We start from the raw sequence: 144,179 nt of genomic DNA on the forward strand, positions 1-144,179 counted from the left end.
CCAGGTGCGAACTCTCAAGCCCCCAGTAGATCATCTCGTTGTAGAAGGACAGCTCGCACATCCGCGGTACGAAGCGCAGTTTACCGGAGCGCACATACAGCATGATGAAGACGAACGCTTCAGAGTGCCGGTCAAAGAAAAACTCATTGCGCTCCCGATCGTAATCATCGCAAACCTCCAGGACTTCTTTCTCTGAAGAGCAGCTGTGCAGCCGGCTCACTCTGCGCAAAGGGAAATCCTTAATCACATCCCGACTGAACGCGTATTTGGTGCCGCCGACATTCAGGATGCAGATGTTCTTGCCGAACTTCATCTCGGCGCTCCAGGATGAGCTCAAGTCATTTGTGGAAAGTGCAGATTTCGGTAAATGATGCGCTTTTGACAGATCATTGCCAATCCAAATATCCACTTTTTGTGCAGGATGTTAAAAACGATGGAGCGTTTTGCGCTGCTGCACTTTACGGAGTGTGCGCATTCTCCAGATTCAGCGCTCCTTCTGCTCCGAGTTTTCCTATCCCAACTCCAGCCTTCAAGGGGGGCACTTCTCTCTCTCTCTCTCTCTCTCTCTCTCTCTCTCTCTCTCTCTCTCTCTCTCTCAACTCAAACTCAAAAGAAGCTTTATTACCATAACCATACAGTACAGTATTACCACAGTATTGTGTTTAAGTGACATACAGTGTATCACAAAAGTGAGTACACCCCTCACATTTCTGCAAATATTTTATTATATCTTTTCATGGGACAACACTATAGACATGAAACTTGGATATAACTTAGAGTAGTCAGTGTACAGCTTGTACAGCAGTGTAGATTTACTGTCTCCTGAAAATAACTCAACACACAGCCATTAATGTCTAAATAGCTGCAACATAAGTGAGTACACCCCACAGTGAACATGTCCAAATTGTGCCCAAAGTGTCAATATTTTGTGTGACCACCATTATTATCCAGCACTGTCTTAACCCTCCTGGGCATGGAATTCACCAGAGCTGCACAGGTTGCTACTGGAATCCTCTTCCACTCCTCCATGATGACATCACGGAGCTGGTGGATGTTAGACACCTTGAACTCCTCCACCTTCCACTTGAGGATGCGCCACAGGTGCTCAATCTGGTTTAGTCCATCACCTTTACCTTCAGCTTCCTCAGCAAGGCAGTTGTCATCTTGGAGGTTGTGTTTGGAGTCGTTATCCTGTTGGAAAACTGCCATGAGGCCCAGTTTTCGAAGGGAGGGGATCATGCTCTGTTTCAGAATGTCACAGTACATGTTGGAATTCATGTTTCCCTCAATGAACTGCAGCTCCCCAGTGCCAGCAACACTCATGCAGCCCAAGACCATGATGCTACCACCATCATGCTTGACTGTAGGCAAGATACAGTTGTCTTGGTACTTCTCACCAGGGCGCCGCCACACATGCTGGACACCATCTGAGCCAAACAAGTTTATCTTGGTCTCGTTAGACCACAGGGCATTCCAGTAATCCATGTTCTTGGACTGCTTGTTTTCAGCAAACTGTTTGCTGGCTTTCTTGTGCGTCAGCTTCCTTCTGGGATGACGACCATGCAGACCGAGTTGATGCAGTGTGCGGTGTATGGTCTGAGCACTGACAGGCTGACCTCCCACGTCTTCAACCTCTGCAGCAATGCTGGCAGCACTCATGTGTCTATTTTTTAAAGCCAACCTCTGGATATGACGCCGAACACGTGGACTCAACTTCTTTGGTCGACCCTGGCGAAGCCTGTTCCGAGTGGAACCTGTCCTGGAAAACCGCTGTATGACCTTGGCCACCATGCTGTAGCTCAGTTTCAGGGTGTTAGCAATCTTCTTATAGCCCAGGCCATCTTTGTGGAGAGCAACAATTCTATTTCTCACATCCTCAGAGAGTTCTTTGCCATGAGGTGCCATGTTGAATATCCAGTGGCCAGTATGAGAGAATTGTACCCAAAACACCAAATTTAACAGCCCTGCTCCCCATTTACACCTGGGACCTTGACACATGACACTAGGGAGGGACAACGACACATTTAGGCACAATTTGGACATGTTCACTGTGGGGTGTACTCACTTATGTTGCCAGCTATTTAGACATTAATGGCTGTGTGTTGAGTTATTTTCAGAAGACAGTAAATCTACACTGCTATACAAGCTGTACACTGACTACTCTAAGTTATATCCAAGTTTCATGTCTATAGTGCTGTCCCATGAAAAGATATAATGAAATATTTGCAGAAATGTGAGGGGTGTACTCACTTTTGTGATACACTGTACATATACAGTGTATCACAAAAGTGAGTACACCCCTCACATTTCTACAGATATTTAAGTATATCTTTTCATGGGACAACACTGACAAAATGACACTTTGACACAATGAAAAGTAGTCTGTGTGCAGCTTATATAACAGTGTAAATTTATTCTTCCCTCAAAATAACTCAATATACAGCCATTAATGTCTAAACCACCGGCAACAAAAGTGAGTACACCCCTAAGAGACTACACCCCTAAATGTCCAAATTGAGCACTGCTTGTCATTTTCCCTCCAAAATGTCATGTGATTTGTTAGTGTTACTAGGTCTCAGGTGTGCATAGGGAGCAGGTGTGTTCAATTTAGTAGTACAGCTCTCACACTCTCTCATACTGGTCACTGAAAGTTCCAACATGGCACCTCATGGCAAAGAACTCTCTGAGGATCTTAAAAGACGAATTGTTGCGCTACATGAAGATGGCCAAGGCTACAAGAAGATTGCCAACACCCTGAAACTGAGCTGCAGCACAGTGGCCAAGATCATCCAGCGTTTTAAAAGAGCAGGGTCCACTCAGAACAGACCTCGCGTTGGTCATCCAAAGAAGCTGAGTGCACGTGCTCGGCGTCACATCCAACTGCTGTCTTTGAAAGATAGGCGCAGGAGTGCTGTCAGCATTGCTGCAGAGATTGAAAAGGTGGGGGGTCAGCCCGTCAGTGCTCAGACCATACGCCGCACACTACATCAAATTGGTCTGCATGGCTGTCACCCCAGAAGGAAGCCTCTTCTGAAGTCTCTACACAAGAAAGCCCGCAAACAGTTTGCTGAAAACATGTCAACAAAGGACATGGATTACTGGAACCATGTCCTATGGTCTGATGAGACCAAGATTAATTTGTTTGGTTCAGATGGTCTCAAGCATGTGTGGCGGCAATCAGGTGAGGAGTACAAAGATAAGTGTGTCATGCCTACAGTCAAGCATGGTGGTGGGAATGCCATGCTCTGGGGCTGCATGAGTGCAGCAGGTGTTGGGGAGTTACATTTCATTGAGGGACACATGAACTCCAATATGTACTGTGAAATACTGAAGCAGAGCATGATCCCCTCCATCCGGAAACTGGGTCGCAGGGCAGTGTTCCAGCATGATAATGACCCCAAACACACCTCTAAGACGACCACTGCTTTATTGAAGAGGCTGAGGGTAAAGGTGATGGACTGGCCAAGCATGTCTCCAGACCTAAACCCAATAGAACATCTTTGGGGCATCCTCAAGCGGAAGCTGGAGGAGCGCAAAGTCTCGAATATCCGCCAGCTCCGTGATGTCATCATGGAGGAGTGGAAAAGCATTCCAGTGGCAACCTGTGAAGCTCTGGTAAACTCCATGCCCAGGAGAGTTAAGGCAGTTCTGGGAAATAATGGTGGCCACACAAAATATTGACACTTCAGGAACTTTCACTAAGGGGTGTACTCACTTTTGTTGCCAGTGGTTTAGACATTAATGGCTGTATATTGAGTTATTTTGAGGGAAGAATAAATTTACACTGTTATATAAGCTGCACACAGACTACTTTTCATTGTGTCAAAGTGTCATTTTGTCAGTGTTGTCCCATGAAAAGATATACTTAAATATCTGCAGAAATGTGATGGGTGTACTCACTTTTGTGATACACTGTACATAAGAAAGTATTATAGAATAGAGAAGAAATTGAATAAAGAGAAAGTGCAAAGATTCAAAGTAGCTTTATTGGCATGACTGTACAAAAAACAATGTTGCCAAGCATTACAACGATAATAAAATTATAAAATTACAAAGGAAGCAAAAGATGACAGTAAAACAATAAACAATAAAAGTGAATAAAGATAAAATAATAAAAAAAATAAGCAATAAAAATATTTTAGAAAATCTACAGACAATATATAACTGTATTCTATAATACAGTTATATATACACTTTATATAAACATATGTATATATACAATGTCAGCAAACTGGCAGCGTGGAAAGTCACTCTACAGCAGCCAGTGTATAATATGAGATAATTAAGTAAACATGATATAACACAAAGACAAACACAAACTTTTTATGATTCATGGAGGTGGAAGGAAATAAACGTGGACACAGTAACAACAAACAAAGCTCCTAACCAACAGTGACCAAACTCTAGGATCAAATCAAGTGACCCAGAATTTTTGCTGCCCTTTGGAATAGAATGGAATAGAATGCATTAATTTGTGGTGTACTGTATCCATATAGATATGTACAGTACAGCACAATTCTTTCTTCGCATATTCCAGCTTGTTTGGAAGCTGGGGTCAGAGCGCAGGGTCAGCCATTGTACCGCACCCCTGGAGCAGAGAGGGTTAAGGGCCTTGCTCAAGGGCCCAACAGTGGCTACATGGCAGAGCTGGGATTCAAACTCTCAAACTTTTAGTTGATAGCCCAAAGCTCTACCCACTAGGCTACCACTGTCCATTGGACACACTAGGGTGACAAAGCTCCACAGGTTTTAAGGTGCCACTGAACGCATGCTATAGCCTTTTTAATACCTTATTAAGAAATGCTTGTTTTTTAATTTCCTTTCATAAGTTTATTCTAGAGTTTATATTGACATGAATTTGCAAAACGCTGTGTTGGATTTACACACAGTGTTTGTTCAGGTACAGATAAAATTAAGGGAACATTCTATTGTTTATTCAGCACTAAGGATCTGCTGTGCAATCTGTGCACCGCAGTACAGTGGTACGTGGTTACCAGCCTGCAGCTCATACATTTTAAAAGGCAAATTATTAAATGAATGTAAATGGGTAATTACCTGCACAGGGTGGCAGACTGGGTGCCATATGTCAATGTGGTTAACAAGGACAGTTTTATTGATGTAGGGCCCAAAAGCACAGAAAAATACTCCAGTGCCAAGTTAGTTAGTCATTAACAAGCTAGGAACATGAGGTGCTTAAAGTATACCAGGTTTTTGTTCCTTTTCTGATAGTAATACATCATAATTGCATTAATTATATGAATTATGTGTTTCTGTTACACTTGTGTAATGTTGTGTAGTTAAGTTTACTATAAAGAATGTTGTTCTGCAACCAAATTAAAACTTGTGTGGCCAGTTTTCAAAACACAGAGCGACCTGAATTGGAGATCTCTGATCATTCACCATCAAAATTATAATTTACGCCAAGACTAGATTCTGTACTGTGTTCATTAACATCTGTTTTCCGAAGTAGTGCTGAGTTAATGTAGCTATATTTTTACAGATTAGCATGATAGTTTTTAATGCAATGATGTTTAGGAACTCAAAGGACAGTCCACTGAAAGATTTCTCAAGATTTGCTGAATCATTTCATAGTATTATTTCCAGTATATGGTGGACTCAGGCAATGAAAGAAAACATAATTTTTTAACTGATTGACAATTCTCTCATGAAGTTGGGCACAAAGTGGTGAGATTCTTGTTTTATTGCATTTTACAAAATGTACCACAATATTTATTATCTTTAGTAGCCCCGTCATCAGGGTCATATTAGGTTTGTAGCAAACTGAGTAAAACTGGGCAAGTCCAAAATACACCTTAAATACTGATTTTACTTAGTCACACCTAGAGACAATCATCCAAAAAAATTGCAATAATTCTTAACTGGAGAGTGGTGGTGTTAAACAAATTTGTGTTCTTGTCATAAATGTTGGATAGGGTTAAGATCAGGACATGGTCTGTCTAGTGCGCCTTGTGTACTGTGCATTTGATTCACTAAACTAGCAAACTGAACTGGATATAAAATATATGTGCCTTGTGTATTGTGCATGTGTAGTGTATATTGTGCAGCATGCTTTTGTAGTGTGTACTGTATAATGTGTACTGTGCAGTATGTTGTGTGTAGTATGATCTTTGTTGTGTGTATTGTGTAGTATCATCTGTGCAGTGTGGTGTACTGTGCAGTGTATCAGCAGCGTGAGTATTATGGGGTGTGTAGTGTGTATCGTATATTATGTATATTATGTGTTGAGTATATTATGAAGTGTGTATTACAAAGAGTGTCTAATGTAGAATATATAGAATAGAACACCTTTATTTGTTATATATACATATACACGAGTACAGTAAGTGTTTGGCTTGTTTGGAAGCTGGGGTCGGAGAGCAGGGTCAGCCATTGTGCGGCGTCTCTGGAGCAGAAAGGGGTAAGGGTCCAACAGTAACTGCATGGCAGAGCTGGGATTCGAACTCTTAACCTTTCAGTTGATAGTCCAAAGCCCTACCCACTAGACTACCACTGTCCCATTATGTATTGTGTATATTATATGTATTATGTAATGTATTGTGTTTTGTGTATTATGTAGCGTGCATTATGTATTACATAGTGTGTATTGTGTATTATGTAGTGTGTACAATGTTTTGTGCATTATATAGTGTGTAATATGTAGTATGTATAAGACAGTATATAGGCAGTTGTAACCTAGTGGTTAAGGTACCGGACTAGTAATCGAAAGGTCACTGGTCCAAGCCCCAACACTGCCAGGTTGCCAATGCTTGGCCCTTGAGCAAGACTATATATGCTAAGTCGCTTTGGATAAATGCGTCTGCTAAATGCCAAAAATGTAAATGTACTGTATCGTATAGTGTGTATTATGTAGTGTGTATTATGTAGTGTGTATTATGTAGTGTGTATTGTGCACTCCTCCTCCCGCTCCCTCAGCTCCTCAGTCTCCCTCTCGTCCTAAACTTACTGTATTGTAGTGAGTAGTGTGTGTGCCGGGAGGGGGGCTCAACTACACACGTTTAACCGGGGAAAAAAGGAATTACGTTTGTTTTACGCGTTTTTTTCCGGTTAACTAGAAGATACGGTGTTTTTAATATCCTGTAATAGTTTTGCGGTTTTATTTGCTTATTTATTATATTTTAGTTTATGGTTTGTTGTTGTTGTTAGCACTCCGGGTGGCAGAAATGGCGGCCAACATGTACCGGGTCGGAGGTATGTGTCAGTCCTAAATGTATTAATTAACCTTAACTTAATTACACATACCCATGTTTGCATTTATTATTGCTAACTTTAATTACATTTCTGATTTTTAATTAGCTATATTGGCTAAAATTCCTAAAACCCATTTGCAATGTGGTTTGGAAATCTTCGGGATGTGGGTCAGGCCTCTTAGCCGCAGGAAAGCTAGAGCTAGTTTAGCTGTAAACACATCAGCAGCTAATCCAGCTATTTAACACAAATTACCCATTTTAATTACATTTCTGGTGAAATAGCTCAGTCGTGTGTGAGATCTTTTTTCTTCAAAGATGACAATTCGTCTGTACGTTTTACGCCAAAATTGTTTCCTGTAGGTAATCTGCATATTTTCATTAATTGCAGGTTTTCTCTCGGCGTGCTAAAATGCTAAAACTAGCATTTGCCTCAACCGTGCTTTCGCTTCCTTTGCATTAATCTTTATTTTGAACCATTTGAACATCTATTTTGCTTAATAAATGAAACCACAGAAACCGTGGTTGACAATGATATCCACGTGTTTCCGCTCTCAAACTCATTCAGCGGGTTATTGTGATTTCAGTATTTCCTTTATTGAGAATGTACTTTGCAGCTACATTAGATCTGACTGGCAGTGCTGGGCAGCCCGACATTCTTTATAAGAAATCGTGGCAGAGCAAATTGAGCTTTAATGTGTTGATCAGATGCGAGGAAAAGAATTACATAAATTTTTGTGATTTAAACATTGTTAGTGTTCTAACATGGAAATGACCGCAATAAAATCGATACATTCTGATGCTTTTGAATTTTTGCGCATCGGAATGAAACTGGCATGTATGTGCCGATATGAATCGGGTGCTTTTAGCCAGGTATTTACTTCAGAATACGGATGCTGAACTTAAATCGTTAGAATGTCAGTAGTGTAGTTATATGTTTATTCATTAGTCTTTTTCAACTAGGTCACGGTGGGTCCGGTGCCACTCGAAAACACTGGGTGCAAGGGAGTGGATATACAGTGGATAGGGCAGCAGTCATTAACCGTGGCAAAGAGCAAGATTCATGCCAGTTAGGACCCATGTGTTGTGCAACCCCACACTACCTGTGGCATCACTGTGCTGCAATGAAATGCTGTTATTAACAGCTACATTTACTCTTTGTTCATGCATTATCAATGTTTGAAACTGTCAGATGTAAAGCAAATCTCTGCAATACTTTAAGTGTTTCAGTGTTGTCTTTGGCTAGTTGTCAAAATAGAAGTTTTGGTTTATTATATTTAGCAAAATATTTAAATTCAACATTTTTGGATAATAATGCTCTTTGAAAACCATCTCACGAATACTACACCATACTACAATACCACCCTTTATGGCATAAAAATATAAGCTGCTTAAATCAATCTAGTTTTCAAATTAGACATCCATACTAAATATACATAATTGCATTTGCCAGAATATCAGTGTGCTGGTTGTCAACTAATTGTGAACTGAATCTACTAGCATTATTGTACACTCAGTTTTTAATGCATGAAATTGGGAATTTGCTCGTTTTAAGGTAACTTAGTTTGATTCACTACACTATCAAACTGAACTTTGGATATAAAATATATGCGGTGGGGTAGGTGCCACTGTCACACACCCAGCGATTATGTATTTCAGCCAGTTAACCTTTTGCATGACTATGGTTGATGGGTAGAAAAATATTAAGTACCTTAGAAACTATCATGTAATAACTTAAAATGTATTAAGTGGTATATTGTGCAATAAGAAATGAAAGTGTGAAAGTGTAGGTAAACATAGGACATAAATGTCAAAAACTGGCCTGCCTTGTTTTCAACAGGTGGATTTAGTTACTGTAAGGATATCAGTATCAGATCAGTATCTCAGGCATCAGTACTAGCTGATCAGCTCTGATAATTGTATAGGATTTAAATAAGATTATGATCAAGCATAACTAGTAATAGGTGTTCAAACTTGGGCAGGTAAATATTAGGACATGGTGTGATGAGTTTGGTGAGGAAGAACTTCATGGTTGACCAGTCTTGACCACATTCCCATTGAACATTGGAATGAATTGTGAGCCAGCCCTTCTATTTTATCATCAGTGCTTGACCTCACAAATGTTTTGACTAAATAGGCAGAAATGTCCAATTACACACTTCTGCAAAATCTTAAGGAAAGGCTTTTTCAGAGAAGTGGAGGCTGCTTTAGCAAAGGGTGGATATCTATATTAGTAGCCATTTTTTTTGGAATGGGATGACCAGCAAGCTCATTTTCCTGCTCCTTTACAGCATCATTTTGTTAGGCTGTTAATCAGAGCTCTGACCTTGGTTACCGTTAATTGTACAAAATTAGTTTTTGTTGGTGCCTTTTTTTGTTTTGCTTTTATTAGTTATTTTTATTGTTCATTTTTAGGTCTGCAAGAAGTGCGCCCTGTTAAGTTTTTTTTTGTACCAGTTTAAAGAGCAAATTTCATGTAATCCTGAAATGTCATCTTTAAATATCCATATATGAAAAATTCATACATGTGTAAGAAATGTGCAACCTGAGAAGCACCCTGCAGTAACCTGTCACCTGCAGTGCCATCATTGGGTATATATTCCCACAGCCAGTTTAAATCAGAATTTTGGGTATATCTTATTTGAAACGTTTCGGGCTGTGTTTGTTTGTATCTGTTTTTGTTTCAGTCTTTTTGCATGCAGACCTTTGATGTTAGGGACCACACCACCACCTCAAACAAAAAGCAGTTATGAAGGCAGGGCAGGATGAATAGCTGGGTTTTGAGCAACAAACAGCTGGCTTGTCTTCTTTCTTTGTTTAAAAACTCATCAGTTCTGATGCTTTTGTCTGTTCTGATTACGTGTGTATCAGTCATCGAGCCCTGCCCTTTTGCCAAACATTATTTACAAAATCTGGTTTGGTAGCAAGTTGCAGCAACTATTTTCCATCACCTTTCCTGCATAAGATATTGTGTATATATATTGTAAATTGCAAATTAGGTTTATCAAACTTTAGGCTGTTTGATATTTTGTTAAAATATTCTTGTTTGATTGGTTTGTTGCAAACAGCTAAATGTGTTTTAAATTTTGTTAAATAACCTAATTTGGAATAGGGGTTAAATAATTGTAAAAGAGTATCCTGAATAATATCCTGTATAACTGCTAGAAAAATATCCAAGCCCAACTACAATTTGCAGAAACATACATCAAGTCTGAACAACACTGCACATCACCAAAAGAATATCAGTATGTTGGTTATCAACTAATTGCTAACTGAATCTACTAGCATTATTGTACACTTAGTTCTTAATGCCTGGAATTGGGAATTTGCTTGTTTTTAAGGTAACTTATTTTGATTCACTACATTAGTAGAAAAAATATCCAAGCCCTGAACAACACTGCACATCACTAAAAGAACACCATAACCACAGTGAAGCATGGTTGTGGCAACATTATGCTTTGGGTCTATTTGGTGGAGGGAGTTATGAACAGTTCCAAACATCAACTTTTCAACTCTTCATTCCTGTTAGATCACAACAATGCATTACTACATAACTTGATTCTAAATTTTGGACAAATACATTAAAATATTTTTATGTTTCTTTTGCAGATTATGTCTTTTTTGAAAATTCCTCAAGCAACCCTTATCTGATACGAAGAATAGAGGAGCTGAATAAGGTAAAGTGATTATAATGCTATGTGGTTTGCTATGTTATTATTGCTCTGTACTTTCTAAAAAGTATTTAAAGATGCCATATATCTGGGGTGTGCAGTAGCAAGTACCTGGGCTAAACAATGACATTGTATTATGAAAGCTTACATGACTTTTTCATTACTGTTACATTCTTTATTTATTATTGTTATATAGAGTTACATTTTCTGGTGTAAAGGTTTAAGACTATATTGCTCACAAATGTAATCAGTTTTTTGCCAGCTTCAGTGTATTGGTTAATAATACCCCCACTTCGTTTTCTATTCTTTTTTTTTTTTTTTTTTTTTTTTTTTTTTGCTAGAAAATTAATTCTTCACTTGCCCAGCAGATGAATGAGCTGACAGTGTAGACCGCTGAATCGTTTGGGCAAATCTGTCTGAAAATTAATTATTTTTATCTGGATTGAATTAGCATAAGTAAAGTCAAACTAAAAATGCTTTGAAAGATCATATGAGGCTAAAGTTTTTACTGTGTATTGCTGTACTGTGTTCTGATTTTTGCACAAAAGGCACAGATACACTGCAGAATCTAGAGTTAGGTTAAGAGATGTATTTTTTACTGTAAGCAAAGATGTAACCAACTGGCATCAGTTCTTTTGTTAAGAGACCTTAACGTTTTTTTTTTTTTTGTTTATTAAAAAGAGTTTGTTCTTTTACGGCTCTTTCATGAGAGGACATGTTAAGTGACAACAGTTTCCTGAAGTGCTCCTGAGCCCATGTGGCTGTAATTATTATTGTAGCATGACAGTTTCTCTCACATTGCTGTCTGAGGATTTGAAGGTCATGCACATTCATTAAGAAATCACAGATTCTTTTTTTTATTGCATTTTACAAAACGGCATGGTGGCTAAGTGGGTAGCTCTGTTGCCTCACAGCAAGAAGGTCCTGGTTTCGGTCCAGTGATTAACCCCTACAGAATTAAAATAAAGATGATTTAAATACAAGTTGTGTTCTGAAAGCAAACGGCTGATCTATCATGTTTTTGTTTGTTTATTTGACGGCCATGTTTTGGCATAAACAAAAACTCAAGCAAGGCTCAAAGATGCCATTAATGTAACATGTTTTTAAGTTTAATTCTAATATTGGTTCCTCAAAGTCTTGCCTACCAGGGCTCTAGACTAACTTTTTGCACTGGTTGCACTGGTGCGCCTAACTTTTTTTCTTAGGTGCACCGGCACAAAAGTTAGGTGCACCCAAATTTTCGACCGCATCGCATTTAACACCTGTTTTACAGGTTCACTTTTTTTATTTTTTTCGCTGTCCATGTAGGCAATATTGCCTTGTAAATGATTAACTAACAATCTGGTCAACATAAAGTTCTTTATTTGAAGCACAATTCTACAAGAAAGGTAACTTACTGAAAAAGTGTTGGTGATTAAAGTGCTTCACTGAGCTGAAATTTAAACTCAAGATAAATGAAATAAAAAGAAAATCTAAATGAACAGTGCAAGTGTTTTAAGGGCTTCAAATCTCATTTAATGATAAGAATATTACATATGGTTAATGCAGTAACGAGACGCATATTATTGACATAGGCTACATGACATTATTACATTTTGAGTCAGTTTGCTGCTGATATTTTTAAAGTGCCTTAAAAAAGATGAACTGTGTGATATGACGTGGTAAAAGTGACCCGGACAGAACAAACAACGTTTAACGTGAAATATAAACAGCACACGTGAAGTAAATCCAGCTAAACACAGATACATGTGGAGCTGTTAGACTGGATTTGATGGTTATTTCACACAGATGGATGTTTGTATCATGGAACTTTAATGATGTTTTATCTCTCGAGTCGAGCGCTGAGCAAATCGGTTATTTATGTCGAGAGTCACGGTGAAAGCGAAGCGCAAAACTCTTCTCACGTCAATAAACTAAAGAAAACAACAACTGAGACAAACACGTCACGTCTTCTAATCACCGATATTTGATTGATGTTTTCACATAAAAACCAACATCTGTAACAGCAGCACAGATGCTCACACATATCCTACACACTCCGCCATGATATTATTACTACTCTTAACTTTCGCTGTGTAACGCCCACTGTTGAAGACGCTGGTCCCGCCCTTCACTATCTCTGATTGGTTAGACATATACAGGGGTTGGACAAAATAACTGAAACACCTGGTTTTAGACCACAATAATTTATTAGTATGGTGTAGGGCCTCCTTTTGCGGCCAATACAGCGTCAATTCGTCTTGGAAATGACATATACAAGTCCTGCACAGTGGTCAGAGGGATTTTAAGCCATTCTTCTTGCAGGATAGTGGCCAGGTCACTACGTGATGCTGGTGGAGGAAAACGTTTCTCCAAAACACCCCAAAGTGGCTCAATAATATTTAGATCTGGTGACTGTGCAGGCCATGGGAGATGTTCAACTTCACTTTCATGTTCATCAAACCAATCTTTCACCAGTCTTGCTGTGTGTATTGGTGCATTGTCATCCTGATACACGGCACCGCCATTGGATGCACATGGTCCTCCAGAATGGTTCGGTAGTCCTTGGCAGTGACGCGCCCATCTAGCACAAGTATTGGGCCAAGGGAATGCCATGATATGGCAGCCCAAACCATCACTGATCCACCCCCATGCTTCACTCTGGGCATGCAACAGTCTGGGTGGTACGCTTCTTTGGTGCTTCTCCACACCGTAACTCTCCCGGATGTGGGGAAAACAGTAAAGGTGGACTCATCAGAGAACAATTCATGTTTCACATTGTCCACAGCCCAAGATTTGCGCTCCTTGCACCATTGAAACCGACGTTTGGCATTGGCACGAGTGACCAAAGGTTTGGCTATAGCAGCCCGGCCGTGTATATTGACCCTGTGGAGCTCCCGACGGACAGTTCTGGTGGAAACAGGAGAGTTGAGGTGCACATTTAATTCTGCCGTGATTTGGGCAGCCGTGGTTTTATGTTTTTTGGATACAATCCGGGTTCGCACCCGAACATCCCTTTCAGACAGCTTCCTCTTGCGTCCACAGTTAATCCTGTTGGATGTGGTTTGTCCTTCTTGGTGGTATGCTGACATTACCCTGGATACCGTGGCTCTTGATACATCACAAAGACTTGCTGTCTTGGTCACAGATGCGCCAGCAAGACGTGCACCAACAATTTGTCCTCTTTTGAACTCTGGTATGTCACCCATAATGTTGTGTGCATTGCAATATTTTGAGCAAAACTGTGCTCTTACCCTGCTAATTGAACCTTCACACTCTGCTCTTACTGGTGCAATGTGCAATTAATGAAGATTGGCCACCAGACTGGTCCAATTTAGCCATGAAACCTCCCACACTAAAATGACAGGTGTTTCAGTTATTTTGTCCAACCCCTGTAGATATGATTAGATATGATTACATATGATTAGATATGGATCTAATGTGTGTCTGTTGTTGCACCGGAGATTTTCAGAGTCACAGAGACTTTTTTTCCCCTCGAACGGCTGGTCGCACCGGTGCGACCTCAGATTTTTTTCAGTCACACCATTGAGAAATTAGGTCGTATGTGCGACCTGATTGGTCGCACTCTAGAGCCCTGCCTACAGGCACTGGACTCCATGGACACAAACAACTCAATAATAACCAAAATTTTTATCAAAGACAAGGAACTGAAAGATAAACAATACAATATAAAATACTGTTGGATACCAGGACACTGTGGAATACAGGGAAACGAAAGAGTGGATAACATCGCCAGATTGGCCAGAAGTAAGGACATAACCTTTCTCCCCATCCCAGCCACAGATACCATCCCAATAATAAAAGCCTTCATAAACGCAAAATGGAAAGAGAAATGGGACAACCAAACCAACAACAAACTCCAAGAAATCAAATCTAACATAAAACCGATAGGTTACAAATGGAGAACCGACACCACCAAGTCATCCACACAAGGTTGCGCATAGGACACTCCCAATTGACACACAAACATCTACTTACAGGAGATGAACCCCCTACCTGCCAGAACTGCAATGTGACCCTGACAATTAAACATATACTGATTGAATGCCCTAGCCTGCAGCGACAAAGACAGCAACACTTCCGTGCAGACAACATCAAAGATCTCTTCGAAAAGACCTCACCAGGGAAAATACATAATTACTTAACTCATGTCAAACTAGTACACTTTATGTAATAAAATAAATGATGGGAGTACCAAGCCACACCCCACCTTCTAAAAACTTTATCAACCTTATATGAAATAGAAACTTGACATGCCACGTATATAGCCGTAATCGTGCTGACGTGGCAATAAATCCCAGCTATCATCATCATCTAATATTGGTTCAAAATAGTTATATTTAGTTAATAGTTAATATTAACTACCCTTGTCTTACTGTTTTCAGACGGCGAGTGGCAATGTGGAGGCGAAGGTGGTATGTTTCTACAGAAGAAGGGACATCTCTCAGAGCCTTATTCAGCTGGCAGATAAGCATGCAAGTGAGTGATGTGAGGATGTTATAGAGAATGATTATGCATTGTGATAGAGATAATAAGGATGTTATAGTGAATGATCAGTAATAAGGATGTTATAGTGAATGATCAGGCAATGTCTCAGTATAAATATGTCATTTTATATAATATAGCTTCAGTTTGCATAAAAGTGTACACCCTTATTCAGAAACCATATAACACAAAGTACTTCATTTTTTTTTCGACAAATGACTATTAAGTTTAGCCACTAGAGCATTTTTGGTCATTTGGTCATTTATGTCAGGTAATGAAGTCAGACTTTTCTCAAACTGTTGCTTCAGCATTGGTATCTGACAATATTAGTATCTCATTACTAAAACAAAGCACTTATAACAAACCATCAAAACAGCCACAGACCATTGTCTGTCTGAAAACACTATGATAGCCGACTGTAGTTGTGCTAAAGGACACTAAATATATAGTGGAATTTGATTCATCCCTCCAGAGATCACATTTTTACTGCTCTTGACTCCAGTGGCGGAGCACTTTACATCACTTGGCATCATAAATGATAAACAGCACGTACAATTTACTTGGTCAGCTTTAGCCGGTTAGAATTTGAATGGTTTGATAGCTTAATATAACAGTGTTTTAAGCCACTAAGCAATTCAGTTTAACCCAGTCTGCTGACAGTTCTTATATATTGTGTGACACTATGCTTGGGTTTGTGTGTGTGTGTTTGCAATTGCCATGGCTCAAAACTAGTCTTTTAGTTTTGGGTTGCACAGATACCTTATTAGTACTGGCAGAATAGAGTGCCAGTACCATAACGTTTTCATTTTTTGCTTTTTGCTTTGAGCTTAAATGAGTATTAATTTAGGATATAGATTTTATCACCAAGCAATATAATGACAGTAATGTAGTATTAAGAGTAATACAGTATTTCAACAAAACTTTAACCTTACACATGTATGCGTTAAGATAATCCAATATCAAAAGATAAGTAAAAAATTAGGACCACCCACCTAATATGCTGTCATATCAGCTGACTTCTGCTGACAGCTGACATCTGAGGAAAACATCTGAGGAAATGCTGTGATATCTGGTACCGGGGCATTACCAGCAGGTCCTTGAACTTCTGTATGTTGCGAGGTAGATCGTCTTACATTGCATCCTGATTGTATCTCTTCCAAGGTTAGCCAATGCAACTATGCCTGGCTGCTTGGAGAAAAGTGGATTTGTCGGACCAGTTGTCCTTCATCCATTGTTCCGATATCCAGTTCCATTGCCTGCGTGCCCATTGTAGGTGTTTTCAGTGGCGGATGTGAGTTAATATGGTTGCTTTGACTGGCCTCCGAGTACTCTGCCCCATCCGCAGAAGAGTTTGATGCACTGTGTGTTGTGAGACCTAATGACCAGTATTAACAGGATATGCAGTTTGAGCTAGGGCTGGGTGGTACATTACAAATATCGATATATTTGATATTACTTTACACACAATAACGAAAATGACCATATTTGTTATCTCGAGTATGCCTAGGATACACAGGTTACCATTTGAGAATGTTTAAAACAGAGCACAAAAGCGCTGTGTAGCACGTGCAAAACAAGTCAGAAACGACTCTTTTCAAACAAATTATTAATTGGAATCGATTCAGGGAGCTGTGCTCTTATTTCTGATAAAGATTCATTCGTTTTGCTCACTCCGTTTCATTGTAAACAGCTCCATGGATCCACAAAGTTGAATCAGTTCATCTGGACACAAGTTTGTTGTAGAGATACGTTTCGTCACTCAATCCGAATGACTTCTTCAGTGACTGAAGAAGTCATTCGGATTGAGTGACGAAACGTATCTCTACAACAAACTTGTGTCCAGATGAACTGATTCAACTTTGTGGATTTGTGTACCTGGATTATTGAGCAAATGCGCTTCTGGAAGAATGGTCAAAAATGCCCATAAACACACTCCCAAACCTTGTGGAAAGCCTTTCCAGAAGAGTTGAAGCTGTTATAGCTGCAAAGGGTGGGCCCACATCATATTAAACGCTATGGATTAAGAATGGGACAGATGAGCGACAGATGATAAGATAAGGCAGATGAGCGAATACTTTTGGCAATATAGTGTATGAACTGAAAAGAAATAGTCATAGAAAATAACCTAATAAAGATAAAAGATAAATGCTTAAACATTTCATTTAGGAAGAAAAAAATGAAGAAAGGTGCCCCAGTTGTGAAGTAAAGCTAACTTATCAGACTTAAGTACGAGCCTTTTCCATATAGAGTAAACCAACCACATTGACACACAGTGTCATAGTAGTGTTTTAGAAGGACAGTGAGGAAACTCTGGAAATGTGTAGTGGCAAGGTAAATTCAGCTCAACCTTGGATGAGTAACTGATATTAGGTACAGGTAAATCCCTGAGTAAAGATATTTATAGAGGGATCTGCTGTTTCTGGTTGATTGATGAAAGGTCATAAATAAGCTTTAAAGCTATTGTTAATCTTTATGGAATCCAAAGTTGTACCCTCATTAGGTAAGCGAATCTAAGATAAAACCTTTTGGTTTGACTTTTGTTTTAATTGGGAACATTTATTCATATTCAATAATAATCTGCATTTTAATAATGCTGGTTTTGTGAAAATCAGGAAAGGAAACTTTCCGTTTATAAGTCTTAGGATTAGGGGCTACAGCATAAACTTCCATTAAGATGTAGTAATCCAAATTGTCTGGATCTGCACGGTTGACTTTGGAAAGAAGACAGATATAATCTGTCCCTTCTTATAAGCCTTAAAAGAGTCCAATATAATTGAGGGAGCATTCCAGGGATAGAATTCATTTCCAGGAAAATAACAATCTGACTGGCAAGTGACTGAAAAATTTTTTTTTTTAAATCGTAAGGAAGGTGGTTTATCAGGGAACAAAAGGGACATGAAAAGTGCAGCATGGTCCAAAATTATTATATGAGGTAACAAGAATTTGATGATAAAAAAATAGGATTGATGAACAGGAAAGAAATATGAGTATTACTTTATAGATGAATGTAAAAAAATTAATTGAAACTAATAAAATTAGGGTTGTCTCATTTAGGTGCATAGACATAAAATAACAGGTGTTTTATACAATACACCAGAAACAATAATGTATCTGCCTGAAGAGTCAGAATTAGATTTTATTTTTTTAATTATAATAGCCATGCCCCCTCCCCTACTTTCAATTATTAGGGAGACTACTAGGGAGTAGTCTGGGATCTAAAGTTTTTGAATAACTTTCTTGTAGAAAAACAACATGAGCTTGTAAACTTTGCAAATGAAGGAAAACATTTTGTGCATGAATCACTTGATGTTCTAGCTTATAAAATTAAGCTGCCATTAAGAACAGTCAGGGAAAGCATGAATTATTAATTAGCCAAATTGTTCTTAAAAATATTGCCACTGATATTGTAAAGTCTGAATAAAGTAATTAAAGGGTAATAAAGGGGGTTAAAGAACACATAATACTTCCAATACAGTTAACAACATTCAAACAATCAGTCTCGCTGTCCATCATCACTGAACTGTTGTTCTGGTGAGTTCTGTGAAAATATAAGTAAAAAAGGGCAAGTTGACTACACAATAAAAATCTAATAGAAAATAATAGCCATAAAGAATCTTAATGCAAACAGGCAACTCTTTGTCATGGGAAATCACAGCAGTGAGATAAGTCAGTTACTAAGAGACAATAATGGATGATGATGTGTTGTTAGGTAATGCAGGGTAAATCACATTCTAAAAGAAAGAAGTCACCTAATCAGCAGAACTTGTAAAATGTTCTACTATGGTTCAGAACAAGTCAGGCTGGATATTGGATTTAAAATTTGTTTCTAGCTTCGTGCAGCCATGATTTCAGTGGGTTATATTCCTCCCTGGCACAGTCGTCTCACAGCAAGAAGGTCATGGGTTTGATTCCCAGGTGGAGCGGGCTGGGTCTTTTCTGTGTGTAGTTCTCTTTGTGTCTGTGTGGGTTTCCTCCCACAGTCCAAAGACATACAAGTGAGGTTAATTGGAGATACAAAATTGCCCATGACTGTGTTTGACGTTAAACTCGAACTGATAAATCTTGTGTAACCAGTTGCTACTTGTCTTGTCATGAATGTAACCAAGGTGTGTAAAACCTGACGTTAAAATCCTAATAAATAAATAATTAATAATATTCCCCCCTGCGTCGTTGGAGATCAGCTGAGAAATCTTAGCTACATACTAGCTTGGCCTAAACCCGGGTTTCCAAACTTTAGTGGCATCTGCTTAATCAGCTTAGTGCTTTTTTTGGTTTTGGCATATTAGCAACACTGTTGTTGTCACTGTTGATAAGAAAATATATAATAATAATAATAATAATACATTTTATTTATATAGCGCTTTTCAAGATACTCAAAGACGCTTTACATAAGACAAATAATCAAAACAAATACGTACATACACCATACAAATCATAGTACAAAATCAAAATAGTACATCAACATCAAGAATAATTAAGATAAAAACAAAGAGAGCAGCATAAGACAGTTCATTAAAAATTAGCTAAATTATGAGAGAGAACAACAAATATAGAACAATTTCTTAAAATTAGACAGAAACAGGACAGATTTACATGCAATCAGGAAACTGAAAACTTTACAAGTTTTAGGATCTAGGACTTCACATTTCTGTCGTGATCTAAGTATAAAAACTATTAAAAAGAATAGCAAAAATAAAAGCATTTATTTTGTGTTGTTACAAGTTAAATGCCACTCTGAATAGATGAGTTTTGAGAAGTGACTTGAATTTGGACAGGTCAGGACAATCTCGTAGGTGTTTGGGGAGAGCATTCCATAAAGATGGAGCAGCTATGGAAAAGGCCCTGTCACCCCAGGTCCGGTGCTTGGTCCTAGAGGGTATGGACAGTAGGTTAGCCTCAGAAGAGCGAAGGCTACGGGAGGGAATGTGCTGATGGAGCAGGTCGGTGAGGTAGGATGGGGCCTGATTATGGAGAGCTTTGTGAGTGAATAGAAGAATTTTGAATTGAATGCGTTGAGCAACGGGAAGCCAATGAAGTTTTTGTAGAACAGGTGTAATATGATCACGGGAGCGAGTATGAGTAAGGAGGCGAGCAGCTGAATTCTGGATATACTGAAGTTTTTTTAGTATTTTGTTAGATGTACCATAAAGGATGCTATTGCAATAATCAATTCTGGATGTAATAAAAGCATGAATCAAGGTTTCGGCGGCAGAAAAGGAGAGTGATGGACGTAGACGTGCTATGTTTTTTAGATGAAAGAAAGCAGTTTTGGTGATGTGATTTACATGGCGGTCAAAAGAGAGGTTGCTATCAAAAATTACACCAAGATTTCGGATGTTAGAAGACGGAGACAAAGTGTCATTATCAATGGTAATTTGAAAATTTTTTGTGGTTTTTGCCAGGGTTGTAGGACCTACGATGATCATATCTGATTTTTCACAGTTTAATTTGAGGAAATTAGCTTTCATCCACAATTTCATTTCAGTGATGCAATTTGTCAGAGTGGAGTGAAGTTCAGTATTAATGGATTTGGAGGAGATGTAAAGCTGAATATCATCAGCATAGCAGTGGAAATGTAAACCATGCCGACGTATGATGTCACCAAGGGGGAGCATATAAAGAATAAACAAAAGGGGACCTAACACTGAGCCTTGGGGAACGCCTTGGGACAGTGGAGCAATGGCAGAACTACAATTGTTGATATTAACAAACTGTTGTCTGTTTATGAGATATGACCTTAACCACAAAAGGGCAGTACCAGTGATGTTGACAGAGGATTCAAGGCGGGACAGAAGAATGGAGTGATTAATGGTGTCAAAAGCTGCAGTAAGATCAAGGAGGACGAGAATATTAATTTGTCCAGAGTCTGAGGAAAGAAGAAGGTCATTTGTGACTTTGAGGAGGGCTGACTCAGTGCTGTGCTGGGGGCGGAAACCAGACTGAAATGATTCAAATAGATTATTGGAATTTAGGTGATCTTTGAGCTGTGAGGCAACAACACGTTCCAGTATTTTCGACAGAAATGGAAGATTGGAAATGGGCCGAAAGTTACTCATAATGTTAGAGTCAAGTCCAGGTTTTTTAAGTATGGGAGTAACAGCAGCCAATTTGAGTGATTGAGGGACTGAGCCAGAACTAAGAGAGTAATTGATTATCTCTGTGATAAGTGATGAGATAACTGGAAAACAACCCTTAACAAGTTTTGATGGAGCAGGATCCAAAACACAAGTGGAGCTTCGCATCCCTGTTAAGATCTCAGATAGGTCCAAAAGAGACACAGGTGAGAACTGAGACAGAGGCTGAGTAATAAATTGAGATGAGATAGGCGGAGAAACAGAGATGACAGGGGAAACTGTCAGAAAATTGTGGATATTCTCAACTTTTGTTTGAAAAAATGAGAGGTAAGAGTTACACTTGTCAACTGTAAAGGAATTGGTAGTATTGTCAACTGGTTTGAGAAGTTTATTTATTGTGGAAAAGAGAGTCTTAGGATTTGTTGATCCAGCATGTATGAGTTCGGAATAGTAAGTGGATCGGGCTGCCGTAAGAGCGTCTTTGTAATGTTGAAGATAATCAGAATAAATCTGATAATGTACTGTTAGACCGGTTTTCTTATAAAGTCTTTCAAGCTGGCGTTTACGGGATTTCATTTGGTGAAGCTCAATTGTGTACCATGGTGCGGAATGACTAAATGAAACAAATTTGGTTCTCAAAGGAGCCAGCTCATCAAGACATGAGGCGAGTATGTCATTATAGTAATCGACAAGGTCAGATGAATTACTAGACAGTACAGGACAGACAGACATCTTTTTAACAAGAGAATCTGAGAAAGCAGAGGGAGAGATATATTGAAGATTCCTGAAGGATATTTTACGTTTAGCTCTAGTGATGGGCCTAGTGACCTCAATGTCCATGATGATTGTCAAATGATCAGAGACAGTAAGGTCATGGCTGGACGGCTGATGAACTAGGACACCAGTAGAGCAGACAAGGTCAAGAGTATGACCTTTTTTATGAGTTGGAAAATGTATATGTTGTGTGAAATTAAAACACTGTAACAATTCCAAAAATTCCCTGGCAAATTTACAGTTGTTGTCATCAATATGGATGTTAAAATCACCCATAAGCAGTACAGAGGATGAGAGGGCACTAAGCTGGGTTAAAAAATCTGAAAAATCAGAGAGAAAGGAAGCGTTTGGCTTTGGCGGACGATAAACTACAGCAGTGACCAGAGGAGTAGGCCCTGACAACTTGAAAGCCAGGTGTTCAAAAGAAAGAGCAGCAGGAAAAGACAAAGTGGTTATTTTAATATCATCCCTATAGACTGCAGCAACACCACCACCTCGCCCTTCCATACGAGGTTCATCAATATACGAGTATCCCATTGGCGTGGTCTGATTTAACGTAAAATAATCCAAGGGTTTATGCCAAGTTTCAGTGAGACAGAAAAAGTCTAGTTCACTGTCAGATATAAATTCACTAAGTACAGTACTTTTTGTGTTGAGTGAACGAACATTAAGCAATGCCATTTTCAAGTGGTATTGTTGTGTAGTTGGCTGTGAGGAACGAGGAAGAGAACGGAGATTTGCTAAGTCCACTCCGCGTTTCCCATCCCACTCCGTGGACAGCGTTGTCATGGAGACTACACCGCTACTGGTGTGCAAGGCAGCAGCGCTCTGATGACGTGTTTGCGGAGCGACAGTGCGCACGGCTGACCAGAAGGATGGAATAGCGTTACCGTTTCGAAGATAAACAAGCTTTCTCCGGGAGCCCCTGTGAATATAACGAGGCCGGCGAAGGAGTCCAAGCTGTTTGATGACTGAAATACACGATGGAGTAGTGCAGTTGTTGAACTTCCTCAGCTGGTCAACGGAATAGTTCAACATCGTGCCGATCCCAGGAAAACTCATCCACCGTTCACCACCGGCCGCAGACGCGATGTACAGTAGAAAGAACAAAAAGTATCAAAAGCACAAATAAAAGTATCAAAAGTAACATAAAAGAAATAGATCCACAAGGTGTGTAAAAAGATGAAAACGAAAAACGATAAAAATACAATAAAATACGGTAAAATACCTTGAAAGAAAGCAGTCAACAAGACTTACTAGCTTGTGGATACAGTGTTTTTTCTTTTAGCTTTTCTAGCTTCAGTGCAAAACTTTAAAAAGCAAACTTTAGAGACCAAACATTTTGGCTGATGGAACACATTTGAAGCAAGTGGATTATTCTGTAAATTCATTTTTTTTAGAGGAATCCTTCCTGCAAATAAACTTTACTTTAGCCATTCTGGTAGAATTTATTTTCAGCATTGATAAATGGAGCTATTGATTGTTTGTCTAAATCAGTAGTGGAAGTGGCCAAGGATGACTGGCTTGTGTTAATAACTTCTTTTCCCACTAGTCATGTTGATTTATAGCCTAAAGCAATTTTATCAACACTATTTCCGTGTCTTCCATTATCTTCTTCTTGTAAAGCCTAAGAAACACGAGCCAATTCATACTCAGCATCAGAAGACTTTAGTACTGTAGTTACTTTTGTTTTATTGCAAACAGGTGGAAATAGCTTGCTTTGATGAATAAGGTTTTTTTGTTTGATTTGATATGACTGACTCTGAACGTGAAGTAGCACATAGTAGCAGTTGGACTGTATATTTATAGATCATTGTCAAAGATTTACTTTGTATCAATTATAGTCATTTAGACTTTTGTTATAAATGAGGACAGAGCTTTGTCTGGCAGCAGTATTTGTTGTCGACAGATCTTGTGTTAAAATATCACAGTTGGCACTGAGGTGGCGCAGTGGTAAAACACGCTATCACACTGGAGGTGACATCTCAGACTCACAAGTTTAAATTTTACCTCTGCTACCAGCAGGCTGGGTGCCTACACGAACAATGATTGGCTCAAAAGAACATGTCTTTTGGCAGTATTACTGTTTTCCAGTCATCTAGAGTCCAGTTAGTTACAGTCTTAACAGGTTTGCAGAAAATGACAACTCCAAAAAAATGTGTTTAAAAACATATTTATATAAACTTGTATTTGAATAGTGAGAGGTTGTTTGAGCACCGTGGGTACGAAATTTTCAGCATTTAGCAGCTGCTTTTATCCAAAGCGACTTACACTTGTGACAGTATACAGTCTAAGCTTTTATTAGCTATAATTTTTTGCAAAAAATTATAGCTAATAAAAACAAAACAAATTCTGCCTGGCAGACAAAAATATGTATGTATTTATTATTATTATTATTATTATTGCTGCCTTTTGTAATTAAAAATAGAATACAATAAACAGAGAAGACAATTAACTTGCTAATCAGAATTACTTTACTGACAGGTATTAAATGTAATTTTATAATTGTGTGTTCCATATTTAGTTGATTTTTAAAGCAAAATGTACATAACCTTTGCAGCATGCTATTATAACGATAACATTATTACAGATAAGTTTATCACCGGTGGGCGTTACACAGCGAAATATCATGGCGGAGCATGTAGAATATGTGTGAGCATCTGCTGCTGTTATAGATGTTTGTTTTAATGTGAAAACATCAATCAAATATCGGTGATTAGAAGACGTGACGTGTTTGTCTCAGTTGTTGTTTTCTTTAGTTTATTGACGTGAGAAGAGTTTTGCGCTTCGCTTTCACCGTGACTCTCGACATAAATAACCGATTTGCTCAGCGCTCGACTCGAGAGATAAAACATCATTAAAGTTCCATGATACAAACATCCATCTGTGTGAAATAACCATCAAATCCAGTCTAACAGCTCCACATGTATCTGTGTTTAGCTGGATTTACTTCACGTGTGCTGTTTATATTTCACGTTAAACGTTGTTTGTTCTGTCCGGGTCACTATTACCACATCATATCACACAGTATATAATGTGCACAGCATTAATTACGTTCTTTTAGCTTGTCAGAAGCTTTCTCAATGATTTCTGTGCGGTGGTTTATGAAGGGTAGGGGGGCGTGGCGCAAGTTGGGGGAGGGGGGCGCGCGCGCAAGATCACGGTTGGCACACGAAGGGGGGTGCATGTCCAAAAGGGTTGAAAACCCCTGATGTAGCCTATGTCAATAATATGCGTCTGGTTACTGCATTAACCATATGTAATATTCTTATCATTAAATGAGATGTGCAGTTTGAAGCCCTTAAAACACTTGCACTTTTAATTTAGATTTTCTTTTTATTTCATTTATCTTGAGTTTAAATTTCAGCTCAGTGAAGCACTTTAAACACCAACACTTTTTCAGTAAGTTACCTTTCGTGTAGATTTGTGCTTCAAATAAAGAACTTTTAGTTCTTTTAGTGACCAGATTGTTAGTTAATCAATATCAATCAAAGTCAGTATTAAAAAAAGTGAACCTGTAAAACAGGTGTTAAATGCGATGCGGTTGAAAATTTGGGTGCACCTAACTTTTGTGCTGGTGCACCTAAGAAAAAAAGTTAGGCACACCAGTGCAACCAGTGCAAAAAGTTAGTCTAGAGCCCTGAGTGTTGCCAGATTGGGCGGTATTCCTCTAAATTGGGCTTTTTTTCACTTCCATTTAAAAGAGAATATTCAGTTTTAAAAAGCTCCAGCATTGTGGAAGGCTGTTAAAAGTAAAGTAAATTTTCAATGCTGATTTGGCTTAATAGTGTTGGTCAGTCTGTATTATATTGTTGAAAGAAAATTTAAATTAGTTTTCCATGCATTCACGCTAGCATGTTCTGGGGTTCAGATGAGTCTCATCAGTACACACAAGTTTGCAGTCAAATGATCAAGTATTGCAAAGGAATATCTGTGGCAGTTTTTCTGACGTTTGTGTTATTCATATCGATATCGGAATGATATCGTATCGACCGAAATTAGGAGTTATATCGTGATATAAATTTTAGCCATATCGTCCAGCCCTATGTTTGGTATATTCTTATTCTTAACACACACTTCCAGGTTCTATCTAATACATCTTTTATGCCAAACATGCATGTGCTATCAACACTGCACAGTAAAATGGTACACCTACCCTCCTGTGTCAGCTACACCTTAATTTGCTGTCTTTTGGGGGTTTTCTTTGCCAAGCTTTGGCTAAACTTAGGAGCAGTTCTGTCTAAAAGTTTTCTTGGTTTTTTTTTTAGATTTTGTCTTGACTTCCACAGTTCCCTTTAACAATCAAGACATTTGTGATTATGAAAATTCCAAGTTGAAAGTGTGTTGATCCCTTTTTATAGCTTTCCCTCTTCAGGTATTAAGGAACCTCATTCTCAGATACTAAGCAGGTTTTCACACTTTGTTCCTAACTTGGAGCTCATTGCATATGTGCATATGTCATGAGTCAATGGTTTTCTAGCCCATGTGTTTTTCTGGCTAACGATCACTGGTCAGTCTAAAAATGAGGGTTTGGGGCTTGGGTGCAGCCTGTGGGAAATTACGATCTGCTTCCAACACTGTATAAATTTAGCCATTGATTTTTCTTGATTCTTGATTCGAATAATAAATTGGAGACTCTGATTTTAAAGTATCGGAGGCGTGAACTCTCAGATAAAGCAAGATGAATTTTAATGTATATGGAGCAAGAAGGGAATTAATCACAAGTGATTACAAAGCGAATACTGTATTACTCATTTTTGTGTTTGTGTGAGCTGCTGTGACTCAAATACTTCACCCAAACGTTTGACTAGTGGCAGGCAGGGTTAAATAGCAATAGCGAAATATGCAATGCACTGATTAAATATACAAAAAGAGTTATACTTGCATTTTGCAAGTATTTACTGCACACAGTAAACATGACATTAAAGGGTTTAGAAGGTGTGGACAGTGTTTAAACTGGGTGAACTCAATTCTGCTGTGATGACGTCCTCCCATAAATATATTTAGAATTGATCCTGGGTATAGACCCAAATATTCAATCCAAGTATGAAAGAACTTAACTAATTTTAAGTTACAAAAAATCAGAGAATGTATTACACTCTGAAATTCTAACTGCAATCTTCTGCCAAAATTAAATAAGCCAACTGAAGTCTGTTGAGTTCATTTTGAAATATTACTAGAAGAATGTCTTTTTAATTCAGAAATAAAAAAAAGCTGCAAAATCTTTATAAATCTGGATAGAGGGTTTTGCACATTTTGTAAGTGACGTCTGTGTGTGTGGCACTTGGCCTCCTCTAATATTGTGTTTTTTTCTGTGAGCAGAAGACTTGGAGGAAGAGAGGGAAAGCCCAACAGAGCCAGAGCTCAGTGAGAAACAGAAGCACCAACTCCGACACAGAGAGCTCTTTCTGTCACGCCAGTATGAATCTCTTCCAGCTACACACATCAGGTAAACACGTACTCTGTAAAGAGGAAGCACCTCTGGGCCTGTGGGCAAGGCAACTGCAGAGACTCTGGATATAAATGTATTGGCAGCGTGAAGCTGGGACTGAATTTTTAATCAAGCGGCCGTGAGAGTGAGCTGGGTAGGGCTAGCTGACACCTGCTGTGTGCTCACAGATTCGTTTCTCTACAAAGAAAGGACGGTTCACATTCATTTTGCTTCTATTGATTTATTTAGTTAGAAGTCGTGGTTGATCATTGCTGTTATGCTGTAGTTATTATGACCAGACCAGGGAATATTAGGGCTGCAGCCTGTTCTAATAAAATTGTGACTATTTCCTAACCCTTTGAAAGGCAACAATGACTATAGATTTGTTAGTAATACTATGGGATTTATGTGTACATGTGATTGGTGTTATACTGAATCAAGGACCCTTTGTTGTGACTATTCAAACTGTGGTCAGTTGCATCCTTTCTACCCTAATTATCCAATAAATTCGTCTGGAACTCAATTGGAGGCCACCTTTTGTGTATGAATTGAGTGGGCATAGTATAGAAAGACACAAAACTGGGTGTAAGGGCCAGACTTAAATCCACTGGAATGTCTATGGAGAGATCTAACGGTGGCATTTCACATACACTTGCCATCCAGTTTGATAAAGCTTGAGAGGATCCAGGTGTTTAAAGCTTGTAGAGATGTATCCCAGAGCACAGCTGTAACTGCATACAAGGGGTCTTGAATAAAGGGTCTGAATATTTTAGAGACCACGTCAGTATTTTCTCAGATCCAATCCAGTGCCTGTTGAATTCCAGCACAGTCGCACCTCAGTCTGCTTAATGAGGTACTGATAAAATGATCACCTGAACTGTAGGAAAGTAGAAGAACCAAGCAGAAGATGTAACAGAGGGTGAAAACGACTCTCTACTTAACAGGACACCAACTCGTTCTAATATCATTCAACAACTGTAGGATGACATCATATCACTCAACAACTGTAGAATATCATATCACTCAACAACCATAGGATGACATCATATCAACCATAGGATGACATCATATCACTCAACAACTATAGAATATCATATCACTCAACAACCATAGGATGACATCATATCACTCAACAACTATAGAATATCATATCACTCAACAACCATAGGATGACATCATATCACTCAACAACCATAGGATGACATCATATCACTCAACAACTGTAGAATATCATATCACTCAACATCCATAGGATGACATCATATCACTCAACAACCATAGGATGACATCATATCACTCAACAACTATAGAATATCATATCACTCAACAACCATAGGATGACATCATATCACTCAACAACTATAGAATATCATATCACTCAACAACCATAGGATGACATCATATCACTCAACAACTGTAGAATATCATATCACTCAACAACCGTAGAATATCATATCACTCAACAACCATAGGATGACATCATATCACTCAACAACTATAGAACATCATATCACTCAACAACCATAGGATGACATCATATCACTCAACAACCATAGGATGACATCATATCACTCAACAACTGTAGAATATCATATCACTCAACATCCATAGGATGACATCATATCACTCAACAACCATAGGATGACATCATATCACTCAACAACTATAGAATATCATATCACTCAACAACCATAGGATGACATCATATCACTCAACAACTATAGAATATCATATCACTCAACAACCATAGGATGACATCATATCACTCAACAACTATAGAATATCATATCACTCAACAACCATAGGATGACATCATATCACTCAACAACTATAGAATATCATATCACTCAACAACCATAGGATGACATCATATCACTCAACAACTGTAGAATATCATATCACTCAACAACCGTAGAATATCATATCACTCAACAACCATAGGATGACATCATATCACTCAACAACTATAGAACATCATATCACTCAACAACCATAGGATGACATCATATCACTCAACAACCATAGGATGACATCATATCACTCAACAACTGTAGAATATCATATCACTCAACAACTGTAGAATATCATATCACTCAACAACCATAGGATGACATCACATCACTCAACAACCGTAGAATATCATATCACTCAACAACCGTAGAATATCATATCACTCAACAACCATAGGATGACATCATATCACTCAACAACCATAGGATGACATCATATCACTCAACAACTGTAGAATATCATATCACTCAACAACCGTAGAATATCATATCACTCAACAACCATAGGATGACATCATATCACTCAACAACCGTAGAATATCATATCACTCAACAACCATAGGATGACATCATATCACTCAACAACTATAGAACATCATATCACTCAACAACCATAGGATGACATCATATCACTCAACAACCGTAGAATATCATATCACTCAACATCCATAGGATGACATCATATCACTCAACAACTGTAGAATATCATATCACTCAACAACCATAGGATGACATCATATCACTCAACAACCATAGGATGACATCATATCACTCAACAACCATAGAATATCATATCACTCAACAACCATAGGATGACATCATATCACTCAACAACTGTAGAATATCTTATCACTCAACAACCATAGGATGACATCATATCACTCAACAACCGTAGAATATCATATCACTGAACAACCATAGGATGACATCATATCACTCAACAACCATAGGATGACATCATATCACTCAACAACCATAGGATGACATCAAGTAATGGATGAAAAGATTTGCAGTTGCAGCTGGTGTAATGTGCAAGAATTGTTTGAAACTGGCGTTTAGGGCCAGGGTGAAAGTAATAGCTTAAAAGTATGAACTTATGTTTTGAGTATTTGTTGCAGCCGAATTTACCATGTGTGGTGAAAATTTATTTAAAAGGGACAACTATGTAGAACTATAAAGAATAACACTCCTCAAACCTCTTCACCTTTGCTAAATTAACATAGACATACGCATTTGCCTCAGCGTTGTTATTGTACCCATGGGTTGCAGTGTGTTTGAAAAGCAAAACTGATGCTGATGCAGCAAATGCTATGTTCTTCTTCAGGGATGTTCCATCCTTTGTTCTGTTGAAGGTTTATGGCTATGGATTTTTGTTTAGTCGGATGGAGAGAAATGAGACCTCATGTGTTTGCGCTTGTGCTATCTGACGAAAGCATACGATGTCTTTTGTGATATTTTCAACCATCCTCCTACCAGTGTTAATTTCCTTCCTTCTCACCTTTTCCCATATCACCTCCCATTGCTCTTGTCTTTTCTCACTTCCTTTTTTTTCACACTTTTTCCCTTGCACCTCATGTCACTTCCTCCTCCCCTACTGTGCTGGGGTCTGTGTGCAGGGCTTGACACACGTACACCTAATTCTGAACACTGCTGCGTCTCTGCTTGTTTTTTTTAGGGGGAAGTGCAGTGTTGCCCTCCTGAATGAAACAGAATCAGTTCTCTCCTATTTAGACAAAGAGGTAGAGCTTTTGCTAAATATTACTAAATATTTATTTATTTAAATATGTGTAATATTATATAATTATTGTATTAATATTATGTTAATATTATATAAATATTTATTTGGAAATGTTGAATTTCAGCCTCAATAAGTAATGGTTTATAATGCATTTCTCCTAGACCTAATGAGAACTGAATAAATAAATCAGCTGCTTTACCTTTTTTGTCTTTTTTGTTTCTTGTTTTCTTGCTTTCTTTGTTAGGATGCATTTTTCTACTCTTTGGTTTATGACCCAACACAGAAGACCTTGCTGGCAGACAAGGGGGAGATCCGGGTGGGTCCTCGCTTTCAGGCTGATGTCCCTGAAATGCTTCAAGAAGGTTAGCGACACACATGCAGTTAGTTAATGTGTTCAGTTATAATAAACATAAAGACGGTGGCGCTATTAAGTTTTTTGAGAGAGTTTGAGCTATTAAGTTTAAATCTCTGCTCAGTTATCGTCCAGCAGCTCCCAGTTAGTAACAAACCTGCTAAGTATGCACATGCACAGAGTTTGGGAGTAATGGTGATCAGTGTGTGAATTTGCCTCTGGCAGGTTAAATGAGTTTATTGGCCAATACACACGTACGGTTCTCCTTGGTCAGGGTAGGGGTCTGTGAATGGATGGCTGGATAGATAGATAGAATTTTTGACATTTTCAAAGAAGAGAAAATAGAATAGTAATAAAAAATAAACATAGAGAGTAATAAAGAATACACGCTGACCTGTTTTGCAAAGATTTTGCTCACAGCAGACATAACCTTAGACCTGCTTAATTGAGCAGGGTTTAGAAACGGTATTTGATGTGTAAAACAGATTTGAAATGATCACACTCTTTGTGCCAAACAGACTCTAGCATTTAGACCAAGTGTGAAAACACACGGGTATTGCCACACTTGGTTTGATTACTTGCAACAGCTATGGCAGAAGAATAAGTTTGCTCTGTCTTGTGTTTAGGTGGAGCTCTATGAGTAACATGTCCAAAAAAATCAGCTTGTCATTTGTGTCAAGGAAAACCAGTTCATGAATAAGTATTCCATAATGAGTACAGAATTTATGAAAAGTGATCACCACCCCATTAAATGCAAAGATAATTATTTAAGCTCTTACAGGAATTGTTAGGCAACTGGAACTGCACACATCCCTTGCCCAGGGTAAGGGAAGTTCTAGTGGAAAAGCAAGATGCAAAATGCATTTTGTGTATTATAATGTTTTAATGGAAATATGTTTTTTTTTAATTATATACAATATAAAATGAAATATGCCAATACACCATTTAATAAGTGCTAACATGTAGAATTTATATATTTTGGACCTTTATGTTAAAATATATCATGAATGTAGGTGTGAGGTCTGTGGTCATGGGTTGTCGGCACATCCCGACCATGCCAAGCATGCGAAACTGTGGTTGTACTTGCTGTCTGCCTATGTGTAATGTGAATACATGTCTTTAATAGGCTCAGCACATCCGGGTGTACTTTTGTGCTTCAGGAGAATTAAAAGAAATCGGATTAGAGCCAAAACCAAAATTACTAGCTGAACAATATAAAATCACAGTGTACTACTGTAACAGAAAGCTGGTTAGTGCATTACACCGCTTTGGTTTGCTGTTTGTAATGTTGCATTCATTTTTTTTTTATTTGGTGATGTCTTTGTAACAGTGTACAAGTGCAGAAAAGCTGGGAGTGTATCTTCATAACTCTGGCTCATTTGCTGTTATATTTATATATTTTCTTTTTCAAATTGTATACATTTTTTTATAAAATTTTTTAGGAGAACATTTTCTCTTTTGGCTTCTGCTGTATTTAGGGTAGAAATGGTCTAGGAATGTAACAGACAGGATTTTAAACACATTTAAGAAGTTGTCAGTCCTTCTCCAACCACCAAACACACACACACACACACACACACACACACACACACAGACAGGGGTCATCACAGAGAATCATTCTGGTACGCATATCTGATTCGTCACAATTTTTATGCCCGATGCCCTTTCTGGTGCACACTGACAAGTGCTCCTCCCAGTGCTCCTACTCAAAAAAAAATACATTGGAGCAAAGAAACAGGAGCATACTGGTGTAGTTGACTAGAGGAAAATTAAAAAGAAGCTTACTAGATTAAAAACCCTAGTAATGTATGATTCTATGTCTCAAATTACACTATGAGCACAAACAACATGCACCCTGTCTTTGGTGTGTAGTGCTGTAGAATGAAAGGTTAAAATACATTTGACCCGTGTTTTAGACATTTTAGATTAAACCCTAACAGGTCTTGGAATTTCTGTACTCACTTATCTCACTTACTCTAATATTGTTTTGGTAAATGTAAATTTTTCTTTACTTTGTTATTATCCAGTTTATTTTATTAGGATTTTAACATCATGTTTTACTCACTTTGATTACATTCATGACAGGACAGGTAATTACTGGTTACACAAGATTCATCAGTTCAAGTTTAATATCAAACACAGTCATGGACAATTTTGTATCTCCAGTTCACCTCACTTGCACGTTTTTGAACTGTGGGAGGAAACCGGAACTTCCGGAGGAAATCCACGCAGACACTGGGAGAACGTGCAAACTCCACACAGAAAGGACCCAGACCGCTTCACTTGGGAATCGAACCCAGGATCTTCTTGCTAGCCACTGTGCCATCCCCACTTTAGTATGTAGATTTACGTACATTTAAATGTCATAGATAGAGAACACAGGCCATCATAAAGCTATATTAATCCTGATAAGCCGATCACTAACCCCTGCTCTAATGTGGTACATAATGTGTCTTTAATAATAGTTAATTATTTTCTATTTAATATTTTTTATCTTTTTATAAATAGGTTGTACATATGCCTTGAAATTAAGTAATAATTGTCATCCTGTCTTAGACTAGGTTTTCACGTTGTGTCTGTAGAAAGATGTTCTTTTGATTAGATTAGGGAATGCTATAGTGTGGCATACTTTCTATTATAAAATGGCAAATACAAATCTGATTGTGATAAGTGTATCACAAAAGGAACACATTGCTGTTTAAGTAGTTTCAGTCAGTTATGTCTGAAATTACTCTTCTGTTGCTCTTTAACTTTCCAACTTTGAAACTATTTTGAGCTAACATTACAGAAAGCCAGTTGAGCACTAATGTGGAGTCTGACGGCATGTTGAACTCTACACATTACATCTGTAATAGAAATGATGTGGATATTTTGCATCAGCCTTCAGTATAAAATCCTGGTTATCATCTTATATTAACAACACTAATGTTGTTGGGGACAATTTTAATATACCGACAACAGCTTTACTTATTGATTAAAATCTACATTTCTTATGATTTTCCCTGTGTCTATGTGGGTTTCCTCCCACAGACCAAAGACATGTTAAGTTAGTGAATTGGAGATGGAAAATTGCCTGTAACAGTGTTTGGCTGTGTGACTGACAGGAAACGTGATGTTTAGGCTTCTTACTAAAATTGTATTCATGTTTAATTGACCAGACATTAAGTGTATTGGATAAAACAGCAATAGCTGCTTGGGGTTATGCATGAAGTCTCTTGAAGTACCCACATAATTTCAAGCTCTTAGCACTGAGTGTATTTTTTCTCTTACTATCAGGTGAAGCCGATGACCGGGATCAGTCTAAACTAGAGGTGAAGATGTGGGACCCGGAATGTCCACTGACCAACAAACAGATCGACCAGTTTCTGGTGGTGGCTCGGTACGTATGAACTGTGAAGCCTGCTCTTAACCATTTGTCTCACTGCCACACTAAGCCACTTGACATAATATAATCATTAAATATACTGCCAAAGCCTTCCTCTATGTCAACATTGACTGGTTTTCAAGATAAAAGTAATTTTGTTTTGTCGATTTAAAAAGCAAATGAGCTTAAAACCCATTAAAAAAATTACAATTTTATTATCAAGCAAAGTTAACGTTTTTATCCATATCAGTCAGTTTATATATAAATTTTATTGATATGTATCAGTATTAGATCAGTATTATTGGTTATTATAAATTATTGTGATTAGATATTCATTTCTGAAAATTGCAGGAAATATAATTGTATTATTACTGCTATTGCAGGGCGGTGGGGACCTTTGCTCGAGCTCTTGACTGCAGTAGCTCCGTCAGGCAGCCCAGCTTACACATGAGCGCAGCAGCAGCATCACGGGACATCACACTGGTACCAGCCTCGCTAGCATTACATTCACTTTTAAGGCTTAAGTCTCTTTTTTTCCTTTATATTTCATCACTTTTGTCTTTGTACAGTTTCACGCCATGGACACATTGCACCGGCATGGTTATGACCTTTCGAGTGCGCTGAGTACTCTGGTGCCACAAGGTGGTCCAGTGCTCTGCAGAGACGAGATGGAGGAGTGGAGTTCTTCAGAGGCCAACCTGTTCGAGGAGGCACTGGAAAAATACGGCAAGGACTTTACCGACATCCGGCAAGACTTTGTGAGTACAGAAAATTTGACTATTGAATGTCAAGGCCAAACCCACTGTTATCATTTTTAATTTTCTGTTTTGACCAAGAAATCAAAAACTCATGTTCTTTTTCATTGTCATCAGAAAACCTAAGGCTTGAATTAAACCAGAGGGCACAGGTTTACTAGTCAGATTAAAATGAAAAACATGACCTTAACATCTTTAACCAAGCAGGTTAAAACACCATACCAAAAAACGGAGACTGTGCAGCTGGTAAATTTACAGCATTCACATTATAACACCATGTCGGCATAAACCAAAATCTCAAAAGAACTTTGTCCAACACTTTTTGGAATGCATGGTACAAAGAATTCAGGGTATTCTGATTGGTGTCTAGACAAGCTAGATGCTTGGGTGGCTTTACATTCTAACACACCAGCCTGGTCAACCACTCAACAGACACAAATAGCAGTGTCTAAGTGAAGAAAGACCGTATGGAAAAATCATGTCAATTGCAATCGATTGCTACAACAACTGCGACTCCTGTTGTCTGGTCAGGGCACCAGCATGAGTGGCGAACCAGCACAAAGGGCATAGCATGATTCTTTGTATGTGTTAAGATATTTTATTTTAAGAGTTTACCACTGTATGTACCTTTATTTTTATATATACATATATGTGTGTATTCTTATGTATAAACTAGGGCTGTCACACAATTTTTAATTGTGATTAAATGCGATTAAACAACCAAATTATTCGCGATTAATCAGCCGCAAAAATAACTAACCAAAATTTGTTATGCACATTTTTATTGCAGGAAAATGTTTACCAATAAAAAAATTAAATAAAACTATGATTAAATTATTACATCTAAATTATCTTTAGAATGCCAGCCAATGCCTACATAGAGTTGTTAACAGCTACCCATCTTTCAGCCAGTTATTTAAAATGACAAGACTGTTCACATTATCTGGCAAAAGTGAGGAACAGGATGCAACACTTCTAACGTCATGTAGACCCAGGTCAGTAACTATGTTAAAGAGTTTACAGTCCACTGCAATCCATTTACCAACAGTGTTTGTAATGTTCCCACGATGTGTACAGTCCATGGGCTTTGAGTTCATTTAGCCTGTAACGTGCAGACGCCTGACAAGGGCGTGCTTTGACCAAAGACGATATTGAAGCATCAATTAATAACTGTAATTTTGTCTGGTGATTTCTCTCGCTTTTTGAAAACAAAAATTATTATTCTTAACACCCCTACATTTCGCAATATGTAGAGTAATTTGTAACTTTCGCAATATGTAGCAGCAGCTAGAGTAATTTGTAACTCACGATCGCAAACTGGAAAAAGTTACCTGTATTATCACGATACAGTATAAACAGAATGTCGCTATGTTAAAGCAGCACAAATTACCACAGTGACGCATGTTTAAAGTGGCACAGGCATAGCCCAATAAAAATCGTTTGGTTAAAAATTTTATTCTTGATTCATTTTTTTTATTCGTGATTAAAATTTTAACGTGTTAATCGCGTTAATTAACGACAGCCCTAGTATAAACACATATTTTCTTAAACCAAAGTTCAAATGTCAAATTAGTAGAGGTTTGGTTCTACTGTTTATAGTGTTTTATACCTAGATCATCTGCATGATCACCTGTGCTATTGCTATTTCACTAATGCATATTTCGGGGGGGAGTGAGATGAAGGATAGCAAATGAGATTTAATTTCATTCAATTACCTTCTAATTAGCAAATTAGGGTTCGGTATTTAAAGATCTGACAGAGCAGAAAATTGTAACCCAAGTTACCTTTTCTACAAACATTATCATTTTGAGAAGATCTGTGACGGTGTATAAAATTACATCTACTGCTTTATGGCCCAGTATTAGAAGCCGTTTTGATTTTTTTGTAGACAACTGTTGTGGCACGGTTGGGAATAGCTTCTGTAAAAAGGAAAGTAGAGGGGTGTGAGGTAAAGTAAAGAGAACACACAGGGTGTTAGAATGAATGATGCTTAATGTTATATCCGTGACAGATCAGAACTGTGGGTGAGAAAACAGGTCTGACCTTTCAGAACTAGGTTCATACAGTGTGAAATGTTTTTGAGTGTGCACAGGTATAGGTGTGTTGGAATCTCTGGGTCTGGTGTGAGAGTGGCTGTCAGGCTGGAAATTGGAAATGACAGTGTTTTCTTTGGATACAAGGCTTTTAAAGACAAGCTGCCCTTGACCTTAACAGCACTTTAAAAGAAAGCAGCAAGGCTACCAGATAATTGCTGATGCATGGGTGGTTTTTAAGAGGCACACTCTGACTTTAGACAGCTGTGACAGAATACCAAGGACTGTGATGCTACTGAGATATGCATGAGATTATCTTTGGTCTTTTTTTTTTTTTTTTACATCACTCTTTAAAGATAAAGAAAAACGCCATAATTAACATGTGGCAACAACCCTTGTGATGTGACTGGACATTTTATTTCCATCCACCACTTTTTCCTCGCCAGGGTCACAGCAAGCCCAGTCCCACAGAGAAACACTGGATGCAGAGCAGAAACACTGAGCCTCACAGGGCTATCAGCCATCCCGGCCTTTCAGACATAGTCATTCATGTCTGTGTAGACGCCTAAATGAATGTTCAGGAGAAAAATGTATAGGTCCAGTAATGAACTGTTTAAGGGCACAACATTAAAAGCATTTTTACATTTCTCAACATCCCTTTGTGCTAACAAACCATGATTGTTTTTTAATATTTATTCCACCACATTGATTATTTTAGTTGAGGTCATCTGGATTATAATAAATATATAGTTGCCATGAATATAAATTACATATCTAGTAAAGGGTTATTTTACCATAATAAAGGATTTATTACAGGATTATGCCTGTAAAGGCACATATGTACCTACATCTACAGTACTTTGGTCTGGTCTTTTTCTGATTCTCCTATAGATCACAAATACTGATGTTCTCAATAAATAGCTTTTAGCTCAAACGACACAGAATTGTCCTAAATTAATGTTTTTTTAAGTTACAGTTATCATTGTTTTTATAAATATTAATAATTGATAATGGATAACTCATTATTAGGCATTTACACACAATATTAAAACAACTAAAATATGCAGGCACGGTGGCTAAGTGGGTAGCACTGTCGTCTCACAGCAAGAAGGTACTGGGTTCGATCCCCAGGTGGGGCGGTCTCCTCGTGTCTGCGTGGGTTTACTCTGGGTGCCCCGGTTTCCTCCCACAGTCCAAAGACATGCAAGTGAGGTGAATACTAAATCGTCCATGACTGTGTTTAATATAACCTTGTGAACTGATGAACCTTGTGTAATGACGAGTAACTACCGTTCCTGTCATGAATGTAACCAAAGTGTAAAACATGACATTAAAATCCTAATCAACAAACAAACAATAATATGGATCTGAAAGATCTATAAAGGCTGCATTTGCAACTGTAGACGGAGGAGTACATGGAGGTGATGTTATTTTAAACCTGCTGGGTTTTGTCCCTAATCAAGCCTGTGGTCTGATGAGAACTTTCCTCTCAAAATGAACTCCTGCCGTGACATCGACATCAGCAGCTCTTGTCTAGAAAAAGAAACAATACCTATTTGATACAAAGACATTTTATATAGTATAATAAAGACAGTGATTTTGAAAATCTGAATATTTAGTCTGATTTTAGGTGCAAAAGTGAAATGAATTTTTGTACAAACCCCATTTCCATTTGTACAAAATACACAAGTCTGTGTTTTCGTTCATTCTCCTGAACTTTTATTTATTTGTTTTTAACTGGCAATGAAATGACCTTTTAAGCTTTGGCTGACAAACCTGATTGTATTTTGTGAATATAAACAAAGTTTGAATTTGATAGCTAGTTCCAATTACATCCTGGAGCTGAGATTTAAACTTGAGCGCTCAAGACCTCGTTAGTGAAGGGCTAGCGTGTTAGACCACCTGAGCGCCCTGTTTCTTTACATTTATAACAGGGAAATAATGAAATTAGTCCCTAAAAGTGAAATAATTGTACATTGTTTACTGTTGCACAGCAGTTTTCTGCAGCAATATGATTGTTCAGTGCTGCTGATCAGTTATAGAAAGGGGTTTTGAAGTGTTTTTAGCTTTCGTCCTCCAGGCATCTGTGAAAAGCAGGTGCTCATGAATAAATGTACCATCTGTATGCAAAGCCAGGCATGCCTTGCTTGAAATCAGAGTGCATGTAAAAGGTATTTTGAAACCGTTACAGTAACTGCCCGTCTGTAGTGCTACAGTGTGAATGCACAAAGGTAATTTTAAGGGGCAAACGTCACCTATTAAAACACTTTCTAAGACTTGTATATGCATTCGAAGTTGTATATGCATTGAAGCTGTTTCATGGTGGCTTAATGTAACACTATTTTTTTTCCTTTTTGTGTGTAGCCATTTATGAGGTTCCTTGTATGTGGTTATCTTACAAACTTTTTTACTTGTCTGTTTTAGCTTCCATGGAAGTCACTGACTAGCATTATTGAGTATTACTACATGTGGAAAACTACAGACAGATATGTGCAGCAGGTGAGAAAAAAATTCAATGTTACCGTTATAAATTGAATATATGTGCACTCAACAAGCACTTTATCAGGTACACCTATGGATTATGGGTAAAATGTGTGTATACAATTACTGTCTGTAGCCCATCTATTGGTATGTTAACTTGAACTGTCGCTGAGGTGGACCATTCTCAGCACTGCAATGACACTAACATGGTAATGACATCGTAGTGTGTTTTTAACTTTTTCCATAGATTAAATGGGTTACTGGGTGGTTACAGTGTAGTGAGCAACAGATGGGCTACAATCAGTAATTGTATACCCACACAGTTTATCTGTATGGTAGGTGTAGCTTATAAACAAGACCCTGCATAATTCATGGCCATAAAAAATGAGCCTTTTCCAACGTAATATGAAGTTTGCTGTGAAATTTAATATGTAAGGTTTATGTTTATTGATTGATTGATTGATTGAGTACTTTATTAATCCCCGAAGGGAAATTATGTCGTTTTTTATTCGCGTAGCGATCAAGTCCCTCATATTTACTGTTTGATTTGCACTGTGAACCAGTTCTAGCAATCATACGGCAAATCAGTTAGCAATCAGTTAGTCAAAATGTCCAAGATGTCGAAGTGTAAAGCAGGTAAAAACACAACTCCCAACCTGTTCTGGGGACACTGAGGGGGGTGTGTCAAAACACAGACGAGTACTTAAGACAGAGCCTTGCACCGTCGGTGAATGTTCTAGGTTTACATTCAACCGTTTAGGTAGGCTATGCTGTGTATTTAGCTGTGTTATTTAGTGTTATTTAATGACTGCCATGAAATGTGGCACTTTTCTTAAAAAAAAACCTGCAAAACGAGGTCCATGAAATCAAACACATTTTTCTGTGAATTCGGTAGGGCCCTACTGATGCATTTACTGAGCAATTTATTAGGTACACATTTCTGATCCATTACTTATTTTTGTTTGGTGCTAATGTTGTATTTGTTCTTTTAGAAACGACTAAAGGCAGCTGAGGCAGAGAGCAAATTAAAGCAAGTCTACATCCCTACATAGTAAGTGTAAACAGAAATAATCCGGGCATTACCTTTTCTCTTGCTTTTATGAACTGAATTCATTTAAACTCATGACAAATTAGATTTTCAGATCTTGTTTTTTTCTCCTTCGCAGTAATAAGCCCAACCCAAACCAGATCTCTGTCAGCAACGGCAAGATGACCACCGTGAACGGAGCGACAGGACCTGGTGGCTACCACGCTGCTGGTGGTGGCCGTGCATGTGAAAGTTGTTTCGGTGAGTCACTCATGTAGTTCACTTGCAACATCCTGGGTCCTCTGTATGTCTGAAAATATTGAACGCAAAACAGCTTAGACGGCTGCTTATTTATTTTCCAATCAAATTTACCAAGCTAGAGCACAGCAATCCATACAGTCCTTCAGGGTTTGAGAAAATCAATATGACCATTAGGGGTAAACCCTCAGTGTAAGAACAAATTGGTCTGGCACTGTTTCAGCATGTAATCCATAGCTTTTGGATCTTTAGGTTATCTGGAAGAGCAGTGTTTACAGTTAAAGGTTTCTTGCATGTTCACTTGTGCAGGTGCTGGTTCAGCCATCGTTCACAAATTCTCCATGACATTTATAGCATTTAGCAGACGCTATACAAAGTGACTTAAAGCGCATTCACATGAGAAGCCTTTAGTTCAGATCTTGGCTTGAGTGGTGTAGTAAAAAGTCAACAAAATGCAAATATGCTTCTGTTTGAAATAACCATCAAATCCACTCTAAAAGTATTCACCTACATCTATAGTTAGCTGAGTTTTCCTTTCTGTTTCACTTTTAAACTTGTGTTATAGCTCAGGGGGGACTAACAAATTATTAGAATCAGCTTTTCTGAGAGTCTAAAACGCTTATTGTTAAAAAAAAAAAAGCTTAACATAGTTTAATGTATTAAATGAATGACATAGGATCACTAAACCTCCCTTAATTATTAATGGTCATACGTTCTCTCCACTGATGAAAGTCCTCCGTCATTGTTTTAGTTCTATAAGTCGCGTTAAGCTTTGTTTACATTAAGCATTGTTCGTACAGAGTTGCTTTTACCAGGTCATATCAAACAGTTTGTCTAATTAGAGGTGCTTTGAAATGGTTAGCAGCAAACTGGGTCAAAGTTTAATCAGGTGAACTTCGTGTGCCATGGCAAGCGCAAAAATTGCAATTGCAAGATCAACGTGGCAAAAGTGTGCACCACTTGGGGAAGTGCAGTGGCAAGCTAAGCAGCACCGCCACACTCCATAGAAAACAACAGCACGGCCGACTTCTCAATTGTGACCAAATAAAATCAGAGCACTTGAGGCTTAAGGGCCTTGCTCAAGAGCCCAACAGTGGCGACCTGGCTTGAAGTAACAACCTCCCGATTATTAGTATTGTACCTTAACCACTGAGCTATCTAAGCTGCCGGTTATTTTTCCTTACTTCAAATTATTCCTACAAATCATTATAAACATTGCAGTCCATCACATTACATGTCAATTTATTCTCTAAACATGTTTACTCAATGTTTTTGCAACCACAGTACATTTCTCTGTAAAGCTAATACAATTCTGTTTACCATATACTAAAAAACACTTAAATAAAAAGGTGCTCTGTATAGCCAAAAGTACATAGACATCCCTCTGGGCACCTCTATTTGAGCTGTAACTCCTGAACGGTTGAGTTCAACATTTTAGCCACACCCCGTTAAGCAAAGACCAGACGTATTTGATGGCATACTAAAGCCTTACATTGAATGACCAGGCTGGTCATGTATAAAATGTATGTGCCATGCTACCTTGATATTGTGCTGTGCAATGCTTTGTCATTACTGGTTAGAGAGGGAAGGTGGCTTTAAAGGGCTACCTGTCTCCACAAACTAACAGTTCATGACTTGTGCATGTAAAAGTTGTTCCGGTGAGTTACTCTCAACTCTCTCTATATAAATACAATCAACAGAGCCTTATGCATTTCATTTGCAACATCCTAGGTCCTTTGTATGTCTGAAAATATAGAAATCAAAACAGTTAAGACAGCTGCTAATTCAGTTTCTAATGAAATGTACGAAGCTAGAACACAGCAATCCATAGCAGCATTGAGGTTTGAATCTAGATCTCAGCGGTAGTGGGCTAGTGTAATAGACTGCAGAGCCACCCAATCACCATTCTAACAGTATGTTGACATAAAAAAAAATCACTTAATTTTGTTTAGAAAACCAAAAGAATGTTTTGTAGTGTTCTGTGTTTCCCTATAAAAAGCTTTTCTGTGTTGCTGGCCATTAAGTCATCAGTGAGACTATGCTGACCGTCCTTTCTCTCTCTAGCCATGCAGTCTCCTCAGTGGTACTCCTGGGGTCCTCCAAACATGCAGTGTCGCCTCTGTGTTTCCTGTTGGATGTACTGGAAAAAGTATGGTGGCCTGAAGATGCCAAGCAGAGCCGAGGGAACTGAGGAAAAAGCACCTGCAAGCCCTGCTTCTAATGTAAGTGCCTGTTCTGGTCAAGCGTTAGGCAGTGTGTAGAGTTGGTGTGTAAATAAATAACAGGTGGCTGCCTGATCTCTCATGACTTGATCAATAATATCAGTATAAACTTGTGCAAACCACATTTCTGGAAAATTCATTTTGTGAAATGCAATACAAACAAGAGTCTGTGATTTAATAGTTAATTCTCGAATTTTCATTTTAACTACATAAAGTACAAAGAAATGATTTCTAATGTTTTTACTGGTAAGCTTCATTGTATTTTGTACTATGCAACACACTCAAAATGTTGGGACAGAAGCATGTGTACCACTGTGCTAAATCACTTCTACTCTTAATTACACTTTTTTTCTATTTATTTATGCATTAACGTAGTCAGTTTGTCTTCCGCTTCTGTGGATCCCTGATTGCATTCGAGGAGGGTATATTGCTGCTCACGTGCCCTCCGACTAGTGCTGGACAACAGGCCCGGAGTGGCTAATCGGGAGATTCGGGAGGATTCCCGATGGGCCGGCTCATGTCAATCTCAAGTTTGGGCCGGTTGGATGGGAAAAATAATTTTGACACTTATTTGTCACTTATCTAATCTTCTTCTTGCATTCATTCTCCATTCGTCTGACAGCACAGCCCCTACATCGCTGTAGATTAGATGGGTTCTACCATCAGAGGGAACCCCCCCCCCCTCCCAAATGTTTCAGTTGGTTTGGCCCATGAGGCGTCTTTTCTGGAGCGCCGGTAAAAGTAACAGAATAGCGTAAACCATCAGTCGGTGGTGATGGAGGGCAGGAAGAGGCCAGGTGGAGCCGAAAGGGCCAGGTTAAAAACAATTAAGGTGTTGGAAGAAGATGCTGCCAAATTGCCAAATTAACAGACATGTTTTCCAGATGACAGACCCCATGCAGCCGGTATTGCGCAACATAGACAAGTCAACTTAGCGTAGTTTATTTTGTAGAACCCAATACACACCATTAATCACCAATATCCAGTTTCAAGCTGAAATTAATAAACATGTGTAGTGAAGTGTAATATATTAAATAGCCTAACTCATTAATGGAATGTTTTTGTTCCGACGCTACTGTACTGATGATCCCGAGGAGGCCATGACTACTGAAGGGACAGGTAGAACAGAGTTATTTAGACTAAGTTATTAGTAATGTAAAATATAACGTAGAGAATATACATGATATTTGTTTAAGCATGTTATGTTATTCAGCAAAATAGGCTAACCCTTAATAAATTATTTTTTTTTAGCCTCAGAGCAGCAGATAAGCCATGTCTCATGTCTATAGACAATGACACCGTTATTAATAAAGTGCACTCCTTGAGGCTCTTGATGCTGTAGGTAGCCTACTAAATAGTGAAGCTACTTAGGATTTTAGTGTAAACCTAACAGTAGAGCACCTCTCTGTTGGGAACACAAATGCAATTTTAATTTCAACTTATTGCTCCTGTACAAATGTAAATAATTTTTCATTTTTATCACATTTTTTACCTTTTAAATCTTTATCTGATTTAAATTTGAATTAAACATGTTTAAGTGAAGTATTTTCTGTTAACTTACCAACATACACCTGAACTTATACCCAATAAAAAGTCATTGTAAGAGCTAGATGCTGTTTCATTTATTCAAATTTTTCCTCCGTGGAAAAAGTGGGCCGGGTTTGGGCATGAAACTCCCGGGCTGAAAAAGGGGCCCACTCCAGCCCTGCTGGACAATAATTCGATATCGATATATATCGCGATAGAAAATGTTTCAATAACGGTGATATGATTTTTAAACAAATTCGATCGATATGCATTACGTCAGTGCGCTTTGCCCGTGTTACTTTTTTGCGGAAGCATTTCTGTACGCAGGTTCCCACAGGGACGCAATTCAACAGCGCACCTCAAGCGAGTAGTTCTCCATCAAAACAGTGCAGTTACACACTCAACATAAATGTCAACCACCAACACAATTACAGAAAAAGTACTAGTACTGAGTACTAATACCAGTTATTAATATTACTTCTTATTAGTTGTGGCGCGCTACGAATAAAGGCACCAACGGGATATTCGCGTTCTACTGTTGCCAGATTGGGCTGTTTTCCTCCTAATTGGGCGGGTTTTTTTTCAAAAACAATTTAATAGCATTTAAATAACACTTCTATTGAAAAGAGAATATTCAGTTTTAAGAAGCCCCAGCATTGTAGAAGGCTATTAAAAGTAAAGTCAATTTTCAATGCTGATTTGGCTTAATAGTGTTGGTCAGAATTAGGGCTGAAACGATTCCTCGAGTAAATCGATTACTAAAAATCATCGATTCAAATTTTTTGCATCGAGGAATCGTTTAATCCGCACAACCATATACAGCTCACGGTGTTTTACACGGACGACTTTCACTTTTGCGCAGCGTGTTTAACGCTGTGTGCAGGTGACGTGAAGAATCTGAGGGCTGCGTCCCAAATATCTTAAACATAAACAGAACTTAACAGGACTTAATCCGGGTTCTTTTTGCAGACAGTTTAATGAACACTACGTATTTGGACACGTTCGCCGCTCCTGCGAACTGAACGTATCAGTTTAGGACGCAGCCGAGATTTGATAGCTGCAAAATATAGAGAGAAAATAGCGAACAGGAGGAGACTGGACAGAGAAAACCACAGAAAGTTTGAGATCATTTTAAGCTGATAAAACTAAAACTCAGTATAACATCCACACCATCAGAGCGTCGTGTTTACTTTACATTTACATTTTCAGCATTTAGCAGACGCTCTTATCCAGAGCGACTTACAGAAGTGCTTCCATAGTGAACATTTCATTCCTTAAGTTTAGATAGACAACAGTCGAAGAACACAACTTTGCTAAAACCTGTTAGAACCAAAGTGCCTTTTTTTTTTTTTTTTTTAATGGAAAAGATTGGAATAAAGTGTTAGTAAATAAGTACAAATCAGCCTAAGTGTTTAGTGAAAAGGTGTGTTTTTAATCGTTTTTTAAAGACAGCAAGAGACTCAGCTGTTCGGACAGACAGAGGAAGTTCGTTCCACCATTTGGGCGCTAGAACAGAGAACAGCCTTGATGCTTGTCTTCCTTTAGTCCTGGATGGAGGCTCAAGTCGAGCTAGACTAGAGGCTCGGAGGTTGCGTGGTACAGAGCGGGGTTTGATTAGACCCCGAAGGTAGCTTGGGGCTGGTCCATTTTTGGCTTTGTAGGCGAGCGTCAGTGTTTTAAACTGAATGCGTGCAGCTACAGGAAGCCAGTGAAGAGAACGCAGCAGTGGGGTGATGTGGCAGTGTTTAGGTTGGTTAAAGACCAGACGGGCAGCTGCATTTTGAATGAGCTGTAAGGGTTTAATAGTGGCCATGGGAGCTCCTGCCAGGAGGGAGTTGCAGTAGTCCAACCAAGAGATTACAAGTGACTGCACCAGAATCTGGGTAGCTTCTCTGGAGAGAAATGGCCGAATCTTCCTGATGTTGTACAGGAGGAACCGGCACGATCTCGTCATGTTGGCTATATAAGGAGAGAAGGTCAGCTGGTTATCCAGGACAACACCAAGACTTCTTACCTTATCAGATGGTCTAATCTGGAAGTCATCCAGAGAAATGACTAGGTCCTGGGTTGGAGACAGATCTCCAGGAATGAGCAACATCTCTGTCTTGCTGGGATTAAGTTTTAGATGATGAGCTGACATCTATTGTGAGATATCTCGCAGACATGCTGAGATGCGAGCTGAGACTTGCGTGTCTGAAGAAGGAAATGACAGATCAAGCTGAGTGTCATCTGCATAGGAGTGGTAGGAGAAGCCATGGGAGGCTATGACCTTACCCAGAGAGCAGGTGTAGATAGAGAAGAGAAGTGGGCCAAGTACAGAGCCCTGAGGAACACCGGTTGAGAGAGTGCATGGGGTAGATATGGATCCCCTCCATGACACTTGGTAGGAGCGCCCTTCCAGGTAGGAGGCCATCCATTGCCATGCTGAACCTGTTACTCCAAGGTTGGAGAGAGTGGTCAGGAGAATGCCGTGATTCACTGTGTCGAAGGCTGCAGAAAGGTCAAGAAGAATAAGAACAGATGACAGTTTGGCTGCTTTGGCTGCATGAAGCTTCTCAGTAACCGCTACAAGTGCTGTTTCTGTAGAATGTGCTGCCTTGAAGCCAGACTGGTACGGATCGTGGAGATCATTCCGAGTAAGAAAGGCAGATAGTTGGTTATAGACAGCACGTTCAAGAATTTTGGATAGAAAAGAGAGGAGTGAGACAGGTCTGTAGTTGTTAATGTCTATAGTGTCTAGTGTAGGTTTCTTAAGAAGGGGAATGACCTGAGCCTTCTTAAAAGCAGTAGGGACAACACCTGATGTCAGGGAGTTGTTGATGATGGGTGTGATGAAGGGGATTAGGTCCTGCGAGAGGTCTTTGAGGATGGTGGATGGTATAGGGTCAAGTGTGCATGTAGTGGGATTGCTGGATGAGAGGAGCTGTGTAACCTCATCCATGGTGAGTGGGGTGAAGCTGGTGAGTGTGTTGGTGGGTTGAGGGTCAGTTTAAAGTGGGTCAGTCGGAGACAAGGATTGATTGATTGATTTTGTCAATCTTGTCCTGGAAGAATGTTGCAAAGTCAGTAGCAGTGAGAGAGGCAGATGGGGGAGGAGGAGGAGGGTTCAGAAGAGAGGAAAAGATAGCATGAAGTTCAAGCTTGGCTTTGTAAAAAGATGTTTTTGCAGCAGCAAAACTTTACTTCGTTTCAACCACCACAGGCTTTTATGAAGATTTAGGCAAACACACACATACATACACACACACACACACACACACACACACACACACACACACACCAGATCTACCTCATCTAGAGACACAATCCTGACAGATTTTTATCCCCCTACAAACACCACAAAACCTCCCAACAAAATATTAAAGCTTTATGTTCTGCGTGAGCTGTAGCTGAAACTTTGAGTTTTGAAAGTTGCACAAATTACAGGCTTATGTTCATGTATTTTTGTTTATTATTATTTATGACTTGATGACCTGATGTTTCAGGTTGCCTGTTTACATTTTAAAAGTAAATTGATTTATTTTTGATTTATTTATTTTTGCATTTAAAAAATGTTAAACTGTCCTGTATGCAAGGAATACAAATGTACAATTTGGTTTAAGAAACATGTCTTATTTAATCTAATATGTATTTGTTTTTGCTCTTTGTTAAAGCAAAAGTATTTCTTATCCGATTACTCGATTAATCGCTGGAATAATCGATTACAAAAATAATCGATAGTTGCAGCCCTAGTCAGAATGTATCATATTCTTGAAAGAAAATTCAAATTAGTTTTCCATGCATTCACGCTAGCATGTTCTGGGGTTCAGATGAGTCTCATCAGTACACACAAGTTTGCAATCAAATGATCAAGTATTGCAAAGGAATATCTTTGAAATTCTGTTAAGGTTATAGGCTATATTTTAGTTTTTCACAGGGAAAATGAGGAAAAAATAAAAAGCTTATTATGCTAGGCTTGATGTAATTCTACATGGTACTCACTGCCTGTATAGGTAAACGAGTGAGTGACCAAAACACTACTAGATCAACAGCTACTAGCCACATACAAAAATAAGGTATCAGACAGTTTCTGTGCCACCCCTGTGTGAGCAATGGTCTCAGTCAGGCCACCCCTATGAACATTGTCTGGCTCCGCCACTGTCCACAGTTAAAAAAGAAGCAGATGAAATAGCTGATAAGAGAGGAAGGACTAATTCAGTGGTGTATTCAGCTTGTATTTCTTGCCAGAAACCAGAAAAGAGGTTTGCAGGTACAGCCATCCAATTTTGGTGGCAGTTTTTCTGACATTTGTGTTATTCATATCGATATCGGAATTATATCGTATCGACCGAAATTAGGAGTTATAACGTGATATAAATTTTAGCCATATCGTCCAGCCCTACCTCCGACCCCTTCTTTTACGCCCGTGCTTCTGCACAGGCGCCTTGGTCTGCTAACCAGGGTCCTTGCACAGCGTTTGAAGACCCAACCCACTTGGTTCATTCATTTCCCCACCCAGCAGACACTGTGGCCAATTGTGCCTGCTAGATGACACCCAGTGGATCGTTAGCAGAGCCGAGATTTGAACCGGGATGTTTCTGATTCCCCTCTTTGTGATGTGCCATACATTTTCCACTATCTTTCGGTCCATCTGGGATGAGCTTGGGCCCAGAGAGCATAGTGGCATTTTGGCATTTTGGCATTTTTCATTGCCTTAAAGAAGTGTCAGGTTGTATTTCTTGATGCAGCAGTGGATTGTGTTCAGTTTGTTTAAACGCTTGCAACATTAATAGCAGTGAAGTATGTGGATTGTTAAATACTTCTTCTTCTTTCGGCTTTTTCCCTTTTTCAGGGGTCGCCACAGCGAGTCATCCTCATGATCGCTCATTGATTTGGCACAATTTTTACGCCGGATGCCCTTCCTGACTCAACCCTCCCTAATTTATCCGGGCTTGGGACCGGCACTACAATGCACTAGTGCATCTAGCGGCTAGGTATCTATAGGACAATTCAGTGTTTCCAATTAACCTGGTGGCATGTTTTTGGACTGTGGGAGGAAACCGGAGTACCCGGAGGAAACCCACGCGGACACGGGGAGAACATGCAAACTCCGCACAGAAAGGACCTGGACCGCCCCACCTGGGGATTGAACCCAGGACCTTCTTGTTCTGAGGCGACAGTGCTACCCACTAAGCCACCGTGCCGCCCCATGTGGATTGATAAATACATTAAACTGAAAATGATGTGACACATGCATGATGTCATAGCTCCATCACTTGGTATTATAGACATTAGACAATTGTTAGATTAGATGGATGATAGCCAAAAAGAATCAGTGCCATTAAACTAATGGGGTTACAGCTTGCTCAAATCTCTCTCCCTTTCTCTCTCTCTCTCTCTCTCTCAAAGTTCAAATCAATTTAGTGAGCTGTATTTGCATGACTTACATTGGTTACAATATTGCCAAAGAGAAAAGAGATTTTACACACAACAAACAGAGAACTGTATTTTTGCTGATCACTCTTCATGTTTCTGATCATCTCTTTTGTCCTCTCTCTATAGGATATGCGTTCACGTGGCCACGGCCAGCGCCAGTCCTCCCACATGGTTCCCATGAGAAACAGCGGAAGTCCCAAATCCTCCATGAAGACTAAGCAGGCCTTCCTGCTACAGGCCACGCGCCTCACCAAGCTGGCACGTCACATGTGTCGCGACCTCATCAAGCTGCGTCGGGCTGCGCGCCGCCCCTTTGTGCCCATTAACTGTGGCGCCATAAAGGCGGAGTGTAAGAGCTCTTTAAATTCCTAACTTGAGTCTTTCTCACACACACACACTTACACACACACATTTACACTCTCATCACCACAGAGCCTCTTCTTTCAACCCACATCTCTCAACCATTCCTCCCCTTCATTTGTCTTTTACTCTTTTATTATTGTTATTATATTATATTATTTTGTTTTTTGTATTCCCCCACCCCGTTTCCAATAAAGAAAGCCTGTCTTCCATCATTTTGCGTTGCAATCATCTTCATTTCAGTTTTGTTAATTTTTTTTATTATCATTATTTTTGCTAATTTTTGGTCATTTCGAATATTAGAGCACAAATTTGTTTGTGTGAGAAGGAAAAATTAGTTGATCACCTTTGACTTTAAACAGCTTGTAGTGTATAATTACAAAGTCAGCTGTGTATGTATTCAATCTACATTTACGGATAGACCTATAAATATATTTTGCCTACAAAATACTATATTTTGCACATCTTTTCATGTTTACTTAACATGTTACTTGTTAATGTGCAATGTAAAATGTTGGCCTGTTTTGCATAACTATCACCCCCAAATAGGCAGAGTTTGTTTTCCTTTTGCTTGCTGTGTGCATTCAGCACTCATATGTGCTGCTCCTGTATGATCTTAGTGCTGTAACTTAAGCTGATCTGTTCTTCCATTTAACCACTACCCAGTAAATTACTGGTAAATTCCAAGAATTGATCGCACATCTGAATGGGCCTTTGTGTCAATGCACCTCAGAGTTTGAATACTGGGTGGACTAGCATGGCAGTTTCTTGCTAGGGGGAAAAGTACTATTTAAGTTTTCTGGAGGTTTACTTGTTATGTAACATTATCAATATATTATGATCTGTGATTTATATTTTACTATTCAATCATTTCAGCTCTGCCAAAACTTGATTTCTGTTGAACGGGAGACAATACACAGAAGAATCCTTTTGTTATGTGTCCATAAAACACATTTTCCATCAGGCATAAGATAATCTTTGTAAACATATCAATATGCATGGAATTTAATTATTTTAGATTAAAAGTGTCAGTCATTCTAGACATCGGAAAGCACATTGTGGAAAAATGACTAGACTAATCGAAGATACTGTAGTTCTAAATACACAATTGCGCCTTTCTATGACAAAAGGATTCCAAACGAAATGATGCTAATGATTAAATCATTGATTAAAATAAAGTCCTATAATTCTTTTAAGCCAGTTGTCAAACACATTGTTTCTAAAATTAATATAAATAGCAAGAAGTCTTCAGTGGGATACTGAGGTGTGTAAGTTAGAAATTTAAACAAATCTATTGTATGTAGAATTTATCATACCTCACTCTGTATAAAATTGGTTCTTTATGGCAAATGTGTGAATGGTTGCAACATGGTAAATTACTGTATGAAGGCTGCATAAAAGGGTAACTGGTAATTACTCAGGGTTTAAGAATGGATGGGGCTTCGTCATAACACATTTTAATGTGAAATATAAATATTAGTTCTGTATATAGAGCCTGTGCCTTGATCTGTATGTTACATGGGAAAACTTACTGAACCATTAATTTTTTTTTTGGTTATTTAATGGTCTTCCAGTGTGTATACCCACTTCATATTTACACAGTTCTTCTGACTATGTTCTTGTAAAGGCAAGCCTGTTTCCAATGGAAACGTTGGGTGCAAGGCAGGTATAACCTGGATAGGGCGGTAATCAGCCACCTCCTGCGACATAGCACATCATGTTTATGTAAATGCAGGGCCGGCTGTTAGCAGAATTGAGATTTGAGCCCAAATCTCAGTGGTGGTGGGCTAGTGTAATAGACTGCTGAGCCACTCGAGCGCTGTTCTTGTGATTGTAAAATGTAAAAAAAAACCAAAAAAAACAAAGTTAATGGTGCGTGGGTGTCTGTGTGTGTGTGTGTGTGGGGGGGGGGGGTTATGGTGTGCTGTAACTAAAGGAGGAGAGTAAGGGTTAATTATTCAGTGTGTACATCTATGGTGCCAATTACTGTGCCTATTTAATCTATTTACTATTTAACTTTCTTTTATGGTCAAACAGGGTTTTCAAGATTTTTAAGTTAAACATTTTGAAGCTACCTGGGCTAAACAGCTTACTTAATAAAACTGCATGAAAAAGACAACAATAAACTGGCTTGGCCCTATAGCAGCACTAGGCAGGTTCTCCATGGTTCTGATTTAGGTTTACTTTAAGGTAAGTTTTATTGAATAAGCAGCTTATAACTGATGGCATCAAATCATTCTATTCAAAATGTTAGAAATGAAACCAAAAGAGCAACAATATCTTTCCAGCTTGTCCAGTGTCAGGTTCTCTTGCTGATCCGTTAAACCACTCCCTCACCAAGAGCTAAAACAACCATAATAAATAGGCACATAAATTAGCACCACAATTGTGTACACACTCTAATTAACGTTCTAATTCATTCCCTTATCCCTCCTCCTGTTACAGCTTATTCATAAACCACACCCCACCTGCCTCAAGATGCCTGCATTACCTCTGTAATCTGCTGTATTTAATTGCTGAACTATTAAAATGAATCTTATAACCTTTGGGAATTAAAGCCAATTTGCCAAGAGTAATGGGTCAAAACCATAAAGCTGCAGAGAACATTTGTAGACATCTCAAAGCTGCAATTGGCAACCCCCTTGGGCACAGGGGTAAATTACAGTAGCCCACTACCTCTTAGATCCAGGATTTAAATCCCCAGCGGTGATATCGGCTGGTCTGTTGTCTACATAGAGTCATGACTGACTGTTTGAAGGGGTTGCTGAAGCCCGGCGATAGATTGGTGTCCTGTTCAAGGTGTGTTTCTGCATTGGTTCTAGGGATTCAAAAGAAACTGGACCCACCACAACCCTGTTCAGCATAAAGCGGTGGTATTTTTTTTTCTGAATTTTAAGTGGATATATTCACTGGAAGTACAAAAGTGGTACAATAACCCCCTTTCCCCAACTGTATCTTATACAGATGTAGGTTGCCTAAATTCTTGGTTTATCATTAAACTATTACTAAGTAATTGTTGTATAGTTAATGGTCTGTGTGAATAAAAAGTGCACAAAAGTGAAATATGTATTTTAAATTAGTTGGCTGTCTAATATGTCCCTTTTAAATTTCTTAGGTTTTAGGGATTATGCACCTCAAGGAATGTAGGATGATTGTACATTGGGGAAGCAAAGACAATAGAGAAGAGGAATAACAGGCTAGTTTGTCTAAGACTAATATTTTTGTGTGCGTGTGTACTAGACGAGTGGTTGTTAGCAGTTTTTCTTCAGCCGGACTAAGCAGACCTGGTCAGTGTACTAAAGCTGTTTATGTGAGGCCTGCAAATGCATTTATGTACAGTAATAAGCTTAAAGTGCAAAACATAGACTTATGCAAATGTTATATCACCCATGTGAAAAAGTTTTTCCCCTAATCTTAATAACTGCATGTACCACAAACGGCAACAACCTTAACCTAATGCTTCTGATTCTTTGGGATGTTTTACATTTACATTTGTAGCATTTAGCAGACGCTTTTATCCAAAGCGACTTACAGTACTGTGACGGTATACAATCTAAGCAATTGAGGGTTAAGGGCCTTGCTCAAGGGCCCAACAGCAACCTGGCAGTGGTGAGGTTTGAACCGGCAACCTTCTGATTGCTGGACCAGCACCTTAACCACTAGGCTACAGCTGCCCTATGTTTTGGTAGAGAGCTTATGAATTTATGGTTCTGTTAATTATGGCATGTGTTTCAATTCTGGAGGAAGCAATGCCTCATCACTCTATCACCATCACATTTAACAGTTTGATGTTCTTGCTGTGGAATACTGCAAGAATTATGCCAAATGTAATGGATCCCAGTGTCTTCCAAAACGTTTTACTTTCTACTTTCAGTCCACATAAAACTCCCCAAAGTTTCCCTATAAATTTTTTGCTCAGTTATTTCCAAATTGTGAATTCTTTTGCTAATGGTACTTTGGCCATTTTGGAAGGATTCACAACAGTGTGATGAACTAGAGTCATAGGGAAAAAGCTTTGTAATTCTTTCAAGACTGATACATTTTTTTTTTTTTTTTTTTTTTTTTTTTTTTTTTTTTTTTTTTTTAAGAATTTCTTTTGATCGTGGTGTAATGTGCTCCTTTTAATGTTTACATTGCTGGAAAAGTTTTATTTACATTCATGTGTAATCTAACCCAAGTAGAAATTTAATTTAATGGATTGATTTTTTTGTTAATTATTAATTAAGGGAGAATTACTTTTTCACACAGTGCAAATGGTGTTTAGGATTTTTTTTAGTCTAAATAAATGAAAAGACCATTTATAAACAGTTTTGTGCTAACTCAGGTTTTTTCTGCTCTAAAACAAGTAAATTAAAGTAATTTAGGAGGAGGCAAATTCATTTTCATGGCATTGTATAATGAAAACATAGAATGGAATAGAATAGAATAAAGATTTTAATTGGCTTTAGTTAGCTAGTATTTGTTCTATTCATTTGAAATGGTTACTATTCTATTAGCACTTTAAAATTGTTGGATGGCAGTTTTCATACTGTACAATAATATTTTGAGATAAAATGTGCTTTTCTAACGTGGTCACTGAAGTCTGTACATACTATAAGGCTTTAGGTTTCTGATAGAATAAAGTATAGAAGAGAGATATAGATTGTATTTACTATTACTGAGTAATAGTACAGCTTTACATTTGTATGGATGTTTTGTGGATCATCTGTGGTAGTGGATGGGGCAGTAAAAAATAAGTCGAAGTTCTGTTAGGAAAGCATAAAATGAACTGCTTAAATTGCTTTTATGTAGCAAACAGTGCACTGTGTCAATTGACAGGCTGTATAAGAGCCATATGTGCCTTTATAATTCAATTGTCTCATGACTTAAGTTGTTTCTTTTTTTTTTTTTGCTTGCAATAGAATAAAAAATGTTGCTGTTAGATTAAAGGCGTCTACACAAAGAGGGTGAATAATGGACAGCAGTGCATGACTTTGTATGTGATACTACTCTCTGTGTGAACCTGTCTTTGGCAAAAAGAAACTGTCAGTGGGGTTGTGTGTTAGGTATGACTTACCACGGTCAGGGAAGGGGTCTGCAGCAGTGGAGAAAAGATACAGATGATTTGACTAGATTTGGAGAAAAAGAGGAAAATGCTTGAATAGAATTTGTTTTAAATGTGTGTAATTAAGATACCTTGTGGTTAAAGGTCAAAAGTGAGTAAATCTTATTTGAGACCAAGCCCTTTGTGAACACTTTTGGGGTGATTTGGAATGTTTAGTGTCAGCCAGCGATTCTCGTCCATAATCAGTGCCTGACCCCACAAGTGCTTGTTTAAGTGATTGTGTACAAATTCAAATACACAATTTTTGTGAAAAGCCTTCACAGAAGAGTGGAGGCTGTTATAACAGTAAAGAACTCCTTTTTTTGCAAAATGCATATGCATTTTTGTAGTTCTGAAATGAGAGCAAGATAGTCCAACAAGCTTATCTAATCAGGTGTCCATATACTTTAGTCCACACAATGTATACATATATAAATCTACTGACACATGTTGCACCAGACAAAATTATAATTTTTAGACCATTTAAAACATATTAGCTTCAAAACTTTTAATGTAGAAATATAATGACTACCAATTCTAGACAATTTACATACTACATTTTCAGACAAGTAGCATTTTACATTTTGTGTAATGCAATAAAAACAAGAAATGATTATTTAACTGACAAAGGTACAAAAAAGACTTTTGTGCTGACCAGCTTCATTATATTATGTAACACACAGGAAAAAGTGAATTGCCAACAGGTGAAGGTATTATGACTAGGTATAAACTGAGAATATATTAAAGGCACAGTCCTTGAAAGCAGAGATGGTCACTTTGTGGCAAACTTCATGAGAGAATTCACAATCTGTCAAATAAAATCTCAATGCAAGATGTTATATGCTGTGGTCAGATGTGTCCACATTTCAGCCTGTTTTTAGAAAAAAAAAGAACATTACGTTTTCTGTGCCAGAGAACTATGGCTTGGCTTGGTTTGACTTGTATGCCTTTAAAGGTGCCATTGATGTGGAGGAGTATGTTAGGTTTTTAGAGACACATGCTCTAGAAGTCAATGGTTGGTTTAACAAAATGATGCCGAGTCTCATTCTGCACATGCTATAACAGTGTGGCTTTGTAGACATAGAGTGTGTGTGCTTGACTGGCCTGTCTGCAGTCCAGATCTGTCTCCTATTAAAAATGTATGGCACATCATGATGAGGAAAATCAGACAATGGTGATCAAACACTGTTGAGCAGCTGATAGTTCATATCAGCAAGAATGGAGAAAATATCTGCTGCAAAACTGCAACAATCGGTATCCTCTAACCTCTATAGATGATATAACACATAATGATGTAAACATGCCTCTGTTCCAACTAAAGCCAGTAGCAGGCAAATTCAATTTTTTTTCTTACAAGTGAAAATATTAGGTTTCTTTGTACTTTTGTCACTTATATAAAGGTTTAAGAGAATAAACATTTCCCAGACTGTTGTTTTTATTGAATTGTACAAGTCCCAACTTATACAGAAATGGTGTATTAGATAAATGTTAAATCCAAAGCATTGTACAGTTGAGACGGCATGATGCAGCACCCTAATCACTACCCGCTGATCTGGGTATTTTGGGCATCTATTTAACTACATCAGATGTCTTTAAAATACTGTTGTGCCATCTGTTGTGATGATCAAAAAATAAATAAATTATGCAGTTCCACCAGAAGGCTGTGTTAGTTGGTTAATAAACTTGTACGAGGGTTCTTCAAAAAGTTTCCACACTTTTTGAACTCTATTTATTAAGAATTTCAAAACAAATTACATCACTTTATTACATAGTCACCTTCTGATGCATTTTTCCCAGCATCGTACCACCTGTTTAATGCCATCAGCAAAAAATGTTTTTGGTTGAGTGTGTAGCCACTGATGCATTGCTGCTTTCACATCATCACATGAAAATCCTCTTCCCCTTAAAGCTTCCTTGAGCATCCAAAAAGATGGAATTAGATGGCGCTAAATCTGGACTATAAGCTCTCTCTCTCTGTCTCCTCCCACCTTCACCGTTTCCAACCAAAACATAAAAGTGCGGAAACAAACGATTTGCAACTGGGACTAAATATAGTCCAAGCAATTGAGGGTTAGGGGCAACCTGGCATTGGTGGGGCTAGAACCAGCAACTTTTAGATTACTAGTCCAGTAGCCTAACTGTTGAGGTACCTCACAAAGCACTGTTTAAACAGCCTGTAATATTAAGAATTCATTTAGTTTTAGTCAGCAAATATTAATAAAACTGATTGAAACGTTTTTTTTTTTCAGCTATATTCTTGTTTTAATTTCTGACTGCAGCTTTCAGTCTATTTAGATTTGTAATTTCTTCAAACCCTCCGAACTGTCTCCTCTGCATTGTTCTCCAGCTCTACCAAATCTTGTGTTGCTCCCACTGTCATATGCAATCTTTCATTTTGTGCTTTCACTCCATTCCAATTTCCACCCTCAGAGGCGTGATTGTTGTCGTACCCATGAGAAGACTTTGTCATTTTTATGCTACGAGGCATGATGAACTTTAAGGCATGCTCTTTGGTTTGTCTCCTTCTTTCCTATCATATATTTGGTGTAAATGTCCTGTGCGCAATCAAAAACAGAAATAAAATCATGGCTTAAACCATTCTTTCTGAGTCCTTGTAGTTTCATGTGTCTTGTGTACCTGTCCATCACTGTGCCACACTCACACTTACTCGATAGGCTGAGTGGAGCAACGGTCGTAATGAAGTCCGCTTCCACTGCCAGCATGAGCTCTGCTCCACTGACTCCTGTCATTCTGCTCTGCTCTTCTCATGGCCCTCATCAAGCCTTTTTTGTGTTTCTTTAAAGGTGTGTGAATGTGAATGTGCACACACCCGTTTTATTCATTTAGGTTCTTCTAGGCTTCCTCATACAACAGTAAAGTAGATTTGTTTGCATTTACATCAGCATGCTGCCCTGGAAAGTTTAAGTTTGACAAAAATATAATCTTATTTGAAGTGAATAAATATATCACCAGATGCTTGGCATCCAGCATGGCATCCAGACTGAAAGTCAATCCACATCGGACGCTTTTTTGCTGTGTTCTTGCTTCCGGCAATGAGTGAACTATTAATAGAACATTATACTTGTTCGCCTATAAACAAGTCATGAAGCCAACAGTGTTGTGTTTAATTCTGTTAAACAGATTTCTACAGAGTTTAGAATTTAAAGGAAGAATTTAAAACACGTAAAGGAAGCACAATGGGGCTGTACGGTTGTGTTTTATTAGTGACTATATTCAAGCTTGTTTAAATGAAACAATGAAACATCTCAGAGGAGTCCTAGTGTATGTACATCTACCTAAAATGAAATCATTATTTTTTTTGGTTTTCCAAATACAAAATGAGTGCTAATCAAAATCTTCTGGTTAGCATATACACATTATGGAAATCTAAGGACGTAGATAGGCCAATAATGTTTCACCAATATTTGAAATAAAACTGATCATACATGACTATGTGTAGTTACCAGCTCCTAACATAATGCACATTTAATTCTATGACTTACACTGAAGGGAAACAAGTATTGAATCAAAATTGTTGCTTTTAATACCCTTACAGTGTATACATATACAGTACATAAGTTTTGTACAACCCCAAATTAGAAAAAGTTGGGACGGCATGGAAAAAGCAAATAATAAAAAACACAGAGTTTCTTACATTTACTTTGACTTTTATTTGATTGCAGACAGGGTGAACCTGAGATATTTCATGTTTTATCTGCTCAACTTCATTTCATTTATTAATAAACATCCATTCCTGCATTTCAGGTCTGTAACACATTCCAAAAAAGTTGGGACGGTAAATTATTTACCACTTTGTAATGTTGCCATTCCTTTTCACCACACTTAAAAGACGTTTTGGCAAAGAAGATACCAAGTGATTTAGTGTTTCAGCTTTTATTTTGTCCCATTCTTCCTGCAAACACGTCTTAACATGTGCAACAGTACGGGGTCGTTGTCGCATTTTTTCTTTCAAAATTCTTTATTGGGGACAGGTCAGGACTGCAGGCAGGCCAGTCCAGTACCCGTACCCTCTTCTTCCACAGCCATGCCTTTGTAATGTGTGCAGCATGTGGTTTTGCATTGTCTTGTTGAAAAATGCATGGACGTCCCTGGAAAAGATGACGTCTTGAAGGCAGCATATGTTGCTCTAAGATCTCAACGTACTTTTCTGCATTAATGCTGCCATTACAGAAGTGTAAATGACCTTTGCCAAGGGCTCTGACACAGCCCCATACCATGACAGACCCTGGCTTTTGGACTTGTTGCTGATAACAGTCTGGATGGTCCTTTTCGTCTTTGGTTCCGGAGCACACAGTGCTTTTCACGTTTTTTTCAAAAAAAGACCTGGAATGCTGATTTATCTGACCACAATACACGTTTCCACTGTGTGATGGTCCATCCTAGATGTCTCTGAGCCCCGAGAAGTCGATGCTGCTAACATAAGGCTTCTTTTTTGCACAGTGAAGTTTTAAGTGGCATTTGTGCATGTAACTCTGTATTGTAGTGCTTGACAAAGGTTTGCCAAAGTAATCCCTCACCCATGTGGTTATATCAGCTATTGTTGAGTGCCGGTTTTTGATGCAGTGCCGTCTGAGGGATCAAGGATCACAGGCGTTCAGCTTAAGCTTGCGCCCTTGGCCTTTACGCACTGAAATTTCTCCCGATTCCTTGAATGGTTTAATGATATTATGCACTGTAGAGGGAGAAATATGCAAATCTCTTCCAATCTTTCTTTGAGGTACATTGTTTTTAAACATTTCAATCATTTTCTTACACATTTGTTGACAAACTGGAGATCCTCTGATCATCTTTGCTTATCAAAGTCTCAGCCTTTCCTGGATGCTGCTTTTGTACCAAACCATGATTACAATCACCTGTTCACATCACTTGTTTGGAATCACATCATTATTTAGTTTTTTCACCTCATTACAAGCCCTAAATTGCCCCCGTCCCAACTTTTTTTGAAATGTGTTGCAGGCCTGAAATGCAGGAATGGATGTTTATTAAAAAATTAAATGAAGTTGAGCAGATAAAACATGAAATACCTTGGGTTCAAACTGTCTGCAATCAAATAAAAGTCAAAGTAAATGTAAGGAACACAGCATTGGGGTTGTACTTAAAAGCATAAACAAAAGTGCCACATATTAATAACAGTAGAACTTTGTTGTACAGCAGTTGCTGGCAATTACAGCCTTTTTCCCTCTTTTGTACCATGTTACCCAGTACTTTGCTCTAATTTATTCTTCTTTTGGGTATGAGTAATGCTCGTGCAGAGAAGCAGCCTTGTTTTATGATGCTCCCACCTTTATGCAATTTTGTGTGTGTATGATGTTTTGAATTGGCTGTAGAAAAAGAGATTATTGCAGTACAGTTGACTATTGTTTACTGTGAAACTGTTGTTCCTGCTGCTTTAAGGTCATCCTGGTCATCCTACATCACTTTAAGTGAGGCCATGCAATGCAAGCAATGGCAAAAAAAATCTTTTTAGCATCAGTATCCAGAACCTTATTTATTTCCATGTAACCACATATATACATTTTAAACAGACATTTTTGTTTATAGGTCAGAAGACGTGTGTAGATTCAGTATTTTTCATGAAGTGTGTATTACAACTGCAATTTCCTTCGGGATCAATAAAGTGTTATCTTATCTTATCTTATTAAATAAAAAAAACAAGTGCTTGCATACTTGTTTTCTATCACTGATTGAGGACATTAACATGCACTATACAACTTTCAACAGAGGTGCAGTTAATTTAAACACATTTCTAATTTAATTTAAATGTAATTGAATTTGCTCGATGCACCTTTTCCTTCCTGCAGTCAATTCGGTGATGTGTAGTCCAATTAGAGTTCTCTCAGAGAGGCAACGGTTTGCCTCCATTTCAGAACAGCTTAAAAGTGGGGCTTCATTTGCCAAGGCAACAAAAAGGATTGTCTCAGAAAGTCTAGCACCAGAATCCCTCAGGGTTTTAATGAATTTTATAATGAACAGAAGATGGTCGGACAGGGATTTTAATGAGTGCGTTTCGGTCAGATCAATGTGCTCGAGTTTAGGGAGAAAAATGCCGTTTTCGCCTGAAGACGCGTTGAAGTCTGATTTGCCTTTGATTTTTTTTTTGGTTCTCCTTCCAGTCAGTCAAAGCGATTCACAAAGACATCAGTCACGCTGACCTATTCAATACGCACCCATTTAGTTCGCCTGAGCGGTCGCTCTCTTGCTTGCTGCGGCGTATTGACCTCGGCCTCTTCTCTGTGTGTTCAATGCTGCTGGTTTATGTTTAGACATGATTCGAGTGGCAGAGGGCATGACAGGGCGAGCTACCAAGCCTAAACCATCTCAGAGGAGTTCATTAACCAGTGTCCTACAGTACCTCGGTGAGTCACACCACCCAAATTAAGAGTCCTTGTGTATTAACCATTTAGGTGGACTAATCTTTCTGACATTTTTTCTGTGCTGTGCTGTTTTAGAGTCACGTCCAGCACCCTATGTCCAGCGTTCTCATCGTACGCCTGGCCTGCAGGTCCAGCCTCCGCGCCGACTTCTCTCCTCCCTGCCAAGTCACGGACCGCTCGGCATGTTGGGGAAGCGTAGTTACCACCATAGCAGCAGGATGGAATCTGCCGAGAGAAGAGGGAATGGACCAGGACATGGTGATGACACAAAACACACAAATAAACATGTTTTTTGAGATCTAAGGAGAAATTATTTATGGCACATCTTTATCAGACTAAAATTTAACTTTTGGCATGATCTTAACCCTACTGAAAATATGTAAACTGTCAGAAAACAAATTGTCATACCAAAAATTGTTACAATGAGACAGAAAGGCACCTATGTGCTCTATGTGGACACTATATGAAGATGAAGAAGATATACTTTATTTGTCATATATACATATACAGGTGCCATTCCAATTTATCACAACCCTGTTCAATGGGTTCCTCCAAAACAAACTCACCCAAACCATGTGTTCATGACCTTGCTTTTTGTACAGGGGCACAGTCATGCTCCAATTGAAAGGGCCTTCTTTAAAAATATATTTATGTGTCATTGGTTTGGAATGACTTTGGAAGAAGTCAGATTCATAAAAGCTTGGACAGAGAAGAATGTGTTCTATTTATTCAGTAACAGAAAAAAATACAGTTGCAAAAACCTTGGAAATTCCCAGGACTGTCATGCCATACACATCTTTTGCAAGTGTACATAATTTCTCAATATACACCGACTAGGCATAACATTATGACCACTGACAGGTGAAGTGAATAACACTGATTATCTCTTCATCACGGCACCTGTTAGTGGGTGGGATATATTAGGCAGCAAGTGAACATTTTAACCTCAAAGTTGATGTCAAAGCATCCCCAAAACTGCAGCTCTTGTGGGGTGTTCCCGGTCTGCAGTGGTGAGTATCTGTCAAAAGTGGTCCAAGGAAGGAACAGTGGTAAACCGACGATGGGGTCATGGGCATCCAAGGCTCAGTGATGCATGTGGGGAGCGAAGGCTGGCCCGTGTGGTCCGATCCAACAGACAAGCTACTGTAGCTCAAATTGCTGGAGAAGTTAATGCTGGTTCTGATAGAAAGGTGTCAGAATACACAGTGCATCACAGTTGCAGGGCTGTTTTGGCAGCAAAAGGGGGACCAGCACAATATTAGGAAGGTGGTCATAAAGTTATGCCTGATCGGTGTATGTACATAGGATCGTACATACAGTTATTCAATATTAACAAATCGTTGTTTTTTTTGTTTTTTTGGTCTATTTTTTTCAACAGAAAACCAGAGTCAAATTGTGGGTCCTACTTTGGTAAGTAACCTTTACTGCATTACATGCCACCAGGCTACACATCTTATAATTATGTACGGCCCTACCTAATTCACAGCTGTAAAAAAATGCGTCATGGACCGTAAAATGAGCTGTTTCCCGTGAAATATGCAATTTGCTGTGAAATTCAAAATTTGGTGATTTAGCGATTTAACATTATCATTATCCTTTACGTATATGAAATATGAGGCTCAATATGAGGCGGTCCTAGCAATCATATGGCAATTAAGTTAGTATAACAGACTTTTCTGTGGTGTAGTGTGCTGACAATGTTTGATGTATTTGTTTACATATTAAGTGCATTTTGTCCCTTTGGGGATTCCATAATCAATGGAAAAGTGTACTTCTCTATACACGTGATCTCAAAAGAAGTATTATGCTCCCGATAGTTTGTTTGGGTACAGTTATTTTCTTTCTTTGTAAACTCAGCAAACTCTAAAGACACTCTGTTACATTAGCAATCGGTTAAACCAGGGGTGTCAAACTCATTTTCATCAAGGGCCACGTCAGCATTATGGTGGCCCTTAAAGGGCCGATTGTAACGTATCTTGCTGTGATTGCAGTCTGCCTTTTAATTCTTGGACAATTTGTTGTTTTTCTTGGAGGCTAAATTCTGTTTGGTGTCAAAACGCCAAATTTGTACTGTTTATTTATAATGTACGGTATATCTACATTTATATTGTACACCTTTACCACAGACATGGCCTGATAACACAAAAGACGTACCGGTTTTTCTTCTTGAAGCACAAACTTGTATTCACTTTCCCATCTTTCATTAAATTACCTCCTTCTGCTTAAATTTTCTCTTCTTGTACATTTTAGGATTATTTGTAAATATTTCTCAACATCACTTATTGAAAAACCGCCTCAGTTAAACACTGATGTGGAAACACTGCCATCTAGTGGTGGGATGCAGTCAGTTTGCGGGTCACAAAATCGGCATGCATTGTTATTTGCAGTTTATGTACAATTTTACAGTGTATTTTAAGACAATCATACATCTTTTAAGCTCTCGCCTTGTTATCCTTTAATTCATGAGTGTTATTTAATGACTGACGTGAAATGTGGCACTTTTGTTTAAAAATACGTGAAATCTGTGATTTTTAAAAAACGAGGTCTGTAAAATTAAGCACATTTTCCCATGAATTTAGTAGGGCCCTACTTATAAGTTTAGAATAGAATCCCTTTAATTGTCATGTACACATATACACGTTTACAGTGATCTGTACTTCCAAAAATACAAATTGTATTAGTCTGGTAAACATACCATATTCTAGCTTCACTGATTCAATAAACCCATTGTTCTGTACACTCACTCACTGTCTTAACTGCTTATTCAATTAGGGTCGCGGGGGAGGGGTGCTGGAGCCTATCCCAGCTTTTCAATGGGCGCGAGGCACACAGTAACACCCTGGACGGGGCGCCAGTCCATTGCAGGGCAGACACACATACACACACACACACACACACACACACACATTCACCTATAGGGCAATTCAGTGTTTCCAATTAACCTGACTGCATGTTTTTGGACTGTGGGAGGAAACCGAAACTCTTGGAGGAAACCCACGCAGACGCAAACTCCACACAGAAAGGACCCGGACCGCCCTGCCTGGGGATCGAACCCAGGACCTTCTTGATGTGAGGCGACAGTGCTACCAACCGAGCCGCTGTGCCACCCCTTTGTTTTGTACATTGAATTAAAATACTAATGCACTTTACCAGCTATAACTTTCTCCAACAGTTTAACCCCCCAACCCATTGTTTAATTGACCTCTTTGTTATTCACAGGGCTGTTATCAGACTAAAACACAAAAGGCCTTCACCAAAACATTACACAAAGTTGGAAGCTTACACTTTTTTATAATGTCACTGCTTCAATGCTTGATTAATATTTCATTTTACTGGAACTTAGAGACCAAGCCCATATCATTAAAAACAGATCCAGTCTATTATTTCTGCTCCACTGAAGTAGACTTGTCACTGTGCATTGCAACAGACACCCTTAACCAGATTGTAAAGTATGATTTATTTTTTCAGAGAATGGTCTGTGTCCAGTCTTATCTGACACTTAGCATTGTGCATGTTTATCCAAGGCCGTAATGAGGCTGCACAGCCATTAAAGTATAAGTTATGAATCTGATAAATTGTTATGTTAATAAATGGACGCTGCTTTCAGAGGCAGATGATTTTCCTGCACTGTCTGCTTTATTACTCTGTGACCCCGCTGCTTTATTTTTATTTAACCTTTATTTAACCAGGCAAGTCATTAAGAACTGCTTCTTATTTACAATGGTGGCCTGGCAAAAGGCAAAGCCTCTTGAGGAATAATCATACAAACAAATTTACATAAGACACTAAAAACAAACAACGATGACCACAATACAACAACACATAGTCGAATCATCCAGCAATAGTATAAAAGAAAAATCAATTTGTCATACAGCGGCATGTATCTCTTAAGATATCTGTAATTTGTTTTTTAAAAGTTGTCTTAGAAATAAATGTATCCAGCCTTAGAGTTTCTTGCAGTTTGTTCCAGTCTATGGCTGCAGCCACTTGAAATGATGACTGACCAAAAATGGTGTTTGTTTTAGGAACCTTCAGTGAAATACGATGAGCAGCGCGAGTATAATAAACTGAAGATAAGGTTTGCAATAAATTACACAAATAGGGAGGAGACAAACCAAGCAGGGTTTTGTATATGAGCATAAACCAATGAATAGCACGACGAGTGTGTAAAGATGGCCAGTTCACAGTAGAATAAAGGGTACAGTGATGTGTTTTATATGGAGCATTTATCGCAAACCGAATGGCGATAAATGCTGATAATAGCATAGTGATAATAGTGATAAAGTACGTCAAGTTTCAGAGGATCACTTTTTCGAGCTGACCTGTATATAACATCATCAAAATCTAACAAGGGGAGGATGGTCATTTGTACAAGTTTTAGTTTAGCAGATCGACTAAGAGAGGCCCGCATTCTATACAGAGAGCCTATTTTTGATCTAACCTTAGATTGTAATTTACTAATGTGATATGAAAAAGTCAGTGTGCTATCTAGCCATATGCCCAAATATTTATACTCAGAGACCTGACTTAAAGTAGCCCCATCGACAGTGATGATGTCATGGACTGCTTGGTGAACCGAACCTCTTTTGCCAAACCACATAACCTTAGTCTTGGTGGTATTTAACACAAGATCCAAATTAGAAAAGGCCTGTTGGACCATCAAAAAGCTATTCTGGAGCGATGAAAATACTGCCTCCGGAGATGGACCAATAGCATACAGAACTGTATCGTCCGCATAAAGATGGATTAATGTGTCTTCAACAGAGGAAGGACCTAATGTTGGACCTAAGATCGAACCCTGAGGCACACCTTTAGTAACAGATAGAGGCTGCGAGAGAAATTGTTCTGATTTAACTCGTTGCACCCTATCCGCAAGATAATTTGTAAACCACGCCAGTGAGTGATCCGAGACTCCAATGCTGCCCAACCTATCTAAAAGCGTTGAATGATCAACAGTGTCAAAAGCCTTAGCTAGATCAATAAATATAGCTGCACAACACTGTTTAGAATCTAACGCAGAAACTTTATCATTCAAAATTTTAAGTGTTGCAGTGACACACCCATATCCTGATCTAAAACCAGACTGAGCATCAGATAAAACATTGTAAGTATCCAAAAAAATTGTGAGTTGCTTATTTACAAGTTTTTCAGTTATTTTTGATATACAAGGGAGAATAGAAATTGGTCTATAACAGTTCGGGTCCGTCTGATCTCCTCCCTTAAAAGAAGGTCGTACTAATGCTGCTTTCCATACCTGTGGGAACTCTGCTGTATAGAAGGACTTATAAGGTATGCAATGGGGGCAGCAATAATGGGAGCTGCCATCCTATAAAAGAAGGGGTCCAGCTCATCAGACCCAGCTGGTTTTTTAGTGTCTAACTTTAGCAATTCATCTAAGAGCTCACCCTCTGACACAGCCTGAAGAGTGAAAGTGTGTTTAGGATCAGGACGTTTAATGGGTGCAGTCAAATTTGGAATTTCATGAGTTTTGGAAATGGAGTTTGAAGAAGATGGAATACTGATCCCAGTTTGCATAAAATGTTGATAAAAAATATCCACCATGCTAAGCTCAGCCATTGTTGCTCCAGAGTCCTCAAAAAGTTTACATTAATCAAAAATGGCTCATTAATGAGTATTTAATTGTCTAAGATACATCGTGATAAAATTTACAACACAAACAACTGTACTTTGGTGTTGTTTGTTTTCTCAAGTGGTGCAGTGGTGAATTACGCTAGCCCAACACCACTGGAATCCAGTGTTTAAATGTCCAATGATGTAATCATCTGGTCAGGCGTCTACATCCAGAAACTGGCTATTTCTGAGGGAGATGAAGAGCCCCAGACAGGACACCAAGCCACACAATGGATTGGTGTCTTGTCCGGTGTGTGTTACTGCGTTCTGTCTATTGATTCCGGGTAAACCAGACACACTATGACTCTGACCTGGATAAAGCAGCGGTAAAAAAATAAGAAGTTAACTACTCTTTACAAAGAATAACTCACATTGTGGGCGCTCAGGTGGCACAGTGGTAAAACACGCTAGCACATCAGAGCTGACATTTTAAATTGTCGTTTAGAATCTCAGCTCAATTGGCTGTTGTTCATACAGGGTGGGAGCAGGACGGGGATTTCTCATAACTGATGCAATTACGACCTCTGCTGGCTGATTGATGGCACCTGCACAGAGATGAGGGATAATACATTGATCAGGGTGTAGCTCTCCGTACACCCAGCTGATCTGCATATGAACTCGCCTTGTGCAGGTGAAAAGATGCAGTCGGCTACTGCACACGTGTCAGTGTGTAAGTCTCGGCTCTCCTCAACCAGGGTGGGGATCAACATCAGTAGGAAGGAAGCATAATGCAATTAGGTAACTGGATACACTACAGTCAGGAGAAAAAGGGGAGAAAATCAGAAAATGCATAAACAAAATAATAATAATAAAAAATGAATAACTTAAATTGTGTTTAGAAGAACACGTGAGAACATGCATTGATATTTTTACCAACCGCTTTATCCTGGTCAATGTCGCGCTGGGAAACACAAAGCAAGACTATCTATCTATACAAGAATCTATCACAGACAGGTTGATATGATTTGCCGATTCGTACCAGTGTGTTTGTGAGCAGAGGAGCTTTCATAAACATGCATCAAAATGTCCCAAAAAATAAAATGTGCATGTAACATGACCATAAATTCTTGGACTACGCAGAAAGAATAAGATGTTTAATGCTTACCTATACAGCTTGTGTTCTGTTCTGACAGCTGCCATTAGTTTCTATTTTACCTTGTTTATCACCAACATAAATGTCACAAATGTGTGTGTTGTATCACATTTAAGAAGAAAGTAAAAGTCCTGAAAAGTATTGGACTTGTTTAATAGGTGACACCCTGTGCCAGCATCATATTAGTTGTTTTTTTCAGTGTGACATGCAAATACCTGTCCAGAGATAGCTGCTTGCTTTTAGCACTAATTAAAAGGGTTGTCCACATACTTCCTTACTAGTAATGTAGTGTGAATCAATATAATCGTTTATAAATGTGCAATGTCGGTTTTACATGGCTTCTCCTTCTTCTCCTAATTTACATCTCCATCTATGTCAACAGCATAATGGACGGAGTGCCAGCAGCCCCAGCTTACGTGCCAGCAACTTGATTATGCGAAAGAGGCGGCCCAACTGGATTGATGCACCAGATGACAGCTTTTTTCTTGTTTCCAGAGAGACCAGGTACTCTTAACAAATGTCTATCACACCTTCTACTTGGGTGCCTTTGAATGTGGAAGCTGAGCTATAATCATTTACACCAGCTCGTACATGCAGAAGCTCCCCTCAACACACGTCAGATCAGAGTGACAGATTCTTTATTTTGCTCTTTGATTGGCACGTATGGGGATTATTGATTGACTTGGCATGAAATATCTCATTTATTTTGCCACATACAGATGCAGCGTACAGTTCAATAGTGAGAACGCAGTGACAAATCCAAATGGCAGAAGCTGCACATGTGTAATTACAGGATTCGTCATGCCCAGTACCAGTATGAGCCAAAAACAATTAACTTTAATATAGTCAATATGGAAAGTGTCCCATTTTAATTATGAAATTATGAATGTGGCAGCACAGTGGGTAGCACTGTCGCCTTGCAGCAAAAAGGGCCTGGGTTAGATTTCCCAGGCGGGTGGCCAGGGTCCTTACTGTGTGTGTGTGTGAGAGAGTGTATGTGTGTGAATGTGTATGTCTGCTCTATGATGAAATGCCGACTTGTCAGTGTGTTTCCTGTCTTTCGCTCAATTAATCAGACCCACCAAGACCCTAACCAGGATGAGGCAGTAGTAAACCAAATATAATCCGAATATAGTTGTTGCCTTAGTCAATTAGTTAGCTGGCTTGTTGTTCTGTATTAGCACAGTCGAACATGAATATGAATGAATGCACAATAAAAGATTTGTTTTACTGTACAGATGTGCGATGCCAATATTCCATGTTACTTAAAAATGACCACACTTTTTCCAAGATATATTGAATCTTGGAGGGAAACAATCTTTGTAAGAATTAATAATCATCTCTACCCTCTTTATACTGTTGCCAATCAAATTTGACATTTCAATACTGCAAGATGACTTTGCAGCTTATTTTAAATTGCATAAAAACACTATTCTCCTAGAGGAAATGAGGTATGCTTCTTAGCTGTGAAGCATGGTGGAGTAAGCATTGTCCTTTTTTTCTTTAGGCATAGTGTTTTGTGCTTCAGCAACAGTGTTGTGTAATTTGACAAAATTGGACCCTTTTTCTGCAGAAACGTACAATGCTTTGCCTGGAAAGAAAAATGCCCAGTATACCAACCCCAAAACTAGTCTTAGCTGTAAAGCATGGTATAAAAAGCATTATCTTCTGGGGCATTGTCTTTTATAGCCTGCTAACATTAAGGAAATCAGTAGCCCATCACTAGGTACAGTAGCTTTGATTTTGAATCTTGGTGGTGCCACTGACCTGGTTGAGTATACTACAGAAACCATTGGCTGTGTCTCAGAGAAGGGAGGCTGAATTGGGGATCTAGAAGCAAATAGGGGATCCTATATGGTAGAGAAGGCATGTGCTAGTTTGAGGCCCTGCTGGCAGTAAAGGGTGATTTACATGTGACAGGAGTGATGAGCGCAGTTGGGAATTGGATATAAAAAGTTTGAAGAAAGCAAACAACCCCATTATAGTAAAATATTAGGGTCGTGGCTTGGTATAATTGCCCTGTAAGTGTGTAGGTAAATGCGTACGCTTCCCTGTAATATACTGGCTGCTTTCCCAAGGTGTATTCCTTCTTTTCAGCTAGTGTTGATGAAGAAATACATGATCCTGGTGTTTCGGGGTACAGTCTTCCTTTCCAACTAAAGAAAATGTGCTAAAATAATTGTCTGTGGTTATCTAAGACATGCAAAATGTGCATTGAATTAGGATGACGCTGAAAAGCGCTGTAAAGAGCCTAATTTAATGTTGCTCGAATTATCTCTAGGTTTAACGTACCTGGAATGTTGTTTTCCCACCTTGATGGCATCTCTGTGACATGCAGATGAGGTTTACTCATTATTCGTGACTTAATTCTCAGTCAATAGCGATGCCATCTGGAGGTATAAAGTCTCTCGATGTAAATGGCTCACTTCATACCAAATATGTTCTGCAGCATTAGTTTGCTCATCTGAATACTAATGATCGTATCCCACTATATAATCATTTTATCTTGAGCACACTGCCTCCATGTGCGCTCATCCTCTGAGGGATTATTAATAAGGTCTGAAACTGTACAGATTTATTTAGAAGCTAACTTGGAATGAAATGCAAAAAACAAGACGAACAAGACTGCTTAATTAATCCTGAGATGGAACTGAGATAGATCATATTTTTTTGGAGAAAGGATGGGTACACTAGAGATACAGGAATCCTATTTTATGCCTAATTACATTGTGGGTCACAGGGGAATTCTGACTTCCTACACTGTCAGAAAGAAAAGGTACTGCATAGGTGCACTTTTCCCCATTGTATAATGTAAATGGTACACTGTAGTTCTTGGGCTACATTTACAGGGACTTTCTTGGCATCTATTAGAAATGCACTGGTTAGGCAATATTGGTTTGTTGGCAGAGATCATTTTTCCACAACATTGGAAAACTTAATCATGTTTTCTCTTACATTTTAATTGAAATTAAAATGGTAACTTGCTCAATTAAGTAGCCTAGTTGGTAGAGCTTTGGGCTATCAATTGAAAGGTTGAGAGTTCGAATCTGACCCTGCGCTCTGACCCCAGCTTCCAAACAAGCTGGGATATGCGAAGATATAATTTCATAGTAGTGTACACCTGTATATGTATATATGCCAAATAAAGGCATTTTATTCTATTATTCTATTCTAATGTGCACTAGTCAGTAGGTTGCCAAAGATGCTTGATGGCACCAGAGATTCCCTTATATTCAACATAAGAACTGTAAACTGCAGCTCTCAGAAAATGCTTAGTGCGTAGATCATGCTTAAAATATGGAAAAACTAAAAATACTGGTTTTAGACTGATGGGCTCTACAGGAAATACAGACTGAGTGACTTAACCCACATCTATCTTCTTTTGGCTGATGCATAGTTACATTAGGGTGAACTACATCAAAGTTGGCTAATTAATATTTAATATTAATAATTAAATGAATAATTTTATGGTTTGTTTTCTTTTTTCTTATCTTTCTTTCTGTGTTTTGACTGGTTGTTGTTTCTTTGATATTTTGCTTCTGGCTAAATAGATGTCAAAACATTCCTCTGATTGGCTAAGTTTACATTTATGGCATTAAGCTAACTTTTATTTATAATTAATTTTAAATACAAACTTAAGCAATTGAGGGTTAGCCGGATTTTCGTCGTGCTGCATTTGTAACAATATTACAAGAGCAGATTTAAAAAAGCTTTGTACTAAAATGGATAGAATGTGACACACAAAAAAGCAAAGACAATGCATACACAGGCACTGATGCATGTTGTTGTTTAACACATTAACATCAATGGTTAGTGAGTGTTTCTGATGGATGCTGAAATTGTCCTTGTGAATGTGGCTCTACGATCAACTTCAAACAAGTTAGAAAGGTCAACTTCTTTCACATCCTCAGGTAATTAAAGGTATAAAAGACGTACCCTTGAGGGTACCAGCCCACTTATTGTTGAAAGTAAAAAAGTACCTTTTTTTCTGAGAGTGTATGATTGACTGACGGCTTGTCTCATTTCAGTGCTGTAGCTGTTAGACATCTGCTCATGGTAAGACCCTGGCCCATAACTGCATCCACACCAACACATACACACACACACACACACACACACACACACACACACACAGATGCTGCACTAACTTCTTATCTGTAAAGTCTGTCTGCAGGACCAAGGCATGTGCTAGACATTCTGAACCATTACTAAATGAATGGACATTCTCCAGACTTAGTAAAGCCAAGATAGGTGTAGCTGCCTCCCACTTACTGACTTCTGGTGATGGTTAGCCATAGATGAACAGCCATAATATTATCAGGGATTTAAGAAATAAAAATACATCATATATCAAATGTAATGCATAGATTTATTTGTAATGAACTGTGTAAACTTTATTAGATACAACTATTCAAATTCAAGCAATTTTAATCATTTTAAATCTGTACGGATTCAAATTACTTTTACTAGTGAAATACCCAGTTTAGAAGTTGTAGGGTTAGTAGTAGTTGTGGCATAATGGCACAGCTGGTAAAGTGAGTGCCATGCAGCAGCACAGATCCTGGGGACCTTGGTTCGATTAGTAGTTTTGCATGGGTTTCCTGCATGACTCTTTGTAAAAATAAATAAGATTACAACTTTTTACATTGGTATACCTAGATTATAAATAAGATGCAATTCATTAATTACAAATTGTTTTTGGATATACAGTGTATCACAAAAGTGAGTACACCCCTCACATTTCTGCAGATATTTAAGTATATCTTTTCATGGGACAACACTGACAAAATGACACTTTGACACAATAAAAAGTAGTCTGTGTGCAGCTTATATAACAGTGTAAATTTATTCTTCCCTTAAAATAACTCAATATACAGCCATTAATGTCTAAACCACCGGCAACAAAAGTGAGTACACCCCTTAGTGAAAGTTCCTGAAGTGTCAATATTTTGTGTGGCCACCATTATTTCCCAGAACTGCCTTAACTCTCCTGGGCATGGAGTTTACCAGAGCTTCACAGGTTGCCACTGGAATGCTTTTCCACTCCTCCATGATGACATCACGGAGCTGGCGGATATTCGAGACTTTGCGCTCCTCCACCTTCCGCTTGAGGATGCCCCAAAGATGTTCTATTGGGTTTAGGTCTGGAGACATGCTTGGCCAGTCCATCACCTTTACCCTCAGCCTCTTCAATAAAGCAGTGGTCGTCTTAGAGGTGTGTTTGGGGTCATTATCATGCTGGAACACTGCCCTGCGACCCAGTTTCCGGAGGGAGGGGATCATGCTCTGCTTCAGTATTTCACAGTACATATTGGAGTTCATGTGTCCCTCAATGAAATGTAACTCCCCAACACCTGCTGCACTCATGCAGCCCCAGACCATGGCATTCCCACCACCATGCTTGACTGTAGGCATGACACACTTATCTTTGTACTCCTCACCTGATTGCCGCCACACATGCTTGAGACCATCTGAACCAAACAAATTAATCTTGGTCTCATCAGACCATAGGACATGGTTCCAGTAATCCATGTCCTTTGTTGACATGTCTTCAGCAAACTGTTTGCGGGCTTTCTTGTGTAGAGACTTCAGAAGAGGCTTCCTTCTGGGGTGACAGCCATGCAGACCAATTTGATGTAGTGTGCGGCGTATGGTCTGAGCACTGACAGGCTGACCCCCCACCTTTTCAATCTCTGCAGCAATGCTGACAGCACTCCTGCGCCTATCTTTCAAAGACAGCAGTTGGATGTGACGCTGAGCACGTGCACTCAGCTTCTTTGGACGACCGACGCGAGGTCTGTTCTGAGTGGACCCTGCTCTTTTAAAACGCTGGATGATCTTGGCCACTGTGCTGCAGCTCAGTTTCAGGGTGTTGGCAATCTTCTTGTAGCCTTGGCCATCTTCATGTAGCGCAACAATTCGTCTTTTAAGATCCTCAGAGAGTTCTTTGCCATGAGGTGCCATGTTGGAACTTTCAGTGACCAGTATGAGAGAGTGTGAGAGCTGTACTACTAAATTGAACACACCTGCTCCCTATGCACACCTGAGACCTAGTAACACTAACAAATCACATGACATTTTGGAGGGAAAATGACAAGCAGTGCTCAATTTGGACATTTAGGGGTGTAGTCTCTTAGGGGTGTACTCACTTTTGTTGCCGGTGGTTTAGACATTAATGGCTGTATATTGAGTTATTTTGAGGGAAGAATAAATTTACACTGTTATATAAGCTGCACACAGACTACTTTTCATTGTGTCAAAGTGTCATTTTTTCAGTGTTGTCCCATGAAAAGATATACTTAAATATCTGCAGAAATGTGAGGGGTGTACTCACTTCTGTGATACACTGTATATTGATCAGGGACATTTTCAGTGTCCGGTTCCTTTATACTAATTTACAATAATGGAAAATGAATATTTGCTTATTTAACTTCCCATGTAATGTGCCCTCCCAACCGTAGATGCCTTTTTTTTTATTTCTATAAACTTTTAAACAAGAGCTTGACATGTTTTCCTGGGAAGGAAAGCAGCTGCTCAGGTGGCGCAGCAGTCTATTTTGTTGGCCCAGCACCGCTGAGATCCAGCTTTAAACCTCAGCAGTGCTATCAGCCGGCCAGGTGTCACATACATTATTGGCTAGCTCTTTGGGGTTTGGGAAGGAGAAAAAGCTCTGACCTCAGGCCCACTGAACACCTTCAATCAAGGCGTTTTTGACGTTCCTGAGAAGTAGGCTGTTCGAATTCCTAGATGCCTTAAAATGCTGTCTACTAAGTCACCTTAAATCTGAACGGTATTTTAACAGAATAACAAGGAAGCATCTGATGCCTTTAACGTTGAAGGCAATCCTAGCATTCAGTGTGGCACAAAAAAACAAAAAAATATGGCGGATGGAGTTATTTTCAAATGTAAATAAATTATTATTGATTTTTAATTTGTATGAACTTGCACAAGTGTAATTTATTTGCAAATTCGGGCTTGTCAGTGAATTTAACCGTTTTCAGTACACGGAGGGAGATGTTAGTTAACATGCTAGCGCGTTGTGCCACCCCATCCCATTGGTTTGAATGGCATGAGGCTAACTGCATTAGCTTAGTAAGAGAAAACTGATGAAATCTCTGTCTAAGTAGTGCTCTTGAATAATGTGCTTTATAAGTCGATGACTTATTAGAATCCTCTCTACTTAGGCAGCTACCTATGTAGGCAGTAAGACAGCAAGGCAGCTCACTAGGTTTTCGAACACACCCATAGTGTATATACGCATATCATATTCAAGGTTTAAAAAAGTTGTAAGCACATCCATATGTTAAATATAATAAAATCATCTTAAACGTTCCACTTAAATGAAAGAAAAAATTTCTTAGTGATGAAATTGATTGTCATGCCTGCCCTGCAGTGGATTGGTGCTCTCAGGGTGTATTCCTGCAGGACTCACCACGACTCCAACCCTGAAAGAAGCAGTTAGGAAAAATGAATCTAATACATCACAAACTGAATTGTACTAGCCTGAGTGAAAGCTTTATTATCTTATCATTTTGATAGTAGTAGTCCACTGAAAGTTCTAGCTGAAAGAAAGCTGGAGAAAAAAATGTTAATTAGTGCCCTGTCTGGATGAGTCATGACCGGCTTGCCTCGACTCAACCTCATCCATGGCGATGGAGCGGATGCTAGGCTAAAATTAGAGCCCCTACGCTGAAAGATTAGCCTATAAGTAGACTCAGAGGGTCTGAGAAAAATGGAGGTTACTCTGAGGCTGGCTCTGGCACTCATGTTTTACTCATCATACAGGATGCAAAAACAAAGGTTGTGCAATGTCTGTTCCTGCAGATTCTGCAGGAAAAAGAAGTGAAGTAACATGGAACCACTGGTAACAGTGAGGACTGTGGATGACATAAATGCATTAGCTGAGTCATTTATAAGTCGTAGGTGTGCGCCCATGAAGATATTTGTCCTGCCTACGTTTCTTCTTCCTGCCTTTATCACCTACTGTTGGACCAAGAAAAATTGATTCATTTATTTATTACTGGTTTATCTGTATAGGGTTTCAATCACTGGCAGGAAAGCACACATTTACTTCCACTTTTCCACAGATCATGAGAAATGTCTTACAGTAGGTGACCTTACAGAGGCAAACACCAACTCTACCAGCTGTGTTACTATGTCACTTAATTCAAATTCAGCCATTGTGTAATAAAAACCTAAATTTACCCCTATCAGGAATAACATTATGACCACCTTCCTAATATTGTGTTGGTCCCCATTTTGCTGCCAGAACAGCCCTGACCCGTCTAGGCTTGGACTCCACTAAACCCCTGAAGGTGTGCTGTGGTATCTGGCACCAAGATGTTAGCAGCAGATCCTTTAACTTCTGTAAGTTGTGAGGTGGGACATACATGGATCGGACTTGTTTGTCCAGCACATCCCACAGATGCTCGATTAGATTGAGATCTGGGGAATTTGGAGGCCAAGTCAACACCTCAAACTCATTGTTGTGCTCCTCAAACCATTCCTGAACCATTTTTTGCTTTGTGGCAGGTCGCATTATTCTGCTGAAAGAGGCCACAGCCATCAGGGAATACTGTTTCCATAAAAGGGTGTAAATGGTCTGCAACAAACCCTGTCACCGGTTTAACACTGTTCCTTCCTTGGACCACTTTTGATAGATACTGACCACTGCAGAACGGGAACAGCTCATAAGAGCTGCAGTTTTGGAGATGCTCTGACCCAGTCGTCTAGCCATCACAATTTGGCCCTTGTCAAACTCGCTTAAATTCCTACGCTTGCCCATTTTTCCTGCTTCTAACACATCAACTCTGAGAATAAAATGTTCACTTGCTGCCTAATATATCCCACCCACTAACAGGTGCTGTGATGAAGAGATAATCAGTGTTACTCAATTCACCTCTCAGTGGTCATAATGTTGTGCCTCGTCGGTGTATATGACTAGTATTTTCAAGTTAAAACAAGTATAAAGGATTTTCAAAAAGTTCCCGTACTTTAATATTTTTGTTGGAAACGGTGAGGGTGGGAGGAGTCATTTTCATGTGATGATGATGTGAAAGCAGAGGTGCATCAGTGGCTTTGTTCTCAACCAAAAAAATTTTTTGCTGATGGCATTAGAAAATTGGTACAACTCTGGGAAAAATGCATCACAAGGTGACTGTAGAAAAATGATGTAATTTCTCTTTGAAATTCCCAATAAACAGTTTAAAAAAAGTGTGGTAAAAAAAAAACCTGGTAGTCATGGTCATTATTGAACTGAGACCTGATTTACATCCCAGTTAGTGTATTATGTACAAAACAGTATGTTTAAACAGAAATGACAACATCAAGCCGCTCAAGTGGCACAGTGGTACAATACGCTATCACACCAGAGCTGGGATTTCAAATACATCGTATCAAATCTCAGCTCTGCCATCCCGCTGGGCTGGGTGGCTACATGAACAACTATCGGCTGTTGTTCACAGGGTGGGATGAGCCGGACCAGGGTTCCTTATAACTGGTTCAATTGCTGGCTGATTGATGGCACCTGCACAAAGTTGGTGAAATAAGGCTGCACAAGGCTGATCCGCATATGAACTCGCCTCGTGCAGGTGAAAAGATGCAGTTGGTACTGCACACGTGTCGGAGGGGGCGTGTGTCAATTGCGAAGCTCCTCAGTCAGCAGTGGAGGATTGTATCGGTAAAGGTGAAGAGTAACACAATCAGGGTAATTGGATATGACTAGATTAGGGAAGAAAATTGGGGGAAAAATCAATAAAGGAAACCCACATGGACAACATGCAAGCTCCACACAGAAGGGACCCAGACCGCCCCACCTGAGGATCGAACCCAGGACCTTCTTGCTGTGAGGTGACAGTGCTACCCAATTAGCCACCGTGCCACCCAATCCATTGTGTATAATGCAAATTAAAGTAACACATAAAAATGAATATACAGAAACTTGACTAAATATATACATACATATACAGGGTAATGACAAATTAAAGTAAAAGCAAACAATAATGTCATGGTTAAATGTTGGTCCACCCCAAGCTGCCAGCTTTAATGCCCGCTTTCTTCATCTTACGAAGAAAAGTGTCTTACATATAGACTTATTAATCTAAATGCCATTATTGCTGGGTCTGGGTAGAATCACATTTTCATTTACATCACGTGGTCAGCCCCGTGTGTGTGCATTGCTTGCCTGGGGAAGAGATGGCACCAAGATGCACTATGGGAAGAAGGCAAGCCTACAAAGGCAGTGTGATGCTCTGGGCAATTTTGTACTGGGAAATGTTCAGTCCTGGCATTCATTTAGACTTTTTTTTTAACACGTACCACCTACCTGAATAATGTTGCAGACTAAGTCCATCCCTTCATGGCAACAGTATTCCCTAATGGCAGTGGCATATTTCAGCAGGATAATGTGCCCTACCACACTGCAAAAATAGTTCAGGAATGATTTAAGAATCATAAAAAATTCTAAGGCCGTCAAATTTCTCAGATTTTAATCTGATTGAGCATCTGTGGGATGTGCTGGACATACAAGTCTGTTCCACGGATGCTCCACCTCTTTAAAGGATCTGCTGCAAAGTCTTTGTGCCAGATTCTATAAGACACTTTCAGAAGTCTGGTGAAGTCCATGACTCAACAGATCAGAGCCGTTTATGCGAGTGGTTTTATTATGACGTATCTGTGTTTGTTCAGACAGCCAGTGTTAGGCTCAGTCATTAAAGGGTTTAACAGAAAGCTTTCGCTCTTTTCCAACTAATGCTACTACCCAGCACTGTTTGAGGTTCAGATCATGGTTTATTCTGTAGATCAGATATGAACAGTGTGAGCTTTATACATTTTGCAGGGACACACAACCCAGGCCTTCTTCCATTAGCCGATTATTGCACTTTAATTTGGTCTCAATTTAATGTTGCATTATATTTTTATAATTGGTTACTCGCTGGCTCATATTGCAGGGCTTAATGTTCATGAGCACTTAGGCTTTGAATTCCGAGCATCATCACTCGCACAAATGAACCTGTTCCAGAGTAATTACAGTAACTGCAAACTGAAAATACAAAACAAAAACTACAAAACATTTTTCAAATCTTGTACTTAAATCAAAGTAAAACTAAATAGCAAATACAAATATTACATGCAGAATTAACTGCAAACCAAAATCAGAAGTAAATTCATTTACATTTTTTGGAAAATTGGCTTATACAGTGGACCCTTGAGTTATGAACCATTTATCATATGAACATTTTGGGTTACGAACGATCTTTTTCAACTTAACGTACAAACAAATTTCGGATTATGAACCGAAATTCGCACGTGGCGTGTGAACAAGTTAACTCTGACCGTCTCTCTCTCTCTCTCTCTCTATATATATATATATATATATATATATATAGTGAGCGAACATTCGGACAGCGGACTGTGTTTTTCCGGTGTTTTATTTATATTTTGTAAAATTCAATATGAAAATGTCCCCAAAGAAGGTGCAGAGAAAGTGCAGTGTTGACAAAATAAAAAAAACTATTACATTTGTTGTTGTATAATTACTCCTGCCAGTAGCTGTCACTGTGTATCAGACAGAGGGGACAGCGAGTAAGAGAGAAGAAGGAATTCGGCTCAGTAAAGTATTCTTTCTTTTGAGCAGTTACACCTACAAAATACAACACTATTAAAATAAAGAATAAAATAATAGAGAAATATGAGAGTTATTGTTGTTTCTGGTAGATACATTTTTAAAAAAAAAAGAAGGAAATGTATTATGGTGTATGGTACAGCACACGTACTGTACTGAAATGAGATGTGTTTTTTATGTACAGTACTACTGTGTATTGTTGTTTGTTATTGTTTATTACAGGAATGTCTATTCTATAATTTAAGATTTAAGGGAAAATATACTGTACTTGTATTTATAACAAAAAAGACAATTTAAGAAAGAAAGGTTAGGTAAGGGGGTGGTTTGGGTGGTCTGGCACGGATTAATTCTATTTACATTATTTCTTATGGGAAAAATAGGTTTAACTAACAAACATTTTGACTTAAGAACAGCCCTTCAGAACCAATTACATTCGTAAGTCAAGGGTCCACTGTACAGGGTTGGCTGTAAGTGTATAATTAAAATGACTGTAATGCTCAGTCCTGCTTACTAATGGCACTCTGGTTTCCTCCCTTCTCTCAAAAAACATACCAGTAAATGGACTGGCTACTCTTAGTTTGTGTTTGAGTGAGTTTAGTTTAGTTTAGTTTGTGAATGGGTGTGCAGAAAGCTGTGATGAATAGGTGCCTCATAAAACAGACTAGCCAGGAAAGTGATCAACATCTTGATCAACATAATTGAAAATATGGTTTAATTTATTTAAGATAATTAAATAATAACATAAATAAAGATCACTAACCTGCACACAGTGTGCTGTGCATTTACCTGAGGAAGAAATACACACCAGTTATAATGTTACTGATTGGTGTAAAAATTATAAAAATATTAAAAACGCTCATCCTCTATTGTGTGTTGTTGTCGTTGTTGTGTGCGTGCATGCAACTGTATGTGTGCATGAGGAAGAGAGTGCTCCTTCTTGTGGGAGGAAATTGGCTTCAGTTGTTAATGATGTTTTCTGTGCTTTAGACAAACACAAATGCTTCATGTCAAGATAACACAGCGGCTACATTAGCTCACAGTAATACAATAACAGTTTGCCAGTTCCACTAAGAAAGATGCATGTGTTTTTCCACTCAGCAGCTGCTAGGGTTCACAAATATTTAGATGAACCATTAGTCAGCAACAAATCAGAAGTGTTCCTCAAAAAGCAAAACATTTTAACCATGTTCATGTTGAACTGAACTGAAAATGAACTAGAGTCAAAGATTAGACGTCTCTTCTCATTGTTACATAACAGGATTTTTGTGCAAGTCTTCTAGAGTCATAGAGAGTAAATGTTGTGTAACGTGCTTTTAAACATTGTGTATTCTCTGTAAAGCTTCTGCTTTTACTGTAAGCATAAAGGATTCGTCATTGCAGCTTTAAACTAGATAATAAGTGTGTTTAAATGTGTGTTATAATCTGATGTCATAAAATTTGGCCAAGTAGCTTCTTTAGGTGCTTATGTAAACAGCCAACACTAAAAACATTTTATACTCGTATGCATGTGTGAACAGAATTAAAAGTATTAGGATCCATAACTTGGTTATATATTGTGCCAGTAAATCAAACAGTAGCGTTCAGTTGATAGATAATTTACTATTTGTCTGTTTTACCACTACTGTGGCACGGTGGCTTAGTGGGTAGCACTGTTGCCTCACAGCAAGAAGGTCCTGGGTTTGATCCCCAGGTGGGGCCGGGTCCTTTCTGTGTGGAGTTTGCATGTTCTCCCCATGTCTGCGTGGGTTTCCTCCCACAGTCCAAAAACACGCAAGTGAGGTGAATTGGATATACAAAATTGTCAGTGGTAGTTTAATGGTTAAGGTACTGGACTAGTAATGGGAAGGTCACTGGTTTAAGCCCCACACCTGCTAGGTGGCCACTCTTTAGAAAGTCCCTTAGCCATCAATTGCTTGGACTGGTCACAGTTGTTTTGGATAAAGGCATCTGCTAAATGCTGTAAAATTAAACGTAAAATATACCTCCTGTAATTCTCACACAATTCAGATCATAATACAACAACAGAATTTTATTTTTGTATGTTAATAGTTAAATATAGGGCACATTTTATTTTGTTTTGTAAGTAGTTAAATATAGATCAATATTTTGTTTAATGAGGATGCCTTTCCTTCCAAACATCTTTATATTTTATTTATGGTTATGATTTTTAAGGTGGTGTATGAGGGTGACTTGTGTCAAGAAGTCTGACATCTAGATGTTAAAAAGGTTTAACATTGGACCATGTGAATGATTTAATAAAATGATTCGTAGAGGTTGTGTAGCCAATACAAATACTAGTAAACATATATACTTTACATACATTATTATATATAATTCTACATAATAATATATCAATTCTTCTAAATAACATCAAATGCATTAATGGCATAAAAAAAGTTGAAAGAGGATCACCTGAAAAAAACATTGTATACTGTATCTGATCCAGTGGGCGGCATGGTGGCTTAGTGCAAGGGTTTTCAACCTTTTTTGGCATGCGCCCCCCTTCGTGTGCCAAGCGCAACTTGCGCCCCCTCGCACCACGCCCCCCTCCCCTTGATGAACCACCGCTCAATCTCGTGTGCCACTGGTTCATAATAATGATCTCGTAATGCCCCCGGCTTAGTGAGTAGCACTGTCACCTCACAGCAAGAAGGTCCTGGGTTTGATCCCCAGGTGGGGCGGTCCGGGTCCTTTCTGTGTGGAGTTTGAATGTTCTCCCCGTGTCCGCGTGGGTTTTCTCCGGGTGCTCCGGTTTCCTCCCACAGTCCAAAAACATGCCACCAGGCTAATTTGAAACACTAAATTGTCCTGTAGATACCTAGCCGCTAGATGCACAAACCAGTGCATTGTAGTGCCGGTCCCAAGCCCGGATAAAATAGGGAGGGTTGTGTCAGGAAGGGCATCCGGCATAAAAATTGTGCCAAATCAATGCGGGCACAACGGGACAAAGGCAGAGCAAGAAGAAGACTGTATCTGATCCAGTAACAAGTATTAGATTATTGAATTGACAAAAATGCAGAATAATAATATATAAAAATTCTTCTAAATAACATCAAATACATTCATGGCATACAAAAGTTGACAGTGGATCACCTGAAAAAACATTGTATATCTGATCCATTAACAAGTATTAGATTATTGAATTAACAAAAACCCATAATAATCATATATATATATATACAGTGTATCACAAAAGTGAGTACACCCCTCACATTTCTGCAGATATTTAAGTATATCTTTTCATGGGACAACACTGACAAAATGACACTTTGACACAATGAAAAGTAGTCTGTGTGCAGCTTATATAACAGTGTAAATTTATTCTTCCCTCAAAATAACTCAATATACAGCCATTAATGTCTAAACCACCGGCAACAAAAGTGAGTACACCCCTTAATGAAAGTTCCTGAAGTGTCAATATTTTGTGTGGCCACCATTATTTCCCAGAACTGCCTTAACTCTCCTGGGCATGGAGTTTACCAGAGCTTCACAGGTTGCCACTGGAATGCTTTTCCACTCCTCCATGACGACATCACGGAGCTGGCGGATATTCGAGACTTTGCACTCCTCCACCTTCCGCTTGAGGATGCCCCAAAGATGTTCGATTGGGTTTAGGTCTGGAGACATGCTTGGCCAGTCCATCACCTTTACCCTCAGCCTCTTCAATAAAGCAGTGGTCGTCTTAGAGGTGTGTTTGGGGTCATTATCATGCTGGAACACTGCCCTGCGACCCAGTTTCCGGAGGGAGGGGATCATGCTCTGCTCAGTATTTCACAGTACATATTGGAGTTCATGTGTCCCTCAATGAAATGTAACTCCCCAACACCTGCTGCACTCATGCAGCCCCAGACCATGGCATTCCCACCACCATGCTTGACTGTAGGCATGACACACTTATCTTTGTACTCCTCACCTGATTGCCGCCACACATGCTTGAGACCATCTGAACCAAACAAATTAATCTTGGTCTCATCAGACCATAGGACATGGTTCCAGTAATCCATGTCCTTTGTTGACATGTCTTCAGCAAACTGTTTGCGGGCTTTCTTGTGTAGAGACTTCAGAAGAGGCTTCCTTCTGGGGTGACAGCCATGCAGACCAATTTGATGTAGTGTGCGGCGTATGGTCTGAGCACTGACAGGCTGACCCCCCACCTTTTCAATCTCTGCAGCAATGCTGACAGCACTCCTGCGCCTATCTTTCAAAGACAGCAGTTGGATGTGACGCTGAGCACGTGCACTCAGCTTCTTTGGACGACCAACGCGAGGTCTGTTCTGAGTGGACCCTGCTCTTTTAAAACGCTGGATGATCTTGGCCACTGTGCTGCAGCTCAGTTTCAGGGTGTTGGCAATCTTCTTGTAGCCTTGGCCATCTTCATGTAGCGCAACAATTCGTCTTTTAAGATCCTCAGAGAGTTCTTTGCCATGAGGTGCCATGTTGGAACTTTCAGTGACCAGTATGAGAGAGTGTGAGAGCTGTACTACTAAATTGAACACACCTGCTCCCTATGCACACCTGAGACCTAGTAACACTAACGAATCACATGACATTTTGGAGGGAAAATGACAAGCAGTGCTCAATTTGGACATTTAGGGGTGTAGTCTCTTAGGGGTGTACTCACCTTTGTTGCCGGTGGTTTAGACATTAATGGCTGTATATTGAGTTATTTTGAGGGAAGAATAAATTTACACTGTTATATAAGCTGCACACAGACTACTTTTCATTGTGTCAAAGTGTCATTTTGTCAGTGTTGTCCCATGAAAAGATATACTTAAATATCTGCAGAAATGTGAGGGGTGTACTCACTTTTGTGATACACTGTATATATATATATATATATAAAGTATGCTTAGCTGAATGGTTTTGTGGAATAAGTTCCTGTTGATTCAGTTACTGCCAAAATGTTTGTTTCACTTACTGACTGCTGTCAATTTTGGAAAATGTCACAGTATCCTATTTTTTGTTACACTTACAGGAAAGCCAGGAGGCTGCTCACTCGTTCGCAGTTAAGAAGAGCCTGTAGGCAGCCGTGTGAGCAGATTCACCTGCGCAGGGTCCCTCAGGGGTCAGTGCAGGGACCCATCCTTGCACCCCCTCATCCTAGTCTACGGATGCGAGGCCCCATTGTAATCCACGACTGACCTCATACTATGATGTTCTATCTGCCTGGCTAGTCTCTTTCTCTTACTCATCCTATAACTTTACAGCCCTGGGCAAACGCTTCCTGTTGCTCTTGTGCTCTGCGACGGTTTGCCATTTATGGGACTACCGAAACAACTCTAAATTATTCTGTAAAGCGTAATGACATCAGCTCTGCCCTCAAAATGTGCACTCAAAGCAAACCTAGTGCTCTCTGAGATTTGGTAGCTCTGAACACTACTGATCATTTTTGATAAGGATGTATGGAATGTGCCAACAGGATCCCAATAAGGGACGTGATCAGATAACATTACATTATCATGTACAAATCTTTCCTATTCTAAAAACTGTTCTGTAACTGTGTTTCAATTATCAATGCCTCTTTTTTCTCTTTGTGAGTTTTTGAATTAAACAGGTTTGGGAGTTATTTAAATAACATGTGAAAGATGTGAGCCTTTGTTGTGCTGGAAGTTACTGAATGACAGTATTATGTAAATAGCATGGACCACATGAGGTACTGGTTTTCAGTGTAATACAGCAGTTGAGTTTATTGTGATTTTGTTTTGCATTTCAGATGATGTAATGTGTTTTTGATTGTACCGACCAGTAAAGGTTTGTTTTGGTGACTACTCGCATATTCATAAGCATTGACTGGCCATCTACAGTATTGATATTCTGCTGAGTGTAAATGATGCCTTAATTGTACTATACATCATAATGAATCGTAATAAATCACAGTGAGTACAGGCCATTATTACATGAGAACTGATCATTGAATAAACATTTATGTCTAATCAGGTAATTTGGGGCATCTTTATTTATGGTTATACTTTTTTCAGGTGGTGTCTGAGGGTGACTTGTGTCAAGAAGTCTGATATCTGGATGTTACAAAAGGTTTAAAATTGGACCATGTGTATGATTTAATAAAATAATTTTTAGATTACATTGTGTAGCTCATGATAACATGTATGACAACATAAACGTTTAAAAACAATAAAACAATTGTTCACAAAAAAAGATTACATTGTATAGCCATTACAAATATTAGTAAACATATAAAAATATAAATTTCCTTCTAGGTAAAATCAAATGCATTCATGACAAAGTTTAACAGTGGATTATCTGAAGAAAAAAAAACCCAACATTGTATATCTGATCCATTAACAAGTATTAGATTGGTAAATCTACAAAAACCAAAGATTCTTTTAACTCATGAATATTTGTGCAATGGGCAAATTTCCCTGCTTTACAGGCTTTATAAGAGATATATTTCTACATTAATGTGGCCACACCCGGCAGCTCATTAATGTCAGAATCCTTGCATATATTTCTTCTAAAAACCATTTGTACCACAACTGATCAATACGAGCACTTGTGATCTGCCCTACCAGCACAAACCAGTTTTTGTGGCACAAACCAGTAAAACCATTGCACAAATAAAAAATACCATAATTAATTTTCTGATCATATGGGGTGCCAGGTTGACAGTTCTCAATTAGCCAAGTTTAACTAAATTTACCCAGGTTCTGTTAGACTAATGCTAGTCATGGATAATTTCAAGGAGCCTTAATTGACAGGAGACTAAGTAATTAACACTAAGTTTTTTCTGCTTTCAGAAAGAAAGGGGCATGCAATTTAGTACTTTGACCATAAATGGATTGTTTAAAAGCTTTATATCAGGCAAAAATAACCATACACATACAAAACAAAGTCACTGTAACGCAGAACCAAGCTGTTACTGCATGTGACAGTCATAATGAACAGCTACTTGTTTTTGTTTTTTATGCTTCATATATTGTGTTGTTTTCTTGTGTTATGTTGTGAAACATACTGAATAAAAAAATACATAATTACAACAATTTTAATCTATATCCATATAAATGACAAATTACATTGCAAGTGCATTACATAGCACCCAACTTGTGGGTTCAGATACAGCCACAGCCACAACTGTGGTAAAAAGGTGCAAAAAAACAAGCAGACAAGCAGACATACAGACAAGCAATACATTTGTACTGAATAGTGTGCTCACTGTTGCTACAATGTTTGAGGTGCAGAAACTGTTTTATACAATTCATTGTACAGTATACACCTGTTAGCACTGGGTATGGATAATATAATTAAACCCAAAATGTGTCCACATGCTTCAGGCCATATCATTTACTTACTTCTAGCTAAACAATAGTGGTTATGTGTAATGCTGTTATCCACTCTGCCCAGGATTTAAACCCCTGGAACTCAGACACACATGAGTTCACCAAGTTTTAAAGTTTATAGCATACAAAAAAATCATTTGTTCTTGGTTAAAATACTCACTACATACTTCCAAGCAGAAGCATTATAGATTTGATCTGTATAGCCAAACAGCCACAATAATATAGTGCAAAACCGAAACTCTAAAGTGTTTCTTACATCACTAAAGTGGTGTATGTCTACATAATTTTAATCATGCCCTGTATGTGCTACAGAGGATATATATTTTCGAGAAATTATTACAGTACACTGATAAAAAGAGCAAATTAAATTCATAACCATTATTTGTTAAAAAAGAAGTCCATTTGTTATTTTAGCTTGTCAATGACCATCATGCCAAAATATGAAAGCTTACTTTATATCCTTTACTTAATTTTACATCCAGCAGAAATGTAAGAACGTTGAGGCATACAAATATGATCTTTTTTTACAAAATATGGACACAATATCATAAACAAATGACAATTCTGAATTCCATCCTGAATGAAATGATTACTCTCAAATGTCTACATTCTATCATGCACATTGATTTTAAATTGCGGTTACATTTCTGACCATATGATCTTTACAGTTGTTCTTTATAGGGGTAGCGTTAGCTCAGCAGGCACTAAACTGTTTATCAGAAGGTCACTAATTCAAGCCCCATCACTGTCCTGTTGCCACGCTTGGATCCCTTATCAAGCGGTCTTAACAGCTTGCATTTTGTTTCTCGTTTGTAAGTCTCTTTAAATGAAAGCATCTGCTAAATGCTGCAAATGCATAAAGAATAAATATATATGTGCCAGCCAACCAGAAATTAGAATTTTCTGTGGCCATGGTATAAAATGTATTAACTGGCGATCAACCAACTGTTTGTGAATGTGCTTTTCATTGTTCTGTCATTTATTTACTATTTATTAATTCCTCAGCTTATCTTAAGATTTCCTCAGGGTCGTCTTGGTTTTCTGGATTCTTTCACACTCAGTTTGAAGTTGGTGACTCCTGTTGAGTTGCTTACTCCCTTCAGAGTGTCCCGGAAGCGTGCACTTGAAAAAGTATACAAGATTGGATCCAGGGCACTGTTTAGGTAAGCTAGACCTAAAGACAGACTAAACATCTGACCCACGCTTACATATGGTGAACAAGATGAGACGTCTCTGAGGAAAAAAGCCACAAGTCCAGTGATGTATCCTGGCAAGAAGCAGAATGTGAACATAATCACAACCACTAGAAGTAAGTAGATTGTCCGTTTCACTCTGCGATGTTCTTTGAGCCTTTTGTTACCTTGTATGTGGTATAAGATGCGCACAGAGAAAAACACCACCAATACAAAGGCAAGCACAAACTCAGTTATATAGATTATATTATGAACCCTCATGCCTGTTCCAGACTCTGTCCATAAGTCAATGGTCTGACAAAGAAATGAGTTTCCAGATGTTCTGAATATCCGGGTCACTAGCAGTGGAATTCGAAAGGCCACCACAACCACCCAGACACCACACGCCACCATTACTGTGTGCTGAGTGCTCATGCGGCAAATCTGATGTAACGGATGAACTATCCTATAAAAGCGGTCCACCACCAATGCAGTGATGAAGAAGATGCTTGCTGACTGATTGACTGACAGCATGAAAAGATTGATGCGACAAAAAGAATCTCCAAAAATCCAGCCTCCGCGGACCAAACTGTCAATCTGGAAAGGAAGGCCTATGAGCAACATGATGTCAGCCAGCACTAAGTTAAGGAAGCAAATAGTGGATGTCTTCCAGGGAGCCTTGCAGGCAAATATCCATAATGCTAATATGTTTCCTGGCAAGCCCAAGATGAAGTCCAAGATCAACATGGGGGTTAATGCAGAAGCCACAAGGCTTTGAGCTTCCATGCAAGTGCTGGTGTTATTCATGGTGTGCAGGACTCTGTGTCTTCCTCAAAAGAAGCAACACGACTCTGGAACCTGTTTTGTAATATCAGTGAATAATTAATGATTAGCAAAATGTCACATTACAATATGTTGGTACAAAGACAAAACAAAAAAGGTTAGCTGGTAATTACAGCATTATTGATGTGACAAATCTTATATTGTTTCTAAAATGTGTTATCATAACCTGCACAAGCATTCTATCAGTGAGAAATTTGGCATATGTTCTCATCTGACCTTTTGAAAGATATTTATTTATATATTACAGATTATCCAGGGTTTTAAATTTGAATTTGTAATGGCTACACAACATAATCTAAGAATTATTTAATTATGAAATATTTAATAAAAAGCACATGCTGTCTAAACTAATATCACATTATCAATTGCACTACTTTATTAACAGTTTACAGTACAGGCAATTTAGTTTAATTTTAGTTAGGGTTTTTTTTTTTCTTTTTTGACATTAGTCAACTGTCGACTGTTAACCATTTCCCTTAAGAAAGCATTTAATAATGTTCATTAATCCACATTAAGAAAAGCTATCACTCACTAGTGGATTTACTTAGGAATATACATGTATGTCCTAACACCCGTTTAGCTGCATTATGATTTGTGGATGAATTACATCCACAAATCATAATGCACAAATCCAATCCACAAATCCAATAATCAGTCCATAATCTAAAGCTTAGATATGGTAACACATATACATTTACTCCAATTTGTAATGAAAATAAGAATAATAAGAAGAAGATGCGGAAAATGAAGAAAAGCAGCTTAATGTTTTATTTTAAAGACTTAACAATGAGTGTCATAGTTCCGTAATGTTTTTCGTTGTACTTCTGTTTAATGGGTTAATGTTCTATGGTTGTAAAGCACCCTTGAGCATGGGAAAGGCGCTATATACACCGATCAGGCATAACATTCTGACCACCGCCTTGTTTCTACACTCACTGTCCATTTTAGCAGCTCCACTTACTATATAGAAGCGCTTTGTAGTTCTACAATTACTGACTGTAGTCCATCTGTATCTCTACATACTTTTTTAGCCTGCTTTCACCCTGTTCTTCAATGGTCAGGACCCCCACAGGACCACTACAGAGTAGGTATTATTTGGTGTGTTGAGCTGGTATGACTGAATAAGACACAGCAATGCTGATGGAGTTTTTAAACACCTCACTGTCACTGCTAGACTGAGAATAGTCCACCAACCAAAAATATCTAGCCAACAGCGCCCCGTGGGCAGCGTCCTGTGACCATTGATGAAGGTCTAGAAGATGACCAACTCAAACAGCAGCAACAGATGAGCGATCGTCTCTGATTTTACATCTACATGGTGGACCAACTAGGTAGGAGTGTCTAATAGAGTGGACAGTGAGTGGACACGTTGTTTAAAAACTCCAGCAGCGCTGCTGTGTCTGATCTACTCATACCAGCACAACACACACTAACACACCACCACCATGTCATTGTAACTGCAGGGCTGAGAATGATCCACCACCTAAATAATACCTGCTCTGTAGTGGTCCTGTGGGGGTCCTGACCATTGAAGAACAGGGTGAAAGCAGGCTAAAAAGTTATGTAAAGAAATAGATGGACTACAGTCAGTAATTGTAGAACTACAAAGTGCTCCTATATGGTAAGTGGAGCTGATAAAATGGACAGTGAGTGTAGAAACAAGGAGGTGGTCATAATGTTATGGCTGATCGGTGTAAATTAAAGAATGTAATTTGTTAGTAATGTTGGCACCATTTAACTTTTTAATGTTAAAAAAAGAAAGTTACATTTTAGAGTCAAAATGTCATATTCAATGGCAGACTATAAGTTTTAATCTACAGACTAATAAAATGTCTTACCTTCATACAGCAGCAGCCGTTATCTGTACAAACTTCTTTCTGCCCAGTACTGCTGACATGATGCTAATGCACTGTTATTGCAGCATGTGGCAGTACATGACTGGGAAACTACAGGGTTTTGCAACACACTGTGTTACTTATTCAGTTTGGAAACACTTTGTACACTCGCCCATATTTGTTTCATCGTTGATGCGCACATCCGAGGGAAAAGCGGTTTAAAGAACGTTCGCGAGCTGTAAAACAAAAATACATGCGTGTTAACGTGGAACGGAACTGTGAATATGATAGAAACAAGATGTACTTACCCGGACGTCCCGGCAAAAGCGAGAGAATGTGAAACTCCGTCCTGAAGGAATGAGGTAGAGCTCACTCATTCGGAGGAGGAGGGGAGCCTCACACACGGCCGGACTGAACACTTAAAGAGGAAGAACGCTACAACGCAAGAAAGAGCTGATGTGTGAGATCCGGTGATCGATTATGTGAAATAGCAATGTCGATGTGATATCATTGTATGTAAATTGTGAATATGATGATTATGTATACAGAGACTGTAAATAGTAGTACCCTCGAGGAGGAAATGGTTTAACCCAGAAAGAACTAGCGCGAACTAAAGCGCATTTAAGCAGCCATCAGCCGGTACCTCAAGGGAATCGCTCATTCTCATTAAGAGAGATAAAGAGAAGGTTTGATAGTTTAAGTGGTTCTGTTGTGAAAAAGAATCCCAGTAGTCATGGTGATTTAAGGGTGATTTTTCAATTGGGGGAACTTTTACGTCCCTAGGTTATAAATTTGTGTTAAAAATACTTTATTACAAAACAAATATTTTAGGTATTAGGTATTTAGGTATCATTCATTGCATCACTAAAAAAAATTACATACCAAAATAATTATGATTTCCATTTTTTATGATGATTTAAACATCAATAATTTGCTACTTTGGCCTTGTCCCCAACCCAGACTTTAAAACTTCTCTGCTCTAATAAAATGCTAAAAAGTGATCAATTCATTATAAAAATCACAATATGAGTTTTATAATAACTTAAAAAGAAACAAAATGTAATTTTTTTTCATATTTGTACAACCTATGCATATTTTTGAGCAATATATTACTGTCCCCAGCATTATCGTCATTACCGCAACAGTGTATGGTTTCTGTAGGGAATCATTTGAAGGTAACACTTGTTTATGTTGTAACCCTGGAAACAAAGACTCGCAAGGAAGCACATGCCAGCCATGAGAGAAGATTAACATTTTAATGTCTGGAAATGTGAGTAATTTAATCATGTATTCCTCCTGATCATAGAGTATATTTATTCAGCGTCATCACCATTTACATCAATATGGGAGTACTTTACAAAAAAAAAGAAATTTACACATTATTTATATGTATTTAAAGTGCATCGTGTACTAGCTGTTGACTAGCTTTAGCAAATCCATGGCCTAGCTAGTTTTTTTCTTAAAAAAAGTAAAAATTACCGCAACACGTCATTAACACGCAAATAAATATGAAATATTAAAATTCTATGTAAGCTCAATTGTAGCCATCATTAAATCTTTGCTCTAAAGCATGTAAGCATTATCTTGACATAATTAAAACTAAATTATTACTAATTTTATTTTTCAAAAGTTAAGATGGTAAAAAGAGCCCGCAATTGAAGAATCACCCTTAAACCTTTTTTGCACCATGGACCAGTTTCATATAAGATATATTTTCACAGACCGGCAGGGACAGGAGGACAACCAGCAAAATAAAAAACACGAAGTGCATAACAATACTACTCACTAATGATGGAAAATCAGTGGGAACCCTGAACTCCTACCTAAGGGTAAATATTGTATTGCTATGTTTATACATAGTTTTAAGTACATTTGAGCACCTGTGAATATTAAAATAAACACGTCTGGTTGGAACATCAGTCCCTTTGCAGTGGTTTTCCTTGCTCCTCTCCTTGACTTCTATGATTACGCAGTTAACAACATCACAAGTATATATTGATGTTTGTCAAATGTATTCCATAAAATTTCAAGGCTACTAAAACAACCACACAGTAGTGTACAACCAGTCTGGAGCTGTCAACCAGTAAGCATGACAAAAGGAAGCAAAGCATAATAAAACCATTACATGTTTGACTGTTCGTATGATGTTCTTATTGTGCAATTTTGTGTTGGCTTTATATGTTATATCTTGGCAGTGGCTTTTGCCTTGCAACTTCTTAACAAATACAGAGTCCTTGATGTGACTAATTCTGCCAGTGTGATGACACAGCAGCTGGACTAGTGGTCCCAAATGCTAATGCTGTTGCTTAAAACCCTATCGTTTCCTTACCATTAAAATTCAACATAATGTTCAATATCCAACCTTCATTCATTCATGCTTTATATTGGTTAGATGTGCAGTGGGTCTGCAACCCAGTTCCTAATGACCTATGTTGTTGTGTGGCACCCACCCACAGTTGTGTTATTGTGTCCTGCCCTCCAGTTTCTACACTGCTACAAAAATGCATAGGGCATCCTTAGTTGGTTGCTGGTCTATATTGGTTACTGCTACCAAATACTAATCTGTTGAGGGTTAATCCTGATTGGTTGGTAAATGTGCACTGGTTTATGCAGGATATCTATGGTCCTAAAACACTAATAACTTTTTCCGTCTTTATCAACTACAGCAATAAAGGGCTTCACTTAACATTTATAAAATGCTTGAATAGTATTAGGGAGACCACTGTTGTGCTGATCAAAGAGTGGAACCATCCTGTCAGCTTAAACCATTAGAGCCACTTTCCTCTCACTTCTTATTAAGAACCTTCTTATCCAGGCTTTCTCCCCCAGCAGAACTGCTGCTCACTGGATATTTTTACACAATTCTGTGTAAACTATGGAGACTCTTGTGTGTGAAAATTACAGCTCATTATTTTCTGACATATTACACCTTCCCCCCATTCTGATGTCATACTGTTTACCATGATTAATAACTGACTCTTGTTCTTGATGTGTATGTACTGTATGTATATTATGCACTGCTGTGCTGCAACATGCCATGACTGTTTTTCTCAGCAGTATCATTTTATCTTTATATTAATGTTTAAACTCGTTCGGTATTGACTCAAATTCCTCACAACACGATGATACAGAGTATGTGGTGGTATGTGGATGTTTTGTTGCCCGCATATTAAATGTTTAACGGTTATTATTGTCACTGACTCTTGCTCGGAATACTGTGATTTTACGGTATAAACAAGTCGATATATTTAAACCATGGGTGCTAATAAGGTTGAATAATATCAGTGATAATGATACTTGACTCAGAAACATTACAGTGTTGTGACTGGCCTTTAAAACAAGGCAAAATAACAGCTACAAAGTGTATTTATCACTAGCTTAGCGGTGTGTGGGCGCGTCTGCGCGAGTAGTTACGGTTATACTTAATCTAGCACGCCGATAACAGCTGAGCTCCAGTGGCGCAATCGGTTAGCGCGCGGTACTTATATAACAGTACGAAGCAGAGCAATGCCGAGGTTGTGAGTTCGAGCCTCACCTGGAGCACAGTGTTTTACACCGACCTCAAACCCACTATGATTCTATAAACTATAAACGCTCACATCACTACACAATACTGCGTAATATCAGTGCATCAACTGTCTTCAATGTTTTAGTTTTTTGTTATCACAGTGGCACACAATGGCGCCATTATCAAATAGGCTTTTTAAAATGACACAAAGCCAGTGTATCATGTCGTTACATTTTAAATCTTTGAATCATGAAAATCAATAAACTTTAACAAAATAAATAAATTTCAACAAAACTGTAAAATGTTTATAATATAGCATAGATGTAATGCAGCATATAAACACTTGGGGTCAGCATTGGCTTTAGTTACAGCTGTCTGTCTTTAAAAACATTAAAGTCAGGACTACTGCCATCTATAGGCTGAATAGGTTATTGCCCAATGCCTCGACATCATGGCTTCACTTCAAATGGACAGAAGTAAGTAATGATAGATGTAGTTGTAGTTAGCGTTCGTTTATTTATTCTAATAGCATGCTTCTGGTCAAGGAAACACTGGACGCAAGGTAGGAACCAGCGGTGGATAAACTACCTGAAGGCCATACTTGAGTAAAAGTACAATTATTTACTTTGATAAAAGTTAAAGTCACCTGCTAGAATATTACTCAAGTATCAGATGAAGTGTCAGATGTTTAATGTACTTCAGTATCGAAAGTAATTTTCTGACATGAAATGTACTTAAGTATTGAAAGTAGAAGTACAAGTAAATGCTGTTAATAAAAAACGAAAGTGGTCAGAATTTTAGAAAAATATGTTGAGCTTCTTTTAAGTCTGTAAACCACTCTAACAATAGAGCAACCTTTCACCTACAGAAAAACAAAATACATTTGTGGCAAATCATGATTCCAATCACCTGTTGGAAATCACATCTTTTTTTTTTACCTCATTAGTAGCCCTAACTTGCCCTGTCCCAACTTTTTTGGAATGTGTTGTAGGCCTGAAATGCATGTATATGTATATTAATAGTTGAAATAAAGTTAACCAGACAAAATACGAAATATCTTGAGTTCTTATCTGCAATGGAATAAGAGCCAATGTAAATGTAAGAAACATTGCATCTTTATTTATGTGCATTTTTTATATTGTCCCAATTTTTTCTGAATTGTGTTGTACATTCAAGTCATAGATATATCCCAATAACCTATAACCCAGGGGCGGCTCGTTCCTTAGGGCGATCGGGCGACGCACCACCAAAGGATGGAAGGGAAGAAATTTTTCTATCACAGCTGTGATTTTCAGTCTGATTGAAAATCGCCCCGGATTGCTCTCATAGACTCTCATGTTAAGGCTATTGGGCCAGTGATACCTTAGTGGTTAAGGTACTGGACAGAAGTGGTTAAGGTAAACGGAAGGTTGCCGGTTCAAGCCCCGCCACCACCAAGTTGCCACTGTTAGGTCCCTGAGCAAGGCCCTTAACCCTCAATTGCTCATTGTGTAAGTCGCTTTGGATAAAAGCGTCTGCTAAATGATGAAAATGTAAATGTAAATATATTTTTTGAACTGCAGGCGCTGCAATACATTCTGTATGGATTCCGGGAGGGCTCACCCTTACATGCTTGCGTCACACGTAACCTAGTGTCGCGATCTCGTCACCATGACTACCATCACCTTAGTTCGGAGCAACTCCATCGTGTAATCAGGATAAATTAGCAACTTAAGAATTAGGGCCACCCAGACTAAATTTAAACATCAAGTATCTACAAAGGGAGGAAAATCATATAAGTTACAAGAAAATTACAAGTAAGTAATGTAATTTTTAAATTGTGATTGCACTTATTGTATCTCCCCAATTGTACAATTTTATTCTGGATCTGCTGCACCTAAAATAAAATGCTATCTGATGAAGGCTGAATTAAATTGTTAGTGTGAAGGCTTTACTTAATTTTATGATTAATGGTAAAGCTGGTCTCTCTCTATGTTCAAAGTTATTTGTGAGGGCAAACTGACAGATGACTTAAGATGTTAATTATTTAAGCTTTAATTTACCCATTGAACGGTTCATCTTGGCCATCATCGCAGCAATTGCCCCCCATGAGAGATTTGGCAGGAGCCGCCACTGTTATAACCACTGAATTTTGTTGTAATTAATTTGAAGCAAAACTCAAGCAAGAGAGTTTAACAAAATTTTACTTTGTTACTCATTCTTAACTTACATCAATGTGTTTCTTGAGGTTGGATAGGGAGTTCTTAAATGTATCTTTGTGTAAACATAAGAGGCACTTAATCTGATACGAAGCAACTTTCACTCCGACATATGAAAACATTTCTTGTATATATTGCCAGGGGTGTTCTCGTCTGTCACCACAATTGTGAAATACTGTTACTGAAATACAACTCATGTTGCTGCTAGCATCTGACATGCCTGAAGTTGGGTGGAAATCAACCACTTTTAGAGAACTTGTTTGCACTTGCGCACTGATATGCTTAACCATTGATCTAACTTACAAGCTACGATCACAAATTTGCCAAACCTGCTAATTTAGCTACCAAATTTCTAGGTACCTAAATACTCTCTAAGTTCTTTCTCTTGCCACCAAGAGAAAGAAAGCAGAGATGATTCTGAGGGCCCTAAGTGGTTGGGGCCTGAGATGGCCCAGATAAACAAAAATGTCAGAAACATTTGCCTCAGGCATTTGTCTGTCAGAGGGCCGCTTTTCTAACCCTGGTTAAGGTTAACATGGGCCTGGAACATATTCTTTGAAACATGGGCACAAGGCAGGAGAGCAACATGGACTGAGAGCCTATCCATTCCAGCAAAAACTCATTAACTTATTCACACTCACTCATGTCTAAGAGCAATTAGTGAGTCCATCATCAGTGTACCAGACTAATATATTTTCATAATAGTTATTGGGAAATCAGTGTCATTAGTTGTAGCAGATGTTTGTACTAACATGCATGATGCCAATATTGCACAGCTCTGGAAGTATTAGTGTGTAAACATACTGAAACCAGTAGATATTCAGTCAGCTTTAAAATAATCTGCACACATAAAACACAGTCATAAAAAAAGGACTGCGGTCAATTAGATTATTATTTAAAAAATGAACCTATAATTAACTGGAATGGATGACTGTGAACCTGTCCAGAATAAGCAGTTAGTGTTAATAAATGAAATAAAAAAACTACCGTTCAACATGGTTTTTGAGTTCTGATCCTAGCTTCCAGTTACTATTTTACTTTGTTACTGAGTAAATATACCACAATACAACTCATCTTGCTCATAAGTTATATAAATGTTAAAGACACTTAAACAGTGTAATCCAGCCCCCTGATTAACTGCAATAGTCATCTAAAATTATATAAAAAAATTGTCAAGGCATGTAAACAAGTATGTTGGACCTGCTAAGGCCCAGGGTAATTTGTAAACACTCCAAGGTTCTACAGCTTAAAATCCAGTGTCTAAGTTGATTGATAGGTTACAGGTTAAAATCTGTTTCAGCATTGCAGCTTTTTGCCTACAGCAAGCCTTCCCCATGACAAAAAAACAGTTGAACTCCAAGTCAGTTGTTGATTTGCAGGCCATGTCAGTTTAGCCCTCAGGGGCTTTAATACAGCCTTATGCTCTCTTATACAATCTTATTTACCAGATGCTTTAGACCTAGGGTTAAAGGTTAAACATTTCAAGTAGGTCAACACTCGTGTTGTGTACAGTATATTCAGTCATAGATGAAGATATTTGAGCTAAATATTATGCATTGACAAAAGTTAACGTTAAGATGCTGGGCCACCAAAAATGGCCTGAACAGCATCTTGACCTGAAACCGACATTCTACTGGTTTAAATCGCCATTTCTTTGAAACATATTTCCTTTCAATTAAATCAAGATACTGGAATAGATCTTCAAATGAAGCAATTTGTCTTTCAAAACAAAGACCAGAATTGTCTATGATATTCTCTGTGGTTTTCTATTTCTGTGAAAGCTGGACAATCAAAAATCATACCTAACCTCTCACATAAAGCCCAGGTAACCAAGCTTTCTTAATATGAACACATTATGAAAAGAACCGACACACTGGAAAAGACAATTATGCTTGGAGTTACAGGCAAAAGAAGGAGAAGATGACCAGAAGCAAGATAAATATATACGCTTAGAGGAATAATGAATGAGCCATTAGAAATTATGAAGACCCACTTCTGGAGAAACATTATATGGTTGCTAGGAGTCATAATCGACTTCGAATTCGAATTCGAAAAAGACAAATACAACAGCCTAAAGATGCAAATACAGTGGTACCTTGTACTCAAAATCTTTGAAACTCAACATCTTTCGTCAAGAAATTTGTACACTTAAACTCAATGTTTCCCTTAAACTCCACGTGTGCGACTGCTGCTTTGTTCAGCGCTTGGCTTAAGCGGTGCGGTAAAACGTCAGTGCGAATACAAGACAAATCTGCATTTGTGTGGAATAGCCATCAAGTTCACTCTGAAAGCATCCACATGTATCTGTGTTTATCTGGATTTTCCTTCTGTTTCACCTTTAAACTTGTGTTACAGCTCGAGGTGCTGAGAAATTGTGAGAATCAGCTTTTCAGGGAAAGTCTAAAATGCTTATTGTAAAAAAAAAGCTTAATGTGACAATGTATTAAAAGAGCAACATAGAAACACTCTCTTAATTATTACTGCTTGTAAGTTCTCTCCACTAATTAAGAAGCATAAGGAAACAATAAATAAGTTAAGGTAAAATGCAGGTTTTATTGTATTTTTTATTGATTTATTGTATTTTTTATTGTTTTAATATTATATTTTTGTTATTTTCAGTGTAGAAGTGTCAAAAACAACCTCATTATTTTACATTAGCCTAAAATATATGCAGTTCCACGAGACCATGGAACGCATTAACAGGTTTTCCGTACATCCTTATGGGAAAAAATACCTTAAAACTCAATGCCTTTTAAACTCAATGCCATGCCCAGAACCAATTGATGTTGAGTTTCAAGGTAACACTGTACAATAAATATAAATCATATATTGGGAATTTCAACAAGCCAAACTTACATAATAGACAAAATAAAAATAAGAGCTGTCAGACAGCAGCACCAGTGTATCACATACCTACAGAGATTTGTGTTTTACCTCATTTATCCCATCAGATTAGCACAGGGAGGCCTTGCCAATGAGCTGATGAGTTAAATAAAGTGGAATGTTAAACAAGTCAGTCTTATGATTTTTTTAAGTTTGCCACTTCTGTCTTGTAGGCAGACTCATACATGTACTCTTTATTATGTAATTTTATGCTTGTTTTCTCTCTATCAGGCTACCTGATTGTGAGTGTTAATGCCTCCACTTGTAAATATTATCTTACATTTAACTGACTTTTTGGCTCCTGCTGACATTCTTAAACTGAACGACTTCCATCAGGTTAATGCGAGTGTGGCATCAGGCATGACATGAAGAAGTGAAAACAGCTAAGAGAAGAGAGGCTGGAATTGTTGGATTGGTTAACAGTCCTTCTTGGATGGACTTGAAAGAGCATTTAGACAGATAATGGTGAGTTCCAGTGAAATGTTAGAGCTGTGATCAAAATCCATTTAACACTCACTTTATTTCTATTGCTAATATCTGTGGGAAAAGATATGTAATGCATATTTTAGCAAGTTATTAATAAAAGCAGCAAATAATGCAAACCAATTAGTTAAGCATAGGGAGAGTTTCTAAAAAAAAAAGCTGATTTGTACATTTAACCAGCAGAAGCACTCTCAATAAACCTTTGCTGTTTAACCCTGTCACATCCTGTTTAAAAATTACTGCTTTTTTCAAGCAGATCTCTAGCCACAGAAGGTGTAGCACATGGCACATTACTAGGGACAACAGTTTCCACATGTATCTCTTCTAAAAAAAAAAGGCTTTTTTAAAGCTCAGCTGCAGGTTAACACATGCTTTTTCTGATCTGTGAAGCTGCAGGCCACATTTTTACACTGGCCAGAGAGTCTCAGCATGTACGGTGGACCATACTTCTTACTACAGTTTTTTTCATCATTTGTGCCACATCCAGTTGTGTCTTTTAAGCACTTGGCTAGCCGGCTTTGCCAGGTGGCTATGCTAAGAATTGGACTCTAGTTTTGCGTCTTGGCTGTGGTGGACTGGAGTGAAAACTGAATTATAACGGAAGTATCAAGCACTACTTGGGAACATAAGCTAAAGGGCAAGAATACATCCGTCTATGGCAGCACACATTCAGGGACACAAACCAAGGGGCAATTAGAGTAGCCAGTCCACATTCGAAATGTTTTTTAGGCACGGGAGAAAACTGGCGCACCCTGAACAACCCATGTAGATGTGGAAAAAATGTACAAAACTCCTTACAGAAGGTGGCTGGAGGGGGATCAGTACAGGTCTATAGGACCCACTCAACCAGCTGCTCCAACAGAAGTTGATTTAAGAATTTTGTAGTTTGTTCCCAAACTACTTTTAATCACTGGAACAACATCGCAAAAGTATCTTCACCTTTCCTCACATTTTGTGGTATTCATGCATAACCAACTCAACTACACTCAAAATGCATTACAACAAATTTACTTCTATCATTGAAAAACCAATTATACTTAATTTAGTCTATAACCCAAGTGGAAAAGATTTGTTATTTTCTTTTAAAAAACACTTGCACTTCAGTGCCAAAACACCCCCAATAACATAAGACATTAAGTATGCTTTTTTCCTATTTATTTATGCATTTTTTCCCCCATTTTCTCCAGATTTTAGCGTAATCAATCTGTCAATCTGTCTTCTGCTGCTGGGGATCCCTGATTGCATTCGAGGAGGGTATGTTGCTGCTCATGCCTCTTCCGATCAGTGCACAGTCCTAGCCGACCCCTTCTTTTCACCCACCACCTCTATCTGCTAACCAAGGTCCTTACACAGCGTTTAATCCGATCACCCACTTAGTCCGGTCATCCCATCCAGCAGACACGGTGGCCAATTAGTGTCTGCTGCAGGCACTGCCAATTGTGCCCACCAGATGGCGCCCAGCTGACCGGTGTCAGAGCTGAGATTCGAACCGGGGTGTTCAGAATCTCGGCACTGTTGTGCTATCAGAATATCATGCTGGGCCACCTTCTTTTCTTTTTTTAATGATTATTATTAGTAGCAAGAATGCAGAACTACATTATTATTAACAGTATGAGCAGTCACTAATTAAGTAATTTTGTACAGTTTTAAACCACAATCTTACCCCAAAATCCTGAAGTTATAGAGCTCAGTTTAATCTGTAAAACGTACAAAAATATAAAAGGGGTTAATAATGCATAACCCTCTTTTCTTAGCCTAAATAACCATATGCTTTTAAAATAACTGGGTTACGTGTGAAACTAATTAAATATCAGTCTTACAATCTACAATAGCACCCCCTTTCAAGAAAAGCAGCAAATGTCTCACATTTTGATTAGTGTTTCTGTAAAATCAAGCATTTTAGTCCAGCGGTCCTCAACCTTTTTGCAGCATGGACCGGTTTCATGTAAGATATAATTTCATGGACCAGCGGGAGCGGGAGGATTTTAAATAAATAAACTATAGAATGGAAAATCTGTGTGAATCCTAAGCTTTTTTGATGCAACAAGATGCTGCTTCCACCTAGTGGTGATAGGAGACAATAACACCCGAAGAGTTTTGGAAATGTAATTGCTGTTGTAGCGATCTGTAATTCTTTATTCTTTCTGTGCGGCCCGGTAATAAATAACCCATGGACCAACCGGTACCGATCCACGGCCCGGTAGTTGGGGACCACTGTTTTAGTCCACAACTCACAAAAATCTGCAAAGTTCTAGTGTGACTGCTTTAGTCTATGCTTTGGAAGATTGGCAGATTATTCCTTTCACAATTTGCTTTTAAACTGTCCCACTGTCTTTAATATTTGCAACTGTGGTCAGAAAAGAAGAAATGGAAGCAGCCTGTGTGATGAAAGTGGGATTGTATATTCAGTTGGAAATGATTTCAGAACATTCAGAAATATTTTAAATATTTTCTCACATGAGGAAACTGCTATGCTAACACACGCAGGGTGTCAGAATTTATAATAAACAGCTTGAAGGTGGAAATAGTTGATTTTTTTTCATCTATAACATTTAAAGTTATGGTAGACTCTCTTTAAACCCTATGAATGTCATGTAGCTTTTGCTCTGTCATGATCCATGAGCATCATTAAAGACAACCAGTGTGAATGTGCATGTGAGGTGGTTTTAGACAAAGGTTTTCTTGAAAAGAAGAAACAAAGTGAGTAAGTAAGACTCAGTAAGATTCAGATGTACTCATGAAGCCATGTAGGAGGAGGTGGAGTGAAGTGAGGGGATCAGATTTCTGTGGTAATAGTTGGGCGTGTCTGTGGTTAAACTGCTCTCACAAACACATTCCAGAGTTGAGCTTGGTGCATCTGGTGAGCAAGTGCAGACAGGAACAGATCCAACCATTTCCTCTGAGCATCTTACTTTCTCAGCATGCTGAAACCTGGCAGGCTGGCTGCAGGGCTTTTAGCAAGCATCTTTATTCTAAACAGGCTTGATTGCATTAAAACTTTGGCCAGGATCTCATTCTCCTAATTTCATGTTGTACTTTACACCTTTGGGTGACCCCCAAAATTCAAGTCATTTTAAGGAAAGGTTAATTTCTTTCCACTGCAGTGTAATTGTGATTGTGAACTCTGGATTGATAAATTCTGAGGAGAGACCAGAAAACATGTTGCCTTAAAATTAATTTATTTAAGAACAGCTTTTGAATGTTATTAATAAACATAATAATCAATGTTTTAGGATAAAGACAGACATTACTGACAGCTACACTAAAGCTGCTAATGATATATACGTATACATAATTTGTATGGCATACAAATGAGCAAAATTTACAAACTTTCAGCTGTTTGAAATAAACCAATAAGGAATTTAAATAGCTCAACACAACTAATAAACCAAGTGGTTTGTCTAAATTCAACTCAATTCAGGCTCAATTATTCAGCGTTAACCCTTTCCTCATGTGCAATGGTCTTCAGTTTACCTGTATTCCTAGGCTTCTTCTGAAACCAAGCCTTGGTGGACTTTGAGGTATGCTAGGAATCACTGTCCTGTTTAAAGGCCCAATTATGTCCAAGCCTTAGCTTTCTCACAAGGTCTAAAATTTTCTCCCTGGATTTCCTGACACTTGATTAAATCCATCTTGCCCTCCACACTCTGCAGGTTTCCAGTGCCAAAGGAAGCAAAGCAGCCCCAGAGCATCACTGAGTCACCACCATGCTTCAATGTAGGCAGGGTGTTCCTTGCAGCAGATGCTTCATTTTTCCTTCTTCAGACATATTGCTGATCTGTAAGCCTGAAAAGTTTAGGTTTTGTTTCATTGCTACACAGAACAGAATCCCAAAATGTCTGTGTTTTATTTATATGGTATTGAGCTTACTGGAGCCAACCTTTCTTGTGCTGTTGAGTCAGTAAAGGTGTGGGTCTTGGATTTTGGACATGGAGACTTTCAGAGTTTGGTATGCACTTTACTGTGCAAACTGAAACCTTAATGCTTGCTGCCACAAATCTTGCTGCAGGTCTTTGCAGTCGAGTGAGGGTTTTTGACCACTTGCTTCCTCCAAAATCTCTACTAAACTATATTTCTATGAACATTTAGTGTCTTTGCTCTCTTGTATCATTTCCTTGCTTGTGCAAGACATAATCTCTTCTCTTTTTGGACAACTTTCTTGACATTTTAACATCAAACGTCACATTAAACAAAACCAGAGTGAGCGCAGGTGTTTGTTGTTTTATTTCAGGCATGATTAGTTGCATCGGTTGTGCTAGAGACAACACCTAATGTGCAAATGTGTGCTTATATGAAGGATTCTATTTTTAGATTGAATAATTTTGATGCTCTTAAGAAGGATTCTATTCTGGGGAATAAATAATTCTGAGACTGCACTCGTCATTAAAAGTGGCATTTTTTTGTGTTGAATTTGGAGAAACCACTTGTTATATACTGTTGATCTATTAAAATTATTCTTGTTTTGGCGCAGCGGGATATTCCGCTAACACACCAACGTCAAGATTCTGAACTCCTCGGTTCGAAACTCAACGTTGCCTCCAGTCGGCTGGGCACCATCTAGCGAGCATAATTGGTGGGACTATGTTTGGGTGGGTGGGATCTTTATACACTGTGTAAGGATATTGATTGGCGGAAGAGGCGTGTGCAGCGACGTTCTCTCCTCGGATGCAATCCCTCAGCAGCGTAAGACAAATTGAGTGTGCTAAATCGGGAGGAAAATGGGGAGAAAATGCATTAAAAAATAGTTTTTGTTTGATTTGTTAGTTGACTACAGGTGAAAGTTTGTAAACTTTTCTAATCTAATCTGCAGTGGGTCGTAATAATATTGATTGCAACTGTACAGAAACTTACAAACAGCTTATTGCCACATTAGGGGACTAAATAGCAAGGTCTAGATTTCATTGCACCCTTTGGAAGCAAAGTTTTATTTTATTAAAATGTAGCACACCCTTACAAAGGACAAAGTAGGGCCATCTGTCTTTAAGATTGGTTTAACTAAAATTCCATTTATTTAAAGGTAGATTTCTTTTTTAATATGCAGAGTTAAAGCTTAATCCACTAATACAATTCACTTAATGATTGAGAAATATGCTCTTCAAAACTAAGTTCTGCACCAACAACTGCATGTAGACTTCCATTATACAAATTGTAAACTTCCATTATATAAGTTCAAATCAGTAATGGAAGTTATAGAATAATGGAATCATAAAACAATAATGTGATTAGTTATTGCACATACTGTACATTACAGATGTGGCAAATCAAACCCATATAAAGCAACCAGGCAAAGTTTTGGGCCACCATGAGCTGGCAAAATACTATATCTTCATTGTACCTTCCCATAGAATCTGTTGATCTCTGGAACTTAACTGGATGACTAGGACCTGGTTCTTTAAAAGATCTTTCCTTTGTTTTGTTTAGATAATAGTGAAATAATCCTAACACTTCCTTAAGCATTTAGTGGGGTTGAAATTTGGTTGTTGTAAAGGCAACAGTTATTTTCCACCCTGTAATCGGGGCATTTTTTATTGTGGAAGAGGCCATGCCCATCAAATGTTAATGCTCTTTATACATGTTTTTATATGTGCCACAAAGCTTCGTAGTATGAAAACTGCTTAGCTGCATCTTCACTAATTAGAGCTTTTTCTGTTTCCCCTCTGTAGATTTACAGTAGATGTTGGTAAATTAGGGAGTGTTTTTTCACTTAGGTTTGGATATTCAGTAATAGCTAATGTGTTATGGTTTTGGGACTGACTGCCCATGTGTGAAGTATAAGTCAACACCAGCCACACACTGCCTTAATGTCCATCATCAGAAACAAAGGCCCATGTATGATCAGTTACTCACTAATCCTACTTCCTTACAAAGGAACCAAGCAATCGTTATATTGTTATCGTAAGTCGCATTTATCACTGGGTTTTATGCATTTGAGCACAGCTGAGTGCTCAGTGTTTTGCTGAAGAGGAATAAACCCATTCATTCAGTCTGCATTGTTTATCGAACTCATGACAGAACTATTAAAACTGCACTTTCATTTTTTTCTTAGCTACATCTTGTACAGCTGCTGATCTGACTGGTGCCTGAAACATTCTGTTCTAACTTTCTGCCATTGAGGAATTATTAAGTGTCTGTTTATATTCCAGACCATGCACAAACATTCAAAGTCTGAGGAATGATGAGTGTATCTTTTTATGCTCAGTTGTAGAAGTTCTGTGCTTGCTGTTCATTAGTCTACCAACAGTGTATCTCTTGCTCTTGTCCAGGGGGGCATCTGGTTTCACTTTGCAGAGTGAGTCGTGAATAAATTGAAAGATAAAAGCTGTGGTATGTGTGATGAAAACATCTGTAGTGTTCTTAGCCTAAAATAACAAGTAAGCCAGGTTTTTCTCCCTCAGGCTTCAATCAATACAGCAACACTTAAGTTCTTAAATTGACTGAATTAAAACTTGAGCTTCTTGGCTCCAAATGCTTTGATAGTTGTTTTAGCACTTGTTTTATTGCCTTACATTCAGAGGTAAGTAATAACGCAATGCAATAAAGCATTGTATTAAGTAAAAGGAATCTAATAACAGTAGAGAATTAGTAGAATGGGTCAAAGTGTAACCTCAAGAAGGAAAAAGATTTTTGCTGTAGTTGTCTTTAAGCTGTAATTGCTAACATAGTTGCAACTAAATAATATTGTAAATAAGTGTGTTCATATTTACATAATGTTTTTGTGTACACAGTGTAAAGACTTTGTGCAAATCGAAATGACTATGTATATTAAAAAAAATAAATAATTGTTTTCCCATACTGTAATTATAAAATGCAAACTGATTTTACGAGAACAAGGGTCTATATATAACCCTTTGTTTGTGTGTAGGAATTTGGTATTTTATTTTATTTTTATATTTTGTTTATGCATTTTCTCCCCTTTTTCTCCCTTTTAGCACGTCCAATTGCCTGATTGCGTCATGCTTCCTCTCCACCAATGCCGATACCTTCTCTGATTGATGAGAACGAAGCTAACCCACGCCCCCTCCGACACGTGGGCAGCAGCCGTATGTATTTTGTCACCTACACTTTGACGAGTGCAATGCGGATCAGCACTGTGTACGAAGAGACACACCCTGACAGCATACTTTTCCTGTCTCTGTGCAGGCGCCATCAATCAGCCAGCAAAGGTCGTAATTGCATTAGTTATGAGAGAGTCCCTATACGGCTTTAATAACCCACCCCTATCTGAACAACAGGCCAATCGTTGTTCATGTAGCCACCCAGTCCAGCCAGATGGCAGAGCTGAGATTCGATACAATGTATTCGAGATCCCAGCTCTGGTTCCAGCGTGTGTTTTTACCACTGCGCCACCTGAACGGCCTTATTTACTTTTTTTTAAATGTAATGAAGACCTAAAATGCAGGAATGGATGTATAATTAACAAATGAAATGACCAGACAAATAAAATATTGGATTCACACTGTCTGCAATGAAATAACCCAAAGTTAATTTAAACACTGCATTTTTATTTCCATCTCAGATACTGTCCCAACATTTAAGAATTTGGGGTTGTTGCACTATTGAAAATACTCATGCTTGTAGAGTGAAACATTTTAATGTAGCATAATTTATTCAAGCATAGGTTTGGAAACATGGTAAATTATGCAGTATTTGCAGTATATAACTGAAAAACATTTCAACAAAGTGAAACTATCTTTAATAAAAAAAAGTTTTAAGATCATTTAGTTGTACAACTATACAATTATTTTACAATTATTCAAGATGGCGGTGCGCACGGACACAGCGGCTCAGCTCTATCTAGTTTCTCTTTATTCTAGTCTTACCTGTATTTCTATACTGCTGCTACTACCTCTATTGGAGAGATGCCATACAAAATGTCATTGTACCTGTGTGTAGTGACAATAATAATTCTATTCTATTCTGTTCTATTGTGACAATGTGGGAAATGTGCTATTCCTGGGCCATAGTGTTGGTATTTTTAAACCATGTTAAGAGGAAGAGGAATGATTAGGAGGAATGTTGAGCATATTGTCTTGTATGAGACATGGCAGAGAAGTGACAGTTGTTAAGTATAAACCAGTCTTTTCAAATTTAGTGTAGATACAGTGAGGTGAAAATTAACCTTAAAAAAGGCCCTGACAAATTTTGTGCAGACAATTTAATTATTAGTTGATTGAAATAATGATTGAAGAACTTATTTTTCTAGTGTTTTTCATTCTAACATTCTGTTTATTCTTAAATATGAGGTCTGCTACTCTAACCACCTTTGAAATATTTACCTCTGTAGGATGACTGAGGTAATTTAAAAATAAGGCAAACATCTTTACAGCACCATATCACATTGTATCAGTAATGTAATATTTTCTGAGAGCAGCAAATTGAATGTGAAGCTGAGTGGATTAAACAGCTGTACATTTTACTTCCCATGTGTGACAGCACTGACTGAATGGTATTACCATCATCATAATCATATTCACATCCCCCTTCTGTGTTCTTTCCACTCTTTGTCTTTATTATAGTCAAAAGAACCTGGAAGCCTGCCACGCATCCCAGAGGAATGCTTGGAAATTTGAAAAACGGAACATACAACCTTTTAATCAAAGCTGCATATTTTCCTGGAACTGTGCAGCATTTGCTGATGGGGTGCACATGGATTCAAGCAGAATTAGTTTATAGGCCTGGCTCTGGAAATGACCTCAAACTGGAAAGATGATAATCATATGAGCTCCAAAAAGTCAGGAGAGTGTAATTGTGTGTACATGACTGAGAGCTCTAGGGATCAGCGTCACGCAAACGATTGAAGAGTAACGTCATGTTCTTCTTCCTAAAATGGGGTAGCAGTGTACACTTACATGTGGTCTGTTGGAGTCTTATGCTGGGTTGAACAGTCAGTACTGATGCACCTCACCTGAGTGCCAACTGTACGAACACTTCTCAAGCACTTCCTGTGCAGGCAGTACAGTAACTCTTTGTGATGCCATATTTTCTTGTAGTCTACACATTAACCACACATTGGTGACCGTGGGGTGGTTTGGGATGTACAAAACTTCTCAGACAGTGACCAGTTAAAGGTAAACCCAGATTCTCATGTTGCTGTGTGACGCTGAGCTGCACCATTGTGTAGCCCAAGCTTTAACATGCTTAACATTTGGTAGCCTCTGGAAACTCTTGGTAAATCATCTTCTAAACTTAATCATTCAACAGCTGATCAATGTTGTGCAAAATTAGCATAATTTAATGCATTGCCCTAAATTGTTGTGATATTTTGGTAGTAATGTTGCAAGATTTGCATTTAATTACTTCATCTTACATGTTATTTTGTTATCGTAGAGCTTTCTAAGCGCTCTAGATTTATAATTTGGAGATGTAAAACCTTCTGTTATATATTTATTTATTAGGATTTTAATGTCATGTTTTACACACTTTGGTAATATTTATGATAAGACAGGTTGTTACTCGTTACACAAGATTCATCAGTTCACAAGTTTAATGTGAAACACAGTCATCGACAATTTTGTATCATCAGTTAACCTCACTTGCATTTGCACTTGTCTTTGGACTGTGAGAGGAAACCGGTGCTCCCGGAGGAAACCCACACAGACACGAGAAGAACATGCTGAACAGGACCCAAGACACTCCTCTTGGGAATCGACCCTAGGACCTTCTTGCTGTGAGGCGACAGTGCTACCCACTGAGTCACCATGCCGCCCACCTTCTATTATTTAGCTTTAATTTTTTGTTAGTCAATGATTCACCAGATATAGTTCATTCTTATCATTTCCACTTATCCAAACCACCTAAACTTGCTCCTCTCCATGTAAATGAGCAGTGGTTCTACTCCGAGCACCTCCCGTATTGCTGAGCTCCTCACCTGAATCCCCTTGAATTTTGGCTGCTTGAATCCCCAATCTTGCTCTTTTGGTCATTACCCAAAGTCCATGACCATAGGCAAGGGTAGGGACATGGGTCAACTGGTAATTTGAAAGATTTGCTTTATGGCTCAGCTCCTCTTTACTACTATGGTCTGGTACAGCAGTTGTATAACTCTAAAGTAGCAGAGATGACACCTCTTGTTTTGATCAAATACCATTTTTCCTAATCTCTTCTTAATTGTGCAATATTTAATGCTGTCTTTAGTGAAGTTGGTGGTTTGCAGTTCATTTAAATGTTTCTTCAATGGATTGCTGAAACCATGGCCAATCTTTGCAGAAGTAACCAACCTATTAATTTATCTATTTAGAAAGAATGTCTTGCATAGTGGTCTTCTGGAGTCCAAGAGCCTCTGTAACCTACTTCAGTAACTCGAAATTTTTGATCACACCATAGTGTGCTCTTTGAGACATTTAGGCCTACTTTACATTGTGGAAAAGGATATAATTAATGTATTAATTTAACAGGACTGGCAGTAATGAAGCCGGTGTATGTTTAGGTTAATTAAACCCGATTATTAATTACATTTAATTAATTGGTTTTAGTATCTAGGGAGGCAGATTTTTTCCTCTTAATGCTAGTTGGTGTTGGATAATTATTTGACTTCCATTATTTAGTCAAAGAAAATGAAACATCATTTAAAAAGCTTAATTACATACATATTCCTTACTAGTGCACTTCAGGTTTAGGCTACATTAATGGCAGATAGATATTTATTTAAAAATGTAATTATAGAACCAAATTTTCACAAAGGAATCTGTCAGCACATTTTTTCTTCACCCTCGAATGCTGGATGAGTTGAAGTGAACAATTTAAAGGAAATGAAAGTAATGGTCTACACACATCTCGTTTTACTCATTTCCAGAGTTCAGGAACCTCAAACCTACAGGGATTATATTGCAGATGCCTGAGGATAATATAGTCCTGTTAGAACTAATGTTAGATGATGGGTGTACTCCAGCTCTCTGGATCAAACTGGATATGGCCAGACAGGGAGCGTGTGAATGGGTTGATGTTCCTAAAGTCTGTGGTTAGCGAGAGTGGATTCACATGGGCCATCCCTGAGCCACGGGCCCCGTAACTCCAGCAAAGGTCCTGGCCCTCCAAGCACTGGGGGATGAGTAGCTGCGAGGCTGTGGCCATGACTGGATGTCAATTTAGCCTTCACTCCTTTTTTCAGGCTGCAATTAAGGCTAATTTTAGAGGTACTGAGTAACAGGCAGAATGGTGAAATGTACCAAGTACACATTTTCAGCTCTGATTAAATGTTGGTCATATAAATGACCGCAAGTTCTTAAATCTCCATATATTATTGCTTTTCTGCCTTCTGAGTTCCCGAACAGATGGATATAACTTTTTTATGAGTCCAACAGAAATGGACAAGTTTAAAAAAGGATGGAATAAAGTTCCCTAGAAGCTTGAGTGTAATATGTACATTTTGAATGTTCTACAGTGCAGCCAGTTTTTGTTTTTTAAAGCTAATGCAAAGATTTGGGTTACAGACTGCAAAAGCTTGAGTGATGTTGCCTGCATGAACAATTCATGATTCCCATGGTTGTGGTTTATTTTTAAAGGGAAGGTCCAATAACATAGTATTCGGGAATTGAAGTGGAAAGTGGAAAGTAGGAAAACAAATGCTAGTAACAGGCCACTTGGATGGTGCTGTCATTGCATGTTCTAAATCTCCCCCTTTGTCGATTCTCTTTGCTTTGGTGTTTATTCATTTGTTGGCATTTTTTGTAAATGAAATTGACATGATATTTGTGTAAAGACAAATCAGGGAACATGCTCAGTCCTGGCTAAGAGAGTTGATAAGCAATGTTTTTTTTTTCTAATAGAGAACATCATTGGCCTTACCAATTGTACTCTCCTCCTATATCTGAATGGGTCATGACTCTCAAACCTACAAGTGAGCCACACCCCTACATCTTCTTTTCATCAAATGACTTTGGCATGACCAAGGAGAATTTTGCTTTACATAAGCCAGAAAGTTAAAATATGTGCCCCCCATTCTTTTTCTATTCTTAATTCCAGGAGAAGATTAAATAAACATATTTGCTTCCTTTTTGTGTTGACAAAGAGCAGCGATTGTAAGAGAAGCACTGTCGAGACGATGCACAGATGTGTAAACAAGAGGCTCATGGGAACGGGTGTGCTGATATTTCCCCTAGGGAAACTCCCCTTCATGCTCTCTGTACGTATTCAGGTGTGCACAGACCAGATTTAAACATCAAGCAAATTTAAACATCAAGCAAGTATCTACAAAGGGGGGAAATCATATAAGTTACAAGTAAATTACAAGTAAGTAATGTAATTTTTAAATTGTGAATTGTGATTGCACTTATTGTATCTCCCCAATTGTTTAATTGTACTTCTTTATTTATTGCACATCAGCCCCGATGCCAGTCTTTATTCTGGATCTGCTGCACATAAAATAAAATGCTATCTGATGAAGACTGAATTAAATTGTTAGTGTGAAGGCTTTACTTAATTTTATGATTAATGGTAAAGCTGGTCTCCATGTTCAAAGTTATTTGTGAGGGCAAACTGACAGATGACTTAAGATTAGGGTTGGGCGGTATGACGGTATTACGGTATACCGCAGTATTCAAAAATGGTGATGGTATTTTTAAAATGTGAAGCGCCAAATTTCTGCTTCAGATTTACCTTGAAAACTGAGACTTTAGGACATTCGTGCATCCACAATAAGGGAGGGGTGGGAGGGGTAGGCGGTTGGAGCTCACTGATTGGTTGTGGGGTGCTCACTGTGTGAGGTGATAACACAGAGAGACAAGTGAAGAGCCACACTGGCTAGCGTTAGCTGTGAGGTAACAAGCAGAAACTAAAAAAAACGGCTCATATTTTAATTTTCCGAAATCAACATTTTTTATCAGTTCAACCGGAAATTAACACAAGCGTGTGCATGCGCGGATATGTACGTATTTACTTAATATATATTCAGTGTAAATCGAGCACAAGTGTGGAGAATAAGGAGCAAACAGTAATAATAACGTTACGCCCGATCCCCTGTTCTGACTTTTGTGTCTGCCGTAGTTTTTCCTGCCCGTGTAAGGACTATTTATTCCTAAATAAAAGCGCTATTTTAAGAAAAAAGAATGTCTCACCTGTCCTGTAATGTGAATTATAAATATATTGTCTGGCCCTTTAAGAATGTTAAGTGCACTATAGGGCGCAGGGAGCGAGTGTGTAGGGAAGATTTTGGAATTGACCTTTTCCGACTGTGCTCGTGTTGTTTTGCACTGAGCTTGTGTGACATTTAAAGTAGCCTTCTCGTTAAACCACTCAGATGTTTGGACTTTGAATTATTTTACATCACCATCATCGCAACATTAACATTTACATTCATATTTTTTTGTTACGGTATAGAACTTAATTCTGTATTACAGGCATAACTAATCGTACACGTTCATACACTTTTAAAAAATAGCTATAACTATAAACCTACCAGTTAAGTTTTGAAATATATTGAACTGTTTAGCCTGCTATTATTCTGTTTTGTGTGGGCAGTGAGAGGTTACAATGGCTAAATGTTATATGTTAATATGTTGGAAAGTGTATTTGATACAGATGCATTTATACTTATGCATATTTATTATAGATCAGATAGTACAAGCATTGAAATAACATATTGAAATATTGTGTACACTGTAAAGTTTGTCCGCATACCCCAACCCCCTACCCCCCCCCCCCCCCCCGCACGGTAATACCGTATACCGTATTTTCTGAAGACGGTATGACTGTACGAAAATCAGCAATACCGCCCAACCTTACTTAAGATGTTAATTACCCATTGCACGGGTCACCTTGGCCATCATCGCAACAATGGCCAAGGTGATTGGCCAAGAGATTTGGCCGAGAGATTTGGCAGGAGCCGCCACTGCTTTCGGAGCTGTCAGATCTCTGTACAGTTCACACTGCACAACTGGATCTCTTGCATTCGGTAGTCTTTTTAGTCGTTGTGTATTTCACACAGGGGGTCACATATTAGACTACCATTAGGAGGAATCTTAGATGAGTCTATTTGCTCTCCCAAACTATGTTTTGTCATGAAAACACACGCGAGAAGTGACGAGGGGTTTAATGATACCATGTCCAAAAATGCACGTCATCAATAAGCAAACGATTAAAGTTGTTTGTGCGCTGATGTGCAGCGTAAAATCAAGGAGGAAAAACAAATGAATCAGAGTGGATTGGGCTATGTGACCAGCAGGGATTGTCTATTCTGTAGTGAGTTGGAGGTTAATAAATATTTTTTTGCAATGCAGCGTTGGTATTATGGTTTGGCATGGACAATAAGATCACAAATACTGTAAAGCTTGTGTGTGTGACGATGTATTCTGATAGAAACTATTTTATGCCCCTGTCCCATGTTTTTACACTCCTCCCCCGGGTTTCTCTTCACCCCGTACATTGCGTTCTCATTGGTTGTAGTTCAACATACAGTAGCACTCGCTGCCACTCGCTAGATATTTTTCTTGAGTCGCTTGGACCAAGTCGTTGAACAGTTCACACATAGCGATCGAGAGCCGAGTTTCGATCCCCTAGCAAACGCCGAGTTGCTTACGAACTGCCACATCTAGGGGCAATCAGCGAGCGAAAATCAGGACAAAAATCGTGTAGTGTGAACTAGGCATTAGTAACATCAAAAGGTGCTTATGGGCAGGTGTGATGAGTACCCACCAACAGTGGTCCATGGAGAATGCCATTAACTGCCAAAAGACTAATGTTAGAGGACAACGAAGGCTATCGCATCTGGTATGGACCAACAAGAGGGCTATTGTAGCTCAAATTGCAGATAATTCTAGTAATGGGGATGTGGGGAGTTGAACCCCTCTGTTTAAGGGTCGGTATAGTAGCAGGTGATATTCATTTTTCAATTTACCATAATTTCTTTGTCTACCCCACCACACCCTGACATTTTTCTACTCTTCCACTCTACACTGCTGCTTAAACATCACTCTTTTCACTTTCCTTATCAATCTCTACTCTCTCTTCATAAAACCTACCCAGATTCTTGTCAACCGGATGCACTTTGTAGCAGTAGAAAAGAAAGCGAAAAAAATGTAAACTTTGTTGATTTTCTTTCCTTACTACATTCACTCACCTGGTGTGGATGCTTCAAAGAAATCTTATGGAGAAAAGCCTAAACAATCTGCTACAAAGCCATCGTTCTTTTTAGCTCCTCCTCTCTCTACCTCCTTTACTGCTAATGACTTTTCCATAATATTTCATGAGAAGATTAACAAAATCAGCCAATCTCCCCCCCTTCAACTTCTACTGCTGATGTGCAACCCTTTAAACTCACATTATAGATCCCTAGCACTCCTTGCCATCCTGTCCGAAATTTGAGTAAACCACAGCAATGTCATGTCCACCTTCAACCTTGGAAGTATTGGTTCAGCATAGAAGTGGATAGCTAGGAGGGCTTTTACCAGGTGTCATGGAAATGACCTAAATCTGCTCTGTGCAATATTTCAACTGGAGTCCCACAGGGTTTTGTCCTCGGACCTCTAATATTTTGCTGTTACACCCGCTCTTTTGGTAAACTAATATCCTCCCCTGGCTTTTCCTGACATTTCCATGTTGATATTTCTAAAATCCTGTCATTTCCTTCAGACTCCCAAGTTTCAGCTTACATCTCTGTATATCTGACAGATATCTCAGATGTCTTATTATAGATATCAGCTAATCTTAAACTTAACCCCAGCAAGATTGAACTGAGTTATTCCTTAAAATATGTCCATGCCATGATCTTGTCATCTCACTAAAAGACCACTAAACTGAATTATTCTTTGAGATGTGCGTCCATGCCATGATCTCATCATCTCACTAAAACACCACACCACTTAAAAATGTGTGAAACCTTGGTGTCATTTTAGATAGCCAGCTATTCTTCTTGGCTTATGTTGCTAACCTCATATGATCATTCAGGCTCTTCTTCTACAACATCAGATAGATTTGACCCTTTCCCCCTTCAGAAGCCACTCTAATTCTTGTCATTTTTAGGCTAAACTATTGCAACTCCTGGCAGGTCTTCTCATGTCCACCATAAGACCTCAACCATTGACTCAGAATGTAGCTGCATATCTGAACACAGAAAGGACCCAGACCGCTCCATTCTTGTTGTAAGGTGACAGTGCTGCCCTTGCTCTAAACAGAATTACTGTTTTTAAGAGTCATTTCTTAAAATAAATGTATATATTGGGACTGTTTTAGGCCCATTTTCTTTTGCTGTTGTACACTTTTGTAGTAACGATTCTTTTGCCTTTGGCACCTGGCTTAACATGTCCCCCACATCCCAACCCAAGGAACCAGGATCAGGTTTAAAAATTAGCACTCCTTGAGGCCTTGAGGTGTCATTTTTTCCCCAAATTGTTTACATTTAGCAGGGAGTTCGTTTACCGGCCTGTCTTGGCTTCATCTGATCCACTCTGCATTTCGTTCTGCTAATGACATCACAACATACATCTTGATGAATGTCAAACAATTTTACCACAACCAGGTGCAGAATACGTTTCTGTAATGATCTCCATACCCCAAATGGAAACAGAAAATTGAGCAGAAGGGCTCTGTTCCTCTGCTGATCTGAACCAGCCTTACAGCTTCCAATTAAATCCTTACCACTGTTTATCTGCCAATATGTTACACAGCTTTGTATAACACTGGATTCTTACTTTTTTTTCCATCTGCTTTTATTCATTTGTTCAATTTACAATGTTATCTACAAGTTTGAATGTTGTCATTTGTAATATTTATAGTGCAAATTTACTCTTAAAGCTATGTTCACATGATGTGGATCAAAACCGCTTTTGTGCTGGATGTGCCAGTGTTTGCTGTGGAATAAGGCAGTGCTGCTTACCTTGCTGTGCATCATGCACTGCACAGATTTACTGCTTTAAGTGCAGAGTCAAGGGGTAACAACTGAGTGTCTGCTTGAAGTTCAGTCTGCTTGAACTTTGACCTAGTTTGCTGCTGACCATTTGAATATGCCGCTAGTGAGACAAATCATTTATATTATGTAGTCAAAAGGTGCACATATACAAGGACTGTTTTTTGTATATATATTCAAATATACAAAGACTGTCATAAAATATTTACATTTTCAGCAGTGGTGGGGCTTGAACTAGCAACCTTCTGATTACTAGTCCAGTACCATAACCACTAGGCTACAGCTTTATTTTTACCTATATAAATGATGAAGTCAAGACAAAAAACTAGGATGTATAAAATAAAAAAAACTAGTATACACACTGAAACTGGACAAATAAATAGGACTAGGAATTAAACATAATACTAATATGTGGATTGAAAAATGACAAACTAACAGGACTAGGAATTAAGCATGAAACTTGACAAGAAAATGCATTGTATACACTTAGCAGTAGCAATGACAAGACTCCGCCTCAAACAAAAGAACAAACAGGGGTACACATACACAAACTAATAATTAATACAGTTGAACACTGGTCAATGCCTATCAAGGCACACAGTAACACACTGGACAAGGCGCCAGTCCATCGCAGGGCAGACACACATACACACACCCATTTACCTATAGGGCAATTCAGTGTCTCCAATTAACCTGACCATGTTTTTGGACTGTGGGAGGAAACCGGAGCTCCCAGAGGAAACCCATGCAGACACGGAGAAAATCATTTATATTATGTAGTCTAAAGCAAAGCACAGACATGTAGGGGAAGAGCTGATTTTCAAACTGCTGAATTCCACTTTGAATTAAAACTATGGCATTGTGCCGCTCAGGTGTTGCAGCGGTAAAAAGACACGCTGCAACCAGAGCTGGATTCTGAGTACGTCGTATCGAATCCAGCTTTGCCTCACCGGTTCGAGGCTGAGTGGCTGTATGAGCAACGATTGACCAGTTGCTCAGTTGGGGGGTGGGACAAAGAACCGGATGTGGGTTTCTCTCTGTCAAAACGTGATTACGACCTCTGCCGGCTGATTAGAGGCGCCTGCACAGAGATGAGGAAGAGTGCCCTTAGGATGTGTCTCTCCGCATGCAACGCTGGGTGGCGCCAAACTCATCAATGTGTGGGTGGCAAAAATGCATCCGGCTGCTGCCCATGTTTCGGAGGGGATATGGGTTAGCTTCAATCTCCTCGGTCAGGGCAGGGTTTGGCATAGACAGAGAGTAAGCACAATGCAAATTAAACAATTTGGATGCGCTAAAAAACTATGGCATTGTGAGAAAAATATGGCATGGCAACTAATGTGAAATAAGTAAATCGGATTTGGATTTTGCTTAGACAGCATTCTCATGTTTACTAATCCTGGAATCAAATTCGAAAGTAGCTTTATTGGCATGACAAATTTGGACATTTGTACTGCCAAAGCTCAGTTACAGACGAAAGAAACAGAACAAAAAGAAAACAATAAACCTTATAATAAAATTTAAGAGTAAAAAACAAAACAGTGCAAATAGTAACAACAACAAAATAGTAACAACTATATGTAAGTAGTAAGAGAATAAAATATGTAGGTTCAAAGAATGGCTCCTGAGACTCTATCTATCTATCTATCTATCTATCTATCTATCTATCTATCTATCCATCCATCCATCCATCCATCCATCCATCCATCCATCCATCCATCCATCCATCCATCCATCCATCCATCCATCCATCCATCCATCCATCCATCCATCCATCCATGGTATTTGTATCTAATACTGTAGTGCACCAGTTAGTACTGTAGACACCTTTTTACGGTAGCTAGCTAATGTTGTCACGTTTGTTTTTTTCATTTTAACGTCATGTTTTACACTTTGGTTACATTAATGACAGAAACGGTAGTTACTCATTACACAAGATTCATCAGTTCATAAGGTTATATTAAACACAGTCATGGACAATTTTGTATCTCCAATTTACCTCACTTGCATGTCTTTGGACTGTGGGAGAAAACCGGAGCACCCGGAGGAAACCCACGCAGAACATGCAAACTGTACACAGAAAGGAGGGGATCAAACCCAGGACCTTCTTGCTGTAAGGCGACAGTGCTACCCAATTAGCCACCGTGCCGCTTTGTCGCATGTAATTTCATGATTGGAATCTCTACTGCATAAGTGATTTTTGGCAATTTATTTTAAGCCATACATGGCAAAATAATACATTAATCACGGCTTACATTGACTACATGTAGGTACTGCTTTTCTTACTGGTTAGAGGAAAGTGGAACTGCCAGTACTGGTGTTTTGATTTACATAATTACATTCTCTTCAATTTAACAGCTTTAACGAATGAAAACACACCTACCAGCCAATCAGTAACCAGAATTTTTCCTGGCTATTAAATAAACCATGATGACCGTGTTTTTATATAGCAAACAGACCAACTAATTAGCCTAGCCCTGTTACAGGTATAGTTTCCGGTGATTTATTATAGAATTGCAGAGCTTGGACAATAAAGCCACTCTAAAATTATCAGTTAGGCTCAACTCAGCTTGGTGTCCAGCACAATTAATGCTGATACTAAGAGACTAGTTCCAAATACCATATCTGTTCCAAACCCAAGATACCAAAGAACTCTATCTATACCATGTAAGAACTGGTCTAGTTTAAGCCTTGACGTTTCTGCTAAATGCTCTTACATTACCTGTTAGAAAGCATACATGTGAATAGACCGTGAATATCCATCTACCCTGACTCTAATAATACTCTAATAATAATAATAAAACCATAGTCACACTGAATACCAATCACTAGGGTCTAATGCTCACACCCAAGGTAACATTTCACATCTACCTAATTTTTTTATTTTTAGAAGGATATGGTGTGCCCTATTTTAAATAGAAAATGTTTCCCTTGCACTGTGGTTAATACTTTAACCCAACATTTATTCATCCAAGAAGAGTTTTGTATTACAGTGCTTTTTGGATCTTAATGCAAACCAAGAAGGAGTGGAACCATGATACATATGTTTGCACATGTGTGGCATTAGCTATAGCATGCCAGAGTAGTTACACTCCGAGGCGGTAAATTGACCAGCTCCGATCCTGGTGTCATGAGCACCATATGTCCATTACCATATTTTAACAGCACTGAGTTTCCACTGTGAAGTAGCTATAGGCTTATTTGTACGGTTGGCAGGGACCCATAAGAACGTGCAGATAAAAGTGGTACTGTGTATATGTTGGGGATTACTGTGTTTTACAGCGGCCTTAATGACATTTCCAGACAAAGAAAACAACATGATGTCTGTTCTCCACATCACATTCAGTGGAGATTAATTATTCTCACTGAAGAGAAAAATCGCAGGAAGGCTGCTGGGATGCTTGTACGCCAAGCAGAAAAAATTGCCACTGTTATTTAAGACTGCAATCAGGAATTACTGAACTGTGCCATATTGTAAATGAGTGGGTGCGGTGTTGGAGTGTTCTTTCATTTAAAAGTCTGATATTTTCTTTGTAAACTGAGCAGTATGAAAATCTGAGCTGTCAGTTGCAAGTAAGTTTTTGAATGTGTTTGTTACTAGCCTGGGAATAAAGTCACTTATGATTAGCTTGCAGGTGTACATTAAACCCTTGGATGTAGTATAAGAAATGAAGAGAGTGGTTAGATTTAGCTCTGTTTTCATTTTAGTGGGTTTGCTCATGGATACATTATTTACCATTAAACATGGGTTTTGAATATCATATTCAGGTCCTGGGGTTCTTGCATTCAATTAAAAAAACTGACTTAGATTACAAATGTCATGCATTAAAAAGTTGATGGACTAATAGAAGCATGTTCTAAAAAGGCTTTTTTTATTCTGTACATGTAACCACAGCTAGAAAAATGGTTATAGATCAGATATACAAAGACTGTCATAAACTATTGAAATTTTTTGACTTCTGATTACTGGTCCAGTACCTTAACCACTAGGCTACAGCTTTATATTTACCTATAACATATATAACGTTGGCCAGACGAAGTAGGTCGGACACACTTATAAAATCAGCAAATGTTTTATTTAAGGCAGAATTCATAACCAAAATCCATGAAACTGGCAAAGGTTAAACAAGATCAGTACACATAGGCCTAGGTAATCGGAAACTGAGTATAAATAAAGAAGTCAAGACAAAAAACTAGGATGTATGAAAAAATACACTATTCTACACAGACTGAAACTGGACAAATAAATAGGACTAGGAATTAAACATAATACTAATACGTGCATTGAAAAATGACAAACTAACAGGTCTAGGAATTAAGCACTAAACTTGATAAGAAAATGCTTTGTATGCACTTAGCAGTAGCAATGACAAGACTCAGCCTCAAACAAAAGAACAAACAGGGGTACACATACACAAACTAATAATTAATACAGTTGAACACTGGTGAATACAATAAGCATAGTCAGGGTGGGGGAAACAGAACAAAAAACAAATCAAAAGCAGCGGGGAGACCGGGGAAGTTGAGGCTAATTTTAGACAAAATTAGGCTAATTTAAAAACATTATTTTACTCAACATAGATTTTACATTATTTGACTAATTCCAATTATATTAAATTTATATATTGTAATAATTCACTCACTCACTTTCTTAAATAATTCACCCACTCACTTTCTTAAACACTTATCCAATTAGGGTCACGGGGGGGGGGGGGGGGGCAGACACACATACACACACATTCAGTGTCTCCAATTAACCTGACTGCCCCGCCTGGGGATTGAGCCCAGGACCTTGCTATGAGGCCCTAATTTAAATAATTATATAATATAATTTAGAGAAACTATTGGGGGTATTGTGTGAAAGTTCTAAACTTATTGCAGAGAATTGAACCTGCATCAGCAATCTCATCAGGACCAAAAAAAAACCAAGGTTACTGTAAAAGACTTGCAGGATGACAAAAAATCTGAATTTAAGGTGTCTCAAAAGAAAAACTGAATCACTGATGCACTGAACATATGCTAACAGTAAACAACAAACCATCAAACAATATTTGACAAAGAAGAAACTAAACTAAATGGGTATTTATAACGGCACTAATCACAGGATACATGACTAACAGGTAAAACAATAGTCAAGGAACACGTCAAAAGCAAGGGGCGGTAACTGTGCATTCTACAAAAATAAAAACAAAAACCTAAAGTGTTGTGATGCCATGGGAATTGTGACGCCAAAGGAAGCGACTAAAACTGTTACACCAGACCCATTTACAGGGTCTAAAAATAACAGCCTTGGCAGAGGAAGCACTAGTTCATTTTATTTTAATTGACAGTATGTAGAAACATACTTTGTAATAGATACATTTAGTTATTTAGCCATACCTGTTGTTAACAAGTGAATTAAATGTCTATAGACAAACTTGAGCAGTTGAATGTCATACTCCTTACTAGCAATTTGGTTTGTTTGTTTGTTTGTTTATTAGGATTTTAACGTCATGTTTTACACTTTTGGTTACATTCATGACAAAAACATTTTATGTCTTTATTAAACACAATGCTTTTTTCAGTCTAAACTGTACATGACTACTGACTACTTCTTCAAATCAGAAGTCAAATCAAAAAGTGCTACAATTAATTAGACGTTGGAGGTGTTTGTGGTAGATGTGGGTGCCATGTCCTATAAAAAGATACACGAACAGTACAAGCTTTTCTATTAAAAGATCTGTTTATGTAATGTCCCTATCAACACATATTTATGAGGACATAGGAAAAAGAATTCCAGTTATACATGAAAACTTCAGAATTTATTACCTCCTATGAGACAAGCTCTCAACAAATGCAGAATATAAGCACTGTTAATACTCTTCCTGGCACTTAAGTGGCACAGAAGATCTGGGTTTAAATCTCAATGGTGCTATTGATCAGCTTGGTGCCTGCACAGACATGATTGGCTATGTCTGGAATGGGGGGGGGGGGGGGGGGGGGGGGGGGGGGGTCGCTACTTGTAGGGCAGTTGTAGCCTAGCGGTTAAGGTACTGGACTAGTGATCAAAAGGTTGCTGGTTCAAGCCCCACCTCTGCCAGGTTGCTGCTGTTGGGCCCTTAAGCAAAGCCCTTAACCCTCAATTGCTTAGATTGTATACTGTCACAGTACTGTAAGTCGCTTTAGATAAAGGCGTAAAAGAATGGAAAGAGTGGTTATGAGTATAGGTTTTGGACAGCATCTTCAGGTCTTGGGGCTCTTATGTTCATGTAACAAGCCACAATGTCATGTAATTCACTTTGACATTTTTAATTCACTGAAAAACGATACTGTTGATACTGTAACAATATGTTGTGTAAGAAAATACACAAATACTAAATTATATGTCATAAAATTATGTCAATTTTGTATTCTATAGAGAAATACTGTCATTAGAATAAGATGTCAGAACACTTCCTGAATTTGGTTGAGGGTTTTATAGTGGTTTGGGATAGGCTGGACTGAGCTACTTAGTTCCAGTGAATGACAATTGAAGGTTACAACATTTTATGACATTCTAAAGAAAAGTGTGCTTTCAACTTTCTGGTAACAGTTTGGGGAATGTTTACTACTTCAGAGTAACACACACTAGTAGATTAAGTTCCCGAGAACTGGGCTGCAAAGAACCCTGACCTTAACCTCATCCAACACTTTGGGATGAATAGTAGTGACTAGAGATGTACCGATCGGGGACATCGGCCGATAGCCGATTCCGATCGGGAAGGGGGGGGGGGGGTGGTGGGGGGGGGGGGGGGGGGGGTGGCTGGGGGTATGTTTAGCAGTAAATAAAATAAATAAAAAGAGCCTCACAGTGAAGATAAACCGGAGCAGCGCGCGCGCGTGTGTGTGTTTGTGCCTTTAGAAGAGACGCTTTGTTCACAGTATCGCTATAAGTGATTCATTGATTCATGAGTTGATTCGTTTTATGTAAAGCGTAAGTTTCTCTTCTCAGTTATATCTCCGTGTTTACTGTTATTAATTAAATGTCGTGGTTTTAAATAAACACCAGCTACTACAGAACATTTTGTGTGACTCTCTTACATTAAAAAGCTTAATTAAAAAGCTTAATTAAACTGCTATTACCACAGATCTGTAACCGACCGTCACACTCGTTCCGTCTAAGCAGCTAAAAGTTTTCTGATCCTAAAAGTTCAGCAGATGATCCTGAACTAACGAATTTGGTAATGAATAAACTTTTGCCTCTGATTGGCTCTGTAACGTTTTCTGTTCTCATCTACATCACAAGTAAGAACCGCTTCCGATTTACCAAAGTGAACCAGGAGTTTATATAACGTGCTGATAGAATCGACTCAGATATGACCGGGTTGAATTATCTTTTTAAAGTAAATATTTCAATCAGCAAAATTACATCGTATGTATGATGCACAACGTTAATGATGTTATTTTAGGTCATGAAGAGCTTTCACTGTGGTTTCTGTGCGATGGTTGATGAATTTTGATGTGATGGTTGGCGCTTCGTAGCTCAAAGTCTGGATCAATCCACTGAGCTGTTAAGCTTAACATGGTCTTTATATATCACACGATCGGATCGGCTACTTTTAGGAAATATCGCCGATAGCATATTTTGATTAAAAATCGGCCGATACCGATTCGTAGTCGATCGATCGTCCCATCTCTAGTAGTGACTAAAGGCTTTGTCATGTTAAATTGATGTAAATTTTCAGTCATGTTCCAAAAACTAGTGGTATTTCACCTCAGAAGAAAGGAGGCTGTTGGAATAAAATGGTCACTAAGCATGTATGTATTGTATTTTATGATGACAGTTTGTTGGGCTTTATTTAGTTTATATTTTTGGCATGAAGACCATGTGGCTGGTGAATTCTCTGTCCGCTTTTTGTTTGGATCGTACAGAAAATAAGACCATGCCAATCCCACTGTGATTTAGCCACAAATTACATGCAGAGCTGTTTATACAGCATCTCCGCCACAGTGTATTAACAAACAAGTGACGTCCTTATAAGCTAAAACAGGAAATTGGAGATAATGTTCCAGGGCTCCATAATGGAACGTGTAATTAAACAGTTCAAACCACTTTTGTTTTTTTTCTGGCATGTCTCATCGCTCTCTTTTTTATAAAGTTCTTCCTGTCCAATCCTGCTTTTTCTACTCTCTAATGAGCAATAAGAGCTCATGTCATCCTGAAGCTATGAAGCTCTTACATGCTCACACATGTAAATTATATTTCCACATGGACAAAGTAATATAAGCTTGCCTCGTCTCTCAAGACACCAATCATCATCTCAGGAGAAATAGGGAGGTCTGGCTCTGGTGAAAGAGGAAAAAGTATTTAATCACTACGCATGATTGAAAGTCATATGGAGCACTGTCATCGATTCAGAGAGTGCAATAAATCCTGAATGAGCACACTTTGTTCTCACTATGAGCATTTTGGATTGTGTCATCTTTCTACACTTCGCTTTCTCTAAGTTATTACACAAGAACCACACATCAGCCTGAAATATAAAATAGAAATAAAATAGTAATGTAAATGTGACTGGTTACTTTGTGCAACCTTGGCAAAGAAGGTTCTTTCCCATTTATAATGTGGGAATGTCATGGCCTACCGCTTTTATGAAGTGTGATTGAGCCAAGTACTCCCATTCTTACTGCTTAAGTTAAAATACCTTGTTTAGGAAAGGTCTACAGCAACCATTTCCGGTAGCTCAACTATGTTAAATATGGCTTGAAATTAAATCCATACCTTTTAAATAATTTACTTATCTCAGATTATATAGATGGTTTTTGGTCAAATTAGTTGGCATAATGTAAAACTTTTTTCTCTTAAATGAGGGATAAGGATTAAATGCCTAAAAATGATTGGGAACTGAACTATTCAGCTTAGGGGTTACATCTGAATTCCAATTATTTATAATGTTGAGGTTCCTAGAGACATTCATGTTTCATATTGGCGGTCAGTTTGCTGGCCTATTGACTATGTGCTAATGTTACCTCTATAAAATCATGACCATTGGGGTTTCTTTTTATTTGAAGATAGTGTATCAAAAATGATACTAAAAACCAGTCTTTTTTTCTTGTGAATAAGAGCTTTGTAAGAAATTGTGGTTATTCAACAACATATGGCCAAAAGGATGTGGACACCTCCGCCAAACTCATCAATCCATGTCTTGGTGGACCATACTTTCTTCACAGGGGCTTAGACCTGCTTGAACAGGAAAGGGCCTTCCCCATACTCTTGGCACAAAGGTGGAAGCGCATGATTTGGATTGCATTACTAATATTATACACATTTTTACTGTGGGGGTTTCTAAAACACTTGAATGCAATATTTATGAGAGGTGTCCACACACTGTATTTAACATATTATTAAGTACAGGAAATTATTATTTCCTGCAATTTTTGGTATTTTTACATAATATTAAAAATGTATGTATTTATTTATGTTTTATTATGTATTGTTTAAGACCTTGATTTAAACCTCATTGTTGGTCAGTGTGAGTAGATAGGCATTTCCTTTTAGTATCTGTGTGGGTTTCCTCCCAGTTGTGCTGTCCAATGTATTACTATGTATTACTGTCTATTACTGCCAACTGGGTGGTACTTCACCAGTTGTGTTCTTGATCAGAGTTAACATTTTAAGTAAATATGCACAAAAGTAAGTCCATCTCTAAAACACTCAAAAGAAACAAAATTAGAGTTTTGAAGTGGCCTAGTCAAAGTCCCGAGTTGAATCCCAGTGAGATACTTATGGCAGGAACTTTAAAAGGCATGCTCATAAGCCCTCAAATGTGACTGAATGAAAGGCACTAATTAGACTCATATTGTTATAGACTATTTATATTCACTAATCACACATGATACAAAATACACAATGCTCTCACTATGCACAAATGATTGCTCTGTGTGGAGATAGATCTAATAATGTCTCTTTACTTTAGTTGCTTTTTATTTTTTAAATAAAAGCAGATGAAAAATGAAAAAGTATGTAGTCCCTAGTCTGCAGACATGGTTTGTGCTACAAACAGCAACACACTGGATATCACAGGGATGTCTGTCTCCTCTTCTGACAAACATGAGGAGCCTGTTGTTTCTCAAAGATATTTTGGTTCAAAGGCAAATGGGCTACACAAAGTCCCAAAATGAACTGATTAAAAACATAGGGAGAGGATAATGTTTCAGGAGAGCTACGGGGGAGAGTAGAGAATAGACAAAGAAGAAAGCAGTCTCGGGGATGGTGGTGAGGTAATATGGGCAAGTTGAGAATGCAGCTGCAGAGTACTGGAACTAACCAGAAGTTCACTGCAGAATACACAGGGCCAAAAAATATTGGCACCCTTGCATATTTTTTTTAGAAAATGTACCACTTTTCCCTGCTGTTACAAATGTTTTGGGATTCACTTTAATGTCGTTTTTGCATTGGGACAACACAAAAGTTCCACAGAGATCTCCAGAAATTGAATGGACAAAATTATTGGCACCCTCAACTTGTTTGGTAGCACACTTTTTTGAAATCCATCTCTTCCTGTTACCATAAATGTGTTTCCTACTCCTCTCTATGGAAATTTTGGGCCTCTTCTCTTTTGCCAACTGCTCCAGGTTGATTAGATTTGAAGGGAACCTTTTCCCAACTGTGATTATGAGAGCTGGGATTGCTGGCCAATTCAGAACTCTCCAACACTTTGTTGAAAACCATTTATGGGTGCTTTCTGTCCTGCTGAAAGACCCATGACCTTATTGGTAAATTATTTGACTTACCAAAAACCTCTATTTTGGTCTTATATGTCAACGGGACATTTTTCCAAAGGGATTGTGGCCTCCTCTGGTAAGTTCTGGCAAACTCTAGTCTCTAGTAAATTTGGTGCTAAGCATTACTGTCATAAGCATTGAAAGACACATAACTATTACAGGTTCTTTATGTAAAATCTTTGAAAACCACTTCTGAACCAGTTGTCCTGAAACTGTGTTTTTTTATAGAACATTTTCTGTTTGATGTGTGGGATTTTCCCACTCTTACTCTGGAGATCTGGTTGGTGGTAATAGTCCTGTCAATGTTATTTATTTTTCATGGTTTGGCTTAATCCCAAATGTAATCTGCAATGTATTCCTCCTGCATTTTGTTATGGCACAGATTCTACATCTACATGAGCTCTTTATTAGCAGATTTATCATTGAGAAAAAAATTCCACATCTATCAACACTTTTTTAAAATGTGTTTTGTTGCTACCTGTTTAATTTGTAGCTTTTAGCTTCCCCATGCAATGGTACGGTGATTTAAAAAAAAGTACATATAAGCATGTTCAAGCCTTCAGCAAACACATCCTTGTGCCCAGACTGCCCTAAGACATGACTATAAAGTATAACACGATTTCTTAACAGGTGCAACTGGTTTTTAAGTAAAAGGCACACGTGTACCATAACCCCTTGAAGAAAGTACATAATTCATCTCTAATGACACTTCTAATGTAAATATAGCAGTTCTTTTAGAAATAGAAGCAGGATAATAAATGTGGTTGAACTGTAGGAAGCAGGTCAGCAGGGTGAGGCCAACAAGGAGCTACATGCGCCTGTGCAAACACAGGCCTACTAAAGTTTGTTTTTGCAGAAGGGTTCACGAGCCTGATTTAATCTCCAGCTGAACCCTGGGTGGCAGTGTATACAGATTCTTTCAGAGTGCAGTACTGACTTCAACACTTTCCTCAGCAGCTGGATCATTCAAACTGGAGCCTTTCCATAGCTGCAAGAAAACTAGTGACCTGAGTTATATAAAATGTGATATGAACTTTTAGCTCATAATGAAAGCTAAACTAATTTTATGTCTTTATTAAACACAATGCTTTTTCAGTTTTTTTATCTTGCCATTTTAAGGGACCAGTAAATTAATGGAAAATGTTAAAATAAAAGTCACTCACCTGAAGCTTAATAAAGGTTTAATGATACAAGAAGACAGTGAACAGATAGTGAGCCAAACAAATAAGGAAATGAACAAAAGTGGTTAAAATAGAATGAACCACTAACCCTAACCCTAGAATTTGTGTTTTTAAATGAGCATGATGTGGTATGACCTGAAGAAGGATGTTTAAATTCCAATATAATAAAAACTTCCACTATACTGTTATAACTATTTATTCTGCAGTTACAGTAAACACTACTGTATCAAAAGTATGTTCTGTCAGTTTTTTTATTATTAAAAAAGCTTTCATACTTTTTTTTCCAGACTGGACTGTTACTGATTATAATCAGTGTTTTCAATAAAGACATAAAAAAAGATTTTAGGCAGAATTTCTTTGCTTATTATGAAGACACGGATAAAAGTCAGACCATAAAAATTCAAGCTAAAATTGAACTAATTCTACATAGTTAACAACTTCTTTAATCTGTATCTCACAGAATGAAACTAAAAACATAGCTGGAGCAGAAAGACTAGACATGTAATATAGTTATTTCTGTATGATAATTGTGTGCTTAAGCTATATTAAAATTAATTAGAAGTGTTTGATGAAATTTTGTAAGGGGTGGATGTAATAAATATTTAAGCAATAATAAGACAAGGATAACGCTGTGCTAAGTACAGCGTACACTGAGTTTTTCAAACATTTGAGAGATTTCACAGCATAAGCATTTTCCCTCATGTCACAAAATGTCATAAACGTTTTTCAGAAAGAGGGATACGATTAATAAATGTGTGTGGGGGATTAACCTAAAAAATGCATTCTTAGACCAGGGTAACTCCTGCTTTTTTTTCCTGTATTGTAGTCTGTTCATGTCCACTAGAGGGTGCTTATTGGTCATTGGAGCAATTACTTAAAAACAAAACACTCGGTCATTACCATGCAGAACGTCAAAGCACCCTGTTAATCACCCTTTGACGATGATAATCAGGAGCTTGTTGTAGAAATATGCACAGACAACAATGGCCACCTTTCTGAACCTGGCATAAACAACAGCCACACATGCCAGTGTTGATTGGACTTTAAAAAAAGATCATCTCTGCATCTTTATGAGCCATTTCATTTTGTTTGCTCGCGGTTGCTTTGTTCGTGCATACCTCTCCATGGTTGTGGTCGGCCATCTAAATGAGCATCAGTATAAGCGCAGAGTCAATAATGCTGGGGTAAGGTGAGATTGGTCTTGAGGCTACACAGAGACCACACCTTACACTGACCTGCTCTCATTGGGGGGTTTTGTGTTTTTAGTCCATAAGCCTCACCGTCATTAAAACCCCAACAAAGCAGGCGCCCGGCTGTGGAGTGTTCTGGAGCCGTGTGTTATCTGAGTGCTGGGAGCTGGACGGCTATTCCACCCTGCCAAGTATAGCATGTTGCCTGCCAGCGCAGAAGTCATGGCCTCACCTGAGACAGGAAAAGAAGGAGAGAAAGGCGGAGAGAAAGGCAGAGAGATTGCTTTTCACTAACTGTATTCGCAGAGATTTGCAACCGTACTTATCAATATATTCTGCAGAAATTTGACATAGTAATATCACGTTTCCTACTCTATTAGTACCTTTACACTTGGATAACCCAAGACAGAACACAGTATACTCTATTCACATTTTTACTTAGTCAAAAACTGAGGTAATCAACCCTGTCTATCTCTGGGTCAGGCTAGGGGCAGAGGAAAAAAACTTAAAAAACTACTGCAACAAAGATAAATAAAACAGGTGAAATATCTATTAAACGGGGGGCAGTTCTTTTTAATAGCAAAGATCATGGATAATGTGGTAGATTTTTCATGAAAAAGTTGGAAAAAAAGGCTTGTCTATTGGTTCTTTATAATGACGTATAAACAGGACAGCATAAACTAAGAGGATTAAGGCATGATCAAGGGTTTAGTTTTCATGTGAATGGTAGTGTTCCCGGGTCAAAGACACACGTTTCCACTTAAGTTTAGACCACTGACCTGAAAACATCATGTGACTGACTCATAGGCCAAGAAATGCTCATGGCATCATGTGACTACCTCCTTTTTTTTTTTTACCTCTCTAAAACAAATAACCAAGAAAAAACATGACGTTAAAATCCTAATAAACAAACAAACAAACAATCTGTGGGACCAGCACTGAGAGTGCACCTCCCAATGGCTAGGCCATTTTCTACCCAGACATTTGCCAGTCATGTCCGTGGAAATGCCTGCCTAGCCATCAACACTAGTGTACCTTACTGCTGCACCACCCAAGCTCCTTGGAGACAATTACTCTAATAAATTACTTGAATAAATTAAATGTACAAGTAACACCACAGTTTTTAAATACATGGGTAATGTAATATGCTTTTTGGTGTCACATGATTTTAATGGTTTGGCAATTCAGGCTATCCATGGCTCTGAAAATGGCTTAGCCTACGTATCATACTTTAAGGGATATGTGTCATGCTGAAAAAAACACAACCAAAATTAATTTAGGCTGGAACTAATCAGGTTGTTTTTATTTTTGAAAGTATTGCATTGTTCCATTTATAATTAAGTTCAACATATCTAAAACTAGTGAAATGTTTAATTTTTAAAATTTTTTTATTAATCTATCTGTCATTTTTTGTGGGTACTACCCTGCTAAATGCACAGACCACAACACATCCTGTCTGGTCACCATCAAAAGACAGCATGCACACCATAAATGCTGCTCACCACAAGTACCTGCTGGTCTTTTTTCAGCTCATTTGTTATTCTAACCACCTAGCCTAAATTGTTAGTGATCAACCCTGCATAATTTTGGATAATAATTTTGATATTTTCCTGTACAGACAAAAATCAGAACTGGAGTTTTAAAAGTATGGTCCCACATATGGCACCTTGGTATTTTAAAAATTAAAGAAGCAGACAAGAAATTTTATAACACCACATACAAATGAAATGAATGAATATATAGCAGCTACTTCAGAAAGGCTGACAAGTAAGGTAGATTACTAAAAACTCCCAATGCACATGTTGTGTACATGTAGGACTTTATTCAGTGCACCACAGTTCTATGGCAAATAAATGCTATAGAGTTAATTAATGTTAATCTGATCAATTTTAACTATCTTGTTCAATTTAACAATATAAGCATTAGATGTGACTGGTGTATTGGAATAATAGTAATACATATTAGAATAATAGAATAACATCATGTTTTTATTCTAATATGCTGAAAGCATAATATATGCTTTTCACAGTAATCCCATTTCTGAAAGGATAACTTGTATTTGATCATTATGATGTTATACATTTATCCTGACTAGGGACACAAATTAACAGTGAGTCCAGATTAAACTTAGACAACTAAGATGGCCTGGCATCCATACACTGAATAGCTGTGGTTGTAAAATGTTGTATTGCTCTTGTCCCTCTTACGCACAGCTTGCACATAAATAACTAATCAGCAAATGTCTTCAAGAGCTGACTGTTTATTGTACTCTCTGTCAGTCCAACAATACCCTGAAGCTTAGCCAACTTCTAGAACAGTTGAGAATTTATCATACTCAGATTAAAATCCTTCATCCATTCCATTAGCAAGTCACTACTGAGTTTAGTTAAAACTGCATTGGTTGTATATTAAACTATTAAGAGTAAATCAGCATGTCTGAGCTTTATGCCCCACATGCTAAGTGTTGAAATTTGAGAAGGCTACACCTAGGCATTTCTCTTTGAATGCAACAGCGGTGCTCAGTTACAGTGTATCACAAAAGTGAGTACACCCCTCACATTTCTGCAGATATTTAAGTATATCTTTTCATGGGACAACACTGACAAAATGACACTTTGACACAATGAAAAGTAGTCTGTGTGCAGCTTATATAACAGTGTAAATTTATTCTTCCCTCAAAATAACTCAATATACAGCCATTAATGTCTAAACCACCGGCAACAAAAGTGAGTACACCCCTAAGAGACTACACCCCTAAATGTCCAAATTGAGCACTGCTTGTCATTTTCCCTCCAAAATGTCATGTGATTTGTTAGTGTTACTAGGTCTCAGGTGTGCATAGGGAGCAGGTGTGTTCAATTTAGTAGTACAGCTCTCACACTCTCTCACACTGGTCACTGAAAGTTCCAACATGGCACCTCATGGCAAAGAACTCTCTGAGGATCTTAAAAGACGAATTGTTGCGCTACATGAAGATGGCCAAGGCTACAAGAAGATTGCCAACACCCTGAAACTGAGCTGCAGCACAGTGGCCAAGATCATCCAGCGTTTTAAAAGAGCAGGGTCCACTCAGAACAGACCTCGCGTTGGTCGTCCAAAGAAGCTGAGTGCACATGCTCAGCGTCACATCCAACTGCTGTCTTTGAAAGATAGGCGCAGGAGTGCTGTCAGCATTGCTGCAGAGATTGAAAAGGTGGGGGGTCAGCCTGTCAGTGCTCAGACCATACGCCGCACACTACATCAAATTGGTCTGCATGGCTGTCACCCCAGAGGGAAGCCTCTTCTGAAGTCTCTACACAAGAAAGCCTGCAAACAGTTTGCTGAAGACATGTCAACAAAGGACATGGATTACTGGAACCATGTCCTATGGTCTGATGAGACCAAGATTAATTTGATTGGTTCAGATGGTCTCAAGCATGTGTGGCAGCAATCAGGTGAGGAGTACAAAGATAAGTGTGTCATGTCTACAGTCAAGCATGGTGGTGGGAATGCCATGGTCTGGGGCTGCATGAGTGCAGCATGTGTTGGGGAGTTACATTTCATTGAGGGACACATGAACTCCAATATGTACTGTGAAATACTGAAGCAGAGCATGATCCCCTCCCTCTGGAAACTGGGTCGCAGGGCAGTGTTCCAGCATGATAATGACCCCAAACACACCTCTAAGACGACCACTGCTTTATTGAAGAGGCTGAGGGTAAAGGTGATGGACTGGCCAAGCATGTCTCCAGACCTAAACCCAATAGAACATCTTTGGGGCATCCTCAAGCGGAAGGTGGAGGAGCGCAAAGTCTCGAATATCCGCCAGCTCCGTGATGTCGTCATGGAGGAGTGGAAAAGCATTCCAGTGGCAACCTGTGAAGCTCTGGTAAACTCCATGCCCAGGAGAGTTAAGGCAGTTCTGGGAAATAATGGTGGCCACACAAAATATTGACACTTCAGGAACTTTCACTAAGGGGTGTACTCACTTTTGTTGCCGGTGGTTTAGACATTAATGGCTGTATATTGAGTTATTTTGAGGGAAGAATAAATTTACACTGTTATATAAGCTGCACACAGACTACTTTTCATTGTGTCAAAGTGTCATTTTGTCAGTGTTGTCCCATGAAAAGATATACTTAAATATCTGCAGAAATGTGAGGGGTGTACTCACTTTTGTGATACACTGTATGTGACGTTACAAGATACGGCCCTGAGAGAACATACTGTCTGCACTGACTGTATCGAATTAAAGCAATAACCTATACCCATTACAACCACCATAAAGCAAACCTAATTTATGAGCAGTGCCAGTTCCACTTAACAAAAGTCCCTCCACATCTGGAAATCATTTTAACCCACACATTCCTGACTTTAGAAGTGACTTACTGTGGAGATCCATGACTGACCGTTCCATCATCTTGACTGATACAGATTGATTAGGAATAGGGGAAACATGGGTTATTCAACCAGACAATTAAAAAGAATTGACTTTACTCATGCTGTACCTGTATGCTAACATAAGGCTCAATTTTTGCCGGGTAAAGTTTTAAGTGGCATTTGTGCTTGTAACTCTGTATTGTAGTGCTTGACAAAAGTTTGCCAAGGTAATCCCTCACCCATGTGGTTATATCAGCTATTGTTGAGTATAGCAGTTTTTGATGCAGTGCCGTCTGAGGGATCGAAGATCATGGGCATTCAGCTTAAGCTTGCGCCCTTGACCTTTACGCATTGAAATTCCTGATTTCTTGAATGGTTTAATGAAATTATGCACTGTAGAGGGAGAAATATGCAAATCTCTTCCAATCTTTCTTTGAGGTACATTGTTTTTAAACATTTCAATAATTTTCTCATGCATTTGTTGACAAACTGGAGATCCTCTGTCCATCTTTGCTCATCAAAGACTCAGCCTTTCCTGGATGCTGCTTTTGTACCAAACCATGATTACAATCACCTGTTGACATCACCTGTTTGGAGTCACATGATTATTTAGTTTTTTCACCTCATTACTAGCCATAATTTGCCCCTGTCCAAACTTTTTTTTAGAATGTGTTGCAGGCCTGAAATGCAGGAATGGAGGTTTATTGATAAATGAAATGAAGTTGGACAGACAAAACATGAAAAATCTTGGGTTCATCCTGTCTGCAATCGAATAAAAGTCAAAGTAAATGTAAGGAACACTGCATTTTTATTTTTATTGTATTTTCCATACTGTCCCAACTTTTTCTGATTTGGGGTTGTATAATTGTACTATACATGTGTATGTATATATGACAAATTAAGACATTTCATCTGCCCCTAGATTATTACAAGAGCAAATATGAAAAACTATGAAGTTATAAATTTATGGATTTCTATTACCATGTTTATTCATTTATTTTTGCTTGTTTGACTTATTTTTAACTAAGCTAAATTAACTTATTGTTTTAGAATATTCAAATAAAAATGTATTAAAAGACAACCAGAGTAAACATACCTTTTTTTTTAGGCTTTAAGCATATGATGATAAAGAACATGACTTTTTTGCTGAGTGTTACATGTGTTGAGCAACTTCTAACACCTGGAAGCATTTTCTTTCTACATTGCAATATCTAGACAAATTTCTTCTTAACATAAGGTGAAGTTTTTAATTTTAATAGATTTGATCAAGGTTTATTTGTGAAACACAACGGGAGAAGTCAATTTGCAAAATGAAAGCAGTAGAAAAGGCTAGGAAATGCATGATTTATTATTACAAAGGTAGTCAGGGGTATTTAGCTATAACTATAATGATAGTATTGGTCTTTCTTAAGCTTTATTCTTTAAAAGAAACAAAAACGACAAACATAACTGTTCCTCATTAATTTGTCACCAAGTAAAGTCAAGCTAGATTAATTCCACCAAAGTTTAAAGAAAAAGAAAAAAACAAGTGAGAAAAGCACAGTGCAGAAGCTGATGTCTAATGTGATGACAGTCTTTCATGTTTTGATGACAGTCTTTCATGTTTTCACTGGAATGCAGCATAGCAAAAAAAGCCTAAATGACAGTCGACCTCGAGCAAAGCCTATTTTCTCTTTCAGCGGTCTAAATTCTTATTCAACTTTACAACAGAGAGCATAGATCCGAATAGGGTCAGGGTTCAGGGATCAAAAGCATTAAAGCGGTCCTTCTGAATAATAGTCTGTTATGGACAAAAGACCCAATGTTGAAGTGCAAAGTTGTGAAAAGGTGGAAAAATAATGTACAACACAAATCAGAAAAAGTCAAATAAGCAAATAAAATAAAAATGCAGTGTTCCTTATATTTTGTCTGCTCAACTTCATTTAATTTGTTAATATACCTCCATTCCTGCATTTCAGGCCTGCAACACATTACAAAAAAAGTTGGAATGGGGCAATTTGGGGCTAGTAATGAAGTAAAAAAACTAAATTATGACTTAATAATTTCAGACAGGTGATGTCAACAGGTGGTTGTAATCATCCACAAAAGGCTCAGTCTTTGATGAGCAAAGGTGGGCAGATGATCTTTAGTGTGTTTTTAAACATTTTAATAATTGTCTCACACAATTCTTAATGTTTCTCAAAAAAAGGGATTTGGAAGGGATTTGCATACTTCTCCCTCTACAGTGCATAATATAATTAAACGATTCAAGGAATCTGGGGGAATTTTACTGCGTAAAGGGCAATGGCACACAAGGACGAACACCAATGATCTCCAATCCTTCAGATGGCATTGTATCAAGAACCGTCATGCATCAATAGCTTTATAATCACATGGGGCAGGGATTACTTTGGCAGCACTTACGTTGAGAACCAACATGCACTTATCCTCCCTCTATTCATTTTTAATATTTAATCTATTCTCATTTTAAGCCATCTAAATGGAAATTAGAACAGCATTTATTACTCTATTGATTTTGTCATACTTAATCTAAAGTTTATTTATAAATGTAATCATTTTTAATACCCGTTTCATGCCAGCCTTGTGTGTCAGCACTTTTGAAAGGCAAGTTTTTTCTACAACGTCTGTTTGACCTACTTTTACTTGCATTTTTTGCACAAATATGTCCGGTGCCACTTGGAAACACATCCTATCAGGCCCGGAGTGGCTAATCGGGAGATTCGGGAGGATTCCCGATGGGCCGGCTCATGTCAGTCTCGAGTTTGGACCGGTTGGATGGAAAAAATAATTTTGACATTTATCTGTCACTTATCTAATCATCTTCTTACATTCATTCATCTGACAGCGCAGCCCCTACATCGCTGTAGATCAGATGGGTTCTACCATCTGAGGGAATCCCCCCCTCCCAAATGTTTCAGTTGGTTTGGCCCACGAGTCGTCTTTTCTTGAGCGCCGGTAAAAGTAAATTTACAACAGGCAAACCAACAGTCGCAAATCATCAGTCGGTGGTTGTTTTAGAACCCAATACACAGCATTAATCACAAATATCCAGTTTCAAGCTGAAAATAATAAACATAATTTGAAGTGTAATATATTAAATAGCCTAACTCATGAATGGAATGTTTTTGTTCCGACGCTGCTGTACTGATGATCCATGACTACTGAAGGGACAGGTAGAGGATAGTCTAACAGTTATTTAAACTAACATAGTTATTTGTAATGTAAAATATAACGTAGAGAATATACATGATATATGTTAAATTGTTCAGACATTCAGAAAGATGTCAGCATGATAGCCTAATTTATTTTAACAAATGGAGACAAATAGCCTAAATCACTATCAATTTTACACCATCATAATATAAGCTAAAAAAAAGCATGTTATGTTATTCAGCAAAATAAGCTAACCCTTAATGATTTTTTTTTAGCCTCAGAGCAGCAGATAAGCCAGTCTGATCCTGCTGGTGAACCGAGTAGACATGGAGAGGCCAGGACTACAGAGACAGGCAGAGAGGATAAAAATGAACTAAAAAAACTATTTTATGTAACAAGTTGCACACAGAACAGATGTGATCGATAGATTCTAAATGATACCCAGTACCCATATATTCAGAATGCTGAAAATGCATTAAAATCAGCCCAAATGAAATAGGTAAACAGGAACTCTTGTACACAGAGAAGGAAATTCTCATGTCTATAGACAATCACACCGTTATTAATAAAGTTGCAGAAACCAGTGCACTGTTTAGGAGGCTTTTGATGCTGCAGGTAGCCTACTAAATATACGTGTAGTGAAGCTACTTAAGAGTTTAGTGTAAACCTAACAATAGAGCACCTCTCTGTGGGGAAGACATGCAATTTTAATTTCAAATTATTTTTATTTCAACTTATTGCTCCTGTACAAATGTAAATACGTTTTCATCTTTATAACATTTTTTACCTTTTAAATCTTTATCTGATTTAAATTAAACATGTTTAAGTCAAGTGTTTTCTGTTAACTTACCAACATATACCTGAACTTATACCCAATAAAAAGGAATTGTTAGAGCTAGCTGCTGTTTTATTTATTCAAATTCCTCCTCCATGGAAAAAGTGGGCCGGGTTTGGGAATGAAACTCCCGGGCTGAAAAGGGGGCCCACTCCGGCCCTGCATCCTATAAAGACAGTAATGAACCCTAGGCTAGGGCGCCTATGAATCTCAGGGCATCACTTGCTCACATGTTCACTTACTTACACCTATGGGCAATTAATAGCAGCCAGAGCAGCCAGGGGAAACACATGCAGACATGGGCAGGTCATGTTAAACTTTGCACAGACAGTGACTGGAAGCAATGTATGACCCATTTTGCTGTACAGCATCCAATCTACTAGCTGTACCACTGTACTTATTTAAAAACTTATAAATGGGATCTAAATTGTTATTGCTATTGTAACCTATCAGAAAAGATTGGATATCAGGATTGGGATGTTTCTGTAGTATAGCCCCTGGAACAAAAGTGTCCTGCACATTCAGAGGTGGAAGTCCATGTGCATGGAAAATGTTGACTTAACCAGGGTGTTTTGTTGTGGCCAGTTTCCCATATTCCCCTTGTGTGCTGAGCGATGTGCCCTGAGAGGGGAAGTTATCTGACCGATCTGGTTCTGGCTCCTCAGCAAGGATCTAGGTTTGTCCACCTGGTGGGGTAGGGGGCAGTGAGGGAAGAGTCAGATCCCCTCTTCGCTTTTATGCCGCTTCCTGTTCCTATAAACATCTGTGGCCCAGCAGGGTTACCTCACACAGTTTTAGCCACAGCTGTCAAACCCCAGCAAGGCCAGCTTCCCCAAAGAGCCTGGATTCTTCTTCTGACCTCTTCATCCAAAGCCAGCGCCTCCTGAGTCCATCCTCCCCCTAACCTCAGAGATAAACTGCAGCGAGTCAGATTACCCAGAATCCCTGCTCCTCTGAAGCAGCCCATTCATAGGCCCCTAGAAGCCGATAAGAGGATGAATCACAGCTCTGTTCGGAGGGCTTTGTGGGAGCCGCTCTGCTCCATCTCTTAGAGGCTCTTTGTGTATTGATGCTTCAGCTGTGTGTGTATGTGTGTGTGTGTGTGTGTGTACACGTGTGTGACTGAGTAAGTGTATGTGTGTTAGGATCTGTGTGTCGCTACGCTGGGGACGTTTGGTTGAGACTACACGATAAAGAAGAAAATGTCTAAGCTGTAACCGGTGATCTGACAGAAATAGACAGGCTTTTTATCTCCTGGAGCCATGCTAGAGAAAGAACACAATGTCCTTCACTCCAATCTTATAATTTCCCTCTTCCTTGTTCATCATTACCTTTAATAAGAAGAGGAATTAGACCTGGTCTACAGTAACATAAGTACATTTGAAATTCACATTTTCCGGTCCATTTACAAAGTAGAAACAACAGACAATATGATTTTTGCATTGTAGATTAAATAGGGAAACATTTATTTCAATGGTGCTGACGGGCAGCACGGTGGTTCGGTGGGTAGCACTGTCGCCTCACAGCAAGAAGGTCCTGTGTTTGATCCCCAGGTGGGGCGGTCCGGGTCCTTTCTGTATGGAGTTTGCGTGTTCTCTCCGTGTCTGCGTGGGTTTCCTCCGGGAGCGCCGGTTTCTACCCACAGTCCAAAAACATGCAAGTGAGGTGAATTAAAGATACAAAATTGTCCATGACTGTGTTTGATATAACCTTCTTAACTGAAGAACCTTGAGTAATGAGTAACTACCGTTCCTGTCATGAATGTAACCAACTTGTAAAATATGACATTAAAATCCCAATAAAACAAACAAACAAAGGTGCTGACACACAAGCTCAGTGTTATTAAGTTAATAACCAGTTAATTATATTCTAGTATTGAATGAACCAGGCTATTCACCAGGCACCACACTGTAAGATCTACAATGCATAACACAATAGTCCTACCTTCATAAACACAATATAATAATTAAAATGCCAAATCTATGGAGCTGAGGTTTGCTGCCCAGTCCAGTCATACTGATGTCTCAATTAAGAGAACTATGATTAGCCTCCAACTGAAGCACATTTTAGTTAGTTTTGACAGTCTTGGAATTTTTTTTATAACATAGGTATAAAATATCGACACACAACAAAGCATTTGTGGATCTACACTGCTTTCATTTAGGCTTTCAGCTGTTTTAGCCACACTCACTGTGTATAACATTCATTATACACTGCCTGGCCAAAATAAAGGTCACACACTCTAATATTTTGTTGGACCGCCGTTAGCTTTGATTACGGCACACATTTGCTGTGGCATCGTTTCCACAAGCTTCTTCAATGTCACAACATTTATTTCTGTCCAGAGTTGCATTAGTTTTTTTTTAGTTTTTCCCCAAGATCTTGTATTGATGATGGGAGATTTGGACCACTGGGCAAAGTCTTCTCCAGCACATCCCAAAGATTCTCAATGGGGTTCAGTTCTGGACTCTGTGGTGGCCAATCCATGTGTGAGAATGATGTCTCATGCTCCCTGAACCACTCTTTCACAATTTGAGCACGATGAATCCTGGCATTGTCATCTTGGAATATGCCCGTGCCATCAGGGAAGAAAAAATCCATTGATGGAATAACCTGGTTGTTCAGTATATTCAGGTAGTCAGCTGACCTCATTCTTTGGGCACATAACGTTGCTGAACCTAGACCTGACCAACTGCAGCAACCCCAGATCATAGCACTGCCCCCACAGGCTTGTACGGTAGGCACTAGGCATGATGGGTGCATCACTTCAGCCGTCTCTCTTCTTACCCTGATGCGCCCATCACTCTGGAACAGGGTAAATCTGGCCTCATCAGACCACATGACCTTCTTCCATTGCTCCAAAGTCCAATCTTTATGCTCCTTAGAAAATTGAAGCCGTTCTTGCCGGTTAGCCTTACTGACAAGTGGTTTTCTTAAGGCTACACAGCTGTTTAGTCCTAATCCCTTGATTTCCCTTCGCATTGTGCATGTGGAAATGCTCTTACTTTCACTATTAAACATATCCCTGAGTTCTACTGTTGTTTTTCTACCATTTTATTTCACCAAATGTTTAAGTGATCGCTGATCATGATCATTCAAGATTTTTTTCCGACCACATTCCTTCCTCGAAGATGATGTTTCCCCACTGTCCTTCCACTTTTTAATAATGCATTGGACAGTTCTTAACCCGATTTTAGTAGTTTCAGCAATCTCCTTAGATGGTTCTCTGCTTGATGCATGCCAATAATTTGTCCCTTCTGAAACAGATTAACATCTTCTCCATGACCACAGGATGTGTCTTTAGACATGGTTATTTAACAAATTAGAAGCTACTCAACTGCATCAGTTAGGGTTAAATAACTTGTTGCCAGCTGAAACATAATCACCCATGCAGTAATTATCCAATGGGAGGCTCTTACCTATTTGCTTAGTTAAATCCAGGTGGTGACATTTTTTTGGCCAGGCAGTGTATTTTGCTGTTGGTGTATAAAAGCTCTACATACAAAATGACTCTGATTTGTAGATAGTTATAATATTGTGGAGGTTATGGTTAGTTTAATAGTTTTATGTGTGTTCATTTGTTCTGAAGTGTGTGGGGCTGGGGTTTGTACAATGTGCTGTTTCTGTGTGTACTGTTTATTTTACATAGTTGTGTTTTGTATTTGTTATGGATTGCTTTGGGCTGGTACAAATCTAGTATTCACCATGCTGAACGTCTTCTCCTCTAATTGGTTGTCTCCATTTTGCTTAGTAAAACCAGGTAGTATGGATTCAGACTTTGACTCATTCCTGTTGATGCATCCCGAGGCTACATTTTAAAATGAACATTAAATTACATCATCGCCATAAAACTAATGTTTCTTTTATTACATAGCTAAAGAAAAAGTCTCAGGCTGGTCAGATTAGTTCATTTAAAACTGTGCAAAGTTCAGGGTGGTAAATCATAAAGTTAAAAAAGGTGCGGAAAAGTATTTAACTCTGTAGAAAAAGGATTAAATTCTTAATAAACATAGTCACCTTCCAATGCACACCAATCAGCCATAACATTAAAACCACCTCCTTGTTTCTACACTCACTGTCCATCTTATCAGCTCCACTTACCATGTAGAAGCACTTTGCAGTTCTACAATTACTGACTGTAGTCCATCTGTTTCTCTGCATGCTTTGTTAGCCCCCTTTTATGACGTTCTTCAATGGTCAGGACTCTCCCAGGACCACTACAGAGCAGGTATTATTTGAGTGGTGGATCATTCTCAGCACTGCAGTGACACTGACATGGTGGTGGTGGTGTGTTAGTGTGTGTTGTGCTGGTATGAGTGGATAAGACACAGCAGCGCTGATGGAGTTTTTAAACATATCACTGTCACTGCTGGACTGAGAATAGTCCACCGACCAAAAATATATCCAGCCAACAGCGCCCTGTGGGCAGCGTCCTGTGACCACTGATGAAGGTCTAGAGGATAAATTTATATTGCCAATTGGCTTGTTAGTGTATCAAAGCTTAATGGATAGTCATTCAGTTTTTGACAGTTTTTTTTTACATTATTAACTTTTTATTCCATTCTATTTATGGATTTTATGGATGGATCTAACAACTCTGTACTCTTAAAATGTGATGGCTCTTGCACAAATGCAGTGACACTTTAAAGCTGTTATTTTGGCTAGGCCAGTAAGTGAGTTTTAGAAGTAAGTTTAGCTAAAAGCAGACTCCTGTAGCTCTATAACCATTTTTTATATTGGCTCAGGTTCAGCCCTGACAGGCTAATGGTTGCTATCAGTGCACCCCCTGGGCCCCCTTCAGTTTAAATTCCCAAGTTTGTCACACCTGACCTTGATCTGTCAATCTGGTGAGTCTGCAAGCTGTGAAACTGGTTACC

General features: G+C 38.5%; 3 protein-coding genes and 1 non-coding gene across 4 annotated transcripts in view; 2 read left to right on the forward strand and 2 right to left on the reverse strand.

The window, feature by feature from the left end:
• The window catches only part of kcng3 (potassium voltage-gated channel, subfamily G, member 3), a 7,581-nt gene extending 7,268 nt beyond the window's left edge, over positions 1-313 (reverse strand). The window contains exon 1 of the mRNA XM_063003629.1: positions 1-313. This exon is cut by the window's left edge and continues 304 nt beyond it. Coding sequence (XP_062859699.1) covers positions 1-313 — 313 coding nt within the window.
• A 6,670-nt stretch (positions 314-6,983) lies between these two features.
• On the forward strand, positions 6,984-86,709 carry mta3 (metastasis associated 1 family, member 3). The gene is made up of 19 exons (XM_063002858.1): positions 6,984-7,209; positions 10,815-10,882; positions 15,262-15,355; positions 27,532-27,658; positions 31,106-31,169; positions 31,413-31,530; positions 34,797-34,899; positions 35,268-35,367; positions 35,454-35,642; positions 40,097-40,171; positions 41,146-41,204; positions 41,320-41,441; positions 43,503-43,660; positions 50,729-50,951; positions 62,330-62,422; positions 62,516-62,698; positions 63,819-63,850; positions 69,547-69,668; positions 85,763-86,709. The coding sequence occupies exons 1-19, from the start codon at positions 7,182-7,184 to the stop codon at positions 85,926-85,928; spliced, it is 2,124 nt and encodes a 707-aa protein (XP_062858928.1). The 5' UTR covers positions 6,984-7,181; the 3' UTR covers positions 85,929-86,709.
• A 1,967-nt stretch (positions 86,710-88,676) lies between these two features.
• hcar1-4 (hydroxycarboxylic acid receptor 1-4) lies at positions 88,677-92,232 on the reverse strand. Its single transcript, XM_063003630.1, has 2 exons — positions 91,936-92,232; positions 88,677-90,112 (listed from the first exon to the last, which is right to left on the reverse strand). Exon 2 carries the CDS (start codon positions 90,059-90,061, stop codon positions 89,105-89,107), a length of 957 nt encoding a protein of 318 aa, XP_062859700.1. The 5' UTR covers positions 90,062-90,112; positions 91,936-92,232; the 3' UTR covers positions 88,677-89,104.
• A 3,149-nt stretch (positions 92,233-95,381) lies between these two features.
• On the forward strand, positions 95,382-95,475 carry trnai-uau (transfer RNA isoleucine (anticodon UAU)). The gene is made up of 2 exons: positions 95,382-95,419; positions 95,440-95,475. It is a non-coding gene; the product is annotated as a tRNA-Ile (tRNA).
• Positions 95,476-144,179: the final 48,704 nt, after the last annotated feature.

This window comes from Trichomycterus rosablanca, chromosome 10 (genome assembly GCF_030014385.1).
Source record: "Trichomycterus rosablanca isolate fTriRos1 chromosome 10, fTriRos1.hap1, whole genome shotgun sequence".
In the NCBI taxonomy this organism is placed as follows: domain Eukaryota; kingdom Metazoa; phylum Chordata; class Actinopteri; order Siluriformes; family Trichomycteridae; genus Trichomycterus; species Trichomycterus rosablanca.

Bases quoted from the DNA above. Each gene is read 5' to 3' on its own strand.
- hcar1-4 (XM_063003630.1), bottom strand. From the start codon at position 90,061: ATGAATAACACCAGCACTTGCATGGAAGCTCAAAGCCTTGTGGCTTCT.
- mta3 (XM_063002858.1), top strand. From the start codon at position 7,182: ATGGCGGCCAACATGTACCGGGTCGGAG. The intron at 7,210-10,814 runs GTATGTGTCAGT...TTTCTTTTGCAG, and splicing joins CAACATGTACCGGGTCGGAG to ATTATGTCTTTTTTGAAAAT. The intron at 10,883-15,261 runs GTAAAGTGATTA...TACTGTTTTCAG, and splicing joins GAATAGAGGAGCTGAATAAG to ACGGCGAGTGGCAATGTGGA.